This window comes from Contarinia nasturtii, unplaced genomic scaffold (genome assembly GCF_009176525.2).
Source record: "Contarinia nasturtii isolate CC-2019 unplaced genomic scaffold, AAFC_CNas_1.1 Cnas_scaffold_1500, whole genome shotgun sequence".
Classification (NCBI taxonomy): Eukaryota; Metazoa; Arthropoda; class Insecta; order Diptera; family Cecidomyiidae; genus Contarinia; species Contarinia nasturtii.
The window spans coordinates 1,318,779-1,462,957 of NW_022198836.1; the positions used below are offsets into that span (position 1 = coordinate 1,318,779).

General features: G+C 34.3%; 2 protein-coding genes across 4 annotated transcripts; both read right to left on the minus strand.

The window, feature by feature from the left end:
• Positions 1–24,425: 24,425 nt before the first annotated feature.
• On the minus strand, positions 24,426–107,117 carry LOC116346373. 3 transcript variants are annotated; one of them, XM_031776386.1, is made up of 6 exons: positions 106,309–107,117; positions 91,357–91,358; positions 70,875–71,119; positions 45,297–45,400; positions 26,188–27,724; positions 24,426–26,043 (listed from the first exon to the last, which is right to left on the minus strand). In XM_031776386.1, the coding sequence occupies exon 5, from the start codon at positions 27,650–27,652 to the stop codon at positions 26,291–26,293; it is 1,362 nt and encodes a 453-aa protein (XP_031632246.1). In that variant the 5' UTR covers positions 27,653–27,724; positions 45,297–45,400; positions 70,875–71,119; positions 91,357–91,358; positions 106,309–107,117; the 3' UTR covers positions 24,426–26,043; positions 26,188–26,290. The 3 variants fall into 3 exon arrangements, with proteins under 3 accessions (XP_031632246.1, XP_031632247.1, XP_031632248.1); XM_031776388.1 differs by lacking the exon at positions 24,426–26,043 and having other exon boundaries at positions 26,351–26,516; positions 26,636–27,724; XM_031776387.1 differs by lacking the exon at positions 91,357–91,358.
• Positions 107,118–119,931: 12,814 nt separating this feature from the next.
• LOC116346376 lies at positions 119,932–121,058 on the minus strand. Its single transcript, XM_031776390.1, has 2 exons — positions 120,717–121,058; positions 119,932–120,658 (listed from the first exon to the last, which is right to left on the minus strand). Exons 1-2 carry the CDS (start codon positions 121,008–121,010, stop codon positions 119,987–119,989), a joined length of 966 nt encoding a protein of 321 aa, XP_031632250.1. The 5' UTR covers positions 121,011–121,058; the 3' UTR covers positions 119,932–119,986.
• Between the last annotated feature and the right edge of the window lie 23,121 nt (positions 121,059–144,179).

Consider the following 144,179-nt stretch of genomic DNA (forward strand, 5'->3'; position numbering starts at 1 on the left):
TTATTCGCGCTATGGTATGGCCATTTTTATTTGCTACGATTGTCCTGCCATCGACTAGTACAACGACATGCGTTTTTCGTAAATAGCTTTGGTGTACTGAGCGGTGATTATTCGATGTAATTTTCTGACATTTCAGAGGTTTGCGAAATCAAAATGTTAATTTATGTGGTCGTGCTCACAGATACATGTCTCCGCGGCAATGTTTTTTAATCGCTAGCTAAGTCAAAATTATACTTGAACAATCTGGTTAAACCAACGAATTCGACAATTGACTCAAGCTTAAACGATGCGTGTTGATTTTCGAAGACGGTGTAGTTTTTCAATAGGTGATGTGAATTTGATGCTACAAGGCGTTTTAGTGAAGTCTGTGTAAATTGATTTTTAATTACTTCTACGGTGATTTCTGGAGCCAGCTTCACAAACTCTGTGAAGACCGAAGACTGTAAGACGTACTATGCAATTGTACATTTACCTGCTACTGTGTTTAACCTTTTTCGTTTCGATTCGTTTCGATTCGTTTGGCTTAATCTAAACGTGTATTCAGTATATACTCACGGATATTAAATTGTTTTCTTTTCCATTCATTCGAGTCGCGTTTCGAATTCACTTTTGTGTTTATATTCGCTTTCCTACGGCTATTTATCTACGATTGTTTGTAGTTGAGCATATGAGCAAACAACAAGAAGATGAGTCAAAACTTTTAATCTGAACAAGATTAGTGGAAAAAATTTCTTGCTGTGATCTATCGAAAACTTAATGGTATTAGTCACAATGGCGTGTGTAGTAACACCAATGCGATACTAACGAAATTTATTAGATTTTTCCGACATACATTCAGAATATTAAACTGATGCACGCGATTTCATTAAACAAAAACTCTGACTTCACAAAATCTTTGGCTTGAAATTTTGCCAATTAATTTATTTGGATGAATGATCACAGTCCATTTCTTGGCCATTGATCGCAATTATTCTGACAACGTAACAATGTTCATATTTCACTTTTAATCCTGATTAAATACAAAACCGATTGACATAATGAATTTAATGTGACCTCTAGCACACACTAAATTTAATTAGTTTCCATCGAGTTCGGCTGAATCAAACAGCTTTTCGATAAGTATAATCCAATTAGAAGATTTAATATGAGTGCAATACTTTAGGCCCGAAACTGAATGAGTAATACGGCCTCGAAACTTATGCTAATCCAAATTCATGTCCGAATCTAAAGAAACATCGAGTCACCATGTCTGTTAAAGAAGTGTATCAAATTTATTTCGAAATTGTATATAGCTCGCGTATAAATATTACATTTGTCTCAAGATATATCGTGACACATTGTTTTAAATGTGCCGACTAATCGACGTATAAAAATCATTCCGATTTGGTCGCTATACTTGGAGATAGAAAATAGATCGTAGCCGAAAGTCCGACCCATTTGCATTGTAAATGTGAAAATATTGCTTCGCTTTCGGTTGCTTATTTAAAAATAAGGCCTCTATGCAGATTCCGTTGCTATTTCCGAAACAATTACACATTCGTTGTTAATTCCGAATTTCGAAATTATTTCTGTTATTTTCTGTGTATTTTTCACTGTGGATGGTTTTTATTTTAGTTATTCGTTGTTTTTCTCATTTGACATTCTTTGTGCGTTAATCTCTGCGCATTTAGTTCTATTAAATTTATTGCCGAAGCTCAACGGTTATAGTCTATACCGATTATCTGTCAAAATGCTATTTTTTAAAACCTTTTTTCGTGGTAGCATTGCTGAATCCGTCCCAGTCTGACGGAACCGATTTTGCCGGGCACCGAAATTAAAGGCAGAAAAAATACATCTCTGATGAAATGTGTTTGGTGTATGCCTGTGAATTTTAAGAGCCGAACATCATTTTGATTTAGTGTCTCTCTCGCTCCCATTAATGCAATCAGTTTCACGCTATATGTGCCATTCAGTTGAGAATTGAGAGTTGTTTGTTAATTCAGGCCGTATTTCGGCCAGAAGCAAATACATCAATATAACTTAAGCTTCAAATGAAAGCAATTGTTTTTCTCTTTCATATTTTGTGGCCGGGTCAGAGACAGTGCGTGTCATATGAATTCAAAGCCAATGAAATGAAAAATCAAATATTGTGCCATGGACTATAACGCATGAATGATGACAAATCTGCTACGAGCTAGTCATATCACACTTGAGAGAGGGCACCAAAGAGAGAAAGTGGGGGGAGAGGGAGAGGAATAGAGAGAGAGCGAACAGAGTTATGTTCGAAAAAATGTTTAATGAAACACCATCAAGTAAAAATGAATGTGCGGCGCAATGAAGGATCTAGAAAGGGATGGAATGGTTCTCGTGGAACAAATATGCGTCATAAATATAATGAAACGCAATAAATTTTTGGATTAGTTTTATGTGTTCGCATCTTTTTTTCTCTGTTCGGTCCAATTCTGAGAGCAGTCAACGAGTCGAAGTGGGATAATGTTGTGACAAACGTACAGTCGTATTAATTTATTTTTATATCAATAAAAAATATGTGTATAAATTTTAATTTTTCTGTATGTTGTTGTTTTTGTTGTTGCTGTTGTCGGCTTCGTTTCGGTTGGATTTTTTCGTTTGCTATCGTGCTTTCTTTTTTCGACAAAGGGATTAAAGAAATAATTTATGAACGGATGGCAGTGGAAAAAAAAAATAACGAAAAATTAATATGAGAGAATCATACTTAACAACTTTTTCGATTTTCACGTACAGAGCAGCAGATAATGTTTATTAATATCGGCGACCGAATGCGATAACATACGAGCCAATTTTGAGACATTCATCGAACAGCTGAAACGTTTAACAAATAAATCGCATAAAATATTCATTTCTCCAGAAAATCCGCACTCTCTCGAAAATAACTGAATTCATTTTGCTGACACTGGATTTGCAAATACTTACTTCTTGCCATGGATTAGATTATTTTAATTTATTGAGCATGGCAGCGTGAAGATCTTCGGAGCAAGGCTATAAACGATAATGTTTTGCAAATAGCATTGTCAATCGTACTCATTCGTGATGGAGAAAACATGGCGGAAACATTTATTTCAAGAGATATCAAAACTTTCCTGTATTTATTTACTTTGTTGCATTTGCAATGAAAATTATCACAGCTGCTCGAGTAATTGTTATTTATGGAAACTTTCTTTTCATTTTTATTACAATTTAGTAGGGTAGCTAAAAAAATGAGCAAAAAAATACGATTGCGTGAATAATTTTCTGAAGAAATCACTTATATTCTTTGGTCATATTGATTATATCACAAGAGAATGGGGTGTTGTAGAGACGAATAGAACACGTGTAAACTAATGCTTTTACAGAGAAACAATCTAAAGATAATCGTCTACACATACCTTACCTCACATTTAGTTGTGTTAGGCCAAAGCCAATTTAAAACTAATGGCACATGGACTCAGATTTGAATTATGAATTTCTTTTCGTATTCTGATTTGCTGTATTTTCATTCGCCACCTCAATGATGTTCATTGCTATCGTCGTCGACGTATTTAACAATGCAGTTTGCTCCTTTGTTACACACGACAGTGACATGGATTTAATTACACGTTCACACATTATATCATTAACATTACAAATATAACGCGGTAATTAACATTTAAGCGCAAGATAAAATTATTAGACATTTTGCTGTTGCTCCGTGTTTCATTCTTTTTGTATTCTCGTAAAAATCATCGTCTCGTTTTCTCCATCAACATTTTCGTTTTATTTTGCCCTTCAATTCGTTTTCTCCACACATTTTTCGAAGTGTTGGACTTCTTCTAGCAGCCACTGCGAACACTTGGCAAAGTTTTTGACGAGTCATTTGCACTATTAGTGTGCAACCGCGTTACATACATAATTTCTTCATTGGACTTGTCGCAAATCTCGCGCTCTTGTTTTCGTGTAATAGTGATGCTGCTATGCTATTTATGTGCTACGTGAGAATTTGTTTGCTGGTACTCTGATTATTACGAACGTGCATGAGGTTCGTCTTTAATTAATGTCGTTTAAAATCGTGTGACTCGATACAAAAAGGCGGCGAAATAGCTGAAAGAATACATTGGCAATGATTCCGTTGGATGCGATTTTTGGCTGTGACAGTGAACACACACAGAACGAAAGACAGAGATACAACCACACGTTGAAATGCGGCTCAACAGCATTAGCAGACAATATAATTGCACCGTTGATATGACATATTGTTATAATTATTTTCTTTTGGATTTTGTGTTTGCACTCCAACGTGAAATGTTTTTCAGGCCGTTGCCACGTTAACAAGAACAGATGATGATTGCAATAGCTATAGCAAATATATACACACATATAAATACATAAACATTTTTTACGCTGACTTTGTCACAGAAAAGATTCTTCTGATGGTCCAACTTTAAAGTGAAAAAGTGCTGGAAAATGGTTGATGTGAAGTGAAGATGTTGTTCAAGGAATTTTCCAACGTTTGCAACAATAATAAATCAATAAAACTGTAGAAAAAAATGGCTGTCATTGCAGTATTCGTTAAGTAAATTTCGTGCTGTTTTGCTATTTGATGACGTGCGGAACAGCTCGAATATGGTAAAAGTCATTGTTTCAGTATTGATATAGAAAAAACTGATAAGAAAAAACCTGTGGAGATGGAATGATGCGTACCAATTACTACACACAGCACCTTGACATCGCGAACCAACGGAAACTCGCGAGCGCATTATAAATTGTGATTTGCTGATGATGCGATTCATTGTTCTCATTTTTGATGTCGTCTCATGTATTTCCACTCCAAAATGTGTAAGTGAGTGAGTGACTGATCTTTACCTAACCAGCAAACTTCTTGCTTCACAACGGCATGTTCAGTTGAATTGAAAATGTGGATGCGTTCTCATCTTCTTTTTTCCCTTCTCTTTCTTTCTTTTTCTGTGTGTGTGTCACGTCAATCTTCGTCAATTTATTCTTGACTCGCACTTTGCCCATATAAATATGCATGTGAATGTGAATGTAATTACATCGGTGTTCATATATATATATGTGTGTATGTATTTGTATGGACACATGCAATTTCTGCCATCTTTTTTATTCCATCCTTCTCGGCACCGCTCAGATCAACTTTTTTGCCATTTTTTGTATTTTTTTTTTTCGTGGTACTCAATTTTTTATGCGGCCTAAAACTTTAATTGTTTTTCATTTTCTTTTATTTGCAGCGGCAGCAAGCTACAACAACAAAGGCAACTCAACACCGCAAAGTCCTGCAGTCTTGCAAGAATTTGCTTTCGAACCCGTTCTTTTTTGTTATTCAACGCAGGCAACCGTTTTCTGCATTGATGTTGGACTCTTTCAATTTTTTTTGTCTCGCCTTAAATCTGTAAATTTGCATTCAGATGAGCAAAAAACGGGCTACAGCTGTTAGTAGCAGTAGTAGCTGTTCAACTTTACGTTTTGATTGTTTATTATTTTGCATTTCAAATCGAATCGATAAGTCGTAAATTCGTCAAAAATGATGTGGCAAGCTGATTATATGATGATGGCAATGGCTTTTCCCATCCAATTCATGCTGTAAAGGCCTCCGGTCCATTCCATATTCGTCTGATTGTTTTGATTTCAATGCAGAAATACGATGTCATTTCAACTATTTTCATTCTATATTTTTCAGCATTCCATCTCGTTAATGTGCCTGCCTTTTGAAGCGTATTTCATTGGATTAGATTTCATATTGTCTGTCGTATGTCTCGATTTCAATGACAAGCTGACAGCAAACTGATGAACCATCATTTCAGCTTCCAGTTATAAGTCCGCTTGCAGGGAAATTCATATCAACGACGGCACAAAAAAAAATGCTTCTTTAAGACAAAAAAGCACATCTTTCCATTTTTGTCAACAAGCATTCGGAATTATTGATTTTCAAAGAATGTGTACTCTGTTTGAAAAGATACAATGGCGGCATATATGAAGACGTTACATTTAATCAAACCAACTAAAAAAATCTTTGTTGAACTTAGTCAAAACATTTGTATATTCTTTTTCAATTGCTTTGACTGTTTTCTTCCATTCAAAGTATACATCACGAACAATCTTCAAGCATAGTAGATGATGTGTGGTTTTATAATACTTTGAATGTATGTCGATTAACGGACATTGACAAAATGAACTTTTCATATTTAACGTTTTTTTTTCTTCAATGAATTGATTGAAAATATTTTAGGTATTCGATATATTCTACATATCAGGTCAAAAATTCCAATTGGAGAACATGCAGTCTAAGGGTTCTGGCGAATAGGTGTTCTTTTATTTGGTGTATATCTAATCTTATATAGAATTGAAGAGCAAACATTACCCAAAGGAGGTAACAAGGCCTCCCCATTGCGTACATCTGTGGTGGGTGTGATGTGAACGCGAATATATTCTAACCAGTTAATTAGGACTGAGGCCATTTATGCAAGGTCCGATTCTGTAAATTTATTGTCTTTTCGAGTTAATGAGTTGAAACTACTGCAAAATCCAAAATGATGTTTATTGGCAACAGCCATGCAACTAATCACACAAATCGTAACTAATTAATTCGAGTTTCATACAGTTGTTGTTTTATAAATCGACAAAACCACAGAGAATCCCGCATGGATAACTGTTTAGTGAGGATGCCACAATGCTAATTTAATCTTGATCGTAAAACTTTATTACTCTGAATCGTATCTATATTTAAACGAATTTCACAATAATTCCGCTAATCAAATTTCGTTTGGTTGCAACCATGCTGCCGTAGAAGTACGCTAATGAATTCATATCGATAACTTTCAATTCGATTTGATTCATATTTAGAGGTGGTCACAAAATGTATTTATTGCTATGCATCGAACATCGAACGCTAGTTCGATTACATATGTTGAAATCATATCTAATCGCGGCAAAATCGTATCGCGATGATGATTGCAACTTTTGTTCGATAAATTTCTGATGTTCAATTGTATATGTTTTATACCATACGCATCCATATTTAATTTATGAAAATCTGTAAATATCATTCAGTTGAATTCACCGAATATGATTTTACTCTTCTTGCGCATTTCCATTTTAAAATATCTGATTTCGTTGTCATTATTGTTCAATTAATTAATTTATGTAATCGAATTATCGATTGTGAACCGTATGCATTGCACAATTTACAAGCACACGCATCCACAGTGGAATTACATAAATTAAATAAATTAACTTTTTGTCTCCCGAAAAATCATTCATTTACGCTGTATATGTACTATAGTATATAACAAGAGGAGAAGCAAAAATATCCGCATGCAAATAACAAATATTATTATCGAAAACTGACAACGAATATTTTTGTATGTGAATTTGTATTTACTTTGAGCTGAATTCGAATGTGACATCGACGGATCGACCGACCGACAGGCGACATATTTTATACACAATTGCGTTTTCATATTTGCTTTTTTCCGATTTCAAAACATAATTGTCGATAAAGTAAATGATGGTACACATTGAAACGAGTTATAACTCATAATACATAATAATCAAAATTCGAAACGATGTCAAATAAAAACGACTCACTTTATGTGATAGTTAAACTTTGCATGCATAACAATAATTAAACACACTATATAATAGTTTGGGTTTGTGTTTTACATATTTTATCTGATCTCAAAATTTTTAGAATGACATTATTTCAATAACATGTCCACAGAGTGTCATTGCATGCTAATACAATTGATTTCGGCTGTAATGATCATGTACGTTGAGTTCATATTGATCAACATTTCACTAGATTTAATGTAAAATATCGGCTCATGTTTAACAAAGGCTGTCACTTTGCATTTGATTATCACAAATGACAGTGTGCAGTGTGCACTTGCTGGCTGTCTCGTTTTGCGCTAATTGTCGTCATTTTCATACCCAAATACATCAGCTACATTCAAGATACATTGTTCATGGTTTGACATTCAACTATTTCAGATTATTGACGTGGATCCTCCGATTTTACTCATCATTTTATTAATTTTAATTCGATAAAATGTTCGGTTATTTGCATACATTTTCTCCGTTCTATTTCTTACATGACATTTAAGCCCCTTATTAAAATGTTACACGTTCCACAATAGATGCTCTCCAAACAGAGCATATTATGTATAAACAACACCCAATGCATAAATATTTAAGTCGACGATTATTTCGATACTATTTTGATATAAAATATGGACGAGAAATATGCATACAATCACATGAATGTTACACATTTACATTTAAATTTTAAACGTTTGTAACTATTTTCAGCAATTAGATGATCCATTTATAACCAAATAAACGTGAACAAAAGTGTCATGTGCTATGTATAGCATATATACATGTCGAAAGACCAAATATGCTCACTAGCTTGCTCGCTCATTTCCTCACTCCAACCGTAAACGCGAGTTGTCGAACTTTGACAACCGCATCGGATTTACGATTATATAATTTTACATTAAATCACACCACAAATACCGCTTAAATGGCACACAAAACAGAGACCAAAAAACATTTACCGTATCTCAAATACATTAAACCTCGATAAGGTACCATAAAATACCGTGCAAATGTGTCCTGGAAAATTAATTGTTTATCGCTATCAAATTAAGATGGAGAAATGTGAATTTAAAATAGTCTCTGATTTCAGGCACCAGCTCTGTGCTAGCTTAATTTGTAGTATATGAGCTTGTGCATATGTATTTAAATTTACGATTTATAATAACAATGGTAATAGGAGCGGTGCGTTATGTTGCCGGTGAAGCAGCATTGGTTGTGTTTACCACTTTTTATGTCGAACCAAATTCATGTACAAGTACATTGGAAATTTTAGGCTCGCTACTATTAAATAAATTATATATCATGCGGTTTAATAATTAAAGCCGGATTAAGCTTTGGTATTAGTTTGAAATGTAAAATGGGATTTGAGCTAATTTTAACGATTGAATGTAATCAACCAGCACAACAACGACAACAAGGATGAATTTGAGTAACTTCGAAAACAAGCGTGTGTGTGTGTGTGTGTGTGTTCCGCTGTGGAAATCCAGCATAAAATGTTGGATAAAAATTATTTCGGTACAAAAGAAATATCACTGTTGATAAGCCAAAGTGTGGTGTTTATGGTCGGGATGCAACACATTTGATCCTTACAACTTAAACTCAAACTATCTATTTTCAATGAGCACAGAATTACTCCATGGAAAATACATAGTGTCAAATTGAACACCACCAATAGAATGTTCAGTCATTTCGGAATTACTGAATACTGAGATGACTTTTGAACTCGTTAAAATTGAACGTATCTAAAGTGGAAAATTTAGTAAATACTGATCGAATTTCGACACATTTTGAGTTCTATGGAATTGCTTTATTAATTTTACATAAGGGTTACGTTTCATGGAGACTCAAAATTGAATTAACAAATATTGTTTAGAAAGAAAAACGAATGTTCCACTCAAAATAATTTAAACTTTATATAAAATTAAAAAGTAAAATTCTACAATATGCATATAGATTAATTTGAATGATTTTCTATAATTATATTGTACAAATAAAAGAACGCTTTGTTTTCAATAAAAAAAAATGGAAAATTCAATCAATTTATTCGCATTCACGTATAAAAATGATTTTTACATTCATTTTGGAACTTCCTTTATTGGCTATTCGCCATTGACAAATGATTGAATAACAATTGAAATAAACCAATTCCTACATAACTTTGAATTAAAATTGAATTATACAATATACATTTCGAAATTCGAATGCAAATGGATGAATACAAAAAGGGAAAACCATCGCCATTCATTGAAATCAACAAAATTATTTAATAGGTAATAACAATAATGGCGAAATTTATTTACAGCACAATAAATAATTTATGTGATTAAACAATGAATACCGCAAAACATGAGTGCTCAGAAATATTTTAACGTATTTTGCGATTTTTTTAAATGTATAATGTGCTCTGGAGCTGCTATTGTTTACATAATAGGGAAATTCATATTAAAACCCCATATTTCTGAGAGTTTTTGAAGAGAAATTTTGGTAACCTTTATTTCCTTTGTGCCACAATGTGTCCTATCATAAAGCACATCAAATATCATCTCATGGTTACAAGTAAAAATATTGCATTTATATATGTCACTATTTCTTTGTGAATGTGTGTGTATTTTTGCTTGTGAATTCAAATGTTTTATTGTCGTAATGGAAATTCTGTCGTCGCTATTATTCTCGCAAATAGTCGTTAGTTGCAGATGTCTTAACTGAATTCATATATGTGCGTCATCATTGGAAATCGAGAGATGCAAATATTAACAGGTATTATTATATAAAGATGATAATACTGCATGAGCCAGAGTGACAGTCGTCATCGTCGCCGTAGTAATAAGCCCAAATAATACCAAAATGGCACATAATATAATGTTGTAAACTACGTGTACGTCGTACACACAAATAGACAATCATCGTTCGTGTTGACAATACCACCATCTGACAAAAAAAAGTACCCAAAAACGACATTTTCGTCCATTTTATCCATGTATCACTTGTCAGTATGGTACTCAGACTTAACATATCTACTCACTGTGAGCTGAAACATTCACAGAGATTCCTTCTGCCAGCTCAAGCAAAAGTTTTCTAATATCACAACATATTTTTCGCATTGACAGTCACAAAGAAGCACCAATATCAATGATTCGGTGTGACTTTCAATTTACCACTTTAACAGAACTCTAAAGTCAAAGCAAGGAGATGAATCGCTACAAAAAAAAATCACACATAGTCCAAAATGAGTTTGAAATGAGAAGAATTATTATATACACAAGACTTTACACGTTGCCAATTTACCTTCTTCTTCACGATAATACATTTTTCCGTTTTCTGTGAGTGACTCGTCTCACATCGCAACACTGAAACCATCCGTTTCTTGTTCTCATACAAATGTTTTCTGCTCTCTTATTTTCTGCGTGCCTTGATTATTTTGATTATTACTATTATTACGTTGTATAAAAGTGTGTAAACAAAGAAAAATATCATGGATACACACATTCTAATATGGTTCAGCAACACTAGCACATGCTGTGCGAACAATATAACGATGTCAGTGACAAGAATAATAAAATAACGTTTCATTCTCTCCGTTTGCGGCCTGGCTTCTACTCCTACTTTTAGGAAGCGGTGCTATATAGAATATCCGTGCACGTTTAGTCCTCCTTATTGCATTTCATTTTGATTTCTGGCCTTTACAGTTCACGCATACGCAATAATCGCATCGCCTTTTCCTTAACGCCAAGCCTTGAATACCGAAAAAGAAATGTGATTTTCTTCCTGATTTCATTTTATGTGGCTGGTCGTCGCGCAGCCAAACATTGTGTTTTTTTGTTGCCTCGGCTCGTACCCAAAAGTATCAATACGAATTTATCTTAATAAATTGCAAATGAAAAACGACTAGATAATAAGGCGATAGCCGATCGATATGATAAAGGAGCGAAAAAAACACAGTCTGCATCAAATTTCCAATATTGTTGGCATCGGATCTTGTTGAGAGCTATACAAAGGGAGCAAGAAACAGTTTTTTTTTCTTTTTGTATTGGCAAGACTCGAATGTGAGCGACAAAAAAATAATGACATATTTTCGTTTGACGAAGACTGCTTCGAAAGAAAGTAATAAGCTACGGATGTCGCCTTTTTGATGGTAATGCTGCTTAGAATAAATAGAAACGGCATGATCTATATATTATGTTGTTGGAGATATTGCTCGTTTCGAGAAAGTGTGAAAAGACAATTTATGTTTGTGACACTTTCGCACTTGTGATAATGATACCCTACCAATGATTGAATAAATGGAGTAGCTATGGAGGCGTTGAATCATAGTGCGTTTTATTGGTGGACGAAATTGCCCCGATTTTTTTCTCATTTCATTATGTGGATTCATTAGGAATTGGCTTGGGAATTTCTATAGGTAAGTTTGACGAGGGGGTACATATGTCAATATTTTCGATCGATTTAGAAATAGTACGTATTTTGGAGATGTTTCCGACTTAAATGTTACTTTTTTGCAACTTTTAAACTTTTTCGTTAAAGAAAGACACAAAAGATTTTTTCTTTCTGCAAAAATATTGAATCGGAGCGTGATATCATTTCTTTTCAAAAAAATGTATCAAACAAAAAGTGTTTTATCCACAAATTTGACCTTTTGTAATAGGTTCTCTATTGTATGTAAAGCTGTCAATCAGCTTAGAATTAGATTGACTGCGTTGGCGCTTGTCCCAATCTCATACTATTGAGCGTTCAAAATATACCTCGAAACAAAACAATTTTTATTGTTAATTTATTAACTTGTTTTGCATCCGGAATACTTGATGACATACTCGATGAACAATGGATTGAATCGCCAATAAAAAGCAAAATAATGTGAACTCTAACGTACGGAAGTGGCGACCACATGTCTATCGTTGGTTGTACCAAATAGGAAAATAGCTATTCTCATGTATGCGCTGTGAAACCAATTTTGTTGAGTTGAGATTGAATTTTCAGCAGAAAACAAACACGAATCCATCTTAATAAATAATTCAATTGTCTGTCCCGGTTTGTTTCGTTTTGTTTTTAGAGTATTCTATTATGGTATGCAATGAGCAACAAAAATTCAACATTTATAAAAATTCACCAAACGTCCCGCATCAGTCCGGTTTTGGAATGTAGTTATATAAATATATATGTATATTCTGTACGGGCAAAAGTCGTTTGCATATAATTTCATTTGAAAAAAAAGAAAAAAACAGCCAAGTCTCTCGTTTCTATTGTACGTAAATAGTTTCCGTAAATCATAAATAAATCAGACACTCATTATTCATATTTGTTTTGTACGCTCATTGTGGTACGTTTGTGGCACATAAATTCTTTGGTTGCTTTGAAAATTGCGGTCGGTAAACTCCATGAATCCGGATCTAAAAGAGCGAAAGTTGTCGACAGTTGACTAAAAATAGATTCATAACTGCCTTTTCTTTCCCAAGAATTGTTTTGGGGACATAAAGGGATTTAAAATGCATAAATCGTAAGTCTCTATTTTTGTAATAGTTTATTTTCTTTCTCAATTTGTCAAAAAATATAGTTTTTGTTTAACGAATGTTCTAAAATCGGATTTTATCACAAATATATGTGGTATTTTCAGTCGCCATTGTAAAAATCGTCAAATTTAACAGGCTGCACCTCCACAAACTTCAAATCGAGCATGAAAAAAACGAGAGTATTGGTTATTGTTTTTCTACAGACTGTATTATGAATGAACGAAATCGAATAGCCAACCGAAGTGCATATGGCGTACTCATATAATCCTATTCGCATGAAATAATGATGATGATATTGGTGGTAATGGGAGTAGAAATGGTGGTGAAGGCAGCGCCTGAAGTACATGCTGCTTTCTTCTTCATATAGTTGTGGAGTCCCATTTATTTAGTCGCGCCATGACATTCCACTCATTGTTGTTACAAAAAAGTTAATATGTTCGAATGTATACACAGTCTTTCGAGTGGGATAAAAGAAATTCGCATAATGGCTGCACATTGTGTAAATTTTATACATATCCGACGATGACAAAAAAAACGTGCAAAAATATACAAAATATACGACAAAATTTAACATGGAATCATAACACAGAAAGAAATGGAAGCAAGAAATAAACATGACACGATACCATTCGGTAAACACAAAACGTTGCACGAAATTAAGATGGATGTAACGAAGGGGAGGCACCGTTTTACATGTGAATGCGTTTTTTTTATTTATATGATTAAATGCATACGCTGTCGTTGTTTGCAAATTGCAACTCTCACTCTTTCACATCAAATTGTCACACACATGTATGGATGCCCTGCTGTTATTTACATAGCATAGTCACTCGTTACTCGTTATTCGTCACTCGATATTTCTTCGTCAATTTTATTGTTTACCCTTTTTCATCGGTTCAAGCAAGAAATTGTATTCGAACTGCATTTTCATGGATGCGCCAAAATCGGGTTTACTTGAAAAAAAAATCCGAGCTCTTCATTTGGTCTGAAAGGGATAGAGCGACATGCATTACTAGGTTCCAAAAATATAGTCGGGAAAGTGTATTTTTTTTGTTATTGAAATTAATCGCTACAATAAATTTTCATTCAGTTTTTCGTAAATGATTCGTCCGTGCTATATTGCTCTTGTTGTATTGCTCAACAATAATAAATACTTTAGTTATCAAGTGCTTGATTTACATGTTGTCGATGTGCTTTGATGCCATGCCGACAATATCCAACAGAATTTCTACTGTGTGAAACTGTAGACAGAATTTAAATGCTTCGAACGTAATACTGTGTTGTGAAATTGGCTCTTTTTCAACGTTCAGATAACAAGGCACATAAATGATCTCAACACTAATGCAGTATATTGTATAATGTGTATGTGTCTGTGTACTGGAGACGGGAGTAAGATTGTTATAATATCCTGTGCATCGTTAGTGAAAAACGCACACAAATTGAGACACACATCTAAATGAAAATGGGAATAATCAATTTTTCAGTGGGAAGAAAAGTTGGCGGAGAGAAGTACCGTGCGCGCGATTTCATGTTTCCATGCATGTGCAAAATCAGAGGGTTGAAATGATTTCAAATTACCACTCATTGAACGATTCAATGGCAATGGCAAATATGCACGATGCACACGTATTCGAATATGGATGACGTTGTTTCCTGTGCATTTTGTGTTGCACTTCAATGCACATCTTAAACATCTTTCGACGACTTTGTAGCACGCACACATTGGAGTAAATCGTGTGCATACTACACATTGCATACTCTATCCAACGTGCATTTTGTTTGAGAATTGCCACTATCACAGGAAAAGTGTGTTTATATACAGGCGGCTGAATAAAAATCGCTTTTGTCGCCTTTCTTTGCATTCCATGTTAACAAACAACCGGTAGCGGTGGCACTATGCAAGTGCATTGCATGAAGGAATTTGTTGTTACTGTCGATACCATTGAAATACGAAGCAACACGACACCATTATAATACCCTAACCCAAGACATGTATATAGTAACATTTGCATATGCATGTGTTTGGCTTACGCACTTAGTGCAATGACATACCGGAAATTGGGGGCGGTTTTTTTACACGCGATATAAAATGGGTAAAAAAGAAACCAACGCTCTTTCTATAAACAACTAAGACATTAACGCGACAGAGAAAAAGCATATGCTTGTATACACTCTCGCCATTGAATGGCAACTGCTGTATGGCGTATAAATATTTTTGCATATGTTTTTCTTTTTTTTTATGGTTGATTTTCGAAGCAAGAACCGCCTCATCTTGATAAATCCACGTGCTTTTTTTCTTATTTTATAGCCTTCATTTTGTTTGTGCACAATTTTTTTTATTAGTGTCGTTGTCACGTTTGAGTGAGCGTATATGCAAGCCAAGTAGCGTTTGCTTGAAGCAAAAATAACAAGAAGAAAAAATACACCGTTTTCAAACGGAACTATATAGCACAAGTGTTCTGCATCTGCTTAGCTAATTTGGGCGTTCGGATCTACAAATGATAATTTCAACTCCAGCAGCAAGCTCCCTCTTCGATAATTCTTTTATTTTCGAAATAAATAAATACGATAAAAAATTTCATGGGAATTCATTCATATGTGTATATTTATTTGAAACGATTTCATTATTTTGTTGCAATATAGTTTATAGCAAATCGGATTACTATTCATAAATTTGATTTTCATATAAAAAAATGTGGAACAAAAAAGCAAACGTAAAATGCTCAATTCCCAACTGAAATTGACTTTCACACCCATTCACCGTTACATTCTTACAAAATATAATAATGTGAAATGTTTACACATCGATTTTACTTATTTCCGTCGGTTAATATAGAAAGTTGAATGCACTTTGCAAGCGAATAGTAAACAAAACTGTACAACATTCTACACGTCGATCGATGCAAAATGGATTGCCATGAGCTGAAAATGTGCTGCTTCTCGAATACACATTGTGGTATCATATGCAGATTATGAGTTACTTAATGAACTCTGAAACTTCGACTTGCCATTTGCACACCCGTGCCGTCACTTGTTTTTGATCATAAAACTGGAAATTGTGCAGTCATTACACAAATAAACTCATTTACAAAAGTTAAACTGTGTGGCCACTTCGCCAACAGAAATACGGAGGTCTTCGTCTAGCACACCATCTAACTCATGTGTGCGTGTATGTTCATTGAGTCGAAATGAAATCAATGCCAAACTAATGGAAAAGCAAATCTTCACATTTGCTCAATCGACATCATTGACAAGGAAATCAATTTAAAGAGTCTTCCGCCCCTTCTTCTTCTTCTTCTTCTTCTTCTTTCTCTGTGTCTTTCACTCAGTAAGCTGTTTCTATTAAATTCTGAAATTATAAATAGTTTTTAATACAATACCTCGACAGTGCTTTTGCATCTTTATAATTAGTATGGCAAAGTGAAGAAGTCGTAAATTTTCATTAAAAAATATTCCCACAGATAAAGGCATAAAATCTCATTTAGTTTGGCAAACGACAAGTGAACCGTCCATAACTTACCGCAGAAACAGAACAGAAAAGTTTACTTTGAATTAAGATGAGGAGACAGTATGGGCTAGTAAAAAGGGATATGGAGAGATACAGAGAAAAAACAACACAAAAATTGATTAAAAGCAAAGACGCGCATGATATGTTTGCATAAATTGCATTTAACTTGAAAACGCCAGCTGAAAATTGTGCTACACATGGCATAAGTTGAGCATACCAACAATACTTCGTTGGATTTTCATTTGCTGCTGTGTTGGTGGTACGCATCGTCGTGACTTTTAAGTGAAACGTTGTTTACGCGAATTCTTCAGCCCGTTTGTTTCATCGACACTTTACTTTTAATATTTTTCCCGCTGATTTCATAACAAATTACTTTAGTACATTTAATTAAAGACGTTTAAAGTGGCGTGAAATTAAAGCGATGCTCCGGCGACGACGACGACGACGATGACGACCATTGGAAAATAAAATAGCAGATATTTTGTGTGCTCTCTGTTCAAACGATGGACGCTCTCATGTCGCAACATCTCTGCAGCGATAGCAAAACTTCCAAAGGAAAAATTTGTCATAAAATTACGAATAAAAAGAGAGTGTAGTGATACGAACAACAGGAGAATAAAGTAAAAAAAAACTTAGTAAAAACATAAATAAACGCAGACAAAGTGGAAAAATGGCAAACAAGAATTACGAATCACAGTGAAAGCGTTGAGCGTAAGTTAAGTATGAATTATGAAGTCTTAAATGCTTTAGTGCGTTTTTTCTTCCATCGTTCATCGTCTCACAATTTCGTAATGGATGAATAATTAGCGAAATTGTAAATTGTATGACTTGGTGCAGAATCGACAGAATGACATGCTTGCAAACCGATCAAGATAAAGTGAGCCAAACAGAAAAGGATAGAACAAAAAACTATGCGAGAAAAACGAGAAAAACGAGAAAAAACTATAAACTTCACTTGCTATGAACTATACTTTTTTATACGCTTCTCTTTTGCGGCATAGTTTCAACCACTTGAGAAAGTTCTCCCTTTTTTTTCGACCAAATTATAATATGAACTGTTTTTCATCAGTAAGTTGGAAGCAATTCACTCTTACTTTTATCGAATAAATTCATTCTTGATTTCAATAGGCAATGGCTGAAATGTATGAAAATTGAAGTGCTCACACTTAAAATGTGTGCAAGTCTGAGACAATGTTTCAACTCCTGAGAAAATTCAACTTGATGGTTTCTCTGCCACTTGTCGACTTATTTGAACATGATGCCTTGTTGATTGAAATGTGTACGATATACATCGCGGATATTTAATACGTTAATTATTATGAAAAACGAATGACTCAACTACATATTCCGCAGATGGTTCATATCGCACATGTCAGAATGCTTAAACCATTCATGCGAACATGTGTATTCTTTGTTCGTAGTCAAGCCCAACAATTACTTTATAATCTTAATTTCCATTAATTAAACCGTTTTTCTTCTGTTTTCATTTTAACTTTGTATGTTTGATGTTATCAGTATAATAGTACTAACACGCTTTATTGACGAGTGACTGGCAAATGAATTTCATGGGAATTACACATGGCACTTGAATTGAAATTGAATGTTCCATTTTTGAGCAATACTACATCACAAATCTTCAACATTTCAGATAAATCCATTAGATTTTTGCTCATTAAATTCAGATTTTTACACCATTCAATGACAAGCCCGAATGCCAAAGTGGATTTCAAAATATGTTTACTGAGGGCGGAGCTATAAAATTTAATGATGAATTCTATTTGGTATTGGTTTGGGTGAGTGTTGTCTTTCATTCAAAACCGCACGCCACTGTATTAAGTTTCTTAATCGAAGGGATAAAGCTCGAGTTTGTTTCATGCCATTCATGGAAAACATACAAGTTTCGTTCAATAATCAAATGTATGCTACAAATTTGGCTATGATTCAGTGATTTTGAAAGATACCAAATTATAAAGGACATTCTAAGGATATATTGTAACGTGTTGTTAATACAAAGTTATTAAAATCGAAATAATTTTAGGTAAAAATCAATATTAGGACCTCTTAAAAAAATTATTATTCAAATAACCTTTCATTTCACTTATTTAAACAGAACATTGTACATTTTCAAAATGAAATTAAATGGGAAACTGTAAAGAAAGAATTATTTATGTAACAAATTCTGGTCGGGAAAAGTTTAAAAATATGTCTTGTCTAATTTTTATTGCTTCGTAGAGACTGCGTAGTTAAGTAAAACGAACCGAATTTCTTTTCTTACAACGAAGGTGCCGCTTTTATGACTTTGTGTTTTCCACATAAAGTATCTCACTTTTGACATTTCGCCATTTCTTGAGACGAGAAACTGAATGTGTTCATCGGAGTGAATGAAAATATCACACTGTGAGTATGTGTAACCGTTTGAGCTCATTTGCATAAATTGTAAATGGATTCAGTGTTCATGACTTTTCTAACGAGTTCACACGCACATCTCAGAGTCCTGAAATTGTACATTCGCAATCCATGCTGTAATATTCTCTACTAGGAACTCCGAACATCGGTGACATTTTAATGAACAAACAACGTGTCAAAAAAGGAAAAAAAAAATTCATGTGTTTTAAATTGTATCAAATATTTTAATTAAGAACACGAACAAATTGTCGAATGAGTTGAAATGTGCTGTGTTTTCTGAAAGATAAGACCATGTTCCCGAATCGCTTTATCCACATTGCATATTAGCAAAATGAATGTGCAAATATAAATTAAGAAACAAAAGAAGAAAAAAAATATTCAAAGGTAGACATAATGCATATTAAGAACTTTAGTATCATGAGCATCCAGACGACGATAGAGCAAATTGAAGAAAATAAGGAGCCAATGCATCGGCTTGAACTTGTTACTAGTGAGTGGTAGCTTGGTAGCTTGGTAATGTGCTTGTGCATCATTGATCGCACACGCAGACACACATTTATTTATAAAGACTGTTATTCGCTTAGCAACTAATGCTTGAACAGATAAAATTCACAAATTGCAAGTCTCATTTGTTAACGAAAACCGGTTAAATTGTAGAGTATATTTTATATTGGAATATTCAGACGATTTCACCTGAGTTCACTTTTGGCAGTTACACTCTGTATCTTGTGAACAACGCCCACGATATCAAATCCATTTCATTTCCACCAAAAAATCGACAGATTATTCTGTTTAGAAGTCTCATGAGATTTTTTGTATAATTGCCAACGTGAAATTCAGCTATATTATTCAAAGCAAAGAGTTATTACTGTTTTTCGTTTCACTTCATTTGTATGTTGAGAATGCGGTACGGTAAATTCTCTTTATTATCAAATGAAGTAATGTGATGCGAATATGTCTAAAAGGGGTTTATTTACCTTTGCTAAATAAGGAAAGAGTTGGATGAAAGAATTTGTATATCAAAAACCATTTGTAATTTGCGTAATTTGTTTGAAGGCGTAAAATGTAAATAAATTTCAAATTCAATTTGCTACTTGACGCAGCTAGTGTTGATCAAATTAAAAGTAGAAAAATTCGATTTCAAGTATCAAATTCATTTTTGTTTCAAATTTTCATTCTGAAATTTTAAAATCGCTTCACAAACACATTCAATCAACATATTTTCCGATGGAAAAATAAAATTAGTTGCAATAAAATATAAATTATCTGTGAATCTTCTGAACAAATTCAAGTGTGTGTCATAATTAAGATAATTTTGTGCACATAAAAAAGTTTTTTTTTACATAATAATTTTTATGTAATACATAATTTTTTCCAATAAGAACTAACAAGTCCTCAGAATATTTTCATATATAAAGTGGTACGTTTGCGTCCTTTTTGGTTCGTTAATGCTTCATTTTTTCCATCTTATGTAACAAAAAAGTTTTTACATGGTTGGATTTCAGCTGAATAAGATCTTCTTTGAACAAGTCAACAGAATGTTTCAGCATTTTTTCCAATCTTCGATGTTCAGTAATCTTATACAAATTCAGCCTAAACACTACTTGAAGTTCTTTTTTTCATGCTCGCGAAATGCCAATTTAACTTTTCTTGAAATTTTGGTTTGTTTTTTTTTTTTATTTCTTCCTTTCACTTTCTTAATCAACTGCCACTAACTGGTTCCATTTTTATATGATGTTTTAAAATTAAGACGTTGTCTTGTAGCATGAAGATGCCATGAGTATTGAAACATTTTGTAACATTTGTTATATATGTCGAGGGAGCGACATGCATTCAATGCGGGAAAACATACATGGAAATACAAAACGACGAAAAAGTTTTAACTTGAAGAGAAGTAATCATACCATGCTGAATACAAATTGAAATGCTTACGCATCGAAAGCAGAAAGAGCAAAAAAACTTTCTTAATTTAGCGTTCTCTGATGAGCGCACAGTTCACCGTGATGACTCTTGAGACACAATTTCATATTTTTGTCATTCAGTTTGCTTGAACTTGTCGTTTAATGTTTGTTTTTCATTTGTTTTGATATTCTGATTATTATCGTTTACGGCTACGCTCCATACTAATGCGCTGAAGTGGCTTTAGGTTGGAATTTTGCTAAAATTAATATTGCTCATTCACTTGTGAGACTCGAAATGTGTTTTCTCCATTCAACTTATTTCTATGTATTAAATGTGATTAAACGGATTCATCATCTTCATAATCAAGTATTGGGTAGTGCTTAACCCAAGGCGTATTTTCATATTATTTCTAATGCGCTTCGGAACAAGTGTTGGACTCAATAATTTGAGTTAAATTCATTGACCTATACACATCTGCCATAGCACTTTGTTTTTATATAACAGCAGAGTAATGAGATGTTTAACATCGATTTCAACATTTCGTTATTTCTTCAGCGTTTGTTTTTTCAACTGTTTGATTCGATTCGTTTTGTTTGTTTACCTCGTTCAAATTCAGTCCATCCACGTTTTTTAGCAGTTTCAAATCGATAATTATATAATTCAAATGAACGATAATAATTCATAACCAAAGTTAACATGTGTGCCTTCAATTAAAATCGAATTTATCACATTTCGAAAGAGTGTGTGTTTTTGTTTTGGCGTAAGAAAAAAGTAAAAAAAAAAAATGAATGTTATGCTATTCAATCAAAAAGTTCTTCTCGATCAATTTTTCACCTCAAAAGTTTGCCAAAAAAATATGTTTCCAGTTTGGATGAATCAGAGAAGTTCAAGTCAGAAATAGTCTAAAAGTAAATAGGGAAATTGGGCCAATCTTGTTTATTTCAAAAGATTTTTTTTAGTGATTTGGAATGTGGGTCATATTCTGCTGCGTGTGTGTAAAAATATATGAAGCAATCATTTTTATCTAAATAAATGAAAGTTTTTGCTGCATTGCAATCATACTTACTTCGACGGGGCACAAATCATGAAAACTCATTTGGCATTGAGAACGTGAACAATGCCAAAGAAGTATAAAAGTGCTAAGCATCAGACAGTTCTCTTAGTCATCAGGCCTCAGCAAAAACCCAAACACACACACACACATGCATACATACACATTGGGTTGTAAAAAAAAGCGAATTGGGGAAAAGTGTTGAAATCAGTATTTTTCGACAAGTTTTTCAAAAGTTTCATTTTGATTTTCATTTTGCAACTATACATGGATCCTTTTCTCAAATATAAATCCCCGGTTAACCTTATTCGCTCCCAGCTCGTGCAAGAGTTGCCATCAAATAAAATAGCAAAATATGCAGAAAGGAAAGTGCTTCGAAATATTTTTTCTTGCGTTTTTCTTCTTCGTCCATAGTTGCAGACATCTGTAGTGTTTTATTTGTGATATGATTCAAATTGGCGCTTGTCTTATTCAGGCAAGTTTGCAAACTTTCAGTTCAATTGCATTCACTTAGACAGTTGGAAGACAAAACCAAAGCAGTGCAAGTTTTCTTTATGTGCATTCATTCTTTGTAGGATTTTCTTTGTACTTTTCTGTATCCATTTTCATATACATTCATCTATATTTTTCTCATTTTCGCTTTCTAATTGGATATACAGTAGACACGCTAAATTTTCAAAGTGCTCTCTTCCGCTTCTATAAAGAAAAGGCATTTCGGTCCATTTATAGAATATTTTACTTTAAACTAAGAAAAATTCCAAAAGTGTTAAGAAAACAAAAACTTTTCATTTTTCACACTCGCCAAATAAAACAGCGATAATCAGAAGTGCCTGTCACAAGTTGCACAACTGATGATATTAAGTTGACTATAGATTGATATAGAGACCATAGTAGAAACTTACTTCTGATGGATAATTTCCGTAGTCTTCCAACTCCATGAAATGCCAGCATAATTGAAAAATTATTGTTAATGAGACATAGTCCTCTGTTGCAAATTACTTACCTTAAGTAATGCATCCTAACGTGGTCCTGCCTCAGTGTATCTACAATTTTTGAGCTATAATATTGTCGGGGCACTGGTTTAACAACAAACGAAAACAAGAGTGATAATAACAATTTGAAGCGAGTAGAATTGAATTCCGTTCCATTTTCTATATGTATTGAATGGAAGGGAAATTTAAACGGATGTTAAATCATTTTCAGTATTTGTTATCAAATTCCGGTGCCATTTATAAAGTCTCTTGTTGTTATTATCACCAGTGGAAGTGACAATGTTCTCACTATATGTGTTAGACTGAATGACGATGGAAAACACAATGAAAATGCTCAATAATAATTTGCCAATCGATATGGGGGGTGAAGTAAGGTAAGGCGAGGAAGCAACATACATGCTATATGTGCTGTAATGCGTAGCATTGTCCACTTCCCATTTTGGGCTTTTGTATTGCATTTGACACATTGGCACAATGATTATTGTTGTGCATGTGTACATAACAAACATGAATGATTTTCAGCAATTTCGTCATTTAATGCTAGTTGCGATCTGATGACAATACATCACTTTTGATGGCCACGCGATCCAATTCACCGAACAAGAGTCTTCATGTTCAATTCATTTGCCCCTCGATGCTGTCCTTATCAATTTATCATTCACATAGATAACATATTGTTCGTGCTACAGGAAATGGTATCAAATTTTTTTTCCCTCTTTTTATTCAAGAAAAAAAGACATTTTTTTCCATTATAAATGTGTCATGCGTCGATGCATGACGAGCAAACAAAAAAAAAATGTAAAAAAAAACCAATTAAAATTCAGCAGTAAAAATTTCGATACTCACATATTTTTCATGACTGCAATAATAACCTTTCATAAAAATGTAAAAAGAAAAATGCTGTGCCAATTTATTGTTTTATATTTTTTTATTTTTTCGATTTTCAATTTTTCCATTTATATTAAGAATATTAAATTAGATTTGTGGTTTTATCGGTGTAAATGTGTTACGTTCGGTATTTAAGTGTAAATTGACTTTGCCCATGTTAGTAATTGTTACATGTCATTTTGCTCTGCGGTGTGAATTTGATGAACTTTTTTCTCTTGTTGTTGTGGCATTTTTCTTTTGTTTAATTGTAAATTGTGACACTACGATTGATGTGTGTATGTGTATGTGTGTTTGTTTAGGGGATGTTGCTATATGCGCTGGAATTTATTCTCATATTATATCTCTTATTATCGAATAAACCGTTTACCGTATTTTCCGTTGCTATTTCGGTTGCTATTATTTAATTGAAATGCATTTATGTCGGTGTTGTATGTATTTGTACAGTATCAAATGAGTCTGTATCGCTTTGTTCGATTTCGATTGTATGTTTGATTGATTCATTTCTTTTAATTACTTTTATAATTATCCATCTATATAATAATGTTCTATTTAGTCGGGTGAATAATAATTTTTGTATGTTCCATCATTTCTTTTTTTTTTATCTTCAAACGTTCATGTAATTATATTTTATCGTTTGTCGCTCTGACGATATACTTAACAGTTTCAATACATTATACATTGTAATTATATTTGTGTGAGAGTGTTTGTATCATATATTGATGTTTATCGATCGATTTTTGTAATTCGGTCTTGAGTTTTATTTTCCTGTATACATGTGTATTCGGATTTGATTTCATATTACGTTAATGATGATGAACAAAATTGAAATATTGAAAAAAAAAAAATCAATGACGAATAGAAATTGTATTCGGTTAAACTAATCAAACATTTCGAAACGCTGGTTATTGTATTGAATTTGTATAATTGACTCTCCATTGAGTATCAATTTACCATTAAATGTCATGGAAATTTGTTTCGTAAATTCGGCGATTAACAATTAAAATGGACATCATTTTGTCACCAGTCTAGACTTTATTCTCGTGTATCCATCCTTTCATTTTCTCTTTTCTCTTCAAACATAAATTCTAGCTCATTAAATACTTTACTTTACGTTACTGTACAATTTATACGTTTATCATCAATTTTTAATTAGGTATCACAGCCCGAAACATTTTTAATCCATTTTAATTACACAATAAAATGTTTGTTCTCCCATCGTTTTTGAGAAAAGAAAGAGTTTTTTCTTTAAACCGAATTTTGCTAACGGATTATGTTGCTCTTATCGATTATATGCTTATGAGTAAATTATTGTTAAAATTCGGTTAAAACTATAAAATATATTAAATGTGATTTTGTCTGTGATTTGTGACGGCTTTGTTTACAAAAGAACAAAATATTTTTTGCTCTTGCGTTTGTATTCAATCCAAATTAAAAATGGTTATTAAAAGTATGGAAAATGCATTAATTTGATTTGAAATACGTGCAGTTTGTGTGGAATTAAATCTAACGATAATATGATCTAACGGTACATTAAAAATTCGATCAAATTGAAAATTTGTGCGCTGTGCCAGTTTGAAGTGATTTTTTTTACTTTTTTAGTCAAATTTCACATGTTTATTGGCATTTAAGTTTTGTTATTACTACTGCGCATTTTATTAAATGAATGAAAAATAAGAATAAATGAAAACATATTAGATAAACATATATTTACAGCATCAACTTTGTTGATGCCTCCAAAAAATAGAACGTTAACAGTTTTTTTTCATTCTTGTTTTTTTTAAAGAAATTTGAATTTGGCATTTTTTAAACTATACGACGAAAGGCGAGACGGTTAGTTTGAAATTTAAAATTCCTTTAAAACGATAGTGTATTATGTCGAAACGCTGCTTCAAAACAAATGCAATTGGAATTAAATGTTTTTTTTTTCTAAACCTGTATGAGATAAATATTTGTTTCCTGTTTGTTCTGAAACATCACAATAACGAAAGCGGAAATATGTGTTTTGTTTAAACACAGATGCACAATAATTAACATTGAATACACATTTGGCGACTGAATTTTATCGCTAAGCTTACGTTAAGTGTTGCACATTTAAACATAGACTTTTTTTGCTATTTACTTAACAATTACTGTTTAAATGTACAATGTTCAGATGCTTTGTTATTCAAAAAGTTTGAACCGTTTAAATAAAAAGAATTGCAGCACAGTCTGAAACGGAAAATAAAATAAACAGCAATTAAAGCAAAGCCACTAAATCAAAATGTAATGCAGTTAATGGATTAAAATGGAAACATGAAACATGAAATGAGATTTTATTTAATGAATAAAAACGCAATTGAATCTAATAATTACCTTGTTAATAATCCTTTGGTATGTCAGCAGACAATATCTTACTGTGCTATTCGTGGTCAGATTAGGTGAGTTGATTGGCAAGCAACGAGAGTGTTGATTTACCTCAACTTCGCCGATTCCATAGAGCAAATTTCAGGCTCTTCTGAATGGAATCGGGGCTCTTCTCGTGTTTTATTTTGACGGTGCAGCTATTGTACATTGATGCTGCAGCAGCGTTGGAATGAACCGTGTGCTCGATGGCTGTAGATGGTGGATATTTAGCGGTCCGACAGCTGCCATAGATTGTTCCATTAGACGAAACCGTTCCCGTACAATTCGGTGCTGATGACCTGCGTAAAGATCGTGTGATTATCGACTTTTTCTTACGTAAACTTCCGATGTAGCTGCAGCTTGCTCCGCTGCTGCTACCGCTGAATCCGCTATCTTCACCGATAACGATTTCACCTACATTTAAATCATCTTTCAGGTCCAATGATGTCAGCTGCGTTCCCAGTGTATCAACAACACATGACTGCACGGTCGGTGCTCGTTTTATCATCAAAGGTGCTGGTTCTGGTGGTGGACTTGACGACATCAACAGTTCTTCAACGGACAAATTCAATTCTTCCAAAACACGGTAATGATTGTTTAAAATATGTTGAAACTCTTTTTTCGTACAGCCACGATCGTTGTTTAACGATTGTGCCGACGAAACAAGCCGACCATCTTTATCCTCAGAAACATCCTCGTAAATATTTTCATGCGTACCATATCGACTGTGATTTGCATGTCTATTGGCCGGAGATGTCCGTAGACTTCGTTCTTTACATTTCATGAGCAATGCACGCATTGAATTTGGCGGTGGCATTGATGATGGTCCGGCTATTTCTTCGGGCGTTGGTATATTTGAGTGACACATTATGGCGCCCGGTTCATAATACGCATATGCATAGTCCTGATGACTGTTGTGACTGTTATGACTTGTATGGCTCGTGCACGATGAGCTTTCTGATGCTGATGAAGGCGATACAATCGGTTGGAATCTTTCCATTGTCACAGCAATGTTATTTCGTGACCATCTCACTTGTGGGTCGTATGTTTTATGTCGCTTTTGTCGACCGGTGTCTTTGTAATATTTCGCACACGCTGTTTCATCATCCACACAAAATTCAATAGTATCCGGATCGTCAACAAATTGATGATGCGTTGGCATTTTTCGGCCGAGTGATTTGTGTGGTGTCGGCATGTCGCATGGAGGCGTCAAATCGGGGAATGTCGGAGATGACGAATCATAGTAATAACGACAATTTGCTCCTCCACACAGTGCATTTGCCAAGTCATCATGTCTCTGGTGGTGTTGTTGGTGGTGTTGTTGCTGTTGCTGTGTATGGTGATGGTGATTTTGTTTCGATTTAAAGTTTGTGTGTACTTGAACAATGTTGTTGTTGTTCATGGTACGTCGATGAGAGGTTGCCATTCTTTCCATGTTGATAATTTTCGTATACAATTCGGTACTTAATTCGGTTAATAAAGCCAAAAATTAATTGTTTTCGCTTATCTGAAAGCAGATAGAAAATAAAGGAATGACATTAATTAATTATGTGAATATGTGTGTTAAACTCTTGAGACTTGGCTCAAATAATAATTATGAATATAGACAGTACAAAAAACGAATCGAACTTTTTAAGGGTCATCATGAGATAATGGACGATTGATGTCACATGACATTTGTTGTTTCTCTCTCTCTCTCTCTCTCTCTCTCTCTCTCTCTCTCTCTCTCGTTTTTTACGTAAAAATCTACACTATATGTACGTCATAAATCATCAACGAAATGCGTGTGAAGGATGACAAAAGAGAGCAGAAGAGAAACAAGAGTGAAACCTACAATTCATTTTAATTAAATTTTCAGGCTTGTTTCGTATGTCCGACAGATTTTCTGATTCTTCTACAGTATGTAGATGTAGATTGTTGTCGCGTTGTTGTTTTTGTCAACAATTTGAATGTAGAATGCCGTCATATACTTTCTCATATTCATTTTATCGATATGCATGCCGACGGCTCTACAATGTATTTTATCTTGTGTATATGTCATGCAATGAAGAACAAACGGACGGACGGACGAATAAAAGCGAGAAAAATGTCAACACAGCTCGATGATGTGGGTATGAAGTTATGAAGTATGAAGACTATACAATAATATTGACTTTTCACCACTTTTCTTATAGAGCTCGTTGTTGGCTATTTGAAGCAATGCAACGAAGAATGATTGTTACCAGACACTTGAAACTTTCATAAATTAATAATAAAACTAGTGAGTTAATTAATTTGCTTTTGCTTCGACTTGCGGCTCAATTACTGTGCTCGATTTCAATGGACATTATTTTGTTTGTCGTCTTGTTGACGCTTTCAATGCGACCATAAATTCAGATTTAATTGAGAATAAAAAGAGTTTATTACAAAAAACTCATATGATTACGCCGTGATTGGAGAAATACATTGAATAACGGTAATGCATTTATACATACAATCGACGCAACTGTTTGAATGAGTTTTTTTTTTGGTTTTCCAAAAAAATCAAATTGATTATACGACTTTTTCTCTTTCTTGTCAAGCCGAAATCTGCACATTTTTCTAAATGGTTGCTGGTTAACTGTATCAAATGAACGTTTTTTTTCTTGTGATTGTTCCATTAGTTGGATTGCTCATCATTTAGAAACCGTGTGACGAAAATAGCGCGAAATGTGTTGAAGCCAGAAATAAAATATTCATTTTTCTCGTCGCATCAAAAGCAGACGATCATTTGGTTGATGAGTGGGGCAAACAAGCAAAAAGACATCGTCAAATTTTTTTGATAAATGACTGCTTGATGTGAACAGTTGAGTAATAAATTCCAACCGAAACGAAAGCCAAATGGAAACAATGAGCCCAAATTGCATGTGTCGGCACGTTGATACCGCATTTCGGGCGGTTATTCGTTTGAGCTGTTGTTGTATGATGCTGTCGCCGTTGGTGCCGCTACCGACGCTGTTGCTGTTCATGTCGGCTGCATCACTTGTACAACTAATAACAAACCATTTGAAATTCAATTAATAATAATTATTCCATTCAACATAACTGAGAAACGAGAATGTAATTCATATTAGTTGCTGTTGTACACGACAGATTCATTTGGTCGTGCAGTTTCTTCTGTATAAATATTAAGTGGAGCGTGTTCGTTATACGCCCCAAGACGCATTCACATTGTCATAGTTTTGAGGAAACTTGTGATGCGTGTGCGTTGTGCCTTTCATTTGAAATTCAAATGATTACACGAATTTGTGTGACAAAAACGAAATAGATCGCTCTCATTCTAGTCAACTGTGTATTGTGGAAATGTTTGATAAATATAATCGGAATGTGGAATCACCAATGGCACCGGCATCGGCAATGGCAATGGCAATGGCAATGGCATTGGGTAAAAGAAGACGATGAAAAATGACTGGCGTTAACGGTGACAAGGAGATGCCTTTCACAAACTTTTCTTGTTTTCGGATGGCAACAAATTGACCATTTTCGCTCAACGAAAATGAAAAGTCTTTATTTTGAATGAGATCTATACGTTTGCAGTGATTTTGATTAAATGCCAGTCTGACACTAATTTTAAATGAGTTTTCGTTTTGGTTGGAAAATTCAATTGGTTTGAATGGAGAAAAACGGTTATCAAATAAACGACGGTGAGATAAGTAAATGGCCGCAAGCATGTATAAATCTGACTGAATGGCAATGAGGCAATGAATGAGATAAAATGCCATGCAAATCTCAAATGATAAAGCGAGAAAAGCGCATCAAACCGAAACAAATTCATACAAATTTGATGGCATTTCATTTTAATGAATCCATTCGGTTCGGTTTAGTACGAAAGTAACATTTTATCGCTAAATTTAATCTTGATTAAATTCCTTCGAATTCGATTGAGTAATGTGTTACAATCGCTTTCGTGCTGGTAGCTGGTACCCAGTTATATTGACGACATGGTAAAAAGAGAAGAAAAAAAACTCAGCCTAGATCCAATGCCAAGCGAACACATTGCGAAGCAACATAAATCATTTACTACATCTTCAGAAAACAGTAAAATCTTTTTCTTTTTTAGAGGGCACAACAGATATTTCACGATTCAATCCAATTTTCATAAGTTCATAAGGTCGCCGAGAGGAACGTTAAACAACGCATTTCCATACAATGTTTTATCTCCTCGTCTCCATATCAATCAACGTCTCCGATTTTTGCGTAACGCATTTGCAAAATACCAATTTCATTTTATTTGGTTCAGTGAATTGTCTAATCCATCGATGTTGTTTGTTTGAACCTTCACAAAGTTTCACTTTGGATAATTATCTAAAGCTTGTCCCAAGCATTCAAATATATTTTTATTTTATTTTGTACGAAATCACGAAATCAATTTTACTTTTCGTGCCTTTTTCGCATCAGCCAAATGTATTAACAATTCAACCAAAATGAATCAGGTCCTAAGTCATTGTCCACGTATAAGTGCCATGTGCCCGTTTATTGCGTATTGTTTTCTCGTCAATATGTAAACGAATGAGATTCATATGATAGGAAAGACGGTTGCTCAGCATATTTTGTGTAACTATTGTGGCTTTTTGCAAGTTGTTATTCACGAAAAACTGAAATCTAATCTGTTTGGTCATTCTGTTCATCCACTATTGGATTTTTGATATCAACCGAAACCGTAAGAGCCAATGCAATTAGCCATAAATAAGTCGCCAAGGAGATGATACTTGAATACCATTTTCTCGTTTGCAATGCAACACGCTGATCTGGCACAAATTCTCACAATTTTACTGTGAAAAAAATGACATCATTTTGTATTTTCATTTTGTCCACATGTTTTCACTCCCATTTACATCAGTCTCTGTGTCTACGATTTCGAGATGGCAAACGTGTTTGTTCGGACAAATATGTGCTAAAAATGAAAAATAAAACTCATACAATGACACACAGCCAAGAATATCAAATGTACAAATCTCTTCTTAGCACATATAAGTGTGTTGTTATGTTGCCATGCTTTTCTCACTGATTTGTTTTGATCACATACCAAACATGAAATTTCATGCAGACAATGGCCATTCGTTCGTATCATATTTTCATCTAATTTCTGTGGAAACTTGATAATCAACCAAATTCACATACTCGTATTCGTAAAATGCGAGTTAAAATTGTGTATTTTTCATATTTGGCTGCGAATCTATGTAAGCGAATGCTTCCTAGAAGCAAAAAGAATGTGCCGTTGAGTTGTTAATGTTAATTAAATAGAAACGCTTAGATTACCATCGCTTTTGACGCTCAATGTGCCAGCATGACTGCACGATTTATTTTGAAATGTAACGGTTTTCGTTGATCTGACAAAAGTTCTTTGAAATATTCGCGTAATAAGAAACTAATTGCAGCAGAAGATACATTTTTCTATCGCGTTTTTTTTTCTGTTTTGCAGAAATATGTGTGTTTGCATTTCAACGAAATGAAATCATTATATGAAGTCAAGGATATCTGATAACCGATTTCATAGAGTTGAACCGAAATGTCTGACGAAAGAGTTGTCGCATTTCGAGCGAGAAAATGTCATGGACTCGCTGTTTTTTTTTCTTCATTTCATTCTCAGCGTCGGTAAATTAAAAAGGAAATAAAATGACGCAAATAACGCAACCAAATGACTTTATTTATTTTTGTGACCATATTCATTAAAGAATTCGTTTCAAAACGATGTGTGTGGTTTGAGTTTTTTGCAAACATTTCACCATAAAATACTTAATTAACAGATTTTTTTATATAGTGTAAAATTCGTCAAAGAGCCGCATAGCATAGTCATTTTATGGTCTTCGACCGCTCGTCTTGTGTGTTCGAAACTTGTGATTTTCAAATGTGAACCGTTTGGCGCTTGGCGTAAATTAATACAAATTACCAAATGATATCAATCAGCTGTAAGTCAAACGCAGCAAAATGATGGCGTGCCAAGTGACACGATTATTCTTAGAATTTCTTTGATGCACTTACATGTCGCACCATGCGTACAAAAGAAAATATTATCCCAACAAAATGAAGATTAACTTGAGCCGAGTACTAATTTCTCAATTTTTTTATTTACTTGAAATGTCGATGTCAGGCCAGATGATTGAAGTCATCTGGTTTTGATATTTACGCTTTTTCTTCATACAACATCTAGATTTTGTCCAAATTTTATCGCATTTCTTTTCATACACTCAACATTGTGTGCTAAGCAAAAATGAAAGCATTAAATCGTTCAAATTGACCGAAAAACTCGGAACCATACTATTATCAAGCACATTAAGACCGGTGTAATGAACGGGATGATATAGAAATGCATAAAGTGAGAGCTGCTCCTACGACCAAAAAAATTGATGAACAAATGGATTTTTTGAGATGCTGATCTTTTTTTATTCGATGAAGAGCTAAAGAAAACGAAGAAAAAAAAAAGTGAAAGAACAAATAAAGTGAAGAACAAACACATGATAATTAATCATTTTCTGTTGTGTTTATTTTTTTGTGTGCTTTGAATGTGTGTGGTAGACTCGCGCGCACTCGCGACGAATAACGGGAAATATAATACGCGACGCTTATTCGAAATGTTTTTCATCTTTGTTGACTGTTGGTGCCAGGCATTCTTCCCTTCGTGTTAATTTTGAAGTTTTTTTTAGAAAGTGTGCGTAACAACAACAGCAACAACAACTTGTTTCATGTTTGTCATTTTCATACCGCCTCCGCTACATTGTTCGGTGATTTTTTTTCACTCGTGCGCACACGTATTGACTCATTGTTGAGTTTATGGTTGATTTGTCTCATATTTAACAAACAAAACGACATAAATCGATTGCATTTAATTTGAATATAAGAAGCGTACGGCACAATTATTGGGTAAAAGGCGAGCGAAAATATTAATATGTCTCAACTTGGTCTCTTTTCTTGATTGTTCTTTAATTATACAATTTCAATGTAAAAAAAAAAACAAGTTGCTCAACGAGTTGGAATGTGCGAACAAGTAACAAACAAATAAAATTAAAGGCACGCTTGAAACGTGGGCACATTGAAGTTACCCATCATAGAACCGATATAATCCATAATGTGATTTGACATGTGTACATGTGCACGTGTAAAAAACAAACGACCATTTCTCTGTTGTTGATGAATTAAAGGAATTTGGTGCGTGGTTGCCATTTCAATAATTCAAACATATAATATTTTAGCTCGAATAAACCATAGAACACAAAAAAATATCTCTTATTTCAATTAAAATAAGAAGTTCGATGTTTTCATCGATTAAAATTCAATTTGTTTAATTGTTTGCAGCTTGGGTTATTACGAATACAAATAATTGAAGTAGCAATTCACAGTTAATAGTCTGTATTGACTGTAAAAAACTTGAAAGTCAAAAACGGTAATGAACATTTCAAAATGCTTCACTACAACATCGGATGCATTTAAAACTGCGCTAATAAATGATAAAAACAGCATGTCTCTGCTGGTTTGAAGTATGTTTGCTGCAAGCATGCGAATTTCGAAAGAACTTGAGTAAACGATACAGTAAAAATCAACTGACATTTTCGCTAATTGGACGCGAAATATAAACAAAACCTTAACCACATTATTAATAAAAGCACAGTGATGGCAGTCGATTCGAAGTTAAAATCAAAACAGCTCACAAATTATAAACACGAGATAATAGAACAAAGACGAAATACGACGACGGGAGCAAATAAAATTGCATCTCCGTTTGAGAAAAAAAAACATATCAGTTTGGGCATTCAAGTTAATTGAAATGAATCGCAATGGAAACAACTTTAAATGTGTTGCTAGTTAGTTGGTTTTTCTTTTGAATTTGAATTTCAGTCTATGATCAACAAATACAACAAAACAACATGACTCAAGTGGAGAAAAAACAACGAATATTCAATTCAATGCAAGCAAATTGAAATAAATGAGGCACGATGGGCAATTAAACAGTTTTTTTTTTGTTTCAAAAACAGAGAGCGTATCGAGCAAATGCAAAAGTTGTCAGACTATTTTATTTAGCTAGTCCTTTATGCGTAAAGTAAATGTGAAGCTGATTCCTTACACAGTGATACAGGCACACGGGCGCCACTAGGTGGTCTACTTAAATTGGATTTCAAATAATAATTCATTCCCATAATTTGCATATTACAAGGCAAGCAATGTTGTTCAGAATGTTCGATACGATACAAAACACATGCAGCTATAGATTTTCTTTTCGTCGCTTTTAAATAGTCACTTTGCACATGCTGTTATTCATCTTGTGTGACTATTTCATTATTAACCAATTTCGATTTTCATACCCATGCCACATTGGCAAATCGATTCGTTCGTTGTACCGTAAACAAACTCTCCCGCTCGTACGGGCCAATGATTCCAAAAGGAGACGAAGATCAAACGAATTGCAAAAGGAATGGAAAACGTGTGAGAGTAAATTGGCAATTTTGTGATTGTATTTTGGCCATGATACAACACGAAACCTTCCAATCGGACTTTGTGGTTCAAATAGATACATTCAATGGTTGGCTTTGCGAGACAACATAGAAAGCATACACGACTCGCACAGAGCCAATGCAAAGCAATTAAAAGCGTATTTATTGTGTAATCAAATCGATAAGCACTCATTTGCTTCATGTATCTTCACAACGTATATTTCTTTTGCCGCTGTGATTCTCGGCGATTTGCATTTGCATTTATTACAACCAAGTTATACATAATTGTTGTCAGAGTCATCATCGTGTATTGACGCACAAAAAAAACACAAATTATGATGTAACGAAAAAATTAATGGCCATTGCTGTTGTTCGAGGGCAAATGGAAATTTAATTAAATGTGGGGACGCTTTGGCGATATACCGATAATGATGTTTTTGATTCGGTGTACAATTCAAATGACTCTGCTGACATTTAACAACAGAGATTCGTGGAACAATTGTTGATATGGCAATAGCTGCGAGCTGCTTGATTGACGACAACTGTTGAAATCACGTGCACCATCACATCGTATAATTCGCCATTCGTTTAAATCGAAACTTATTTGATTGTTGAATTCAATTCGCTTTGAATTTGCATTATTTCTAGCATCAACACGCCATTTGATTGCAGTAACGACAGAAGCGAAAAAAAATACCACAGTCAAACAAAGAATATGTGACGTCTACACTCCTTAAATGCTGAGACTTGCAAAATCGTCCGAAAGGCAAAATACCTGTGCTCGTTTTGTTCAAAGAAGAAAACAAGGTGACATGGTTCAGCTGCTTGACTTGCTAATTTTTGCAACGCTCCTTTATTTATTGAATGGCGTACGCTGGATGGTATACAACTCTCAGTACATGATTCCCACCAGTATTGAAGGCAAGCAATGCCACGAATTCAGTGATGGAATTTACACGATTTTTGTGCGTTCGTTTTTTCTCAATTCAATCGATTTGAGTTGCGACATTCATTTTCTTAACTTATCCCTAGATGTACCAGATAGAAATGTCGTCGTTTTTTTTTTCTCAATTCAAGTCGATTTCATTGGGGAAAAAATTTAGCCGTAAATTTGGTTCAAAATAATTTTTTTCTTGATAAAAGAAAAAAAAGAGAACGGAACGGACCACAGAGAATTCTTTGCATGCACAAACAGTTTCATTTATCTTTATCTCAAATTTTTACATCTTTTTTTTTATTTCTATCTTTCTCTCTCCATATTCAAATGAACATTTAAATTATTGTTTCCGGTTTTTGTTCCCTTTCATACCATTGTACTTCTTAGCGTTCAAATATTTTGGTATTCTTTTTTATCCAAACACGCATTCACGCATTTCTTTGTTTTGTCGATTCGCAGATGATACGTTTGAGTCGTTTTCTTTGTACTTTTCTTTTTATTTGTGTGTGTGTCTCGTTTCTCCATATTTCTTCCGAGACCGAAAGATAAAAAAGTTGTCTTTGATCTGTGAAACGCACATTCTTATCTGGCACTTGGCTATTGGCTATAATGTTGAGGCACAAACATAATCACATACACCCAACAACACAAATAAATCGTTGCCAACAATATAATGGGGGACATTGTTGTGGAAAGGAAATGCTTAATTTTCAAACGGTAAATGACTTCTGCATCGATAACCGTACAAATATACAACGTACACACACACACACACATATCCATCTTTATCGGTTCTCAATCAAAGTCAAAGAATCAGTTCAATTTTATGTGCTTCAAATTAGTATATATAAATGTTCCCCTAAAATTGAGCCAGCTCTTTAATGATTCAGTGAATATATCAAAAGAAAAAGCGTAACAAAACGTTACCGATTTGCAAGGAAGTATGCGTGAGTCGTTAGGTTCGTAAGTCGGGTCGCATTTATTCGGGTGCGTTGATTTCCAATTCGCCATAGCAAAATGACACAAATTAATTTGACGGCAATCGATGCACTCGTTTCGACACTATGCACGGATATGCGTCTTATATCCGATATGAATGTAAGGTTGACCGATTGCTTATATCGTACGATGAGCAGTGGCCTTTGCCTTGCATGAACTCGCTCATGAGAACCATTTCAAAATAAGAGACATTGACAACGACGAAGATTTTTTTTTATATTTTGTTTTTGAAGTTATTACTCGCCATAGCCTTAGCATTAGATTAATCCGTGTATTCATTTCTGACTTTTGCTTTATACATCTTGTCATCGACTTAACGCATTCAATTCGTGAACATAGCAAAGTCTAAGCCACTTGACAGCACACTGATTTCATGCCCTTGCCTGTGTTCAGTGCATTGCTTGAACGTAATCTATCCATTCAATTTGGTCTTGATTTCAATAGTGTCCAGCTTGGGTTACATATCACGTGAACGCAAATAAGAATAAGAATGTGAAGCGAAATAATAAAAATTGTCACATAATATTTGGTTAGTCTTGCGTAAATGCATTGTGTGTGTGCATATTCATTAAAAATTATCGGACGGTTTGTGTGTGTGTGTTGCTGTTGTGGTTGCAATGTCGCAGCCTTTATCAAATAAAAAAAGGAAAAAAACAGCCATAATGCTGTAATCATAATATAATTCTCCTCACATCGAGTGTTGTTTAAAATGAAGACCTATTAGTTCCAATATATTGAGTTTTACTTATTTGTGTCGTGTTTTATTTCGTTCTTTTGAGATGTTTCCCCCTTAGTTGGCGGCTCTTTGAAATTTTACCGACAGCCGAACCATGGCTTCGACGATTCTTTTCTTTCTCCGACAATAAGCAATGTCTTTGCTTCGTTCGCACAATAAAATGAATTAAGATAACGAACCACGAAACACGAAAAAGAAGAAGAATAAGAAGGAGGAAAAAAACGGTCTAGCTGAAGTTGAAAGGTGAGAAGAGCGCATTTATCGAATCGAGTGGAGTCGAAGCAAAAGACAAATGAAATTATAACAATAGATCTTGACGAATATGAAACCAGTGGGAATTCTTGATTTATGATTTCAAGATAAACTCAAGATTGAAAGTTTGTCAAAAGATTTTAGATTGTCTCACCAAAATGGCACTAAGCGATTCCGTCACTAATACTATAGGCACGTTTGATTCGTTATGTGCCTATCTATAAACATTACAAAGTGTAGATTGTGGTGTTGGGCCCATGAAACTTTTTTGTTTTGTTTGTCATTTACTCTCCCCCATCGGCAATATTTTACCCATCAAAAATATCGAATTTCGATTTGGCGTCTGGTGATGAATGCGTAAACGTGATTCGTTTGCAATCGACCGCGTTCGATGGTAAAAAAAATTCATTATTATTGGCTATTATGCGCAAAAAAATCAATATTCAATTTCACAATAGCACAATGAATTTTGGAATGATATACATTTATTTCACGGTTCGTATGGTCGGGGCTTTTTTTTTTGAAAATACAAAATAATCAAATTCGACACGCGTATTCAAAATTAAGATCAAATTAATGAGCGCCGAACACACATAAAGTATATAATAAATTATAAACGATTGAACATTTTTGAGATTTTTCCTTTGCGCCACTTCGGCATTCTACGGTTTAATTTGTTGATGCTGTTATAATTGCTATAAAATATTGGAGTGTTGGCAGAAATTAAGCAAAACAAAGCATCTTTTAAATTTACAATGGTATACACAATATTTTTAGAATAATTTTAGAGAGCAGTGAGAAGATAGATTTCGACCGTACCATTCACATAGAGAAAATGAGTAGGGGCAATTCGGAGCGGTCTATTTTTCTTCATTTTCTGTGTAGTTATATCGAACATAAACATCCGGATGTGGACGATGACGCTTTTGAACAAATTAAAAAAATCTAACCACAAAAAACACGATTTTCACACAAATAACTCAAGAATAGAAAAGTTTTTTTTTCTTTTTTTTTGATTGCACAAGTGTATCGTGTCACAACCAAACAGCGCTCAATTTAGCCGAAACCATTTATTTTAATTGTTTATTTTGTCTGTTTTTTTTAGTTTTTTCCCCCATTTGGTGAGTGCGTTTGTGAATGCGATGAGTGTGTGCATTTGGCACCCAAGCATAAACACATGCTCATCCAACGCAACAAACAATGACTAGTCTTTGATTGTAATCAGTAGCCGTAAATAGATAATACCAAGAAGTCACTAATTAATAAAATTGAAAATAAAAAAAGAGAGATGAAAAACAAAGCGAGAACGCTTCGACGAAGTGAAACATAGTGTGCGTGTCTGCTGCTTGCGCGTTTACTATTTACTTCAACATTAAACCGTGTGAGCATTGATTTGAAAACGATGGTTCATTGTTGATAATAAAAGTGCGCAGATTTTTGTTTTTTTAATCCGTTGATTTGCTTAATTTTCTCTGGCAGCGGCAGTTACTTTCCATCATCACTATTTTAGCTCGTTCACGTGGAATAAATGGTTGTCAAGCATTAATTCTACTTTATCATACACAAAATCTTTGAATTACGGCCGCGGTTCTTTTCATTTTTTCTTCTTCCAGTGGTGTGCATGTGTTCGTGTTCAGTGTTTTTACCGACGGTTCAATTTAGTCGGTGGCAAAATGATTTCATAATTGCTTTAGTTACGGTCAGAATATCAAAGTTCGTTATTCTCTTTTTGCTCGGTTAAATTTCCATGGATGACCGCGACAATGAAGTTGCCACTGAGTATTTCTTGAGAGCGCCTCGCACATTTATAATCCAGAAAAATTCTGTGCAAACTCCGTACATTGAACAAAATGAAAAATTGCAAACGCATATAGGTGCTTTGCTCGCCAATTTTAACGACTGAATGATTCGATTGCTGATGCTTGAAATAACTATCGATATTCAATGTGAAACGTTGGCCAATCTCTTATTTTTATCGTTGAACGCAAAGCGAACGAACAATTTACAGTTATGTGTAACTGAATGTGTACGCTGTACGTGCGTTTGTGTGTGTGTATGCGCGCACATAGAGAAAGGATACCTAATTCAGTTCAAGCGTATGAAACGCACATTACCTAGAATAAAACAGTTGATTAAACATTTATCCGTAGCAAATCAATGGTGAATGAATTCTCAAATGATTCGAAATGCAAGTAGCCACTAATGCTAATGAATTTAAATTTTCACACTCATTCACATCGTTTACGTTTCGGTCATGGAACTTTCATTAAGTGAACATCATACCATCGAAAACAAAATAAAAACAAAGTCTGCACGTGAATGGATGATGTTGTAATTGATTTGACGCATACAATATAATGTCGTGAGTAAAGCATCCCTTTGTGTTGAAAATCCGATCCACATCCATGCGAATCCGTAACGATAACATTTTTGTGCACATTCGAATGAATTTAAATGGATTCATTTGTAGTGGAAGAAGAGTCAAAACTTGTGTTTCATTTGACATGAAGGTCGTTTACAGTCATCGTCCCGATATGAAGCCGAAAGCTATGATTGAAATTACAGTTTCTTTTTTTATGCCACATTTAGTGTACTAATATCTCATATTCGTTGACAGTTTTATGCCTACACTGCGATTGTTAATTCATTTGATGTTCGGTTGGATTTCTTTGCATTGCGCCCAAGGCATTCATTTGTATTTATCAAAAAAACAGATACAAGCTTCGAAACGATGCGACCGAAAAAGCAGAGAACGAACAAAAGTGAACTGTGTAAGACGGTGTGTTACATCCACTTGCGAAATGATAAATCGAATGAAAAACACATCGAATCGAGCAGTCTTGATATCACGGGCGCCTTCTGTACAATGTACACGAATCGAATATAATCTTTGAGGCGAAATACAAGTATATGTTCGTGCATTCATTTTTAGCGTTATTAATGTCAAAATGATCTAGTGAAATTAATAATTGTTTCTCTTCTTCATTTTATTTGTATCGCCATGGTAGTGTTGCTGAGCGCACGCGTGTATCATGTATAAAAAATGCTAAACATGAAATCATTTTTCGTTTTTTTTTGCTTTCGTTGTGGCGGCGGTGTGATGTTAAATGTATTTCATATGATGCTCGTGATTTATGATCATTTGATGTTTGTCTCACTGCTTTTTATAATACACTTATGCGTGCTGCTCCACCATTGCTTCGTCACAAATACTTGCGCTTGCTGTTTCTTCAAAATGTTTCTTGTGGCGACAAATAGTGGATGCATAAGAATAGACATTAGTATAAAGTCAAACGTCGGCAAGCAATTACAATATTAAAAGAGTCTAACCAAGGAATTTTATGCTAAGCAAATGTTTGGTCTGAAAATACGGTCGACGATGATGTGCGAAACAAAAGCCGGTTTTAGTCTCAACATGCCATGTAATATTCATAAAGACACCAAAGCAGAATTTGCTATAACGCAAACAAGACAAAATCTTTTTTTAAAACAAAAAGTGCCATTTTATTGCCAATAATAATTCTTACTTCGTACTTGCTTAACTGTGAGCAACGAAGCAGTATATCTCATCGCACAGCGACTTCGTTGTACGCGCGTAAAAATGATCCATTTTGACATTTGGGATATATGTATATATATATTTTTACGTATACTTTTGCAGTTCCAAGGTACTTTTTGCGTAGCACAGATTGGTGACAGTTGGCGAGGTTTTCACAGCTGAAAGCGACACATCGTCTTCAAAATTATAGCTAAAAGCGCGTTTATTTTTGCTGTTTGACTGGATACTGAAAACACATGCATTGCAATGAATGCAACCAACGGCAAACATACAAATAAACTCTTCAAAAAAATATGACACAACTTTTCTGGTATTTTTGGATGGTTTCGTTCATGTTTCACAGTCACAACATGATCAACGTTTATCGTGTTCAATTGTACACTCTACGCCATTCGTTTCTCACCATTTCTGCTTATTTTTTCGCATTGTATGCGTTTTGTTTTTTTTCTCGCTTTGTTGCTTACAAATAATCGTTTTGCAAGTGGTATTCGCGAATGAACTAATACAACATGTTCAGTTGAGTCCGACTTGGCTTCAGCTATAATACTCCAGAAAATGTGTTTCTATCTCTCTCTCTCTCTCGTTATTTTTTTCGCGTGCTTCCCGATTATATTTATGATAACTGAAACGGCGCGACACATTTTGCCACAGCTTGAGAACAAACCGCAAGATGACAAGAGAATAAATGTACAAAAAATAAAAACAATACGATGAAGCAAAGGAAGATGTTCTAGATAAACTATTCGCCGACTCATGTTTTTGGCGTTTGGTTTGTTTTTGAAATATCATATTCTTGAATTGTGCAACAATATGCATCCATGCCTGTGTGCTACTGCTGTGCACCATTCATAGGGTGTCAATGTGTTTCATTTATTCATAGTGTTTTAATAAAATGTTACTTTGTTCTTAAGCCGAGCGAACGAATAAATCTAATGGTCTGTACAATATGGAGATAATGTCACATTGTGTAGAAATGCATAGAGTTCACCGCTTGATTCTCACTGTAAACTCGCAAAACAATTATTCATTTTCCGTCGCCCGTTGCAACAAAAACCAATTTAATCAGAAATATAAGAATTGTAAAGAGAAAAGTTAGACAATGCATTATGAATATATTAGCAAAAATATTCTGAAAAATTGTACAAATGCTTGGGCTCAAGTACACATAATGGTTCTGGCAGCGGAAACGAATGTATATACCTAAAAAGCAAAAAAAAAAGAAGACTGAGCGAAAAGAGAGAAAACTTCGGTGTAAAATGACATTTTCGCTTTTACATGAACTCGCGTGTAGAATCTCAACATCATCTCATGTTTGCGTCATATGCGAAAAATCATACACCCGTAATGCAATTATGTGGTTCTATTATTATTATTATTAGTATGCTTGGCGACAGCGGCAACGACAATAGTAAAAAAAACTGAGCACAGTTGCATATGTTTTCGTGGAGAAATCCAATTTCATTTGCCATAACGTGTATTCCCCGTAAGTCGTTGAGGCTGTATGTTTATTTTTTGCTGTTTTGAAAACAAATGTAAACCTCTTAAAAATTGCGATATGTTACAGCGCGCACTTTGGTCTGCATATATGTGTAGAGTATTTCTGTATTGGTATATGTGTATGTCAAGAGTACAAACGTTCGTTTGTTTAAGAAAGAAAAATGATTCAAAGTGCAATGAAACAAACAAAAAAAAAACGACAGAAAAAGCAACAACTATCGGTGGATTTGAATGTGTTGTGGATGGAATTCATTAAAGTCAGCAGCAACAAATGAAGTAAAAATCAAGATTTATGTACTTTTATAATTAAATTCATTCGACTCGCGCGACTATTTTTCGTTATTTTCAAATGAAATGCAACTATTTCCCCTCGATTCACTTGATCATTGTGTTTGGTGGCTGCCTTGGCATTTGCATTTGCATTTTGATTGTTTCATCTTTTGCACCATTCTCCTTCACACAATATCCGTTCGTATGGTTAGTTTTTTGTTTCGCTCAATCAGCACATTTAGCGCTAAAAACAAATCTAACGGTAATTTCTCTCCCATTCACATTTCAGAATTATTATCAGTTGGTTTGTGGCGATAAATTGTCAGGTAGCGAGTGCATTTCTTCAAAAATGATCGTTTAATGGTTGTATCACGATTGCAGATTGCATGTCAAATATTTACTCGTCGCTAACGGTAAATTAATATTAATCATTGGTTGACCCCGTTTAGGTGTTTGGGAATATGTTTGAATGACATGAAGTGCTGAAGCGATTCAATGCTGCACACGATCAGCACGTACAAAGATTAGTATATATGAAATATATCATTGGGATTGGGTTTGCATTCGTAATTAGCGAAAAAAAGAAAACATTTCCCCCCAGAAGCATAGATGGCGAAGAGCAAAATCAAATGGTTCGAAGAAAAAGCAAACAAATTACTTCGGGACGAGATGGCAGTGAAAAATATATGTTGATTCTTTTTTTTTGTTTTTGAAAGATCACAATTTCAATACAATGCACACGGCGTTTTACGTCTTCCATTCGTGCTGGCTTGTGCATTCAATGGCATGCAAGCGTTATACTCGAACTCAGGCTTATATTAATTAGTCGTCGGTCAAGCGGAATAATGTAACCGTTTTCTTTTCGAATGTAATTGTCATCTGGGCATGTTTAGATCGCGCATGGATTTTAACTTGCCTTTTAAATACAACTGCTTTAACAAACGGTGTGTGTATTTATCTGTGGCCGTTTTCTAATTTATTATCTTTTTCCCAGTTTCGTTACCGTACATTACTTTAGCACATTTCGTTCTCTGTTCTATTGTTTGTAATTTGTGCTAACGGGGTTCTCACTAAGTTTTTCGCATTTGACTTTTCAAAATGTTCGCTTCGCATCACAAAATTTGAGTTTCTGCGAATTAAAAACAATTTAACCTTCCTCTGGATTAACAATATTCATGTGCACCTCGGTCTTTTCTTCAGAACATCCTCGCCATTGTTGGAGTCATGATTATGTAAATCATTTGTTTTGGTACAATTTTCGTTATCGATGTACACATATTTGGAAAAACAATGTTTTGTGTGCTATTCACTCCCTTCGTTTGCGATGCGCATTCATTGTTGCACATTTGAATATACGTTGTCCGCAATGAAGAGTGAAATTCAGAGAAGGCAAGGCGCATTTGACTGTTATTTTTATTATTATTCAAAGCATTACTTATGCAGTGAAAACAGTTTCAAATCTTGTTCCTTTTCATATGGTAAATATGGTTAATTTGTTCGTATTTACATCATTGCTCTTTGAATTGCTGTATGCTTTAAATCGTCTTCGTCACTGTCAATAGTTACGCGCTTTTTTGGGCTCGGTCAATTCTCTTTCAATCCGACTTAATGTTCTTTTTCAGTCGCGCAGAGTATGTCTTTGGAAAAGCGTTCATGTTTAATGATTCATATTATTCCGTTTGCAACAAATAACATAACATGTCTGATGAATTTCAAAGTAATCACACCGAAGGTGGAACAGTCCAAAATAATGAATAGACGAAACATGTAGCATTTGATATTTGGATTCGAGTGAAATGAGAGAACAATAGAGACGAAACATGAAAACAACTTGAAAATGACAAGAGAAAAACATGTAAATCATTTTGATGCTTATGATTTTGGCGTGTGTGTTTCTTTGTTGTTGTTGTCTTGTTCGTGTTTGCTTTGTTCAAATCTTAGTTTGTAATGCAGAAGACGACTGGAGCATTGTTATTAAAAATACAAGAGGGACTCGATTTTACTAAGCCTATGAAAATTAAATAATGCAGACAAACAAAATCAATTCAATTGTAAATTTTATATATTTATAATAGGTTTTCTTTTCCCTCTTCTAGAGCATCTTTAAAGAAGATAAACCGTGCCCATTCTAATAAATTTGACTATTCTCATGTTGTTAAGTTGTAGGTGATTGTGTATTTTAAATGTTTTTCAATTTATTCGAAAATTTATGAGTAAAAAATCGTGATTAATGACCAAACATTTAACAAACTGGCCATGACACTCGGACCATATTTAATCAGACAAATTTTGATTTGTTTACATTAAAAATCAATTGACTATGTATTATCGAAAATAGTAAAATATTTCTTAAAAGATATTCTATTAGAAAGTTATCAAACTTACTTTATCCAGTAGCTGGTTATGTGGTCAAAGGTGATGAATATTGCAAGAGTTGTTATGGCTTATATTTAGTGATTTCAAAATGCCGGAAATCCATAAGACCAAAACTGAAAATAAAGAAGAACATTTATAATGATATTTTTGTGGTTTTTATGTAGGGTCAAATTTAATCTAGCGACAGTGTCAATCGAGATAGTCGTTATGTCGACACAACACTGTGTTTATTTTGAAATATAAAAACTAAAATTACTTCGTTGATTTCCCTAGTTGAAATGGAAATAAATATTTAAATCAGTTAACAAGCCCATCGTGGCTCAATTACTTGGATTGCAAGACAAATGGTCACAAAGTATGTAAAATGAATGTGGAAGCAAAACACATTAATAGATATGTATTCCAAAGTGGAACACAGTATTTCGATTCTTTTTGACGAAACGACAATTTTCTTTCTCTTCTTTTCATTTTTTGTAATGCAATCGTAGAAAGAGTCACGTGTCAAATCGATGCAGCGGCGAAAACTTTAATAGAATTGAGTGTATGAGAGATGACAAATGTACTGAATTTGATTAAGAAGCTCGGCTTGTGGTCGCATTTCACGCTTTCTTCATTGGCATTCACATTATGCCATATATATGTGTGTTTGCTTTTGAAACCAGATTTCTTTTTATACGACAAACAAATGCAAGCGCATTGTCGACCGTATGTACAATGTATGTGCATTTATTTGAATAAATGTTTTCAATAGGTTCTTTTCGATTGCCCACCTCGGCCGACAACCGAAAAAAAGAATCAAATGAGAAAAGTAAATCAGAGTTTTGGAAACCACATATTGTGCTACCAACATGAAACATTACATTTTACTGTAAGAAAAACCGAATAACGATTCATTGTCGCTTGAAGAGATCGAGAGAGAAAGAGAGAAAATCTTTTCAATATCGGTTTCTTTAGCGGCTGTCTTTTTGTCGACTAAATTTTTTTTTGTTCTGTCTTCCTCAATAACACGTGTTCCATGCAATCGCCAATGTTTGGCATTTGACTTTTGGTCACTTTATATGCAAACCGGGTAATGCAAATGGCGGCGATCTCTTTGTGTTGATGATATAAGCCGATGTCTTCACTTTGATATTCAAAGTTTATTGATGTGTCGTGCCGAATTGTGTCTGGCTTCCGATGCAGATAGAATAACGTCACAAAAAAATCCAATAACGCAACATGTTCTATGCAAATACCCCAAAGAGAACTTTTGATACAGATTTGCACTCTAGCGCAAGATACGAAAATCAAAATTTGCTATGCACAAGATGAAAAACTTGAATCATTACACATGCAAAAAGTGTGTTTGCGTCAATTGTTTTTCATCATTGTAATATTGGGGTATATACCAAAAGGGGGCCATATGCTACACAACATTCGATGTGAAATTTATGGCTGACTCTGTTCGGAATGCAACAAACAAAAGAAGAAAAAAAAGTATTCTCGGAGCGCATAACATTGGCAGATGTATGGTAAGCGCGTCGCATATGCCATATTCTGTAGCTGACAAAGTTTCAAAGTGAAGCGGCTAGAATAACATTGATGCGATTACATTCCATGTGGTGGAGCATTTGACTTTTTTTGCACAACTCTGCAATTGAATTCAAGAGCGGAAAAAATATTTGCACATGTTTGGAAATTCAAAAACTTATTTTTGTTGCAATATAACATTCACATTACGAATGATTCAAAGAAATATATTATTATTATTATTTTGAGGGAGGCCAACATAAATTCAAAATGGTATTTTGATTGTTTGATTTTCCACCTCAATACATTGATCGATCGAAACTAATTACATACGTTTTGAATAAAACCACACAGTCTGATCTAGTTCCTACCGACATAAAATCACTCAGGAAGAAATACAAATAGAGTTGAAATCGATAAATAATTGAGAAATATATTCGACTAAAAGCCATATGTGCTCTACCATACAACCAAAACGCTTGAGCCATACGATTTTCAATCGCATAAAATATAATCCTCTTCCTGCTTGGTTGAAAGAGTTTTTCGCCTCTTCGATTCATACCCTGCAGCAATAAGCAACTATTCAATGTAATGATTTCCACAATTTTGTGTATCGATTGTGCGAGTAATTTTCATTCCAACAGCCGTAATCAATTTACGATTTCAACAAAAAAAACTGAAAACCAGAATGCCTGCTCGGCTCACATAATAAGACGCAATCGTTCGATCGGCAATTATTTATCAACAGAAATAATCACAATAATCATAAAATTTCATTGGGTATTAACGTACACATATATAATAAAATAATAATCGGTAGTAATAGGTGCATTTGACATGGTTAAGACTCGATCATTGTGTTCATATATTTTTAAATAAACATTTTGCTTCGGAAAATTGCTATAACATTGTAATAGTCTAACAATGCTTTTCAACGATTCAAATGGATAAATATATTTTTTCTACTGTATGGATAATTTTTTTTTTTAATATACTTCGTCCTGTGAACTGAAAGTCGGGAATTATGAGTGAAAAAAATCGAAGTATGTTTTGTGTCTGGAATACAGCCTATTGATTTTTAATACTTTTTTAGCTGCTTAACGTTAACTGAAGCAATTGCGAAGAAAATTCAATAATAAAGTTTCATCGAAAACAAAAAAAAACAACAAGCATATTTTAAAAATTCGAATAATTCTTTCATTTTATTCGTTCGTCTGGTAAATATTTTTCAATATTTTCCTGTTGTTTTTAATATCAGTTGTTTTTGCTTCGGGATGGTTTCATTGAATCGTGCAGTTCTCTCTTCTGATGTTTGTATAAACATTGGCTCTGTGCATTCAACTGCACGTTCGAAAATGAGGCAAACTTCACAATATGCGAGAGCATAAAATGAAGTGAACAAAAATATGGATTGTGCGAGTGTGTTCATGATATGAAAGAGATGGCATAAGACGACACATGAATGAAAAGAACAAACAAAATGACGACAGCTGGATCGAATTTTGTACAATAAAAATAAAACTATATAATAAGACTAATAATAATCATAAGTTTATGTGCCTGTGTTGTGTATACAACCATAGTTGAGGTGAATGTATTCAATTGAAGCAAAAGTATTGCAATTCCGAGATGCAATTCGAACAATAGTCGAGAAAGGCCGTTGAACAATAAAATTTCATGTAATGAAATGATAACAACGTTGAAACGCCACATCAACAACAAACCGGCACCCGCAATCTGGTCCATTTTTTGAGAAAACGTAATTCGAAACAATACGAAATATTTCATATATTTCATAAATGCTTTTCTTTTTGCTCTCTTTTTGCTGTCGGCTTCTTCCATCTTTCTCTTTCTTTGTTCCAAATGCATTCATAGTTCATGCAATGGTATCGCTCGTTTGTCCACATAGACGAATCAAAACGTAGATAGGAATTGGCTAAACCTTTGTAGCCGATTCTTCGCACAATTCTTGTGTGTCGATGCGTTCACGTTTACGTTTGTTTCTTTTATAGTTGTTGTTTCGATATCTCGTTCGCCTACTAAAATATTATTACTTTTTCTATTGTTGTTCGTTTCAATTTTTTGCAGTCTCAATCGATTTGTATTGTAACCTTTTACACTCTTCCATTGTGCAAGAGCTGGTTTGAAATGAAAAATGACTGAAAGAAAGAGGAAATGTTCGAAGCAAAGACCTTTCAAACGGCAGCTATTTGGTCAAAATCATAACAAATCGTATCGTTTGATGTCTAACACATGCATTGAAATACAAGAAGACCAATAAAACTTCGAACACGGCTCACATTTGATGGATGATCGAAAATCGTAAATAAACAATCCATACGAATTGATTAGATGAAATGCAAAAAAAAAAAAAAAAAAACATTTATACAGGGAGTGAGAAGATGTTTTCTTTTAAAAAGAAAAAGAAAATTAACTGCATTTGTTCGGCATCCTTTGTTCATTAGTGAGTGAATGCCATAAACTATTTCAATGCAATACGAATGAAATGCAGGTAAATTACAAAATCATCATTTTGATTTCCTTTGAAATATCAGGATATGGAATTCAAAAAAGTTGTTGTTTTGTTGTGCCTGTTTAGTGAAACAATAAAAATCGATCGTTCCGTTTTTATAGATTACAATGCTGTTATTCCATAATATTGAAAAGACTGCCTTCAATTTAGTTCAATAGTTCTGACCATGGAACATGTGCGATACATAAATTACGATTAAATGCACCATTGATCGAAAAACTACACACATTCTGTTATGTTGTTCGATAAATTTCCTATGTGGCGTTCGTATTTTCGTTTTGTAACACACTGATTTGGTACATTTTTGGAATTTTGAACAGCTCGGAGGTAACTTTGCTAGATTTGGTGAAGACCAAATCTGGAGCATATACATACTTTCTTTCGAGACCAGAGACCAGTTTTAATTTGCAAACTACAATGCCATTTGGTAAGATAAGAACGAATGAGAAGTTGTACTTCTTCGAAAACTAAATCCACATGTGTACTGAACAATTTATCAACCCCGAATTCATTTTGACGACTTTTGTGCCAAAGTTTTCGGTGTCACACAAAAAGTGAAAACATACACACACTCACACCCACATAAAGTTGAACTGGCAAAAAAGAAAAAAGAATGACAAAGATTGAAAATTATGAGAAAACTCAGTTCAAAAAGTAGTAATTTAGTATGTTGGAAGCAGCGATATGAATATATTCGTTCCACATTTCACAATGAGAAAATTGTTGCGGTCAATTAGAATTTAATTCCATCGTCTTCGCACTTGTTTCGTAAAATGGACGACAGTTTAGTCAAAGAAAAGAAAATTTACAAGCTATTAAATTTTCAGTAGACATTAAAGCATTCATGCAACTTCGATTGCCTGTGTTGGATGTGTATGCAAGTGATTTGGAGAGTACATGTCAAGCGTACCGTGCTTTGAACGAAGTTTCTTTGTGTAAACTTTTTCAACTACTTATTGCAGGCGATAAACTTATACTTGGACTTAACGACCAAGATAACGCACTGTCTCACTGTCTCTGAGAACATTCGTATAGCTGATTATGCATCAAACACACTCTTGAACGATTTCAAAGTTTTAGTTTCAATGAAAGTAAACGCACAAGCGAATAAAATACCAGAGTCGAACTCTGGTCGCACCAGAACATGCTTCACGCTATTACCATCCACTCAGCACATCTGTCTCTGTCTCTCTCTATCGTTCTCCCGCACTTGTTCAGAGTTTTTCTTTTTTTCTCAGTGTCTTTGAGCTGTTGTAATTCTATAAGTTCTAATTGGATGATGCAATTAGAATACGGTTAAAGCTAATTCAAATTCAAAAAGTTCCGATAAGAATGTGGCACTTGGTAAATGCGAAACTTCGTTCCGTATGTTTTTTTAGATTTTGTATTTGGCTCTGTTTCGGTTCGGTTTTGGATCGATGCGAAAGTTAAATCGTTCCATGTGAAAATTAAGCTAACGGCCAATTATGCCGAATGAAACTTGGCTACTTTTACCATTCTGTTAAACAAACTCTTAATTTTCGGTTATGCGAACACCGATTTTATGGCTTTGTCAAGCTGTGCACGGAAATTATATAATCTACATGAATTTTCCATCTATATTTTGACGGCAACCCCTCCGTAAAATGGATGAAAAAACCTATTTATCGATCAGTTTTATTTATATTCGGCACGTTTATTTCAGATAAGACGGTTTCGAAAATTCGGTCACATTTGGAAAGATTGTGTCAGTGTGCCGGCGGCTATCAAAAACGGTTCTACCAAATATACATTTAGATTAAATTTGTGCTCATCTCTCGCTTGTTATACAAGCTGCCTGATTTAAACAATATTTACACAATTCAAACAGATCGAATAATCTCAAATAACCTTATTATCGGAAAAGGTCAATTGGTTTCCAGTAGTTTCTCGTGTCGATTCGGAACCAAGATTTTCCAATTCGATCGCTCTTATTATCGCCCGAAGTGTTTGACCAAACTTCGAAGTAAACGCAATCAATTTTAATTCTTGTTTTCCCATTTGTTCTCGAAAACCGTTCTTTTTCTTCTATTTTATCGCATAAAAAAGTTTTCAATTTTTGTTACTTGTTGCACGTTTTCTTCTCGAGCTACGTTTAGTTCAAAATTAATGCATCTTAATTTAAATCTTTGCTTTGTTGAATATCAGAACGAATTTTCGACGAGAATACAATGTATTTTTTTTTTTTGTAATTTTCAAACAATAAATTTTACGCTGTCGCAAACAAACAATGCGAAAAATTCGACGCATTTGTAGAATCGATCGCCGGAGCACATGTTCGACTATTTGTCGATGCTGCGTCAAAGTACCGATTAAAAGAATCATTTATTCTGAGCCGAAAAAAACCCATTTAGCCGTTGTTTGTCCCACACAAATAAGTAAAAAATAATGACGCGAACTCAGATAAAATGTTACAAATTATGTGACAAGATAAAGGATAAACTGCGCATGCAGCCAGTGCTTGTTGAAGCAGAGCACAGCAGAGCAGATTAAACGAACATGGTAAAAACGGCCAAGAAAATAAAATTGACATATAAAAAGTAGCAAAAAAGAACGAGCATTTCGTAGAAACGAAAGCATGTTATTGTATGTAGCGCTACAAAATGAAAACTGTATACAAAACAGTTCGCGCGACACATCAACAAAAACAAAATCACAAAAATGGTGAACGAGAAAAAAAAAACCTAACGAATTTCTCGTATGCAATGCTCGCTACATGGAACATTGTCATGGCTCATGGGTGAACTAAACAAACAACAACTTAATATATTTTTATTTGGACATCGTTTATTGCATTTTGTAAGTTCGTTGTTTGAAATGTTTCGCTCTTTTTTCGCTCCTCTCAGTTCTCATTTCTATTCGGCTCGCTGATTTCGCATCTCCCGTCCAATTGTCGCTGATTTTATGGAATGAGTCGATTTGATGTAGCAAGTTTTTGTTACACATTTTATAATTGAACAAATAAAGTTGAAAAAAGTGAATGCCATAAATTGGCACCGAATCCTAGACACGTTGTGTTCCTCCATTTATCTCATTGTCTCGCCATTTTTGCTCGATTTGATCTGATGCTAATCCACTCGCATTGACTTCGCAAAGTGAAATACATTCTACTGCGTTTTCCGGCTAAATAAACCGAACTCTAAATTTCATAGACGCTATGTCGTTGGTCATAATTCAAATTCTAAGCCATATTTCACACACATATACATGTATATGCATGAAGAAAAAACGAAAACACGTCAGAGTGAAGCATTAAAGCATTGCCTCGTTCAATGATGTTGCGCCAACTGAACGGTCCAACCAACAATGGCATTCATTCATTGACGTTGTGTTGTTTTTATGCCAAACCATTCATTTACAAATTTTCATTTGGTTCATTGTTTGTTATTTGTCGTTGTTTTGAGGCATAGTTTTTTTTATATATATATGTATGTGTGTTTGTGTGAACACAATCAAATTGTGGCTTCATGGAAAAGACCTAGGAAGCGAATGCGATATGAAAAAAAAGAAGTGTATGCAAAATGTTTTAAAAGTTAAATTGCAGCAATTTTTTGTTTCATGTTTCATTTTAAACAAAACTGTTTAAATAGAACGATAAAGCCAAAAATCCGAGTCTGAGACACTTAAACCCACTGTTTAACCGCAACATAAACTAGCTGAGCCACAGACAAAGAAGTTCAACTCCTAAGCATTGTGTTTGGCTAAAGTACAACCATTACAATAATAATGATGCTGATTTAGTTGCAGCAGCCAACAGCATAAACTCCAAACAACGTAGATGAAATAAATTTATGCAATAAAAATCCGGCAAATTGATCCTGGAAAAATACACCAAGTCACAAATCACACACACACACACGCCGACACACCGGCACATGCACATACACTCATACATGCAAAAATAAACATAGATGCATACACATATTTGGTTATTTCATTTCTCAAAAAACATGGATATTCATATATTAAGAGAATTGCGATGTGCGACACATTTGGCAACGTATTCTTGCCGTTTTACGTGCGCTGGCAAGGTTGGCATTTCACAAAAAGAGTGAAAGAGCATCGTTCACATAAGCATTACAAAGGTATTACTTATCTAAACATAATTTATACAGGGTGCAAGTGCACAAAAACATTCACCCGCAATAATCCAGCGGAGAAAATCACAAGTCACCCACAATGGAGAGTACAATTTTGGATTCGACATTTGTGTCGACTGTATGATCGTTTGTTTCAGCAGCCAACCCAAGACAACTCTATTCGAATCGAGGAATCGGTAAATAAACGATGCCAATAACAACAAAAATTACACCAAGCCACAAGAAATAAATTGTCGAATGCGCACCGAGACAATGCAGAGAGGCATGTATAAAGTATAGAAATAGAGAGAGAAAAAAACACCAAAGAAAGTGAATGAAAGCAATGGTAAAATGGTAAATATGCAATGGCATGAACGCAACGAAAAAAAAAAACTTGAATGCTGGAAAAAGAATTGCTATTATTCACACGCTGAAAACGTCTTTATAAAAAAGGCAATTTCAAATCGGAACGTATGCGACACTTGAACGCTATGAGAAATGTACGAATTTTAAAATCGTTCAGCAGTAAGGGAGCGACAGAAGAAAAAAAAAAAAGCAACGGCAACCGAAGTCTATTTGTACGTGAGTGAATGTACGCGCGCCACGCGGATGAAACATAGCAATACACATTCGGGTATCAATGTATGAAAAACGAATTCAAATAAATTACTGCCAATTATCTGATCAAAATGTGTCTGCCTGTAAAACACCCACAAATTGTGGAAGAGAAAAAGCGTTTGGAATCAGTGCTGTGTGAGTCGGCCGTTTCCACTTGCTATCTTTATCTCGCATGCTATATTCTGATTAAGATTGGTACACGAAGATAATTGGCCATTTTGTTTACCATCACCGTTAATACGTTTCGACCATTGTGCGCCATTGTTTTTCATCCCAACTCACTATAGTACAAAATCGGGGGGAGAGAGAGAGAGAAATCATTCATTTGCTTTCGATTGATTTCAGTTTCATATTTCTCATAAAGTGTTTTTGTTGCTTTGGATTCTTTCCATCTCGTTCGTTTTTCAGTTTGGGTCCCTGGCTGCCTTTTGTTTTGCGTTTAATTTATTGCGCATATAATTTGTTGTGTGGTGTTTTGGTTTTTATTGCCGATGAACTGTTTGTGTGATTATTAACGTCACAACATTCGAGTAATAACCATAATTAATGATTATTTATATGAGTTTTATAAGGGCACCTCGGACACATCATTGCATTCTGCGATTGTTCACGAAGGCATCGTCAGGATCGACAACACATGCAACACGATAGAACTCACACAGCCTGATCAAAATAGATAGCATATACAGCATATAAATATTGTATGGCGTCAAAAGGCCATGTTTTCAGAGATATCGATATCGGTATGAACTAATAGGTTTGAATTAAAAAACAATAAAAAGCGATTCGAATCGTCTGTCGCTTGTATCAGAAGAGTTTTTTTTCTTTCTTTCAGTTTCATTCAAATGGGACACAATTTATGGGCAATAATTTCATGGCGTGCTCCAAAGCATCGAATTTCGATGGCTATTATCATTGGGACGATTCAGTCTATTTCCAGTATTTTGTTTATCATCATTAAAGAGCATTTCATTCCCATTTCAATTCATATCGCATCACTATCTATGCGCATGAGACCATTTCTCTAGCATGGTCTTTGGTGGCGCGTCACACTGCCAACGTCGACAACATTGGTTATCGTTTGCGCTTGTTTTGACCATTTTCTCGGTCACGGTTATCTTTATTACAGGTTTTCAAAGTTAAACTGCCACCCGTTTTATAATGTTGTGAGTCGTTTTCAAACTTGCCTTCGATTTCAATGGTTCTGTATTCTCCAAATATATACTTCATTACCTACTGTAAAATGCGTGTGCTATCTATGAACATCGACCGAAATACCTGAGGCCCACAATTTTCAAAAAAAAAAAACAACAACAACAACAACAACAAACCACTTTTGTTTGTATCTTTCGGATCGTTGAGCCCAAGCAAACATAAGGAAATATATAGTAAATATTTTGGTGCGACTCATTCTGTTTACTGTGACTACCTATCATTTCAAGGAATCTCACAAGTCGCTAATGCTGTTGGGAGTAGATGATTTCTCAGCCTTTGCCGTAAGAGTGCACGCAATTTCAAAGGCAATAAAATGTAATTTACAACATTCTATTAGAAGTGAAAGAAAAACACAAAAAAAATCGAACACATATAAATAATAAAACTTATTATTTATCTACAGAAGATTCGAATTTTTCATTTTTGAACCTTTGAAAAAAAAAAAATAAAACAGAATGCGTATTTCTGTTCCTTTAAATCTCTGGTCTTCACAGTGTTGCAAGGGTATGTGGTATATATAGGGGCTGTCAACATTTTATTGTACATTGTTAAACAGTTTTTCGTCTAGATTAAACATTTCTTCCAGTTGCTGGAGTTGGAAGTTTTTATTGTTCCACTTTTGTTTCGGTTCTATTATACAGCAAGTGAGGTAGTTTTCTTTGCTTACTTTTGGAATGCATTTTCAGTCCAGTTAGTTGAATAAGGTATGCGTTATATAAATGAGCATTCCTTTTGTTCCATCATTTCAGCATTATTGCATAAGATACACAACACATAAACACTGAAAGAAATTGGTGAACGAGAGTATACGAAATACAAGATAGAAAGAGACGGATACACATTACACATACACAGGTAGACAGAATCGACTCAATCGGTGAAATCATCTTAAACGGCACAGGTAGAAAATTTGGCACAATGGTAAACTACGTCCCACCATAAAACGAGACGTAAAAGATAATTTGAAAAGAGAGAAAGAGAGAAAACAAAATCAATTACGAACCATGTGTGTTACCAAAATTTATCCAATTTACACGAATCGACTGTAATGATGATGATCGCATCTTGCATGTGTGTGGCTCTTGCCAAAGCGTTGCACACAAATTGGCGTCATACACTTAAGTACAGAACGGAACAGAACCGAAACGGAATATTTTCTGTTTTTGGTCGATTCGCAAAAGCAGCATGTGCAAGACTATCGATTCGGCTTCGCCACCACAGCAACATCGTTTTTAACGTTGAAAAGAAGATTCCAAATTTAGAATCATTGAGACTGTTTCGAGAAACGATAGCATCGGATTTTATATTCATTACGGTCAGCACGGGCTGAAATTGGTGCAAATCAAAAAAAAAAGATGAGTGGTGTTACTTAAGTGCAATGAACGAATGTGCTAGATGAATGCTTGTACGAGCATTTGCAATAGAGCATGCCATATCAACACTCTATCGGTACACCATTGTACTGAAGCGAGCCTAACTGGTGCAATGCAATTAATTGGAATTAGTTCTTTTATTTCGATTGAAGTTCGCATTCGTAACTGAAAATTGCATGAAAGTTTCTGCACAATCGACACATGGCTTCCTTCATTTGGAGATTGTTTGCTCGATGCCATTCGCTTTTTCGATTTTTTCGGTTGGCGCATTTTTTACACTGAAATTCATAAGCTTTCACGTTGTGAAATTGTACAAGGAGCACGGTGCTGCTTCTGCTGCATGCAGTATATTTTTCTTTTGGTAAAAGAGTAAAGTGCAGATGCATCATGCAAACCATTCAAAGTGACTGCATCTGCTGTTTCGCCGCGGTATGGATTTCATTCTACAAAGCATTCTGAAGGGAACGTTTATTGGAGCAGCCCGAACTCACAAGAATAAATACCACAAATTGGATTGCACTACACAGACGATGTGATACTGACATGGATCCCACTCTATGTATATATGTGAAGATACCGAGTGCATTTGAGCCTCGAAACAAACCAGTTTTTCGTGCACGTTTTCGTTCTTCATTCGTTTGATGATTCTTGCCGCTCAACTTTTCTCTCTCTCTCTCTCTTTTCTTCTTCTTTCGCTTACATTATTATTATTAAACAAAAATTTAAACGAATTTCTCTTTGCATCAAATTTTTCTTTTATTTCAGTCAAAGAAAAGAGAAGAATTCTTGAGTTTATTTCTGCATTTTTTGGATGAACGAAAAAACGAAGACTTTCGGAAAATAAAATAAAAATGATAATATTTTGCGACGAACAAAATTCCTATTAGACCTCTTTATCATTGAAGAAAATTCAGTGTGTAAAGTTTTATTTTATTGTGCTTCCACGGCAGCGTTTTTTGAATAAAGATTTCTCTTAGTTCACAAAAATCGTGATTCAGTCAGCGGGTTTTCTTTCTTGTTTCGCTCTTTTCGCTTGCCAATTCTCAGTGGACGTTTTTTTTCTTTCTTCGTTTGTTTTCCATCCAATCTTTTTTGCTATCGTTCGCAAAATAGATAACCGCATTTCAAAAGAAAATAAAAAGAAGTGTTGTATATCCATGAACAAAGTTTTAAAAAACTTTTTTGAAAATCATATGATTTATTACAAATATATGTTTTTTTTTTTCTTTTCAGTCTTGTCTACACAAACAGATTTCTAACAAATGCCCACGTGATTTATTGATAAGTAAATGCAATAAATAAATATCAGAGCAACAATACAACCAACACAATACAATAGAATACCTACACCGACAAATGTGTGCATAGCAATAAATGGTAAAAAAAAGTGGCAAGAAAATACTCATGAGTTTAGTATTAAAAGTCATCGTCGAGTGCATTTGTTGGTCTGGGTCTGGGCACATTTGGCATTGCTTTAGTGAAAGACCTCGTTGAGCGCATAGGTTAGCATAAATTTCAACATATCGAACACATTTTGCACTTTCACATAAATTAATTTCTGCCATCGAGAGTATTTGGTTACATACTGTGAACGAAGATAGAAAAAAAGAAGAAAAAACACAGAGAAAGAGAGAAAGTTGAGAAACATCGATTGAGCACAGCAAGAGGAATATATATATCCGATGTGACGCGTCATTTGTTTATTTTTAAATGGCGTTGAAAAAAATGTGACTTCCGCATTTGAAGGAATTAAATTCCAAAACATATGTGTCGATTCTCAAATGTTCTACTGAACCAATGTCCTCCTCCAGTCGAATAACAAACAAGAATATACCACACACATGCTGAAACGAGCATCGGTTTCTTTCATAGAAAAAACAAACTCTGAGCGGAAAGATAAACGTATATATGCACCAATGCAAGAGCAACGAAGAAGAAAAAACCATTTGAGCTTCAACATGATGCTCAATTCAGTGAACGAATGTAAATAAATTTGAACCGGTTTTGTCGTTTGTTGTCATTTTGACTAATTTGCGTTGCGCTCATATCCAATTCGATATGCATGAGGAGCGAACACCAGTGGCTTTTCTTTTTCGGTTGCTTTGACGACCACACAGCTTACAGGTTATGCGAAACAGAAAAAAAATGACGTCCCGATTCACTGCAGCTGAATGAAAAATGCTTATCATAAGAAAATGTTTGCATTTTTTTTTGTTTGGATGGGAATCAACTTTGTTTAAAAATCAAGTGAGTTCAAATTGCAACATTGGATTGTGGGAATTGGCTGTAAATCATAATAAATTCGTCACACAGCGTTATGATTTACGCTCGTTTGTTTTCATTTGTCATAATCTGTGAATGAACTGTCTAGCGCTATTGTTTCAATATTTCTTAGCATTTGAAACATATCTCATAGGAACCGCGTTGAATGTGTTGCTATTATATTCATTCAGTCAGATTTGTCGCTGTTGCTACAACTGAATTATTATTAAAGTCACGGTATAAATGCCTGTATGTATTTGATTTTGTGTATCATTGTTTGTACCATTTTTCCGCCACATTTTGTCTATTTCTCTGTGGTTCAAGTACTAAAATGGTTTATCACTCCATAAAACTAAACATTTGTATAGAAAATGTGTCATTTATTGCTATTAGAGATGTTCACAAAATATCTACACATCATTTTGAATTGAAACAAAATATTCTATAAATTACGCATTTTGTTGTTGTTGCAAAATATTGTCATTATACAGATTGTTTTGTAGAACATAGAAAAGATTAGAAACCACAAAAAATGGTTGTCAGTGATAACTTTTCCACCAAAGAATACAACTCTTATCTATTGAGATGATATATTCGCAAAACAAAACGATCTATTTATTTTACAGCTATTACGTCATATGGTCGTGCCAGAGACAGTTTGTCTTGGTTTTGAGATAAACAGCATCAAATGTGCATCTAAAAAGAAAAAAGAACGTAATCAAGCATTACTCCTGAGCATTTACGCACATTGAGCTGAGCGTTCAAATGGCATTTAGCGAAAATGAGAAAAGTTTATGTTTTTGTATTGCGTTTTATCGGTATTGTTCTTTCACCGCGCGAACTTTCTCTCAAGTACTTTTCGGGAATACATATACCAACGGAAAAGCCTGCTTGAATACATGAATGTATGTTCGCCACGTTCAATGGATCGATTGTGCGACAATGAACGATTGCACAGTGATAATGTAGTTGTTGGTTTAGCTTTCTCGTGAAATGCGATTGTCTACGCAAAATCGATGACAAAGATAGAGACGGGGTTAAGAGAAATGGCTTATGTTTTCCAAAGGATAAACCTGCGTTGCGATTGAACGATGTGTTCAACTTTTTTTTTCACCACAATACATGACATGAAGCAATACTTGAATTTCATTTCGGTTACTTTGACAGTTCACTTTTTTATCCGCGCGCACCGCATTTCTTGAGCGACAAAAAAAATCGAAATACATGCGGTGTTGATGGCACGACAACGACAATGACAACGACATCGAAAACGACGACAATGACAATAGCATCGTTCAATTTCGCATCATCTTCCTGTTTCGAACATTTTCGTAGGCGATAAGGAGGAAAAGTTATTTCTTTGAGCGATTTTTCCTCGTCGTTCAATTCGCTTTCGGTCTTTTTTATTAAATTGCACATGGTGTGTAATGGGTCTGCTCTTGCGCTCACATTGAGCGTTGCTAATGCCAGTGGTATGCATACGACAAGTCTCTCTACTTTGCTGTTGACAATTTTCGCTGATGATTTATATTTCATGTTGTTCTTTTGTACTTTCAAAAGGAATTTCGATTAAAGGGAAACTGCCATCGAACGATAGAGTGTTAAGAGGAGGGTTCTGATTTTTTTTCCTCTTCGTTTTTCTACCACACTTTATTACATGTCTTTTTCATAAATCGCGGAAATATTCGTTTCAGCTACTGTAAGAAACTTTATTGAAATGTATCGCTTAAGATGGTTTACCCGAGATAATAAATGTAACGAACTGCGAATTTCGTGAGCTAATCATGGAAAAGACAAAACACACAACGAAATGAAAAGGTGCGAGAAAAATACTTTAGAAAACTAATAATTAATTGAGTTAATTAAAATGTTTTTCGTGCGTTTGCAACACATATCTCTCGCCATGTATTTTGTATTGCAAACGACGTGAAGACTGAAGAGTATTTCCATTGTTTGCAATGCGTTCTGCGCAATGGAGGGAATGCTTTCATTATCTTTTTGATCTCAAGTGTGAAATCCTCCGTTGTAACTCTTTGTCTGTTTTCAACTCGAATTCCAGCTGGAGCGGAAAAAACTCACATTTTTACTCAGCACAAGCGTTCACATACCAGAATTTACAAGTATTTCATTTTAGCAAATAATCATTTTGTTACCTTCGACTCCGAGTTTTTTTTGTTGTTGTATATTTAAAATGACGCGATCTTTCTATATTTGAAAAAGAGTTTTTAAACACGAGCTAGCAGCGAGAAATGAATTTTTGGTGTGTACATTGAAACGGATGAGGTGGATACCGAGCAGCGCAATGGCATGAAGAAGGTTATTTTTTTAATAAAACTTATAGATTTCGGAATCAGTTCACGTGCATTTATTGCAATATTTCGTCGAAAGAGTAAAATAGTAAGTGTAAGAAAAGCACATCCATCGTTGTTCCATTCTATATGGAAAAGTACGTTGGAAAAAGTTCCGTGAAATCGAATATCACTTGTCATATTGCACACGTGTGCGTCACTCCCCGATCCGGCCATATGTGGCAATGCAACAGATAGCGTGACGATGAACTTTCCTCAATCGCTTACTTATTTTTCCCGACTCATTCTCAATGTGTCTCAGTCGTTTAAGAGTTATGGCTGTTCCATGTGTTTGAAAAGTGTACGTGTGTTTTTATTTAGATTATCACTTTCCAAAACCGAGTAAATTACCATTAGCTCTGCGTACTATATACTTCTATATTCACTTGGCACGTATTGTTTTTGTTACTTTGAGTTGAATGTACGTGTGGTGTTTGTTCTTTAGCTTAAGTTTGTTGTTTTTTGTTTGGACAAAATTCTTGTTGTTGGTTTGCCAGCGTTATTGGCATTGTCGTTGCGTTTATTAATTTTTCATTCATTTAACAACACACATGCACACATTATTGTTTACGATTCTCATATTATTTTTGTACGGTTTGGGGAATAAAAATCAATTTTTGTGGCAACGAGCAACACATATTAAAAATATATTTACGCTTATCAATGTTTTTATCAGCTCGATGAATTTTTAAACACAACCTGCTCAACGACAAAAATTTTCCGTTATATTGATATTTTTTTGGTACCTTAACCGGGGTGCTCATGTATTACCAAATGAAAATTTCATGCTTAATTTTTTTTCTTGTTTACTGAACGAATATGGCCAAGCTATACATAAACGATATAATGTAAGCTATGCGGCGATTCCATGAAGAAAGAACTATCATTAGAACATTTCGTGTTTAGTGCATCCGCTTTTTAACTCGATATAATAATAAAATGTAATAAGCTCTCTGAGCACATATATTTCTGACGAATTGTGCTGAAATACACCGGAGATATAACATTGCAAAGAGCTTTTTGTAGTTACACGTTATAAAATCAAAGTTATCATCATCGTTGCATCGTGTCCAGAGAACGTTTACTCCTTTCCGACTATGTGAAATGCTGAGCACGTTTTTATAATGTCTAAGCACATTCAGCTGTCATTGTTTCATGGAAAATGAGTTCGTTCGTTTGTTCATTCATTCTGTTTGCATGTTCATGTGCGATGCGAAAATCGCATGAAATGCATATTAAAAGAAGGTTTGCAGTCGAAAATCCGCGTGTTTAGATTTTAATGCAACACGTCGTCATCAATAACCCGAATCGTGGCAATTAAAAATAACAAAATTCTACACAAAAAAAAACTAGTACAGAACTCAAAGTGCAGCAGTTTTACGTGTGATATATATATAGAAAATTGAAGAAGGAGTGAAAATGTAATTAAACTTTGTCAGAGTCCGGCAATAACAGGGTCCCGCTAAATTTTAAACACATTCACGTTTTAGATTAGAGTACCCATGCACCATGCCAATTCTCAATGCATTTCTCGTCGCTAACACAACATAGTGAGATGAAGTATTCACCACAACCACTTTAATTTACTTAATGAATAAATTCTGAGCGCGTCACTTCAATTTTTTATTCGTTATTGTAACTGTGCTAGCTTTGGTATATATCTAGTCGTTTGTGCAACAGAATCTACATAGGTGATTTTTCTTTGGGTGATGGATGATATATTATTATTTTATATTTCACCGACTCCATTAAATAAATAAATAAAACATTGAATTGATATCGTACACACCGGCAATGGCACCATCGGTAAGTGTGTTCAAAGCCAATAGAAATTGTTTTCTTTATGCAAAAATAGACGCCAAAGTAAGCGAACATGACAGCATAAGAAAGCAAAAAAAAGTGTGCCCAACGAAAGAGAAAAATGAACGGCACACACATACAAAAACATATATACACAAACACACGCGAGGATAAATTGAATGAAAAAGAGTAGAGAAACTAAAATGCATGTGATCTATAATCGTTTACGGTTGATATTGTTGGCTGTCGACGGTTGACGGCATGTTATTTTCACATTTGCTTGCATGCAAACCCATCAAACTCAAGAGCGCAAACGACCATTCGCCATAAAACTATGCATTTTTTTTATTTTTCTCTACTGCCATTACACCGAATGCGACTAAAATTGAAAATAACGTTGGGCATTCGTTGGCAAAAGCGAGCTAAGGCAGTGTGCTATGCATACCGTTGAGTTGCGATTTTAAAATCATCAGCAGACATAGTGACAGATAACAGCATGCACTATTCTAGCTTACTAGAAATGAAGGAGAAAAAAAATACTGTATTTATGCATCAAGATGTGTAATTAATTATAATATGTTTCGTTTTGCCTTTTTTCATTCTTTTATCCCGTTTAGCTTATGTTTTTATTGAATGTTTTGTTTTTGTGTTTTTTTTTTTTCGCTTTTTTCCGTTTTGGATTGACACCGGGAAATTCATTTCATACTAGAAATGCTGTTTGGTTTGTATCTAGTTTCGAGGAATGGAAACATCTCATGACACAAAATGCACACTTGAATTGAATAAATTCCTTCTGAATGGCAAACAAATCGACACGATTTGATTGCTTTGGTAATAAATGTGTCAGTTTTTTTTCTCTTGCGTGCTTTGGCCAGTTTTATTCATTCATTTTTTTTCCTTTCATTTTTTGCCGTAATGCAAATGGCCGCAAATTAAAAATCGGGGATTAAGCAGTGAGCTGAAAATGAATTGCAGTCGAGATTGTATCGAGAAAAAAACAACAAAATCAACCGTTGCACTGCCTCTTTTTTGAATTACACACACACACCGTAAACATAATTTATTTATTTCATCGGATAGTTCAAAACGTTAAACACTTGGAACACGAATTTTAAACTACGATACACGCTTATTCAACGTTGTTGGTAGAGATGAAATTAAATTATTCAACATAATCGGCGATTATGTAGGCGCGCACACAAAATGTACTAAAACTCAGGAGATTTATTGCATCGCTTCTTCTATTTCATTCCTTTTGTATAGAATAACACAAAATTCAGTTCGCTTTTACTAATTTGTGTAGATATTGTTTGCACAGAAATTTCAGAAATGAGCGAAAAACTGATGATGATGAAATAGAAGTATTTGTTCTTTGATGAACGTAAATGATTTAATACACGCTTAATCGCTCGAATAACATTCATTTGCATTCCGGACGCAAGCAAAAAAAACTACCAACGGCAAAATAACCGTATTTTTCGGCTTATGAGAAAATAGGTTCATTAATTTTCTTCAAGCGAAATGTCACATGTAACAAATGTGTTTTTTTAACGTTGTGCGACATCAATTCGAAACATGCATCAATCAATAATTTTCATGTGGACGTTTTTGGAAGAGAATATTAAATCAAAATAAATTAGTATTCGGTTGAATTTTTGACGCCGCGAGGCGAAATAGGAAAGTCGTTCATGCTGAAATGCCATTTGAATTCAATAATAAAGCAATCAAATGTGCATTTATCCCAAATTTAGTAGACAATCAAGTATTAATTAATTCATTTAAATGCTCAATGTATTTCTATGGCATTCGTTTCACATTAACCGAATTTAAATAAAGAACACTAAAAACTTGACTAATTTATAATTTGCGTTTCATTAAATCATCAAACTTATTTTATTTCATGTTATAAAGTCATCAATGATTTTATTATTATGGTGGAATAGGAAATGTTAACTTTAGTAAAAGAGTTTGTCGTAAATAATTTACCTCCTTTTTTTAAGACATAGTCAATAAGATGAGAACCGAATAGACAAATAGACATTAAATTGAATCAATTTAACTTGAAAATGCGCTAATGCATATACATACGTTCCCCTCTCACGATGTTGAACATTTTCGTTGCTTTTCGCAAGAATAACAACGGCAATGATGCAGAGGAAAATATAAAAGTACATAGACGAAAACGCAGACATGATAGAATGATATAGTGGCAGCATGCATCGACCAATTTAGATTCAATTTTGGTTTAATTTAATTTATTTGATATTTTTATTGCGTTGTATTTGAGATGACCCGGATTTTTTGGGTCTTTATGTCACTGACAATTCAAAAGACGATATTACCATTTCAGATTGGGTTTGTCGATTTCGATTGCATTAGATGTGTAAGGCGAAGGCTTAAAGTACCTAATTCCATAATAAATAAAATTAAAACAAGCCTTTTTGAATGAAAAAGGGCAAACTCAATAACATCCAACGTCTTTTCTCCATTCAGCGAGACAACGGATGCCACAGAAAAGGAAGAAACGAACGCCAAATCGACACATAAATGAACCGACGAATCAAATCAAACGATTTACTTACAAACGAAATTTACTTTTTAAGATTGCATTTCGTGTGTTCGCATTGTGGATTGGTACATCGTATTATATCGTACATTCTCAAGTCGCTTTGGTTTTGGAAAAAAAGGAAAGATTTTTTTCATGTATCACGAAATGTGAATGGTGTGTGCGCGTTAAGTAAAGCCTAAGCATTTCCTACTGAATATTTATGCGTGCATAAATTTGTAGGTGATTCGTCTTTAGCCCGAACACTATAGCCTATATGTTTTGTTCATGCCAATGTTAACACATACAAACACGTATGTGTGCATCATTGAATTTGCGACGGCAAATACAGCAGTGTGTTTTTGCTATCCATCGCTTTGAGCTTCGAAATTTGAGACGATGTTTCAGTTTTAGCTTTTAAGAGCCGCCATTTTTCACAGCACTTTGCACGGTCTCATATGCATATTTACCATTTCATTAGCATTTTTCGTGTAATCTCTTATTGTTGGCGTACTTCTGAATCTCAATTTAATTCCGAACATAATTCAAACGACTGTCTATTGGCTGTCAGGCAAAATAAAAAAAGGGAATATTCGTTGCATATCAGTGTTCACGTGCTTTGTGGCGAAATCATTACAGTCGCTGTCTCATTTCAATTTTAAAACTGGCACATCGGAATGAACATATATTTTTGGCGTACATCAAGCGGAAAATTTCCATATTTTACGTGTTATGTGTGCGAATTAAATGGAATGACTTTAATGCAACGTTGGCAATCATGGGTTTCATGCCAACCTTGTCTCTTTTCACTTTTGCATTTATGAATTCACAAATTATATCAGTGGCAACGAAAAACATAAGCGGCAAAAGGTGCTGATACTACCAAATTTCCCATTCATTCATTTCGATGGGTATTTGAAATGGGAATGAGAAGTGGTATTGCGATGAAAAACCATTTATTCATAGTGAGAAAAGTTCAATGTAACGAAGGAAAATTACATGTTGTCAGTGACACCATAAATTATATAAATAGCGCAAAGATATTGCAATGATGTTTGGATTAGGTATTTAATGTAATCATATAGGGTTTTTTTTCGGAACCATCACAATCATCGGTATCGATTTTGAAAAATATGTTTGCTCAGTGAAATGATTTATTCGGTTGCAGAATCAAATGAAAATTTCTAAACCATGAAGTCTTTTCAAGTCACGAAGTGAACATGTAAAATCCTCGAAACATGCTTCCATATACAGATACATCACCGCATACATACATTTCAGTTTCGATAAATTCAACAGACACCAATCTATATTATTATTTACATATTTCGAGTGAATTCATTTCCTTTTCATTTTCTAATGCATTATTCATGTGCATATTTCGTTCGCTATCGCGCCATTCATTATACAAATCAACTGATGCGATGTCGTTCGTCAATTGGCTTGTAGCGTAATTCATGTATAGGTGAGACACCATAAAAAACATTTATTTATGCGTATTGCGTAAAATGCATGAACCCAATGATTATTCTTTTGGTTCCATTACATATTTGAATATGAGTTCACATACGCGATGCGTGTCTATCCTGTCTCCGAGGCAAAGGCACACGACCGGTGAGAGGGTTTTTCATTTGTTCCTTATTCATATTTTTCCCGCTTTCCGTTTTTGAACCGGAGAATCGACGAATTCAAAGCGGAAAATAATTGCTGAAGTGGCGACAAATATGCAATAAACTCATAAAAAACACGTTCAATTCACAAAGTTCAAATTATGATAATTGGTGTGTACTGGTATATCGTCACGGACACGCATGATGTCGTCATAAAAGACACCAAAAAAAAGTGAAAGCAATTTTTAGAATATAAAAAATGGAAGTGAATTCATGTGAGCAGCAACAAGGAACTAAACGAAAAAATGCCATTCAAATAACACGATCCTATAAATAAATTTCATCCGTGAATGGCTTTAGTGTTTGTGCCATTTTGCAGGCGAAAGATTTTCCATCTTCTTTTTTTTTTTTTTCGCAATGTATTTATAAATTTGTCTGTGCGTCCCATGAACCATATGTGAAACACGGTATTGAAACCCAAAGGCTGATGATGAGCGTCGCATACGGTACGACGTACCAGATAGAACAAAGCAGTTTTATTCAAGAGAGGAAAAAGTGATTTTCAAAATTTTTCCTCATCATGCATTTTCCATTCATCAGACGTCTGTCGTAGAGCAACACCGAAAAAGTAACATGCTATAAAATGTTAGTGTGCCATAAAATTCATTGAATAATCGTCGCCGTCATCGTTGCCAAAAAAACTGATCTTCTTTGGGATTTATTTATAGCGTTCACAAATTTATTAGCATGTGTAAGTGAGACCAACATTTTCAACTGTATGATGAGGTTCTCCTATATGCGTTTTTATTTCTTTCGTCTCACGAAGCCATTGTGAAGTGCACGATGAAAAACATGTATTTTGCATGCTTTGAAAATGTTGCATGAACCGTCAATGCTTCGATTTATTTGCAGCGTGCTCAATGCTCAGTACTTACTGCTCAGTGCTCACCGTTTGTGCGAGTGAGAGTATATTGTATAAGTTGGCTAGGAGTTTAGGAGGCGTGTATTATTATTCTTAAATTGTGTGTATTTTATATGCACATTTTGCTCAATCCATGAACTGAGGTAACGAGAAAGCGTACTCTAAACTCCATGCTTATTTTCTCTCTCTCTCTCTCTCTCTCTCTCTCTCTCTCTCTCTCTCTTTATATATATCCTTCCGTTTTCTTCATCGTTCATTTCACTGGCATTCTTGCGAATACATGCACAAACAATAAAGTCAGAGTTAAAGTCCTTTTTGGCTGTGTGATCCTCGATTTAATGTACGGCAGCTTAAGTCGTGAAAATTTACTTTCGACTCGAATATGTTTGCATACAATTTCAAACCGCCAGGGCGCAAAAAATGAAACCAAATGAAATGAAATCCGACGCATATATAGAGCGAGAAAAGTAGGGAACGAATGAATATTATTGCCAGTTATTGCTTTATGCTTTTGTCATTGCTATTTGCTTGGTTATGCCTTTGTGTACATACGATATGTATATAGTATGTGTAGCGTGGGGTTTAGAAGTGAGTCGTTGCTTCGCTTAAGGATTTTGTACACTTTTTACACAAGCCAAGTAAATATTGTCGTTCAACGTTGTGAAATGAATTCTGGTGCGACAATCCAATGTTATTACACCAACCAAAAAAAGGAAGAAACGAGAGAGACAAGTCAGCACACAAGATAGACAGATAGAAAGATAGAAAGAAATAGAGCATATGTATCAGAATGAATGGTCGCTATTTCGAATGTTCATCGAGTTACATGCACAGCTCAAATTGAGTGAAGTTTATGGCTTTTGTTTAGCTCATTCCAGACCCACATTATTTTACACATTCCCGATGTACAAGCATGGAATGTACTTTTGGGATAAGTTGATCCTAGTGCAGCTGCCATAGGCTTAGGTAGCTCTTCAGTGTGTCTCCTTTATCGTAATTCAATACACAGCGTTTCGTGTACAACAGACGGAACACCACAAATCGACGAATTTAACAAATGAAAACTGCGTACATGTATGTGTACAAAAGTCAAACCCCTTTTTTCGCTCGCATTCCGTTCAAACGTTGTATGTGTATGTGCACGCGTACATATGCGTGTATTATGGGTCTGCGTTCATACCTATTACACAATCGAACACTTGACAATTATACAAACATATTTAATGTGGTTACCGCAAAACGATGAAAAATACATTTTGAAATGCAAGAGACTAACAAAAACACCAAGTGAGTATTAAATTGTCGAAACGGAGCGCAAAAAATGTATGAATCCAACCCAAAAGAGGGACTAATTGAGATTTGAATTCTCTTTTTTTTGTTCGTTTGATATTTTCATAGACATTTTACATGTGTTCTTTGTTCATTTATACAGTCTCATTCAATTATTTGTATATTGGTTACGCTACATTTTCGCCTATTGTTTTACAAAATCATTTTGTTCGTGAATCAAATGGCTTTCTGGTACTTTTCTGGTTTCATTTGGTTTCTCTTCAGGCAAAATGTTGGCAATTCTCTGTGCTTTTTGCTTTATATTTGTAGATTCAAGCATGCTGTATGCATACAGAACTGTAGAATTTAAGGTTTTTTTTTAACAATTGTTTCTTCGTAAATGCCAAAACGAATGGTTTTCACTTTCGTCATCAATTTGCAATTTCACTTTTTGAGTTGCATTTCTCCATTTTTGGCTAGACGCCGTTGGCTCAGCTGTACGAAAATATTGTGACTGAAGAAATAAAACATGGAATATATCACGGACAATGACTGTACAAAACGACAATAAAACGCCGACTTCATCATGCACATAAAAAAGTATATATACAGTTCTTTAGTCACACCGAATGAGTGCATATGTAAAAAATTACTTTTCGCACTTTTTACCATACACTCGATGTCGAAATCGCCAAATATGACGGTTGTTGCACCCTTGCGCACAATTTGTGCTGCTTCTTTCAAACAAAGTGTACACAATAAATAGAAAGCAAATGGTGTATGGTGCTAACATTATGAATTTTTCGACATCAATTTTCGGTTTGGTTATGAGGACTGAGCAACGCGATCCGGTTCGTTTCAGTACCATTTGGCGTTATTTGCATATGAATTGAATTTGATGTATTAAGCGTGTGTTATTGTCGACTTCACCGAAGTTTGAACCATATTACGATGGTTGACGAAAAAGCGTTTGGTACCATATAGCACTTATGTTACGTTCACCCCTTTCTTGTTGTAATGTTCGTTTACATTCAACTCGACGCTTGTACTTTGTCTTTGGGCTGCTATTATATCACTTTGCCTATATTTTTATTTGCATTTTACTTTATTTACAAATTTCATTTAGCCGCACAATTGACGAATCCACATCACAAACTATGATACAATAGCGTTTGCGTTAACGTTAGTTGTCGCAGCTATTTAGACGGTGGTATAATTAAATTTTCGTCGGAACATTGGAAACCTCCTAAATAAATACAATGTTTTGTGAGCGAGTTTACAAAACGGTTTAGTGTTCCCCGAAGAACAAGCCAATTAAATTTAATGTCATGTCGTTTTGATTCTGAAATTTGCTACATCTAATTTACAGTGGTGCGCAAAACTATTTGAATATATGTATAACTATGCATATTATGAGTTTTAGCATGTGTATAATTCGTTTATATTGTGAATGAATTTCATTTATATATACAGTACGAGTACATACCGGCAGTAGACGTTGAACAGCTGGCTGTGGTGGGTAGTTCTTGTTTGTTCGATTGTTTGTATCTCTTAAGTTGATTGAAAACTATGTGCTTCCACGTTCGCGTTGCAAGTTAAATGAAATCGATGGCAAACAGCATATTTTCCAACGATGATAAATTGATTATTCTGATGGATTGCTATCTTTCGATATCGTTCCATTCATAATTGCAATGATGCGGGCATTCGATGCGAAATTCTCATCCAAATCTGAAATGAAACGAGAAAATTTATCGATTCGATTAAATACATGGGAAAGAATAGACTGGTACTTAAAGTAAAAGTAGCATTTAACATCCCCGAATGCAATATAACCAACTGCAATGTTTTATAATTGGATTAAAGTTATTTGTATATATGTCAAAATCCATGACATTATCCCAAACATAATTTTTTATACTCTCTTAACGGCTGATGAATTTTTGGTCGTCGTCGTCGCTGTACAAATTGATAAAATATCTGAATTGCGTGCATCCCTCGCAAACGAAAGGCATCACTATAACGATATGGGAAATGATAATTGCCACTGTATCCCATGCACAAAATTCGTTGTGAATGTATGGCTCGTTGCTATCGCAATAAATCCGGTATTTTCTCTATTTTATTGAGGCGAATGCATGGATTTACTTAAATTTCGGGGCTTTGTTACGCATCCTTCCGAACTGGAGGGGTTCATCGTTTTTGAAGTGCATTACTTTTATGATGTCATGAAAAAAAAGAGAAGCTTATTTTTACAATGACTTTTTTGCCTGAATATTTTATTCTACTTTCTGTTTGTTTCGTTCACCCACTTTAATTATCAAATTAAAAGTGGCATTCGACTAAGATGTCAAAGACTCTATAGCAATTAACTAAAGTGAATGCTGAACACGTTTATCGAATTATTTAAACTAGATCTAATAGCGAAAAAAAACAAAATCTTTGTGCCAGAGATAGACTTCAATCTAATTTTGGCAATTTAACTGTCCAAATGGTATTTGCACGGTAGGAGTGAACCCCACCTCTTAAAACGTCGCCAGTTAATAATTTGGCACCAAAAGAAACTATTCAGATGAACTTTAGCTATGCGTTCGTAATGTAGAACGTGTGACTTGGAGTCTTTACTACCTAATGAAACCACTTTCGAAAACACATCACGAAACATGTGATGAGTTTTAATTTTTGTTGCAATGCCAATGTGTTCCTCGTTTTGGCTATCATGCTTATGCGATTGAACGGTGTTTTTCGATGTTTTAATTTTGCTTCCTTTCGCCATGATTATATTACGATATTATTGTTATTGTTATTTTTCTTTATCTCGATTGCTGAATGAAAACGATAGCCCTGGAGCGATCGCTACAGAACATTAAAAGTCCCATAGAAAGATGTTTGATGCTGCCGAGTAATTTCGACACGTTTTTCTCATCGGTTTATATTGCGTGTGGATGTGTATCTGGGCGATAAATGTAATGTGGTTTGTTTTGAGCATTCGATAGGAGAGTTGATAGATAACAATTAAACCATTTTATGTTGGAAATTGTATAAGAAATATGCATACGCATTCACACATACACATCACCAATTCACCATTTCACCATTTCACACAATTTGAAAGAGCATTAAATGTGAATTTACATCACCGCATCTCGATTTGCGTCCTCATTCTATATGTAGTATGTATCGTTTGCGTGGACGAAGCCAAAGAATTCATTTCGTATTCGAAATTATAGTTGAGTCTCGATGGCAACGCGATATCAATCGAGAGAACGAGCAAATGGTCCCTTCTTCATTTAATAATATGCGCACACACATGCATACAATGGGAAACGCAGGCAGCGACAACAACAGTAACAATAGCACCACCAGCGGCAGCAATGATGACGGCACACATCCAAACAATAAATTTGTTTGTTATCTTTAAATAGGATCAATTTGTTTTCTCGAATAGATACATATTTTATATGGAAAATAGCGGGTAATGCGAGCGCCCGGCCACATATTTCGCATTATGTGAGTAGATAAAGTACGTAGATTTTCAGTGTAATTATTCTTTTTTTCGCTGCATTTTCTTCGTTTGGCACATTCTTTGGCAAAATGTTCTTTGTTTTTCGGTTGAAAATAGAAACACCAAAGGCGAATAAGTGAAACTGTCGCGTTGATTTATTCGAAAACGACATGGTTGTCGTTACTGCATTGCACAACGCATGCTTTGCTTCGAATAGCACAATAATAATAGATATTGCGGAATTGGTTCGATCTGATGTAGCTCTAGCGTACGCAATACGTGTTGCCGTTTTGGTAACCGAACGCTCTTTCCGAGGTTATTTGATTCGGTGTGCGTGTTTGTTTCATTTTGTTTGATGTGTTTGCGCATATGTGAAAGTTAAACTGTAAGATGAGTCTGCGTTGATAATTGAGGGTATACACATGTGTGAACAAAATTCAACGCGTATTATTTTCACTTTTTTTTCTCTCATTCTTCCAATGCAATGATATTAATCAGAGAGTAATAAGACCCCGAAATCGACGCAATTTTACATAGCAAATGCTGCAATGCGATAATGGGCTCAACAGAGAAAATTATTATCAAGAAATTGTATCCATAGTTTGATTCTGTGTTCCCTATATATTCTTCCGCCTTTTGTTCGCTTTGATGCACAATGCATTGAGGGTAGATAGACCACTTCTGCCGTCAACTTCCCATATCGCATTGAATTCGATCCAGTGACAAACACCGTGCCATTATAGGAAAAAATATTTTCGGGATTATGGGACTGAACATTATGCGTTAATGAACAATAAAATTGGCAGATTTCATATTAATGAGAAATATTGCCACCAACTGAGACCCAAAGTCCATTTGGCCAAATGAATTGCTAGTTTAATGAATGTCGTTGAGTTGTTTGTCCCTTGTTTGTTTTCCAAAGTAACTTACTTTCAGTAAAAGACACTTTCCGATTGACTCAATTCATTCCAAAGTGTACTTCCTGCGAAAATAAACCGGGGAAATACTCGAAGAATGTTAAATATTGACTCACATCCATTGAATTTTATTCGATTTTAAGCGACCGTAGTAAATTCAAGAAACCATTGTAATTTACCTTGAAATTCTCTCACACACACGACATTCGAATTCGATTGAATCGATGCGATTGAAATGTCTTGTGTTCCACTGTGAATTGAGTTTTTGTTTGCAATAAATCATGAACAAACTTAAATATCTCGAGAACGAAGCGGAGAAAAGCGCAAACAAAGTTGTCATTTTTATTATTAGCTAAGATCATGAATCATCATGATGCCATTGTATGTATTGAATATAAACGGATTTTCAATGAAAGAAAAATGCCCTTTATTTAAAATCACCTACGATTTTTCAAAAAGTAGATAAATTCAAGTTGAATAGACCGTAGCCAAATGGATTTTCGTCACAAGAAAAACAAACACACATGGACACCAAGTGCAGAACGACAGATATAGACACATAAATTCACACTTAATGCAACAGAGACAGGCGACCAGCTAAACAAGTATAAACAAAATCAGTTATCCTCCTGCGCAAGCATTTCTATGGAAAAGGTTATGTTTCATGGTTAATGCTGTCTTGTGCTCATCGTACAAACAATGGACATATTCCACCAACCGACCGAAGAAATTGCTTAAATTGATGCATCGCACACAGCGAAAATGACAACAAAACATAAGTATAAAACGAAACCGGATGAAAATACAATGAATGCGTTAGAATAAAAGAAGCACACACAGACCAAAATCTTCGAACAACAATGAAACATTCTATATTGGCTTTGGAAGCATAAAATCGAAATGAAAGAAAAGAAGAAACATTCGAACAATTGAAAACTAAAAAAATAAACAAACTAGCTATGCAACGGCAATATAAAACTAAACCCCCGAAAAAATGAGATTTGTTTGAATCGCATAGCCCTCTCAGGCTTAAAGGATTTGCTATTGTTTCTTTTATTTTCGCCATTTAGATTTTGTTTTCCTACTTGCCTCATTTTCTGTTAAACGAATTTTTGTCAACTTGATCGTTTTTGCTTTATGTTTCGTGATGATGTTTTTTTCATTCAGTTTCAAGGAATAAGTTGTCACTTTGAGTCACTGGATATTTGTTTCGCTCTTTTTTTGTTACTTTTCTCTATATCTCTGTCGTATTCGTTCCCTTGCTCTCAGCACAGGGATGTTTACAATGGGAGAGCGATTGAAGTGAAAAAGAATTTAAAAAAAGCAGAAAATGTGGAGACACAGAAAAAAATGTTATAGTTCCAGTGCACGGTTCACTCATTGCCATGCTATTGTTGCACGGTTTGTGTTAGTCTCAATACGAGCGACCCGTTTGTTTTGCACAATGCTACATGTTTGATTTTTTGTATATGTTTTTTTTTTTCGTTTATTTTATCTTTGTTGTTTCTTGTTTGTGTCATGCAATGTCCTCTGTGACTACTAAACACCAGCCATTTTCTCGAACAACGGTCGCTGTTGGTATGCCCCATCATATTTTAATGAAAACTAACAGAAAGTCCGAGAGAAGATTATGGCAAATAGAATAAGTGAGAAATCGTAACACAAAAATGAAAACGAAACACCAACAAAAAAGAAAATGAAGAAAAAAAAAAAAAACAAAACAAAGATAAACAACAAAAACAAAAGGCAATGTGCATGCAGAGACAATTAGAATAAAGCGTAAAAATCTACAATATTCAAACTGAGACAAACAAATTCAGTTGGGCAAACATTTGCAAACAAATGCCATTGTATGCATGTCGCTAAAAGGCAACAATGAATTTGCGCTCACGCATGGACAAATCACCCAGGAAAAATGGCATGAGACATATATAGAAAGTTGAAAAAAAAAAGAAAAGAAACAAGAACTGTATAATTTTGCTGCAAGAGATGCAAAGAACTGAGCGGGCGCTAAACGCAACATACACACACCGATTCGACTCCTGAGACCTTTTAGCTGAGAAAAGGAGAAGGAGAGAGAAAGATTGCATTTGGTGTGTTCATTATCAGTTGAATAGGAAATCCATAAATGGAACTCACAAGTTGCTAATCTACTTGCAGATGGAGTTCTTGTTTCTGAATTCAAAAGATTTTCTCCAAGTTTTTACAACACAATTGTTGGCATCGACAATTTTACTTGACATTTTTATTTTATACGATATGAATATAATCCGCATTTGATTTTATGAGTACCGTACTGGTATTTTTGTGTGTAACTTTTCATATTTCGAGTGTATTCGACAATTTAAACTGCACGCATCACGGCGCAAAAGAGGACCTCAGAATGACTCTATTTATATTTTCAAATAAAATTTATGAGGATTAAGAATACTTATGTTCATTTTGTTGAGAAATGTTTTGCGATTGTAACAGCTCACAGCGAGGATGCGACGAATTAAATGCTCATCGATGGGAATATTTTGTGGTCTCACTATAGTGCAGCGGTTTATCTTTTCGAATTGAATTCCTTTTCTCAAGGTTTTTTTTTCTCATTGTGCTCATTGCTCAGAAAAAGAGAAAAAAAAATGAAGACTTTTGTCGTCGGGTTGATGACAACATCGAAAACTCCGATGAAAGTCTGACATTTTTATCATTAATATATAAAGTGACCATTTCATCCGATTGTGAGTTTTTGGTCGATATAATAACGTTTTAATCTCGAACACTTTGTCGTTTGGCTCATGAATAAAAGTCAATCTGACAGGAAAAATGAAAACAATTTATTTTTATCGTTCGTTTCCTCTGTTCCATTCCGGAATTTCGTCCAGACTGACTTGATTACGATAGAAATGTAACCATATAATTATTATCGTATTATATTTTTGTATGTATCCATTGTCTGTCATAAACGAGTTTGTCTGTTGCCACTGTGGTACACCTTTTTAATATTAAAAAATCTGGGAAAGGTGCACACTTTTGGTTTTTCCTGAATGGAATGTCTTTTATCTGTTTATACAAATGCTAAGAATTTGACGCGAATGGAAATGGAATTGGTTTAAAAAAAGGATTATCGTCAATTATATTTAGTTATCTCGTTGTTGATTTCATCCGTTCTTTCGTTTCGGCCACCTGATTTGACTAAATTAATGTGGTGCAGTTGTTTGTTTATGGCAGAATGCGACGCAGCAGTGATGATGATGATGAATAATTTTGGTTGATTTATTTTCATTCAGTTTAGCATAAAATCAGTCTTGCATTCACTTTGGTCTACGTTTCTTCACCTTCGTATTCAAATGATGAGGTAAATGCATTTTAAAGGCGAAAATGATGAACATTTAACTCGTTTCTATTCAAATTATAGCTCTTATCGCTCTTTAATTCCGATGCATCCATCTGCTTCTGCTTGAAACTGTTTTCAATTCCCCCGATATTTTTGCTCAGGCCCATTCATTCAAATTCATTTTCATGCATCAACATTTCATGTATGCTGAACATTAAAATCGATCACCAATAATACTGAGAACTAAGAAAAAAGTGATTTGCCCGATGCAATACATCATTTAGGGACGCTGCTGGAGCAACAAACGTCCGACATTGCTTTTTTTTGGTTTTTCTATTTAAACATACATTTAACAACAAATCCCAACAGGCTGAATCCATTCATCTCGCTCAACCTTTCCTTAATTCAATTTGATCATGAGTTTATGTTGGCTTTGTCGTTGGCCAACAAACATCGAAACAAAACACTTTTAAAGTGAAGATGACTTTCAAAAAAGTACACGACTTTTTTTATCTTCTTTTTAAGTGTTTCTCCAGAAACGTACATTCATTCATTTGTTGACGTTTCACGCTTAAAATATTCTTTCAGGTTGGGAGCTATACATATCTCTCTTTATCTTATTTTCATTCGACTTAGACATTTATGCTGATGGCTCATGAAGTATCGATAGTATTTCTAACAAGCGTCGCAAAATATCTTCGATATAAAACACAAACACGATTTTTTTCAGACATCTGAAGCAGATTTCGATACTGTATCGAAAAAACGCCAGAATAAAATGCGTGCCGCAAAACTGACACCAATATATACGTATAAAATTGAAAGCCATTTTTTCGAATAAATCACACTAAAATGATTTGTACGTGCTCCATGCATGGGTAAGAGAATTTAAAAGTTGTACTCAATTCAAATTTGAGCAGCGATTTTTTTTTTATTCTTTTACAATTCGAATGAATACGAATCATTTTTCTGTGTCTTTATGTATTTCTGTATATATGTATTTGGTATGCACTTTTTCTCAGCTGTTGGACGATGATTGCAATTCATTTGAATGAATACGATTTTGTTCAGTTCAAAGCATGTCCAACTGTGATGAACAAATAAAAAGGTTTGAAAAGTACATTGGACTGCGGTGATATTGATTTTGAGTTTCTTCCACTTTCTCGTTCTATCCGTTTTTGGAATGTTGTTCGTGTGAATTCCATTTCGTTCCGAAAAACTTTTCGATATTGTGTAAGGCAATATAAATAAATTCTCGAAATAGTTTGCCATTGTTCGATATTCGATTCGGTTCGATTCGTTTGCTATGCTGAAGAATCCATACCAAATTGTTAAATTGGCTGTAAGGTGATTTTCATTGGAGAGAAATCAATTCAGTTTTATTCACACAAAAAAATATACACCACCCAGAATAACAGTCCAAATTCCAAGTCGATTGGCTTTATTTCATTGAAAAGTTTCAGTTGACCTCTTGAACATCAAGTGTCAATAATTCGAGATAATTATTTTCTTCAGTATTCCAATTATTAATCTAACGATATATTCCTTTTATTATTTCAATTGCGTCAATTAACAACAAATAATAGTTATTACACTTTCTGGCATACTATGGTCAAAGATATAATGACAGGATTGAAATCGAGGGACTTTTTCTAAAAAAAGAAACATAAAAATTGTCACAAAAATAGTCCATATTATATTCAAACTTCTTGTTTCACTTACTTCACGGTCTACACACCATTAAGTAGTTCTCACTTTGAGTTGATTGTATTTTTTTCGGTTAGAAATTAATGAAAATTTGTCAGTAGGTTGTATTAGGTCTTCATTTCGTATGCCATCTTCATTAAATGAAATTGAAAAGTTCCTCATTCATTTAATATTGATTGAAGTTGTACAGCTCAGCCGTTCAAAAGTGATGGGTGTGTATTTTGATTGCGATAAGTGGTCAATTGTTAGGTATAAAGATATCACATAAAAGTGATTCTTGGATTTGTTCACTCTATTTTACTAGAAACTTTTTTAACCGAGCCTATGTCAGATATAAAGTGAACGGTTGAATTTGCGCGTGCGTTGGATTATCGTGATTTCAAGACCTCATGACAGGTGATTAGCTAGCCATGTGATGATTACATACCACTTACATTAAATTCAATTTACTTGAATCATTAATCGATTCGGACGGAGTTCTTAAGACCAGTTTCGCGGTTTCCAGCATTTTTGTGAATCATTCAACCATCGAAATGCGTTTTAGTGTTGCTTTCAACATGAAAAAAAACACAACGTGGTGAATGTGTTTATAGTGTTCGCGCTGTTAATGGATTTTAATTGTTCGACGAAGCCATTCTAATATATTTTTATATTCCAATAAAACTAATATGCGGTCATTGTTATTTGAACAGTAAGAAGTCTGAGAAAGCGTGTAGATGAAGAAACCGATCTGGTATTCGATCGACACGCATACAAATGTTAACTATAAAGAATTCAGTTTATTGCAGTGTTCGGTATTAATGCGTATGTGTACGTATGCGTAATGTTTGAGCTGAATAAAAAAAGGTCAAATTCAATCCTAGTTGTAAAATTCGTCGTTCTCATTAAAAGTGAATACTTTGTATAAAATTATGACTATGTTATTCGAAAGACTTATTAATGTTGTATATAATTCTTTATTGAGCTAGTAATTGTTGTTGGCTCGGGAAGAGGTTCAAAATAAAATTGAAAAAAAAAACATGCTACCGACAAGAGTCTCTGTCGGAATTTGTCACTATTAAAAATGTCGTCGGTAAAATAATACGTTGAATTCGGGACCACAATAAATAGTTTTGGAGAACTAGATGACTATGGCATAGAATGTCGTATGTGTGCGGCATTTGATGGCATTAAACCATCATTAAGTGCAATAAAATTGATTTTTGTATTTTTTCTTGATTCAATGAAAATTTCGATGGTTCAATTTATCATTATTGTTTTGCTTTTTCGAGCATAAGCGTAAAAGAATAGAAAAACAATCGACATAAATGAATGGAACCAATAAACAAACGTTGAAATATGATCGAAAATGCTTGTACTTTGGTATTTCTAAGAAGATTATGAGTCCAAAAAGAGTGTGAGCTGTATCGATTTAATCTGAATATATAGTGATATTTTAACGACGATTCGTCATAGACTATCGATCGATTCTCGGAAAAATGGGAAGTATTTAATCCAAGTGTCACATCGTAAGATTTGGAGAAGAAAAAAATATACATATATGATATTAAATTTAGAAATGTGGTTATACGATTGCGGCTTGCATAGTTGATACCACAATATGTTACTGTGTACGCCATAAAAACGAATAATAATAATAAATTCTTTGAAAGCGCATAAAAAAACCAACAACGACCACTACCTAAAATACTACAATTTAATGTCCGCGACGTACTCATAAAAATGATGAAAATGGAAATGGAACGTGAACTTCAAAAAAAAAAACATTCTTAAATACTCACATAGTTTTGAAATTCCATCCGAATAAAGTAATGTGCGCAATGAAAAAGTGGGTATTGTTTCAATGCAAAATGAAATATTAAAGTGAAGCGCTAACTAGTTGCAAAGATTACCCGAATGGCTGTCATTTATTCCATTCGTAAATGATAATGATGATGATGTGAGAAATTGTCGTGGCAAAGAATTATTATTCTTCATTGCTATCGTTTTTTCTCGTTGAACTTCAGTTTTTCGTTTAAATTCATCGTTTTTATGCATAGCTTGTGATGCCATTTCAAAAACAATGCGTTCTCTCTGACAAATTCAAAATGGAAATGGACGATTAACAAAAGATTGTTATCCGCATTATTATTTTTACAGTCTAATTATAAAATCAAGAATAAGAACAAAAAAAAAGAGACTACAACGAATCACTTCGCCATTGAATGATGATGAACGACAAATCATCATAATAATGTTGTTGGTTAATGAGTTTTTTCGGTGTGAGGATTCTTGTGTCTTCACTTGCCATTTAACCATTTCATAGTTGGAGTCGAACTTTTATATTATTATCATCGCACTCTCTCAAACAATTTCTGCGGAAAGAATCGTAAAACGAATCACACACTAAAAATTTAATTTGATTGTTACAATACTGAATGGCGGCGGCAATGCAACAACGATACCACCGGCAGCAGCAGTAGTACCGACGAGCTCACGATAATATCAGGATCAATTGAAATAAACAAACCATTCACTTTGAATCATTTTGCATGGGAAATGTCTGAAATTTAACTCGTACGCCTCAATTGAGTGAGTGTGGTGCATTAAATGCTAGTGTCGCGCACTGAGTCGTTTGTAAATTAGAATTTATGTGAACATTGACCGGTTTGGCTGTGTGAATGCATGTGCATCGGGCGTCATGTTTTGCATTTTACATTGTCAAGTGCGCAAATAATCAAGTAACCATTGAAGTGAAACCGCTTTAAAATGTTGTGCCGCAAAATAAGACATGTTAATGGCCAAAGTTATTTTCAGTAAAATGTCAAGTGCATACCGCTCCTCCATTCTCATTCTCATTGATTTCAATGTAGGCAGCGGAAAATTATTAACAATATTAAATATTATTGCCCATTATTGTGTTTCGATCGAAAGAATGCAAGTGCGGTCACAGCACAAAAATCTCGAAACAATATGCTGCAAAAAACCATTTGTTTATAACTCAACCGATGAGATTTAACTTGTAGCACAGATAAAATCAATTCAATGGGACATTATATTATAAACAAATTTAAATAAAACCGAAGCAAGTACTAAACAGAATAAATGAAGGAAAAAAAAGTCTTGGGCCATAAATTTCAATTCAGATCATCGTTTGTTGGTTTTTTTTTTTTTCAATGTGCTTCGTTCGTTACTAAGTGGTTGTGGGTAATTTGACAAATATCACATCCATTGCCCATCGTACAGAATACTAGTTTATTTGTTGCTGTTGTTGTTGTTGTTGGTGCCATTGCCAATGCACGCTCATGAGATGATATGCATATAATCATTTTATGTAATTGTCTTAAATTGCTCATTGTTAAGAGAGAATACTAACGATCACTTGTCAGAGGCTTTCTGACTCAGAGCGTCATGCGGACGATGAAATGTAAAAAAAGTATCAATTGTTCGACTTCTTTGTATTTCATATTATATATTGTAACAAGAGCACGCAAACAACTGATACTGGACACCGCTAAATGTACTTTTAACAACTCGCAACGCTTCACACACACACATTCACTTACAGAAGCAAAGGCAAAACAAAATATTTAGATGCCACATACTCCCGTCTAACGACTCAAGCCAGTCAGAACGATGCAATAATCCAGAAATGAAAATAAAACCAGCGAAAGCACATTGTAGATAATGATGATGACGAGGATTATGACGGTGCTGTTGACTATGTGATCGAAGCAGAAATTTTTTTATGGTTTTTTGTTCAGCTTCCTCGCATCTTTTTGTGTTGTGTTTATTATTGCCTTTGTTTTATTTGTTCTCTTTTCTTCATAATTCAACAGGGAAAAAAGAACAGTTGAACAGAACAGCAAGAAAGACGGGCAAAATTGTCGACAAGAGACCTCTCACCCGAATCGTATTGTAATAAGTAACAATACCGGGCAAAACCAGTATTTCCAAAACGGAAATAATAAATTTTCACTAACGAAATAATTTAATTTCTATTTGATTTGAATGGATCGTACCGAAACTGAACGTTTCGAAGGGATTTTAAATAGACTATAAAATATAGACGAAAAAAAATGGCAAACCATGTTCTCGACGAGCGTTAAGAGATTACATAATTCTTCAACGCGTATTCTTATTTGGTGGTCGGTTCTGGACTGTTTTTATTGTTTTCATTTCGAAATTCTTTAGGTGATTATGTTTTTCCATTCGATGATTTTGCCATTTTTTGTGTCGCTTACTTCAAAAATCTGACTGCAAAAAGTGAAAACGAGCCGCAAAGATGAACAATATCAAAATAATTCCCATTTGAGTTGTTTTGAAAAATGATTGAAAATATTTTGTAAAGCGTTCGCTTGGTCTTTGCCATCGTTGATTGTTGTATCAGAATTAAGCGAAGCGAAAACTGTACCAATATATACTATGTATTTTTATACAACATATATACATCAAAATCGGAGCTTGAGTGGCTTATACCCATGGGACAATCGTATCACGGAAATAGAAACGCTTTTATTCGAATTTACCAATTTGAAAGCAAACGATGGCAATTCGTTCAGCGGCATTTATAAAAAAGCATTTTTTTTTCTTCTTTTTTCATTCACATGTAGGAAAAGAAAATGTAGAAAATTAAAATCTTTTCACTCGAGAAAAAAATAATAATATGAAAAATCGATTCGCATCAACTGTCAAACAACATCAACGATGAAACCGTCAACAAATCACCGCATATGACGATGGTGTCCTGTTTGCAATTTTGCATTGGTGGACAAGCATGGCCACCAATAATAAATCTTCCGATAAAATCGGATAAAAATCCATCAATATTTTTATACAATTTCAATAAAACTTTCCAATTTTAATTGGCTGGGACTCCGAAGTTTCATCATCAGAATCATCGTTATTATTATTGTTATTGTTGTTGATATTGAATGCGATACGCTCCACTTTTTTTACCGTCTTTGAAATCCCACTTGATGGGCGAACAAGTGAAGGAGATTTAGTTTTAAGAAAACGTATACATGACACGACATACGGATCCCCATTTATGGAAACGCTATGACCGTGCTCGTTGAAATCATTTTAAAATGTCCAGCACGTTGTTTTTTTTCAACGCCGTCGTTTTTCTTTGCAGTTTTTGATGTTCACTTTGTGGTTTTGATTCACATCAATGCATCGCATACCGATGCACATCGGCTCGATGGTTAAACGAAAAGCAGCACCAACAAAAAAAACACCAGTTTAACGGAACACAGAATCAATATTCGATGGATAGCAAAGTGAAACAAAGCATCAATGATTTGTTTTTATTGTTCTTCGGACGAATTATGAAATGGTAGCAACGAGTTTGTTGAAGAAAAAAAAAACGGTACACTTTTTGCTGAATAGTGCCTGCTCTTAGTTATCGTATGTGTTTGATTCAACACGAATGTCATTAAATTCAAATTGATGGAATCAAAGATGCGCGAACATTCTCTGTGTGCACAACTCTCGGCGGATGAGAGACAACGAATCGAAAAAAAAATAAAAAAAGCATTTAAAAGGCAACAAGCATTAAACCGATTCTGCAAACGTAGTACGGGCTTTTGAAATCATTTATTATAATTGTTGTCGGGAGAGAAGAAGAAGGATAGATCGCGTAACCCGATGAAATTGACGGACCAAGCAAGAATTCGAATAATTCGAATGGTGCGGTCAACATTAAAAACTTATACACACAATGAAGCCGAAATCACGAACAAAAAAAAATCAAAAGAACTGTAAAAAAATTATGTGAATTTTTTTTTCTTCATTGCATTTCATTTTGAAATGTAGCTTTGGCTTTTTTTCATAACTCGATTTCAATTCGATGACTATCCATGTATTCATCGAGAACTGAAAGCCTGTTGCACACTCGAATCAAGAGTCTGGCTCTGTAATTGATGTTGTTGCATTGCATCTTGCCATCACTGGCATTCAATAAGTACGTATATATTCGTTGATGATGCATTCCCTTCCAATGCGCTGTGTTCTTGTTTCATTTCATCACCAAAACTGATGGTTCATTTCGATCTTTGCTGCCATCTTCGCCGCTGCAAGTCATATTTTGTGTGACATGAATGAGATATTTTCTGTCTGATTAAATTTAAGTTATACTGTTCGGTTCGGTTTGTTATACACTGCTCAGTTGAGTGTGTGATGCAATTTCAGTGTTGATGGTGGATGGTTTTTTCTTGTTGTTGCTATTGTTACTGCATGGTTCTCAGTTTCAATGCAACGTTTTTGCTGTCTTCTTTAGTTTTGTATTGCATTTGTGAGCTGTGTGTTTGGAAAATGCGCAAATGCAAGCGACGCAAAACGTACGTGTGATGCCAATGTAAACACAGGATAGTTATAAATTATACAGACAAAATCATAAGCGAAACATTTCGCCATGTTGTATTCCTATCGAACTTCTTTGTCGACGAACATCAAGACAGAGAAAGAGAAATGATCTTTCTCATTATTATTCTTTGTCTAATTTGATTGAATTATTATGATACATAACGTTCAGATTCGCATAAAAACAGCGAATATGATAAATTACGTTCGGATTCATCATCCAGTCTCCACTTCTTGTACCGCGTAGATTTGCGTTAAATATGAAAAAGTAGCAGAACCGGCTGTGATTTCTGAGCGCAAAGGAAACGCAAAAAACTTTACTCGCCCATAATTTTGCTCTTTCCGTTTGTACGTGGAGCAAAAACTTCACTACATCACTACAAAATAGCACAAAACTCAAATTCTCTATGTTTCAATAGTTTCAATGCTCAGTAAGTGGAGAAAATTCTGTCAAGCAAAAAGTGAACATTCCATACAAACAACTATTTGCGGTCGAAGGAACCATCGTGTTCGTCTTTTTTCTATTCGAATTCTTTTTTTGGGTGGAAAATGTGAATTTAAATTTTAGTTTGTTTCGACTTTTTCCTGTGGAAAATGCTTTTTGTGGTAAAGTGGTCGATCATTAAGCTAAACTACCTAATGATGAACTTAGGATGCATATATTAAAAGTACATAAAGTCGAGGAAGTTCAATTTTTGTTGAGTCACAACCTGGGTTTTGTGTGCGTCAAAACAAGAAAAAAAAACGTGCCTTAAAAACATTGCCATCTAACCAAAAACCGAATTAGAAAAGTTTTCCACACATCGACGAACCCTGACGAATTCGAGTGAATCGGTCATGCTTTACAACTCATTTTAAACACTATTACTGGCAGCGCCACCACTTTTGGCAAAACGCAATGTCCACAATATCCAAGCAAAGGATACAGAGAAAGATATGGTGGTGGCGGTGACGTTGGGTCCAAATTTGTCGATTGTTTCGAATATACCCGAACAAAGCCGGGAATGGAATCAATTCGACGTGATGGAATGCTTGAATATACGTTGAACGGGAATTCAAAAAGTTGTACACTCTCGAACGAGACACACCTTGTGACTGTTGCCGAATCTGTTGAATGTGTGTATATTGTGGATGTGAACTTTTACTTTCGAACAGTCTTAAAGTGCAGACGCAATTACATTTGCTCACGGTGTATATGTGGTTTGAGATTTCAAGGCAATTATATTTTCTCGAGTCGTTGCCTTTGACTATCGAAATTTAATTAAATTTTAAATATCTTTCGATTTAAATGTGTTGCCTTTTGTTTGTTCGTTCATTCGTTCGTTAGCAACGTTTGCATGGCAAAAGTATTTCAAACAACCAAATGAAATCAACTACCGGCCACGCGTTCATCACATCATTTGGCCGTAAACAAATGTGAAACACAACAAATTTTGATAGGAAACATGTTTTCACCGCAAAACTTTTCATTCTATAGTTAAATGGTCGACGAAAAGCGTAATGTGAATATGAGTTTATTGAAAAACTGAACTATCACAACGCAACCACTGCTATCAACAACACATTGAATGTGTATACGGTATAGTGAAAAGAATGCGATGATAAATTGAATGTTTTCATTTCAATGAAAATATGCTTTAGCATGTGTTCGATGCTTGTACGTATCGCACTCACCAGCACCACCACATTATGCTACTTAACAATGGCAGCGATGAGACCAGAAACATCAACATCATGATTTGGTATGCGTTTGCAATTTATTTCGTTATTCGCGTAATCCATCATGTAGCAGGCATTTTAATTTTGATTATAAAACTTATTCCATTTTAAAATTTCCATTTTTCCCAACGCTAGCACACCCGTTGACAGACAGACAGTGAACACGATATATGTACTGGTATATTGCACGCAGACAATTGCAAAAGGCCAACCAAATAGGGCGAAGCTGATTTGAATCTACGAGTCATTGTGCACTGCTTATAAAATGTTAAATATCAAAACGGAAGTGTCGGCTCGGCGTGGAAAAATATGAAAATGAAAAATGTAGCTGGATTCCTTTTCTTTGTACTATGTTCCTCTTCTTTACTCTCTTCAACACATTTGCTCTCTGTTCTCTATGGTATATAGGCTTTCAAAGTTGTAAAAGTTTCTTTCCGTGTTTTTTCCGTTTTTCTGTGAATTTCAAAGACAAGCAACAACAAAACGATGGTGAACGTGAACACATACATTATTTAAAAACTATACACGCACGTTCCTTATTGCCTTGCGATGCCTTTTACATGTGAATATCGAATGAATGCACATCGTATCGGAGCAAACACATTCATATGTATGAATTAATACCAAATGCGATGCCATAATATTAAACACACACAAACACACATTCAGACTTTATTTCGAAAAGTTTTCTTATTTCTTTCGCTTTGCACGCACGCAACATCAAATAGCAGAAAAATTAAATGCAAGAAGGAAAAATGAAGGACCTTTCATTTTTCCATACTGATTATTTATGGCGGCAGCTCGGTAACAGCACGTAAAGTTATTTGCGTTGATGGTAACAATCTCACTTAGATATAAACTTCACCAGTTGCTCACACATACAAGTGCCATGTATTAATATATTTTTTATGAGTTTTCACAATAAAATTCTAATTTATTACGCATTTTTTTTGCAATCATGTGTTAAAAAGTGAAAATTCATGCCAAAGACTAAATGATACGAGTTTATAACAAATCATATGTTAAATTGGAGCGCTCAAAATTACTGACACCAACAATATTTTCATTGATGCTAACATAATTTCTCTTTATTTTTCAGCGATCAACTTCATTTAATATAAATACTTTTACGGCGAACAATAAATTAATTCTCGTTGAAATACAAATAAATATTTGAACAACTTCAAAATCATTTTGTGTATGTTTCAAAACCGTTTTTTAGTTTTCTTTGGAGCTGGAGTTATGTTGAATGCACAATATGAAGCAATGTTTCAATTTAGAATATAGAGAAACGAATTGAAGTACTAAAAATGAATAAATTCTTTCGGAGCCATCTAGTTTAGTGATGCTTGTGCGATCGAAAGATTTGAGTGTTGTAATTATGGTATAAGCCAGTTTTTTTAGCGATAGCACAGTAATTCAGTTCAGTATATGTATATGTGTTGTTGTTTTTTGCACGTTATTTGTGAATAAGTATTTAATATTTTATTGATGTGTTTGACTGAAGCTGAAAAGTAAGAGTACAAGTAGGTAGTAGACTAATGTGGAGTATGAATGTACCGATATTCGTTTAGCTGATGCCATAATGATGCCTTCGTTTCATTGCTGTAACATTTTATTACTATTATTTGTGCTGTTTCAGCCAAGTCGCGCCGCGCCACTCATGTATAGCAAATCCCGGAGAGAGAAAGGAAAAATTCTATTCGTTTGCATCGACATCATCATTCAGCAGTGAAGTAGACGACGACGACGACGATGTTGTCGTCTTAGTTTTGACACTGTCGTCATATATTTTCATCTCATTCGCTCTTTCTTCGAGAATGTTTGAATTGAGATATGAATAGAAAATTGCTACCATAAACATATTTGGCTTGGCCTCTTCCTTTACGCTCGAACGCAATTTGCTGTGAACAGCACAACCGAAAACATTATAAATCATTTTGGAACTTTTTCTACGTTTTTTTCCCAATTCAATGTTTCAGTTCTTGCCTTTTTTTCTTGTTTCTCCGTCTTCTACTCAATTTCATTCCAGACTTCTTTTTCTGCCAGCTCGTAAACTTGTGATGTAAACGTTTTCTATTTATTTTTTCCATCGCTTTCTGTCGATGTGATTGCCGCATTGAGAAAGCGAGGGAGAGAGTGAGTGAAAGAGGGAACGAACGAATGTGCATTGACTTGGTGGCTTGGAATATTTCGCGCGAGCAAAATTAATGGCGAGAACAATTTGGTTCGGCATGTTTCTATTCAATCTTCGAGGCGCTGTGAATGTGGGGTCGCATGCTTGCGCATTTTACTGTCGTTTTTGGATCGGTGTGTTGGCGGCGACGCGTAATTTTTATTTGACTCGGAAAACTTTCTTATTCTTTGTTTATTAAGATTATTACTGTGTGCCTATTTCCTTATTGCATTTAAATTCTAATTTTCATGCGATGGATCAGCGGCTGTGTGGTGGTGTCTTTTTTCCGGTCTACATTCAAACAACCAAAATAGCGAAAGAGCACAGCAAAGTTTCCATCGGCAAGAGTCAACATGAGATTTATATTGAAATACAAAACGAACGCGCCTAAATGTTCAATTATAATTAATTTAGCTTTAAATTTTTTAGCGGACGCTGCAATTTTCCTATTGGCTCGACTCAGTTTATTGGCGTTGAGTTGGTTTTGTTTGTTGTTCGTAATGAAGGAAATCAAATTTCATAATTTTTTCCGATTTAATAAAATTGTTAATTTGTCAAACAAGGGACGATCCCTCAGAAAATTATACACGCACAAATTGGCTTTCACTAAATAATGAGTGTACCAAAAATTTGAAAAATGGCAAGTTATTGGCAAAAACAAAAAAAAAACATGCCAACATCAAATTTCATTTATCAGTGGTAGCTGGAAGAAGTTCAAATTAGATAGAAAGATGGGTCGTGTGCCTTTCATATGCAAAGAGAAGGCAATTATCTGAAAAAATGCAATTTCGTGAACGGACTAAAAAAGTATTTATTAAATTGAAATATTTTAATTTGTTCATGTTGCAAAAAAAGCATATGCTGTATATCTAATACAGGGTCTATAACAATGAGATTAATGAAAAAAAAAAACGACTGACTGAGTATTCAGTTGAAAGCAAATTGAGATAAATTTCCAGCACATGGTATGCAAAACATTAAGTCCATTCAAAATTAAACTATTAAAACAGATGAGCAAAAAATTACGAACAAAAGTTCGCATTTCATCGTTCTCTCATGTAGATTCTCGCAAAGTTCTCCGAGCAAAATTCACTTGAGTGGAAAAAAAACTAAATGTGAAAATGAAAACGGGAACATTTTCCGTGCAACCAAAAACGTCTAGCAATGATGAATACGAATTTCATATGTGTAGAAACTAACAACTCGTAGTTTTAATCTGTTCATTTCAAATGATATTCCTCTTTTATCGGTAGTTATGCGACCCATATTTTAGTTTCGTTCTGTGCGAACGCACTGAAAGATAGATTTCATTTTCCGTTGCTTTGCCTAAGCGATTCATAAAACTAATTGATGTATAATAACATACAACACATATATAGCAATGCCAAAGTTATTTTGCGTCTCTTTTGTTAAAAAAATATGAATCTTTTGTTTCGTCATCATTTCCCATCCAATTATTTGCATGACTGAACAACTAATTTTGAAACTTCATCGAATGCATTGCAATGTTTCGGTCTCGGCTTAAACTTCAAAAGCAATGTAAATAAAATGAAATGCGCATCGGAAAGTATTTTAAGCCGATTCTATTTATTCTTATCTATTGTAAACATTTTGACCGAAGTTTAAATGACCATGAGGCTTTCTATGTTTCCACTCATTCGTACAATATTCATGAACTCATTAAGAATAACTGATTTGTAATAGGATTGGATTCTTTCCTTTTAATAGCATTTTTAAATTCATTGTCTTGTAAAATCAAATCCAAAAATAATTCCAAATGGTAATGTAGTAACATTTAGTGAATTCTATTCAAAAATTTATGAAGTAACAAAAAAAAATTAAATTTGTATGGTTTACAAAATGGTTGGAATAATTTATCAGCCTAAATTCAATTTGTAGCATTAATGGAAAAAGACACAAGGTAAATATTTCATTTGCATCTACAATCGTTTTTTTTTTTTTGTATTAATTTGCCGCTTTATTTAAATAAACTTGGGTTGAAAGCATATTTCCCCGAAATTGGTTGACATTTTATGGTACTACATACATTTTGTTCCGGTTGAATTCACTTTCATTTAAAGTTCAAGTAATAAATAATCGAAAATTTATGCTGCAGATTTTCTTGGGTTTTTTTGAGTCTGGATCTGCAGCAAAACGACACGAGCTCCGCCCGTAACGAGGAAGAGTTGAGTTTGTTTTCAATAGCGGCACATCGATTGCAATCGAAACGCTTGCTTGAGAGTCAATACCATGAAACAGTTGCTGCAAACATTCAATACTTACAGCTGAAACGAGAAGAAAAATAAAAGAAAAAAGAATTCCATTTATTAGAAGAGAATGTAATAGAACAGTCTGGATAAAAAAAATAGTATATTTGGGTATCTCTCGGTATGTTTTCTAGCGTATTTTTCATTGTTTTTCACTTTACTTTTTTGATGCATCGGTAGAAACGAAAGAAATAGCATGTGTAAAAGAGTCAAACGTGCAGTTGGCATAAAGGTCAATTTGTCTCATATTGTGCGTCAATAACACGACACAGAATGCACACCATAGAAATGGTTGGCGTGACAGAACAGCACAATGCACCAGAAGCACATTCATTCGAATATATTAATATGTAGTGCTACTTCGGCAGTTGCTAACATTTTTGTAGAATGTGACGTGCGGCAAACATTAAAGGTACCTTTTACCGTACGCTACACAAACTACTATTTCATTATTGCTTTTACATCGCTTCTGCTGTGCTGTGCTGTGTTGTGCTCTGCTATGCTCTTCATAAAAACAGCCGTTCACCCAAATAATTGTTCTTCAGTCCAATAACAAATAAGCACGTTTCCAGTTGTTAAATAATGGTTTTGTTTTCAACATTGCCGCTCTCTCTGTATTTCGATTCATTCGCTTTCATCGTTTCATACATTACAGCCGAACACTGGTTTTTATTTTTTTTATTTTAATTTGTTTAAATCAACAAAATTAGATGAAAAAGAAGATGACAAAAATATGATATTTTTCACTCAATTGATTCGGCACAGCAGTGATCTCTCTCATTTCACCTGCCGCCAGCCAGGTCAGATGACAGTGAAAAATTTAAATAGAGTCGAAAAATAGGTTCGGAAAAAATGCGGCTATGGCATCGTTAAATTTCTATCAATTTCATTGTTAGACTAGGTTTACTTTTTCTATTGTATGCTTCTAATATATAATCAGATTCGGCATCATCATTGAACATCTTTTCCCATTTGGGTTGCATTCGATAGACCATATAAAATGAAATTGCGCCGTCGGATGAATGGTATGATTACGATGAATATTGCGAAGCTCATCGATAAAATCAGTTTTCAAATACAAGGACAGAAAACTCTATTTATTTATCACAAAAGAAAATAAGCGGCACCTATTTGTCACAACACAGGCATCCACACATATTGATTATCATATATGTTCGATTTATATTCGTTTTTTGAATAGAAGCATAGAAATAGATTTCCTTCGATACCAGCGATTGCATTTGAAACATAGGTCCACTTGAATTTCAGAAATATGCTCTTCTATTATTTGTTGCTTATAAAGAGTCCCCCCATTTGTCATCCTCGTCAATAGATTGCCATACATTTTTTTCGAGGAATTTACATTCTGTGCACACTAAAATTTTGCATAAGTTTAAAGTAGAAAAAAGTGAGCACGATGGAAATCCCTTGTGCACGATGGAAATCATTCACTTTTTTTCGTTTTCTCGTTTGCTTTATCAATAAATGACATCGAATAGAACTCTTAAACTATATAACTGTTTTAATTAAAATCAATTTGAGAGCACGGTACAGATATGGTTGGTTATTTGCAAGAAAAAAAAAAGGACTGAGAAAATCTAATGAATGAGTTCCGAAAAAAGTCTGGAGCCGTCGCATTTTTTTCTCTTTTTTCTATAGGGTTTCGTTTGCGTTTGAATAGCTTTATCTTTTTCTGGATGAAGCCAACCGCAAAAATAGGAATTGAAATGTAATCGAGGTCGTAGTCATCATCGTCGTCGTTGTTGACAACAATACAAATCGAAGCAGTACAAATGGAAAAAGTCTCACCCGAAATACTCGAAATGACTAACCAAAATTGTAAATAGGTTCCGAAAAGGATGCAAAATTGATGAGATTTTCTCCCCATTTTCGAACGACCCCCGAATGAAACGATTTAATTTGGTGGTTGAAAAGAATTTGCTAACATTGATATACGAATGCTCGGCGGAAGACTTTGTCGTCTCTTATGCTCTTATTGAAAGAAACATCGACATGGCTGAAAGATGACAAATCGATAAAGCAATAAAGCAAAAAGCGATCAAAATATAAAGAAACCGATTCTTTTTTATCTGACTTGACTTGCCATCGAAACGAATCGAATTCGTTTTAATTATTGAATTCAAGACAAGATCACAGCCGAAACTCATTCTTGTTTTTTTGCATTTACTTTAAGTTTTTTCTTTTAATATGGTGCCTGATATATGTGCACAGTCGAAAATAGTCATTCAGAAGAATGTCACGAGAGAGGCAATGGATTGAAACAGTCTTCAAAGTGATTTAAGTCATCAGGCAGTGGCAGTGATTGCTCTACGAAAGTTGAACATTTTCAATGTAAATTCAGTATTCAATGTGTACACACGAAGATACAACTTTCGCTCTTAATAATTTGATTTGGTGCATTGCATTGCGATGCAAATAAAAGCGGAGATTGTTATGCTGGATATTGATTTTAAATGCACGGAACTTTTCCAGAGTTGAAACATAACTTCGAATTGGATAGAGAAGAGCTCATGTTTGAAGCATTATTATTTCAAATATGTATTCAATTCAGTTGTACTATATAGTCGTCAACAGACAGCAATTTGTGCTGTGCTTTGCGAAGGCAAATGTCCAATGACAATGGTAAAATTCCGTTGATGAGAAAGAGTAAATGGCCGCAGCAAGAATATGCAAGATAATTTAAAATGAGAATTATGTTACATATTTTATCAAGTCAAACTGAAGGAATGTTCATGTCAATCTGAGAAAGTTGGTTTTATGTCGTGCCATTCGAATGACAAAGCCTTTTACAAAATCCACACATGAACTCAATTCAACGAATTGTAATAGACGGGACCACGTCGTCGTTTCTTGCTTTAAGCTTACGTCTATATGTGTGTGTTTGAGAGCGCATTTACGGAATTGATATTTCCAAGCATTTGGAAAATCTGCAGAACATTTGATATAAACGAGTTAAATGGTCTATTCGTTGTATGTGCCATTAAGATTACAAATGTACTTGAGTTTGGGCGAGTTTTCGAATATATCCACATGTGAAAAATCAAAAGCAAACCAAGCCGGATAAAAACTTCCGTAATGCACGGACTCTTATCCACCCTGTCTCCGTTCATCAAAGGACACAGCAAAATGTAACAGAGTATATTTTTGTATATTAACATAGGAAATAAAAAAAAGCATGCACATAAAGCAAGCTAAACGAAAAATGAGAAATGAAAAGGTTTTCTTTTTCGAGGTAGTTAGATTCGATGTTCCGAGGAGAGTGGAAGAATTTTATAAGACATAATATTGCACATAGCAACCATAACAACGACCGAACCACACATAGCATTCTCTTTATCGAATGTCTCGATACAAAAACTCATACGATTGCGAATGCGAATACGATATACAGAAACCAAACACAAGAACTAGATGTTTTCTAACAAAACACAAACAACAGCGTACATTTTATATTTACAGGAAATATTTGAAATGGGGAAAAAGCGTTTACATAAAAGCTATAACGAAAACGAAGAATAAATAAAAAGAAGAAGAAGAAGAAGAAGTCTTGTGTAAAGATTTTGTACATTATGTATCCCTGAACACATTGTCTGCTGCAAAAGCGAGAGGGAAATCGCAACCGTCAAGTGCGACAAAGAAATCGATAATGAAACATCGAGTCATCGAGCATGTATCCAAGTTTATTTCGTGGAGCTATAATTCAATAGTGCTTATGAAACCACCGCCGTTCCGTTCATCAAACATTGAACCTGAATGACGAAAGCATCGAGTCAGTACACTCCATTCATCAATTGTGTGAAAATGTTAGATAAAATTCTTGCACAGTATGAGCATAGACGATTTATCCGATGGGACAAACTTTGCGAAATTTTTCATTTCAATTTTCATTGGTGTTTGTGAAGCGGAACTGAGCAATAAAATAACACGCACATGACAAACATTCAATTCGACGTGCGTTACGAATTGTGTGTATGTCCGAGCGGGTGGGCGAGCCGAGCCAGTCCCAAACAAAACAAAATGTAACAACAAATAATAAAAGTAATATTGTTAGGCCAGGAAACTTTCTGTGTATATTTTGTCTACAAGTCTACATTTAATCGAAACTCATCCAATCGCCCCTGAAACTTAAAATACACATCATTTTCGCCGAATAAATGTTCCGTTCAATATTACGTTTGGTTGCTTTTTTCGTTGCTACTTGACTACAGGGCTGCCGGTGAATTTGTGCTACGATTCGATGATAAAATACTGTATCGTCGTTTGCTTTACATAAGCACATTACGTCTGCTGATTTTACTTCATTATTTTCTTTTGCAGTTTGTTATTTTTTTTCTCTGTGGTTGTTCTCTCGTTTCGCTGTCATGCTTACTATCGATTGATCAGGGAAAAAAAGTGCACGCTTTCCTAAGTTTGATTTTTTCCCTATATTCTTGGCCATTCTCGGTGTTGTTGTCATGATATCTCCGCATACAGTACGGTCATGCTTTGACGATTTGAATTAGATACATCATGTTTTGTCTACCATCTCTAATGATGTTTGCGATATATATCAGCTCTTGGATTACTCGTTCTCCCCCATCAACGATGGGAGCTGCGTTTCATGAAGATATCGATTCAAAGGAGAAGATATTGCGTGCTAGCGAAAATGAATCAAACAATCGCTCCGCTTGAACAAAATGACGGACCAAATGATAATTCTAACACGCCAACCATTCCAACCAAACTCACGCTGAACACATCTATTGTTCAAATAGTAGTTTTGGTGAGGAAAAAAATGAGAGAGATAGAGAGAGACCCAGAACTTATAGCAATCTGCTAAGCGGTAATGGCAGCATTTTTCTATGAAAACACATAAAATTAAATGGACAAAATCTTGGATGAAAAAGTACGAGAGACTCTGCTTCTCTGATCGGAAAACATAAATGAGAGAGGGTGAGAGAGAGAGACGGTGAAATGGCATGAGCACGAAACACACAAGATGTAATCGTTAATGTGTTGTTGTTCCGACGATACTATGGCCGGAAAACATAAATAATCTGTTTTCCCTTCAAAAGTGTAGACGAGTTTCTCAGCATCTTGATGTGCTTAAATGCAAAATTTGATACGAAATCCATTTTTCGGCACAGAAAATTCATTGATTTATGTTAAGCGTATTGAAAATGAAGTGAAACGAAGAAAAATTAAGTGATTTCAGCATTATTTCGTTGCACTATCGTAAGCGGTAGTTGTTGTCAACGCCATCATGTCGTTCAAGCATCGTTTTTACGATGTGTTTGGTGATTTTTATGGTACATACTGTGTACATATGATTCATACAAAATTATAGCACTTAAGTGGAGGCCTCTTTTTCTCACACGAATCGAAACGAAAAATAATGTGAACTGAACGAATATTCGAAATCACCATCAACTGTAATCAAGGGAAAAACTTTTTAAATTTATTCATATTGCCGTAAATTGATTTAAGACCGTTTGGAATTCGGTTTGTTCTTCATTTGCTTTTTATTTCAAATTTAAAGATGTATTCGACCGCACATTGTCGACGACGAGTGACATTGAAAGACGTCGTTTCGAGCTGCCAAAGGATTTACGCGACATCAAATTAATGGAAAAAACGAAACTTTTATTCAAACAAATCCAAATAGGGATTGAATCTCTTCCAAAATACATAAGAAATTACAAAGAATAAAAATCTGGTTTCCAACTATTCCAACTTCATTTTTTCTCAGACACACACACAGAGAGCAAAACTTACTTGAAGTTGAAGAAGAAAAAAATGTTGAAAACTATGTGAGAGAGTAACATACAGAGTTGAATGAATTGACTGCAGAGCTAAAGTTTCAGTCTGGTGTGAATATAAACAAAGTGTTCGACTGAATCAAAGGTTGAATGAATATGGAAGAGCATTTAATTGTAGAATTGGCGCCTCTAAATAACCATTTGGCTTATCTAAACATGCATTTTGTGTGAGCATCACAGAGTCAATGAAATTCAACCTTTTAAAAATTGAAAATGCCGTCGTTTGGTTAGAACTGACAGTCGTTTCTCATCGTTGTTCCCACACAGAACACGGTTTTAATAGAGTTTGACATCGGTAACCAAAATCGATTTAATTTTCCTCTGTTTACATTTCAGAGGTTCTCTCTTTTCTTTCCTTTTCTGCTCCTTCTTGCACAAGCATCAGGCTGCGTGTGTGTTCGGTCGATTTGATTTAAATATATATTCAGTTCAAGTGCATACAGAGTTCCTTATCGTATCATTACACTGATATGGACGGAGAAAAAACGAAATCGAAGTCGCCTGTATGCAACGTGAATGGAATGCGTGCATGCACTGACAAAAGTGGAAGCAATTTCGTATAAAATTGAAAACGATACAGAAACCATACAAAATGGAAGAATGCTGAAATCAAATCAACCACAAGAAACGACCCAAATGACGAAGAGAGCGAGAGAGAAATACAACGTTAAACAATCCTGTTAGTGCTGGAGGAAAATGTTAGAAATGGATTTAAACGTCCGAACAAATCAGAAAAACAATAATTTTTCTTTATCGTTGTCGTTACAACCTTGCACTGGACTCATTATCAATCCGCTTCATTCTCCGTTTCTCTTTGTCTGATCGCTGTGTTTCATTAATCTTCCTCATTGCCTAATCGTTTTTAAACCTTTTTTTAAAAAAAAACCAGCCTAAGATCTGAAACCTTGAATTGTTGATTTCCTTTTTGGTGTGCAATGTTTTCTTATCTGTTGCAATCGAAAAACTGCGCAAAAACATAAGAAATTCTGCCGCATTTACAAGCCGAACAGGCCGAACAAAAATTAAAACACCATAAAAATAACATAAAAAATCATCGGAAAAGGCACACAAAACACTTAACATTTTCACTTATTCAATTAGTGAGTGTATTTCAATGCGTCCACATACGCACACGAGTCAGACAACATAAAAAAGTAAAATTGGATGGCAAAAATCTTCGGATATACAAAAAAAAAAACATTGCGAATGCAAACGAAGGCTATCAAAAAATAGATGAGAAAAAAAGGAGAACAGATTGGCAGACAAAACGAATGAACAACATGACTCCAACGTAAAACAATGACGAAGACGAAGACGAAACAGAAAACGAATGGAAGGAGCCTCTTGAGTTTCAGCTATTTGGTGCGATGTTATTTTTGCCCAACAAAATGAAACGCAACGAAAACATCTTTGCAACCAAATAAGAGAACAAAAAAATAAAAACAAACCAAATGGCTACAACATTAGCATTCACGGCTAAATTGAATGCATTCCGGTTGTTGAATGTAAACGAAACAGGCAAAAGACTTCGGGGATCATATTCTATATTCTACAGTTGCCTGCCTCTTCTCTGGTATTTCACTTAGATTTGCTTAAAAATATTTTTCTTTTATGATGCGATAGCTCGTGTTAATAGAATAATGGGTACACAAAATGGATTCGTGCACAGATTTATGTATAAATAATGTGAAGCAAAACGGACGATCGAAATGAGTGAAACGCAATATGCAAGAACAAAAGAGATTGAAAAGTGTTTTGTTTTGTTAGGTTTTTCTATTTACTCTTTCTCATTTGCCGGCAAACGCATACCGGAAAAAATGAAACGAAGATAATCAAAAGAGAGCTCTTGCATCCAGACACAAATAAAAAATTCTGGTTATATTTTAAGAATGCCAAATATTTCAAATATTCATAGTGCCGACTCGTTCAGTCGCTCGCAAATTAATTCAAAAATGATGTACACGCAAATCATTCCACATTCCTCGTTTCGTTTTCTTTAACCCTTTAATAAAATATTACAAATATGATTTTACGGATTCGGTATTCTTGAGTGGCACTGGCCATTTCCATCTTTTCAACTAAAGATTCAACCATACGTTTCAAATTCTCTTGAGTTATTTCAACGTTGAAATATATCAGAAAACGTATATTGAGTGTATTGGCATAGTGACGCCGGTCTCATGGTATTTGCTCTTTCCGTGTTTCGCTTTTGGGACGAATTTTTTTTCAACGTTGTCAACACTTGGCACACAATATTTTGCCTTAAGCAATTTGCTTCAGCTTAAGTGCGTATTTTGTGGTAGTTTTTGTTAAAGAAGACTTGTGCACGGACACATGCACTTGATGAACGTTGAATCAAACTACGAAATATGTGTCTCCAAGATGAGGCACATATAGTTAGTAAAAGACGACAACCACTTAAAAACACAGCACATCGAATTACCATGTGGAAATTGCGTGGTAACCGTTCTCTATAGAGAGAGAAAATACAAAAGAGACAAAAGCAAAACGTCGGAATTAATTTGACGATTCTTGCTCTGAAGTGTTTACGATATGAGTATTTTAAGCCCTGATAAAACTAAAGTGCTGTTTGCATTTAAGTCGCATGTGTGTGTGTGTTGCGCACACGGTTCGGGTTTTAATCCAATACAAGATTTTGTCTATAAATTTTGTGATTTTATAACATTTTGACAACTTAAAAATCCAACGTTTTATATTGAAAGTTGAGCTGTTTGTTGCGTATGGCCAAGTATTTCAACAAGAAAAAGATCCGAATTGATAAAGTTGTTCGACCGATTTGCAACTACATATTTATTTCCATATTATAATTTTTGCCCGTGTGTCTTTTTACTTAGGCACCTTTTATTCTTCCTCCATTTTTGGAGGGTTCTTCGCATTGGACATGGAATTAATGCGAAGTAAGCAGTCAACGAGTTGGAAATATGGTAGTATAGACATATGCAAGCGGTTAAGTATATTGAGACCCACGCAACTCTTATACAATTTTTATTGCGTGTACTCCTGTTATCGTTGTCGTTATGGCAGCTGAAATTTGATACTTTTTGCTCTTTCTTTCTTTCTTTCTGTCCGGTTTTACTTCAACAACATATATTACACATTGTTAGTGATTCAATTTTTTTTTCTTTGATTTTTTGTTATCTTCTGCTTCTTAATGCTTCTCAAACAGTTGTTTGAATGGTTAAAAACTCGCCATATCGTATTAAGTCTGTGGTTTGTTCTATGTATTAAAATACGCAAGAGTCAATACACACAGTGAACATGAGCCATCCTGATTGCAAGCATCGAAAAAGTACGTCAATTTCATCAAATTTTTATTTGATTTTTTCTTGGTTAATTTGATCAGCGTTATCGTCGGCAGTTTATTATTGAATTTTGTGGTTTTCGTCTCCAATCGCTGAAAAGCAATGTTTATTTGCTTTGAAATATTGATATTGTGTTTATGCTCCGATGTCAAAATCGCATTTCCATCGATTCAATCAGTAATGTGCATTTGCACTGCACATCGCTATCAGCTTGAGGGTTATTGTAATATTTGTTGAATATGATTTTATTTACCGTTGTCATTACGCAGTTGCTACTTTGCTCTTTCTATCGTATACATTATACAGTGTACTGTACATAGTGTAGAGTTTATAGTGTACACAATGCAAATTGCTTTCCATTTTTTTGTTGTTGTTGTCAGTTTGAATGTTACGTTTTCCACAGATCGAAATCGGATTTGCCAACACTATCATTACTAGCGATAGACGGTGACATTCGAGCTATTCATGCCACAAAACCAGATCCATGCGCAGGCATACACATATGCATACGGTTTAATAATAGATTTCATGTGCTTGTGATAATAGTATCGATGCATTTCTAAGTGCCTAAACAAATATTATTCGATGAATGTCAAATGCTCATCTGCTTTACTTTTCCCAGAAATCGAACGATGATGATGCTGATTTTTCAATGTAGATGCTGCTACTTCTACAATTGCACAATTTTATGTGTCAATATGGTATCTGTTATGTTTTGAATTTTGGATGTGCAGCACAAAAACAAGTAAATGTGACAGCATTTTAAGCAGTAATCGAATGCAAGACGACTACGAATATTGACAGCAACATCGATATTCAAACGAAGTACGAGAGGATAGAAAAAAATTGAAGTTCATACCGTAAAAAATTGAACAAATGAAGCATAAGCTTCGTGCCAGTGATGTGTACAACAACAACCGAAACCACTCTAATCGTCAACCAGAAAGAGACGAACAAATTAATCGGATTACGTTGATGTGCGCGTGTGTTTGTGTTCATCGATGTATGTGTGTGTGTATGCACAAGAGTTTTTGGTGTATTTGGATATGGTTTAGTGATACAGAGAAATGGATTTTTCACCATATTTTGTATTTGATTCGAGTTTTTATCTCCCGTTCATGTTTCGAGTGTGACATTCGACTCTGATTTCACCGTTGACTCGTGTTATTCCCATCCGCGGTGATTTTTTACACCTCTGCATGTATTAGAGTTTTTTTTTGTTGTGAATCATAGGAGAAGCAATGTTTTTGAATGAATGTACGAAAATAGTGTAAATAGATTGGGAACAGCATCAGATACCCTCTCAGTGATAGCTTTATCTCGGGCTGTTTTTGTATGCAATGTTCGTACAGGAGTTATGCGGATTTTAATTCGGAATAACATCACCGGAAAATTTGTATATATACATGACAAATAAAACATAAAAAGAACAGACCTGCATGATGGCAATAGCAGTGGTGACACTAGCAATACCAGTGCCACGAAAATGACAAAATGCTCTTCCGTCAGCCGAACCAAAAACTAAACATTCCATGCGGTGTATGTAAAGGTTGATGATGCCAATTTACACACCCACAAAAATTGTTACAAAAAACACTCATATATATAAACGTCGAGCAGTCAACGAAATGACTCGGCAATGGTATAGCACACGGCGTAACGTCAATCTGACAACACGTGATAAGAACTTTTTCCAAACAAATTTTTTTGGTTTAACTTTTTTTTTTCTGAATCTCTGTGTTTGGATCGTTGTTTCATACGTTTTATTGCCAACGTTATTTGTAAAAAAGCAGCCTGTGTGAAAGAGATGATTGTGACGAAGGTAGATAAATCTACCAAATATGCCGGATTGTTTGCATCGCATTTGCTAGCGCGAGAGCACACAAATTTCCGCATAGACGCCGTTAGTTTGTTCACGAAATAGGAATGGAGTGGAGTAGCAAAAAAAAAATTGTAAACACAAGAGCGTAGACAAAAAATGCTGTTGTCATTGAAATGGGAGAATAAATCTCATTAGTTTGGTGTTTCTTTTGCTTTCTCCACTCCTTGGACTCTTTGTGGCATTGAGTTTTTATACATTTTTGCCAATATTTTCGCATAGAGCAAAATTGCTTATATTCGTGAAACACTTACGTCGAGGGAACCAGAGCCATGTTGGTTACATCACATCGGTAAAAGTATTTTATGAAGAAAAAAAATTCCCTTTCGTCTGTCTTTTTCCCTTTCGATTGTGTGTTTACGAATGATTACGATATTAATTAAACTACATAAATTTCCGAAACTAATCAAAAGCTCATTTATCATATTTTTTTCTTTTCTCTTGTGGCGTTTACCATCCGCCATTCATGGTATTTATGTGTCTCACATTTCTTCACTCGTGAAAATCGTAATGTATTAATTTCGATTTTTTCTCAAGTATCATACATTTCGGCTGTTTTTGATATAGATTTACTACACTTTTTGCTCGGCTCGCAAAAGGAGCTGGAAAAAAATTGTAATGATAAATCGTGTAACACAAAGCTCTGATGGTGTTGCTGAAGTGATAAGAAAATTGCATTTTTATGTTTTACTATGTTATTCACATGGGTTGTAGGCTGAAATTTGCGGTGAAGTGAAAGGCGTACATTTTTGTTTTTCGTTTTAATCGGAGACAAATTGATTGTGGTTTGACCTTTGCACATGACCCGTTGATTACAATAAAGTGACAATTAACACCTGAACGTAAATCATTGGAAGCGTTGCGGTACCGAAAATCGAATCCAAAAAATCATTACTTGACGGACTATCTTTGATCAAAAGAAGAAAATCAAATTCATTAACCAAACATGCGGAACATGTAGTACATAAATTCCAATCAATTTTTACGATCGTTTCGATTACAAGTTAATTTTGTGGATAGATGATGCCAAACCATTGATTTCTTCGTCAATGGTCAAGCGTCTTTGAAACATTTGATTATCTCGTCACTTTCTGCTACGAAATTTCATTACCGAATGAAAAGAAAAAGGTGAAAGGTACCTAGACGTAGACACAATGACGAAATTATTTATCGATAAAAATGAATAGCTTCTGCCTGTGTTTTAATATGCCGACACACAGTGAAACATTTACCAATCTATCGGAATTGGCTGAATACACATATTTGTATTAGATGTACTTCAATTGTTTATTCCTTGTTTTACCGTAATTGATCTTTGAGTCAGAACTTCAAAAATGGAATGAAATCATCATCAATATCAGTGATTCAATTTTTTTGTTTCTTGTTTGAAGCATGAACATCGATTGATTTTAACTGTTTTGGCCTTTTCATCACGTTTCGAACATTTTAAATCAACATGAAATCATTTTTAATGAAAACACTTTTGCATTTTGTTATTGTTTTCTTAGATTGTCAATGGTTTTGAGGAATGAGACCATCACTAAATCAATCAAGAACAATAATAATGATGTTTGTTAACAAAATTCGTGGTGAGCTGAATTCAATTTGAAGATGTACGAAATATGAATGGGGTAGAATAAAAACTACTTCTCGAAAAATTGGTATTTGAAAACGAAACCAAAAAAAAATTTCAATTAAAAGTGAACCAAAATCTTTTTGTCAAATTGAAGTGAATCAAAAAAATTTTGTTCGATAAAAGTGAACCAAAAAAAAAAATTTATTTGATTTTTTCAGTGTAAAATACACTAAAATGAACTTTTTTTTTTGGTTCACTTTTATCGAACAATTTTTTTTTTGATTCACTTCAATTTGACAAAAATATTTTGGTTCACTTTTATTGAAATTTTTTTTAGGTTTCGTGTTTAGTATTTTTTTTCGAGAAGTAGTTTTTATTCTACCTCATTCATATTAACAATGAACGCGAAAAGAAACTCTTGTTACGTTCTAATTGGTAAATTCACTAGATGATTTTTCGTTTCATTTTTTTTCGCTTGGCATTTAGTTCGATCGAAATAGCGAAATAGACACGACCACAAGTTTGGAGTGACTTGGAATGAACAAAGAAAAAAAGAACAAATCATGACACAAAGCAATTTAAAAGTTGATCAATTTTTCGTGTATATATACATAAATTCTGTGTACTAGCACGCAACGCTTGTTGCTTGTAAGTCAAAGTGCGATCATTTTCGCCGACATCTACCAAATCAAGTCAATCAATAGACTGACATGATTTTCCATTTATGATTAAAAGAACTTTTCTTTTTCATTGAAAATACAATTCACACACAGTGATGGCATTAATACACCATTATATATTTAATTCGAGCGTCGTTCTTTTTTTTTTGGAAGTCTCGTTTTTCATGCAAGCAATTACAATTGATTTTCAAAATCGACGACGGCTATTGAAAACCAACGAAAACTTCAATAGCAAGCATTACAATGGAATTGAAACAATAACTGTTGGTTGCTTGCTCGAACACAATTAATAAAATTTTAATCTTAGTTCACAAATCAAATTTAAATCAATTTAAATGAATTGCTCTACTTAAACTTGAATCGGATTATCATGTAAAAGAAAAAGTAGGTAACAAAATAATCATTTTATTTCAGCGCCACCACAAAGTACACGCAAGTGGTGAAAGCATTCTTTTTCGATAAATTTATTGAAAAAGAAAAAAATATGTGAAACTGAAACTATTCAGTTAACGATTGTGTTAAAATGTGACGTGTTTCGATATTTTTGGCACGATTACGGTTCATTTTTCTCATCCACAGATCTGTGGAATAATTTACTAGAAAACGTTTTTGTTCCTGACCATTCATGGTATTACATTTTATCGATTCATTTTGATCGATTTCCTTCATTCCATTCCAATTGAACGAACTGAACACTGTGATGAAATTTCGAAATCCAAACGATTTGAAAAACTATTCATTTCTATTATTATACATATCATTTTGTTACTATCTTTTGTCTTTTGTTTAAATAAAAAAAAACTTTAATGTTTGACAAAAGATAAAAGAAAAAGATTTGAAACAAATGGTATTTGATTTCAAGTTGCAAATAATATCGATAATGATCGATATTTTTGTTCGTAAATACACAAAAACGTACATGCATTGAGCACCATTAGTTTGGCTGCGCAAAGTAAATAACAACAAAATACGACCACGTCAATGTGGAAAAGGGACCGATCAAAGAATTTGACGAAAATTCAACAGCCAATAATCAAATAGTTTGATCTCGATTTGCTCTAACTCTTGACGAAATATCTTTTATAAAACAGTTTCGCTCTTTGTTGCTGAAACTTTTTCAATTTTTTTTTGTGTTTTATTGCGAATAGCACAAAACGAAATACACATACTGCTTGATTCTTTGTGTATATCTGCATCAAAGATGAGAAGGAATAGTTTGCGATTCAGCAAACGATTCATCTCAATCAATAGTTTGTTTCCATCACTGAAATTGAATTGTATGTGCAACAACATGCAGTCGAATTCAATCCATCTTCTCACTACTTTCGACATAAAATGAAAAGAATTTCGTTTTTTTTTCGATTTATTCAAAGTTGGAATTTTATCCACACACATTTACAAAAGAGAACATTTCTTTGTAAAAAACAAATAAAAACAAACATGCAAAACACGAAACAGTAACAACAATAATAATAACTGAAAACAACACAAAAAACTCAAGTCAAATGTGATGAGTTATATGTTGAAAATACGGAACATAAACAATTCACAAGGAGCACTACATAAAATAATATATTCACACAGAATACATGACATCAACGATAATGTCAATGGTTCAGAAATGATACACTTGGGAATCAATTCTAGTCTGCAGTTTATTGTCTCAATTCAAAAGACCGTTTGCTACTTACTTTGGCTTGAGAAGAATGACCGAATTATGGTGATGCGAGAGTGTGATATAGTATCGATGAAAACTAAAAAAAAATACCGACATACGTCTAAGATAAAAAGTACAAATGAATTTCACAATTCTCACTACAAAAAAACTGCACTCGATATGTTCAATTGCAAAATAATAATAAATGGCACATTGTCCACATATATTTATATATATAAATATTTTTATCTCCGTAAATATGTGCGTGTAGTATAAATTTTTGTTGCTGAACAGTTGTGTTGATAAACAAATCGTATTTAAATGAAACACTTCAACAAATAACTATTTAAACCGCAAAGTTGCTTTTGTCACTGAATTCAATATTTTCGCAGTGCGTGCGTTTATTTATTAATTTTAATCAATTTTCCACTCGGGTTACTGAACTTTTTGATTAATTTCCGTTTTAATTAAAAACCAAAATAACATAAACACTGATCTGGCGTCGGATGATGAACGAGCAACAGAGAATTATTGAGTGTCTATTTCGGAAATTCTCTGCAAACCATTTCCCCAAACAAACAAAATAAACCAAATATTTTTGTTTGATGGCAAATTATTTCAATTAATTCAACACGGTAGAAAAAACAACAAAATCGATAATGAAAATAAAAATTGAGTTGATTCGAATTGATTTGCGAGCGAATTTAAAAAAAAACCAAATAAAAAACTCCGGCTAACGTTTATGGGAATTTCGAAAGGCGATATAGAAAAACGTACGAATGAACGAACGAATGAATCTCATGTACGGTAAAAACTTCGATTTGAACAACTATTCGCGTTGAATGTATGTTCCGAACTAAACGCAACCGACAACACGAACAAGAGCCACGACCATCGATAAATCAACGAATACTCCGTCCGAATGGAATGGAAGACACAGAGAATACGGCTTCGCGATACGTTACCATACATGTTCATGTGTGAGTTTTTGTTGCGGCCGAAGCATTGCGTTACGCAAACGAACGTTGATGGTTTCGAAGATGTCTGTTACTCAAGAATGCACATAAAACGGTTAAAGCGCGATGGTTCGACATGAATATGCGAGTTGCATTCATGCTTCGGTTGTTCGGTATAGCTGATACAAGCGACAGTACGATGACGCATAGAAACCAAAACACAACATGAGCAAAACGCAATGCATATGTTCCGGCACTGCGGCGCGTTGTGAGCAGTTTAAGCTTACAGCGACTTCGTAAGCAGTACTAGATTATTTCTCCTTTGAATGAATACGATTCATTTTCTCCTTTGGTGTGATTTTCTTCGTTTTTTGTGCAAAGAGAGTGCTACGAAACTCTCATTCTTTTCTTGTGTTTTCTTTGTAAAGTCTTTCACATGCAAATTAAATTCAAAAATGCTCTTATTTTGCTTTGATGTGGTAACGGCCACAGTTTCAAGTGGATCGTATATTTTTATCAGCTATTCAGTACAAGAATTCACGTGGCTTGGATTTATGTTTGTAATATTATTCAGAAAATACTATAGAAGATTTTATACACGTACTTCCGTATGTGCAAAGATTTTAAGAGGTGATTTTTGGGTCAAATGTATACATTTTCCCACAATCTTACCATTGCACAGAGCAATAGCGCACGCATTTAAGACGCTAGTGATATAACTCAGAATGAAAGTGTTATTTACGTGCTTGCAACTGACTGAGCGTTATCTATAACGGCAGCTATTTGTTCTATTTTACCTATTCTCGCGCGGGTCGTGTGATTCGAATTCGACTTGTTTTACATATTCGACACAGCAGTAGTGTGGTACATACCGTATGGCTTAGAGTTAGAAATCCATCTTTAGTATGATTTATGCACAGGCTGTTGTTTTCCACTATTTTCACTGTTCGCGTATCGATGGTTGTTTGCATTGAGCAGCGAATAAATTGCTGTGGTGTTGAATTTTCGATGAAGAAGTCATGTTTTATGCACGCATCGATTCGTCGAATGGAAATCAATCAAAACTGGCATACATTATTCGAAATATAAGGACTTTGCACCCAATATCGGTTCACTGAAGCACAACCAAACACTCGGTTTATGGTTTATAGCAACGATATTCTAGTAATCGACGAAATTTGCCCCGTTGACCTTGACTAAATCTGAATACTGAACACATTCAACGCATTGTAGTTCTGTTTTCTGCAACCAAATCAATCGTCGAATTTTTCACGGTTTTCAATTTACTACTACGATTTTTGGAATGAAAAGCGGGTAGCAAACGATTCAATACTCTGTGTATGAAACGGAATAAAATACGTCGAACTATTGATTCAGCGATCATTGCCAAACATTTTCAAAAGTATAATCAAAACAAACAAGATGTCAAAGATTGAAGTGTTCGCTATGTGATTGATTGATTATAGTTTGTTCGTGAAACAGCTCAATTTCAATTCATCTGTGTTTTCAAATGAATTGGAATGGTATGTGTCAGCATGAAAATTCCGTACGGAAAACAAAATGAATGAGTGAATGAATGCTCAAATAAATTAGCGTCGAACATGTCGACACCAAGTGAAAATGAAAGCGAAAACTTATCATCATTCAGCCGCACAAGGGACAAAACATTCATAAATGTGTGCCAAAATGTTTCGGTGCAAAGAAGCGAAAGCGACCAATCGATGAAAGTGGCAATAAAATGTGTGAACGCTTGAACTGTTTAACAAAATTCGTGGCTGGATATTGTTTCTTTCTGGAAATGAGAACGAATGAATGGGTGTATATGTTTGTATGTCTGTATGTATGTGTGGATCGAACGATACCCATAAAGTGGAATAAAGGACAGTCGACCAAAACAAATCGGAAGTGTTTATTGCAACGTTTTTTATGATTCCTTCGATTTTTTTGTCTGACTGAATTTCGGACATTTTATTTTTATTTTTTTTCTTCTTCTTTATTTTCGTCAATATTAACATTTTAAGGGCACTTTGTCTTCTCTTTTGGCACTAATAGATACCAAATGGTTTTGGATAGTAATTTGAAAGGTTGGCACGGATAAATGCTGAGAAATTGTCGCTGACAAATAAAGCAAATTCCTGAGGTCACTTATAGTTAGATAGAAAAAAATAAACTGAGGCTCGCGTCGTAAAAAATTATTATATTCTACGTATTTTTTTATTGCTCTCGGCATGAGTCTTTGTTCTCTTAGATTCGTGTCAGCATTCTTCTATCTTTTTTCATATATATATATGTATAATAGGTGCTAGAAATGCGGATATGCGAAAAATGTGAACCAAATCAAATTAATGCTAACTATTAAGAGAAACCAAGGAATAAATTCAAAGTTAGAATCGACACTCAGCAAAATGGATCTGTTAAAAGCAGCAATAAAAATAGATAAAAAATGTACCTTAAAATATGATTAAACTGAATAAATAATGATAAAAAAAATATGGTGTCTAAATTAAAGTGTTTCCACTTCGGACGTGAAGAGAACAAAACAATTTAAAAGTCGTAAAAATATTTGAATCTATTTGAAATTCATAATGCGATTTATTTTATTGTTACTGTAGATTAATCGATACGATAACGAGAGCATTGTGCTGTGCATGAGCCCATATGTACCTATGATTCGGTTAAGCAAACAGTCAAAACGGGGAACAAAAAGGCGATACCATAAATTTTCCCACATTTTGAATTGAATTTATGTGAATTGACTACTGCCACAGAAAATGCACCACCATGTGACCCCACGTTCGAATAGCATTCATCATCGGTAACTCTTTAAAAGTGTCTCTCGCAATAGTTGCTAACAGTATTTTAAGTAGAATTTTATGTTCGTCGAAATAGTAAGTTTTATTTTGAAATGTATGTTTGTCGGTTGAATATTTTTGGTGAACATCTTCATCTTTTTTTAAAACAATACCCAAATGCATAGGTGAACAGAAAGGTGGCCATAATAATTTGGGTACTAACACGGTTCTCGTGAAAAAACTCATAAAATGTTGTCTTCTTTGCGCACCGTTAAAATAGATGAATCGAAAGAAGGCTTGATTCGATCGTAAAATATCCGCATTTACGTTGAATAGATCATTAATGTTCAACAAAAAGAAAAGAATATCGTAAAAGTCAACGTTTACGATATAGTCCACACTACAGACATGCGAACTTGAATTCAACTCAGTGTTGAAACGATTGTTTATTTTCGGTGTAAATCATCTCTCTTTAGTACACGATTAGAAGTTAACACCAATATTTATGTCGTAAAAATAAAATCATCTTCAATTAATAGTAACAGCAATTGTTTGGCCAAAAAAATATTGTCGGAAGCTGATTTTTTGTTTAATTATTAACTGACCAGTTATCAAATGGTGAGTTCTGCGTTTGTATACGTTCTATTTTTTTTTTTTTTTTCATCAGATGGAATTAATGCCTGAATTTGTCTTTGTATTGCCATTCACAAAAATCACATAATCTTCTCATTTCAATGTTGTGCTATAGCAACGTATTTTGATAAGGTTTTTTTTGTAATTTTGCATTCGAAATGCCGGTTCCTATCGATTCTCGAAAAGATTAACATATGAATAGAATGTCAGTGACCGATTTTTTTCTTTTCAAATTTGAAATTGATTTGTCGAATATTTTTTGGATTAATTCTGAAATCTGAGATAAATAAAATAAAATCCAATTCCGTCCGAGGAATTTGAGCCATTCATTTTCGTCAATGTGTTCAAATAATGACAGATTTCAAACCAAGTACTTATCACATCATCAATAATTTTCGTGCGCTTTCAAAGAACGATGCAAAAGGTGGTGTTGGGATGATGATGAAGATGACTTAGCGATGATGTTTTTTCAAGTTATCTTCTAAATCTTGACGGGTAAATGATGTATGCTAGTGTTTCTTTCGAATTTGTGTTGAATATCAATTGAAATTATCGGAGGCAAAATAACACATACTGTGCCGTTTGATTGAATATATCTTAAAAGTAAACAATATTAACGTCTAGTGACAGAGAATTTTCGAGCCCATATATTCTGGAATGTGCGTGCCGAAATGAATTTTAACGTCGTTGTTCTTTTTATCGCTAAGTAATTTTTTTTCCTCTCATTTCTAAGACCTTCCAATTGGAAGATGAGTGTGACAAATCTTAAAATTCAATGAATTCACAAATCAGATAAAATATTTCTGACTTCGTAATATCACAAACAAATTAATAAACCATAAAATGAGTGGAGAGTGTGACTAAGATAACACAAATCCCAATGTACATATAAAAACTTTTAAGCTATCAAAATTGAAAATGAAATCAGATGTTTATGTTTCGTATTGCTGCTTTGATTTGAATTTGGTATAAGTCAAAATTACTTTGTTGCTCCGAGCAATCGTTTGAAAATCAGACTAAGCCGCATCTATGCAGTGCATACGCTGGTACAATATCGGTGAATCGACTAAAACAAGTTAAAGCTAAAAAGAGATCGATAAAAACCAAATTAAAGTTGGTCGATTAATATGCTGTATTAAATTAAGAATACGAGCGCGCGCTTCTTCAAATGCTAATTTTTTTTTCTAATATTTTATGTTAATTGATTTTAAGTATCTAATCCGTGCTTTTTATTAGTTGTGAGAACGGCGTTGACATTCACAGCTGAATTCAGATTGCTCATGTTTTAATTGTGTTTTTGTGTGTTGGCTGTTTGTTTTATCAAATCGATATGAAAGTGGGCATTGATGTAAGGTTTAGCATTTTTCTCTATATTTGGACTTGTGTACAACAACAAGAGTGAAAAAAGAGAGCTGCACATCGCGTGTGGTATTTTATCGGTTCAACGCACAAGGCGACACAAAATTGAAAGAAAGAATTTTCGATCGATGTTGCCGCTTGTTCACACCGCTCTCATCGCATTCTTCATTGTTCAATGTCTTAAGTCAACCGTATAAATTTTGTCGACTTTAGGGATTTCTTGTTAGGACTTCTTGTCCAAGGCAAATCATCGTTATTATTCTTTTTCGTCAAATTTTGATGATTGTAATTATAGGTTTGTATGAATTTGCTATTGTTCAACCTTGTTTTATGTTTTAATGGCCTGTCTTTGGAAATTAATAAACAACTTTCAGACACATTTTTTCTTGTTTTCGGGGTTTCGAATGTGTCGACATTTACAACAACATATATATGCACATTGTGCATGTAATATGTATGCGGCTAAGATCGCATGAGCTGCTGCTGTTACTGATAGATGATATACAACCATAGATTGGACGAACGTGGTTATTTTTTATTCATAATTAATAGCCAGCGCGCACCAAACCTTTGTTTGCGTCGTCTCCGTCATCGACGTTGTGTTAAATACGTGTGTTCTATGTTATCTTGTTAGCCGTTCTGATTGACCGTGTTAGATCATCGCCAGAAGCATGTGTTTCTTCGTCTTTCCATGAACACGAATCTCTTTCTTCTTTAAACCATTTCATCGAACCGTATTTAAGAGATATGCATATAGCAACTTGTTTGGGTCTGATATCACCTGAAGAATAAAGGAAAATACACGTTATAGGTGTACGATGATGCTAACAAATGATACGCATATGCGTGTCACAAATGTATTTTTTTGGAAAATTGAACTGAGAAAAAATCCAAATAAACACTTGCTCAATGCCCACATGTGAAAAAAAAGAATATAATTTATATTTGTATTTTGAAATTGTTAGCACAGCAACAATGTAAGAGTTCTATATAGCATTTCATGACATGATCATCCATGCGCGTATAACGCGACACTAACAAAAAGACAGCACAAAAGAGAGAAAGAGCATCTTCAGTACAAGAATTCAATCGAAACGAATTCTTGTGTATACATACTAATCAAATTTACAAGTTTTAAATGCCGAGCGTTAGAATATTCATTATTATTTATTATAGTTATAACGATTCGCTGGAGATTTGGTTTTCTGATTCTTTAAGTTTTTTTTATTGAAAAAGATGGTTTCCACATTGGATACCAAGTGTTAAAATGTCGATTAATCGGTATGGACTATCTCAAACTCTTTCTCTGCTTGATCAGATCGCGCTAGCTTATCGTCGCAGTATCTTAATGAAAAAGTGAGAAATTGAAATAAAATGCAGACCGATTTACGAGTATCGATATTCGCCGCATGATAACATGTAACAAAATTGACGACAGATGACCACAAATATTTGTTAACACATTCGTTATGAGTAACACTTTATCAAATTCGTCGTTATTCCAAAACATTTTCAATGCAAATTGCGAACGCAGCAGTCGTAATAAACGACATACGTTTTGATGGTATTTTTTTGCATTTTTCTCCATTCTGTTCACATTTGTTCATTGATAAAATGATGCGATGCTTTGATGGATAAAATATATTATATATTTATATCTCACTCCGAGCAAATATGCAAATTCACTTACTGTGAATACAAAGACAAATTACATTCTATTTGTCAAAACAAATCGTTGAAATATGACCGCGTACAAAAAGAAACTGGCACGAATGAATCCAGATTGAAGAGAAATACAAACGTCTTACATTCTTAAGATGAACTTTTCCGCACTTTGTGGATCACACAACATGCATTTATTACATATGTAAACTTGAATTCATGAGAAAACCGAATCTGATATTAGTTTTGCGATACAAATAATTTTTGACACACTTTCTAATGCCTGTATGATATCGTAATGATGTGAAACTTTGCACATGATATTTTTTCGCACAAAAATAACATTCTGAAAGTTTGAAAAAAAAATTAATAAAAAAAAATCGAAAATTTTGTTTGGGAGGTACCGCTAAATTGTATTTAAATTTCTTTAAACAGCTTGTTCTTTAAAATAATCTGTGCGATGTAGCACTTTATTACGATATCATATACAAAAATTGCTCCCGTACAAAAATTCACATTTTTAGTAATTTTTGTATGAAAAATGTATTAAAAATTATTTGTATCGCAAAACTAACGCAAGATTCGGATTCCTCGTACCAAAAAATCTCCAATAACTACGAGTATTAATCAGATCGCAACGGGCTGGAAAAATCGCCCCGAAGCCCGACCGAATTTCCTTCATCCTTGCCTATTAATGGACTGAAAAAGTCATTTTTTGTAAATTTTTTCAAAATAATCCAAATTTTTCGATATATCGGGATTCGATATATGCTTGAAAATGCTCCCAATCACTTCTAATTCTATTATTGTGACCGATTTCAATGCTTTACCTTATTTTACTAGGTGTGTGCGGAAAAGTAAAAATCGAGTAATTTTTTAGTTTTTGAAAATCGACGACAGCGAGACAATTGGTATCGATCAGTCTTAATGGAATTTGTTTCCATCGCGGTATGTAATAAGAATTCCATGTTCCTAGATTCCGATCCATTGAATACCAAATAGATTTCATTGATGACATAAGTTCACTAATGATCCAGGAAGAAAATTTCTCATATGGATGGATTTTTAGTGCCTTAGAGCGATAATAAAACCCAATCAGCAAACCGTTTTATTTCATCATTGCACGTAACTATATCAAAACATGACCAATTCGAAAGAAACACACGTGCGCCTTTGCACTGAAAGCAGAGTAAAAACTTTCTACCTTATTCGACGGTGTTTGAGCCGGTGTGCGGCGGTATCCAAACACAGTCGTATAACGAATTTTTATTTTCATTTCATTTGCATATTTTTCTTATAACTCTTTTCGCCAATTCACAAAACAGACACTGAATTTTACGATTTTGACCAATTCAATGGTTTCTATTTAAATTCATTTTGATTCCATTTATGTTCGAAGTTATGTATCGTGATCGCAGCAGTCGTTTTGTTTGCATATCTTGTTGTTCATCTCTACCTACCTGTTTTGGTTGCGGCTTTGTGGTATTTGTGTGCCTGTGCATGTTGTTGATCTGTGATAATTAATTATGCAAAAACCGCAAATTATTTTATTGCCATCTAATAAACTAAGCTCTTGCCCATCGATAAACTTCAGCAGTTCTTTTTTTCAATTCTCTTCACTATTCTGTTTTGTCATTTCAACTGAAAAATGCTGAAGCGCGCCAACGAGAGCATTCAAAATAAAAAGAAACAAAACATCAAAATTAAATATTTAATTTCTTGTTCTTTTATTATTTTCTTTGTCTGTCTGACGTTCGCTGTGGAAGCGTATCGCTAAGCTTCGAACAGGTCACATTATTTATTCGGCAAAAAATGAATTGGTTGCGGTTTCGTTCTTTGGTATGACAAAATTGAGAATTTATTGGCTGTATCTTGTGTGATGACTCGTACATGATCACAAACGAATTAATACTAAAGCGAAATAGATGCGGCAAGAGTTCACTCGCATTTTATTCTATTTCTTTTCTTTTTACTACAATATTGACTTCTCTGACATAAAATTGACCTTTCGAAATGCCATTTTGTTACTTTGAAAATTTATTCAAATCGCATTAAGAATCATACATGCTTGTAATCCGAACGTGTTTAATGTGGTGAAAGAATTTCTTTGGATTTTGTAATATGTATTTACGTGTGCGCGTAAAATTGTCAGATTCGAATCTTGTAATGAACGGTTTCTTTTGTTTGTGCGCATTTATTTTCTTAAGTTAAGTTAGACGAAGCAACGAAGCAGTTACATTTCCAGATACCAATAAATTGGTAATAACAACAATAAAACAACGACAATGACGACGCCGAATTCCGGTTAAATCTGTGAGACACGAACTCTTTTTGCGCATTGCAATTTTGAGTGTCTTATATTGCCGAATGTGGTTTCGTTCAAGGTTCAAGCGAACATTTGTTCAAAGTATATATATTTTGCATTTCTATCCGATCAAAAATGAAATTATTGTATGGAATCCTCTAAATGATGGAAGAAAAATGAAGAAAACACGGCAATGTCGATCGACTGATTTTTATAATGTGACTTTGCCTTTTCTGGAGCTTTGACTCGATTGGCACGAGAAAAAAAAGTGGCAGAGAGAAATCGTCAGAAATGTTGAAATATGTCTGAAACATAAGACGAACTAAAAAATTTCATTTAACGGCTAACAGGTGAGAAAAAAGCAATCGCGGCATTCACGTGAAATGAACATTATACGCAGAACATACTACGAAAAAAAAATTCATATCACGAATCGACATCTTTTTCTCGTCCCGCTAAATATCAGAGTCTTCAGTCACTTCTCGCTCAATACACTATTTGAACAAATGTATATATGTTGGATTCGCGCTCATTCTGCATGAATAGTGTTCTTGTATTCAATTCGCATGCTTTGCCACATTCAGTGTTCACACCATCGTAACTTATAGTTTGTACATTTTTCGTTTTGCACAGCACTTAATTTTTCTGCCGCAATTTCTGTGCCCTGAACGAAAGCTATATTTCAGGCATCATGATATGCATTTAAAAGAAAATTATTAAAACAAAAAAAAGCATCAGATGAAACGTGAATTGTGTGCGATCAAAGTCCGTGCGTCTAAAAATTGTATAGCAGTTGACTTGTTGAACGTACAACACTCATTCCGAGCTTATCAAACTCATTTAGAAATGCACGACACACTCCCGAGGAAGAAAAATTGCTTAGCTTCAGATTATTTATCTCGAAACATTTGAGAATCTTAATGTAACGAGATGGTTTTTCGAATGATTTTATTTCGCTTTAAGTGATTGACAAAGCGAATATTTGCGTTAATTGCGACAAAACGATGATGCGGTTCATATATAATAAAACAAACGGTGGTCAAATACAATCACCAATCAACTAAAATTAACAATTTATATGCAATTAAAACCCAAGCTGCGACTTTATACATCCACATTCACGCTTATCTTCACTCAGTCGCGCACACACTCCGCGTAACCTGTATGAACACAAACGCACGGGGTAAGTGTTTATTAAAATTTATTCGAGCGACTAGTTAACGAAGTTTGCTGAAAAAATTCAATAAAATGGCTGTAAAAAATTTATAGCTATCGCTGTAGTATTTTTCTTACCTTTTCATGGTTAGTTCCTTTCTCGAAATGTTTAAATAATGAACAATTTCATCTTCGATTCCATCAATAAAAATGCAAATGAGCAGGCGAAAAAAAAGTTGTAATAAAAACGATGATAATAAAAAGCAGAACAAACATACATACACACATACGATGCGGTGGGTGGAACGATTAGCTTAATGAATTACAATGCGATTTATGAATAGTTTATCGTATTATTCAGTGATTGAGCCTAATCATCGTTTCGACGGAATTCATAAAATGTGTTTAACAGCCATTAGCGATATTTGCACTTCCGCCGCCAAATGATTTTAAATAACCTGATACACGAAAAATGACAATCAAAATACCTCATTCACGATTCATTCACATTAATATGCATTTGTTTTTTGTATTGTGTTGGCAGTGAAAAAAAAATCTTACTGTTGATTCATAATTTATGGTGATTAATATTATAAATACTAAACGTTCAGAAAAAAACGGCTCAAATAAATCCGCTTATACATATTTGGAATTGATTTTCGGTAATATCAATAATAATTTTTTGTTGAGGCGTTATTCACACAATTAATTTATGTGAGCCAGACCTAAATAGATACTAATTTAATGCTGGGTCAATAAAACGTATACCAAATTGCATATGTTTAGTGAATGAAACAAGCCAGAAATCAAACTTATTACTATACATAATAGTTGCGTGGCAAATGTTATGCATTGTCATTTTCATCGGAGAAATGATCAGTGATAAATCACACGAATGTCAAGAATTGCGAAATTTATTATATCAGTGAATTATTATTCCGTATGAATAATATATTAATTCAAAAAATGTTTGCAAATTTTACTACACAAATCATCGATCCACTTGAACATTTTAACAGCAGTTTATCACTCGATGTAAGTTTTTATCGATATGTTGGGCGGTGAACAGTGCAACCAAGACCATCTTGGCAATTAGTAACACGATTAAACGAAATGATTTATATAGGAGTACAGTAGAAACCATAATTGCAGTTTGATTAACGTCGATAGTATAGAATGCTATGATTATAAGTTTATCGCTGTAGTGTAACTTCTCAAGAATCATTGTGTATTCAAAAAACAACCATCTGGTTACAATGGCATGATTTGAAGATTTTCCGGAATTGAGAGAAAACTAAAAATGTATTCATTTCATCAATGGAAAAGGTTAACCGAGACACTATAATTGATTAATTTATTTAGAATAATATATCATTTAAATTACCAAAACGTGACAAAATGACTATAGATTACCTACACTGGTGAGGAGGTAACGACAAAAAAAAACGGCGATCAATCGACCAGCGAAAAAATATCGTTTCGAGATGTATGTGTAAATGGTTTGGCTAAATGAATTCAATAAATATTCAGTTGTTGAAAACGAAGCGGTTAAGAGCATAGAGCCAGAGGCATGGCTTCGATCACGAGCCCACTCCGTCACTGAATAATTTCGTTTTATTGCTTTGGTGAATTCAACGTTCGTCCCATCGATCGCATAAAAATGTCTTTGCCTTGTCAAAGAGAAGATGAACAGCACTCAGCAGTACGATGCATTTCGTCGTCTCTGTCACCAAACGCAGCACATCACATATATACAGTAACAAACAGAAATTAATGACCGATATGTAATAGTAATCAATTTCAGTGGAAATGCACACCGTTCATCCACAAGCCCACAACGCATGTTGTTGCTTTCTTTGCTTTTCCCTTGCATAAAGAGAACCTTTCGTGTTGTCTTGTATTTAAAATGCTCGTTTTTTTTTTATCGTTTCGTTGAACAATGTTGCCGACAGTTATTTTTCGTTATTATTTAATTTTCGTTTTTCAATGTTTCAAAGATTGGCTGTGTTCTTGAATTGCCTGCCATCACGACGTCCTTTCATCGTGTGTATTTCTGTTCGTTTCTGTTTTTTGTCCCCAATCTTTGCATTCTTTTTGTCATTTGTGTTTTTTTAGTATTCGTTTTTTATTCGATTTGTCAACAACATCGCTGAAACGTTGGAGAAAAGACAAAAAAGAATGTGAAGAAAGGTGCACAACAAAATTGTCCAATGATGAATACACAGAATAAAAAAAGGGTTTCGAATTTCTCTTGATTCTCCGTGTGTTTTTTAACTACGTTGTTGAATGACATTTTTCTTGTTCTTGATTTGCTCGTTTTCCTGGTCTTTACTATATTTATATATATATATATGAATGCCACCGTTTTTTTCTACACAATTGTGGTTTTGTGTTGAGGTAGTCAGCGTCAACTATATTTTTTTTCGTTCAAAAATAGTGTAATATTGGGATGAATTTCGACGTGCCCGAAAATAATTGGAGATTTGCCTTTTTTGAAATTGACCAACCTGATTTGGTCAAGATACGATTGGGCACGTTCGATATATGTAATAAGCACGAAAAATATTACGTTTTGCACGGACGGCGGTCTCTTTGAGCCGAAAATGTTTTCAGCAAACTGAATACAGTGATGGACACTCACCATAAGCTATAGCGATATTTTTCGCCTGCGCATCTTCTCCGAGAAATGAACAATACATGTAGAATTTTTATCTTTCAACTAGTTTTAGAGAAAAATCGTAAACTTCTTTCGCAATATATTTTTCTATGAAGTTTAGTAAAAAAAAAAATGCATGTTATACTTTGATTTACTTTATTCCAAAAAATATATATTAACTTGCGCCAATTTCATCATTTGAAAATTTGAGTTGATTTACCGTCTCTGCAATCACGAAATTTGAATTGAACATTACCGCCATCTTCAAATGTGAATGTGACTTTTGCATCGTCGACAAAGAGTGGTTGACCATTTGCATTAAACATGAACCAACCATCTTGGTATCGATTTCCTTCAATGCCAGCAACATTTCCATTTGCAGTTATTCTTCCATTGGTATTTAGTACACCTAGTATTGAAAAATATTTGTTGTTGGTTTCCGAGTTCGGGCGGTGGTAGCATTGCATCTCATCACCCTTCAACGGGTTGATTTTTGTCAACGAAACTTTGCATTGCTCGATCCCTGATGACTTGCCAGCAGTTGCTTTTCTCCAGGTTTTTCCAATCATGTCAATACCACAAGTGTCACTGTTCAAGTTACACGTGCTGACTACAACGGCTGGAACGACACCATTACCGCAATCAATATTAAGAACTTGCCCACATAAACCTTGTCTCCAAATAAGAGAACCCAATTGGGTTTGTTGCCCTAGTGCCAATGCATCTTTAACACGATAGTCACCTTGGGGCACTTGACATCCTCCGCTATCTGATGTTTCAGACCAATATGTGGCCTTAATTTGATTTGATGTAAAATTGGCACCATGGTCGCCACCGCTGCAGCTACCAGTGTCATCATTACTTCCCTACGAATCAATTCGATGTATGTATATTCAATCTAAATCAAATATACAAAATACCTACCGGTGCATCTTTTTCTTTTTTAAATTCACCACAAACGCTGGAATTTCGTGTTTTAAAAGGTTTTGCATTATTATTCTTCAGCCAACACATTCCTCCCTTCGCATTTTTCCATGCAAATCGTGTACAATTTGGTCTTTTAAAACATAAAACTCCACAGTCTTCCACTTTTCGCATTTTTTTATGCCCAATATCACCACCAGTATAGTCACAATTGAAAGCCCATTTCATTTCATGCCATTTTATTGCCTGAGCTTGACAGAATGCCACTGAGAAGAAAACCAGTGTAATAATCATACTTAATTTACGAACTGATCGATTGAACAATTGCAAATGAAATGAAATGAATAATTCTGTTTTCGCAAATAGACGTTTTGATAACCCTGATGTTACCATCTGTTACTAGAAATATTAATTTATTAATTAAAATTGGTTCTACACTTTTTCCCACTTGGATTGGTCTTTGAACCGTGCACAATGAGGTCGTTACTGAATTCCATTTTTTTCGATAAGATGTTTTATGCAAAATTAGTGGAATCTAGTTATTACTACTAGTAATTGGTGAATATATGAGTTTCGGTAAAATTTTCATCAAATTTTATATTTTATCTACGTAAATGACTTTTTGTGTATCTATAACTTTTAATTTAAAAAGCAGTCATGGGTGAGTGATGCACTTTTCGATTTCATATTTTGTTCTTTTTTCATCTCCTTATATCTGTAATATCTAGTTGACGTTCATTTATGTAACTTCTTAAGTTTGAAAATGTGAATCTACCGTATTTTTTGTAAAAAAATATTCTCAAAATTTCATTTATCGTCGTGTAGAATCGAATATTCAGAATATTCCAATCATAAAATCATATCCATAAAAAAATGATCGGTGGCTTCATTCACGTGGCCACCACTGTGCATAAGCATATACGACATATGAGTTCATTTAATCCGAAATCGAATATCAGAAATATTGTATTAGTTTAGTTTTTTCTACGTTAAAATTCGGTTTCCATTGTGTTATTATTTTTATCGTTTTTTTTCGCTTCGATTCTTTATGGAATATGAATAGTCATTTGTAGATCGAAAAATTTAAAACGAAGCATTTATAAACAAAATGCGACAAAAGAAACAAGAACAACAAAACCATATAACATACACTAACAACAAAAATCTTTTTCGTATTCTTCCACAAGCATATCCAAAAATACAGACTATTATTCAACTAGTAGTACGAAATAACATTCAACGTAAAAGAAAATTATTCGCGTCTTTCATTTTGATAAAAAAAGAAGCATTCAGGGAAAGAAAGACTGAGAAAAGCAACAAAATAGACGAAACAATATAGAGAAGTCAGTTCATGTACGAAATCATGTCTTTTTGTGTTGTGGTACGAATCGACTCGTCGATTCAACTCAACCCAACTACACTCCATTCCACTCAACTTAAAGTTCTGAACAGTACTGGCTATAAAAAATTAAATTGCACACACAATATGGCCATACAGAATCACCGGCAACAAAATCGCCCAGCTCAAATATTAAAAGAGACACAACAATAACGCGCAATTGCTCATAAACTAAAATGAAAGCGGATGAACAACACTGAAAGCGGACGAACAGACAAAAATGTGCAATACCATTTGCCCAAACCACCAACCGTTTTACTGTAATAAAAGCAAGCAAAATAAAAACCGACAAAGAACTTAAAATCATAGAATAAGAATAATAATAACGTTAAACGAGTATCGGGTAATAATAGTGCTGGTCGCTTGATGTGACTCAACTTGTGCCCAACAGTTCACTCGGTGGCGCAATACAATTCAATTCGAATAGACACTATACTACATCGAATGAAACGCTCCGGTTTAAAATTACAGAACACGTTTTCTCAAGTATAATTCAGATATTTCTTGTATAAAAATTACTTTATTTCGCTTAAAATGGACACATTTTGCCTGCTAGTGCTCACCAACAAACTCTGATTCATTCGTTTGAATTGTTTGTAACGTAGCACATTTTTAAGGATTTTTACGTGCATGGAATTTGGATTTCGCATAACACTATCGTTGTTCGTACGTTTTGCGTATGCTTCATTTTTCCAGCATTTTAATCGAGAAATTCTTTGTGGTTGGTCTTTCTGTCTCATATGAACGTGTACAATGTACATTTCACGAATTTACGAATAACCTTTCGAAATTCCACGAAAAATATACATTACATTTACATATATGTATTGTATACCATTTCATTTTGTTATTCTTCTTTAGACATTTTAAATATGATGCCGTCATTTGTTTGGACAATTAGTCTAAATGCGTATTTTTGTGGTTGACTTGGTATCGCGGTTAAAATTACGTTGTTTGCGTATTAAAAATGGCTGCACCCATATATGTATATATTTAGATACCGGGCATTTGATGTCAACATCATATTTCACTTGAAATGCAATGAAAATTAATTTCTACACGTGAAACGGGTTAATCACTCATTACATTACATGTTACAAACAATGTCGAAATGGAAAATAATTCTCAGAAACCAGAATCCAATTGAATTTATGAGAACTTTTCGATGATACCATAAACCATTTGATTTTTTTTTATTTACGAAAATGCCGTCATCATTAGAAATCCATTCATATCTAATCAAAAATAATATTTGAAATGAGAAAAAAAATGATGTATATTTTTAATTCAACCTAATTGCATGAATCTGTTCAATTTTGATTGATGACATAAATAAGAGATTCGCTTTCACTTGCAGCCGGTGCATAGCATTTCTTCAAATCTCCCGCAATTTATGTTTATGGAACATTTATTTGTATTTTCAAGTAATGAGTCTATTTTATCGGCAAACATTAAGGGCCGCTAATGATTTGGGGCCTGTAATTCTCTACAAAGTAAAACATTTTGCTGATGTGAATGTGTGATTACATTTTCATTTCAAAACATTTTCAGAATCGTCCACATGCCATGCTGCAGTTCAATTAAATTCATCTCGAATTCATTGGTCGTCTAATGACATGAAATAATAAAAATTAATTGCACGCACTCGTACTTCAACCTTATTCACTCACAACCACACCGACAATATTTTCAAACGTTTATGTACAGAGAGATCGAGAGACAGAGAGAGCATTGACAAATGCGTATAAATTGTTTCTGGTTTCATTTCCAATTTGTACGAGATAACGATTTGCTGAAGAATGTGTATTGCATCATTTATGCGTACAAAACCGTATTTTGTTTTACATTTGCAATGGCAGTAAATCAGTAATGATTTCGTTGAATTTTGTTACGGTCACCAATTTCAATATGTTGTTTTGTGTGCGTTTTATATAGATACTTTGAATCTCTTGATTTATGTCCTGCATTTTCACGCACACAAAACACAGAAACACGTGGTTCACAACTTTGAACCGAGATTTTCCGCATGCCTTCTTTGCTACGCGTTGAAATGCGTCTTCAAGCATGCTTTCTTTCCATTAAACTGCATCCAGATTCGGATTGTGCGTGTGCACAATGAATTTGGGGGCGGAAACTCATTATCATTACCATTAGCAAATCGTGAATGAAAAAGAAGAAATCTACGGCCCGTTTTGAATTGAAATCGTAAGCAAACAAGCGATGAGCTACCGAGTCACTGAGATAAAGAGAGAAAAAAGAGAAATTTTTGATTTCCTGCAGATGTCTAATGATCATTACCGGAATAAATTTCAAAAGGAAACGAGAAAATCGTTTCACAAAGGGGGAGAAAATCGTTTGCCATTGCTACCGTCTACGGCTACTATTTCTGAAATTGCCGGCGACAACAACATCACAATTCAAATGCATACCCAACTTATTGCTTTACTTTTTTTTTTCTGCGGCATTTTAAACTGATTTTTATCAGAAAATTCTCTCAACTATCCAATTGATGGGATTTTCCTCTTGATATTGTTGTTTGTGAATAATTTGTTTCGCTAATAAATTATGTGCGTCCATTTTATCACCAATGTCATGAATTGCAAAGTAACGAATTCATTTCACAGGGAAAAAATCGAGACATCAATTGATGTTTTTTATTTCTTTTGCCGGTCTTTTTTTTAATATGTGCATTCTTACAATAAACTTAATTTCCGTCAACGATTCAACTGTCTGCTCCTATTTATAGATAAACTTGGTATTCAACTTCTATATTCTATAGAATTAGGGGAAAAAATCATATTCAAATAGCAATAAATTTTAAATAAAATACCCGAACAAAAATGAAAATTTATTCAAAGGCAAATTCACATTGACTTTACTGGTGTGTTCAATCTCTTGATGAAATGGAGCAATGTGAAAAAAAAAGTGATAACCGAAGAGTTTTTCCATTTACATGAAGCTTGTCGAACGGATGGGATGACCTTATGAATTTTCCTTCATTTTTTACACGACACACATTTTCCATTTTTTTGTACGCGTGCATTCGAAACCTTCATCAGTTGAAGATACCCTGGGTGCGAATCTAGAAACTTGACTCATAAATTATTCTGTTTTTACAAATGACTACGGAAATGGAGAAGATTGAGAGATGCAACAAAAACGGGAAAATGTAAACAAAAATTTCGGGCCAAATAAAACGAATGATTCACCTGAGTAAAAACTAAAGCGTTTCGTTCAATCAATCTAGGCAATGCCAAGCGAAACAAAACGAAACGAAATGGAACGAATAGACAAGAAAATCGCCCGTTTCAAGGACTATGAAAAATCGCATTTGCGATTGAATTAAGAATTGCTTTTGGTATTTCTTTCATTGTTTGGCGTGTCTTTTGTGTGAGCTGCATTTTCCGATGAGCCTTTTTATTTTCCGACGCCAATGTCATTAATCATTTGATGGTTGAGTTTTCGATAGATGTGATTTATTGCCGTCGTTCTTTTCATGTACACTTTTCAAATTCTTAGATTTAAGTGTCTGTTTGATGCATACTTTATAGGAAAGTGATAGAATCGTGTTCATGTCTCTCCCGTTCGTTTCAAAATGGAATTTTTTTGCTCATTCTCTCTCTCTTCGGCATCGCATTATCTCACTCAAAATGATTCAATGGCACAATACATAAATATACATGACGACACTTGTGATTTGGTGCGTGTTTGTGGGAATTTTCCCCTTGTGCATGTTTAACATTTAATTTTCACCCTGTTCTATGGTTTTGAAATGCAGACTCACAACGCCAATTACCATCAACCATCGTGCTAGCATTGATTGCTTTTTTTGCTTGGATTTTCACAATTTTAATTGTGTCACGTCCATTTTTCAGAGAAAACGAGCGAAAATTGTGACATGATGACCATTCAACCAGTCAAGTAATAGCAAATAAGCTGCGTCAATGTCCTTCAATTTTGCTTTTGGAATTTGATACTTCTTGAAAACGCATGATTTAATCAGGAAAATATTGTATGACAGCGCCCACCCGAAGAGGAAATCAATGCAGAAAATGTGTTTTTTGCACTCTCTACTATCTTTGAAACGAACGAAGGATGGAACGAACGAACATGAAACGAGTTTGTTATCATAATAATGGGATTGTATGCGACAAGAATAACCAACAAGCGAATGCTGTGCTCATGCTGGTCGTCAGCTAAGACGAAAAATGGATCAACGTCATTAAATTGTACAAACAATATCAAGCGATTTTACAACGCTCGTTTACATGCAATATTCAAGACGAACGGAGCGAACGACTTTATGTCTCTGTGAACCAGGATACGTAACCAGTGTGTTCCTCTGCATGCAATCCATTGCATTCGCTCATTTCATGTGGTCGATTTTATGCGATGGTGGCGGTTTGTTCTTTCTCGACACTACAACACATTCGACTGTCGTCCCTTTCGTATATATATTCTTTATTATAAAACGCATTTTCCGTCTTCCTTGATTTTTCATTTTGTGATGTTATCGCTGATGCTGAACGTCGTTGTTCCTCGCAATATTTTTTATGCGATAGGAATTCTCAAGACACTTGTTACAACTATTGCAGACCGAATTGGTGACGGGGGTGTGGAAGAGCGAGACAAAAGGGGGAAAATGCCATAACAAATGCGTATGAAAGTTTAATATAGAAAATAAAGCGATGTTTTGATGAGATTGAAATACATAAGTTGCCCGATGAAAATCATATCGCTGGTAAAATAAAATGGAAACGATAATAATAATGAACGTCCAATTGGCGCAGCGTTGACTGCCTGCTTAAAATTTCTACAGCCATTTTCAATGCATGAAGAAAAAAAAGTAAACAAGCAAATAAATGTAGTTGTGTTTGTGTCGTAGTTTTCTGTTTTTTTTTTCTCATTTCCGCTTGAACAGCCTGAAACATAGTGCTAACCACACAAACCAATATCTCCCACAAGAATTTCATTTTCTCAACAACCGATTTCTTGGCATTGCTTTTTCCCAATTTTATCATTCATTGTGTGTGTGTGCATGTGCATTTTCCTTGTTTGTCGCCGACGACAATTTGATTTTTCGATTCATATCGCTTGCAAAATATGAACGACGGCCGAGCAATATGGGAACATAGACACCAGACAAAATGGAAATGGGAAGGAATTACACTTGATTATAAATTATGTTTTGCGATAAACGATTTCAGTGGTTGATTTCACTAGATGAAATTGGCAATGTGTGAACGTTCATCATGTCGATAATGTTGCAAAATCGTGCAAGATGCAATGGCTCATTCCATTTTATGGTGTTTATAGTCTATGCTACGTCGCATGTTGCGTATATATATAAATGTGAAAATCTAAATCATAATCTGTCGAACGAATTTTTTTTCCACCGCACACTGCATGTACCTGAAACATGAACTAAGCGTCTTTCAGTGTAGATGATAAAATGAGGCGACGCGTTAACAGCAGTAAAAAGACAAACAACACCAAAGGAAAAACTAATGGATGAAAAATTGAACTGATCGAATGCGTCACAAAAAAAATGGATGTAAAGAAAAATTGTTGTGTTTCTTGTTCATTGAACGAATAAACGGGTTCGTTGCACCGTACACTCAAGACCATTCATAAAATACAGCTGCAGCGAAATTCGATTTATATTTTTTGTATTACATTAATATTATTGCCATTTGATCGAAGCGTTGAGAGAGCCATCACCATCCCCTTCAACCGAATATACGTAATAATAAAAATAAATTTCGTTTTTTTTTTCCTCAACATCGTCGTCTTTTGGAGCTCGGAACAAATGCAGCTGATTGTCGATCGTCGGTTGAGCAATAACAACAAAAAACGAAATGGGATATGTTGGCAAAAGAAGAAAAAAAAACACCAAACCCAATTCAGTGCAATGGAAAATTTACGTGGGCAAACTTTGAAAGAAATCGAGCAAAGAGTATAAAGTATCATCCGGCTGCAGAGTGATGAACAACCAGGAAAAACCATCGAAAATGAAAATTGTCTATGTACAAGCGATAAAAATTGAGAGGGCAAATGTTAAAATTCACATAAATTATTGTTACAATAGCCATTTATATGCATTATTCACATGTTTTGTCTTTACCCGCCACTCACTCTACAATGTACTCTCTGTCTTTCTCTTTCTCTTCATATCCAGAGTGTTCACCGTTGAACGATTTGTTTATGCTGCGATCATTTTAGATTCACAATTCTTTTTCAGTGTAACTTTCTCCGTTGTGTGTTTTTTGTCCTATGTATTTTTGTCTTGTTCCCGTTTTCGTTTCGTCGCCAATAGTATAAAAGGACTTAGCAACAAACTGAGTGCTACATTATCATCAACTATAAACTGCTGAAATATTTAGAGCATAGCGGGATGCTTAAATTAAATGGTCCGTATTTTGAAAAATATTGCGTGGATGCAATCATCGGATGTGAGTGTGCCAAATGCGCACACGGCATCATCAAACCATCAAGCATCGAGCATCAACAACAAAAACCCCAAAGTTCCGAACTTGTTGTAATCTTTGGTGTCAGCGAACGAAAAATTGAGTCTCACTGCAAAAGAGATAAGCGTAAATTGAGCGAAAAAATAGGGTCCAGCACGATGGATCAGCAACAAAATACGCAAGTAATATGAATGCGATTGGTAAGTAGATTACATTGAATATAATTATTCAATTGTTGTTTTCCTCGGTATTTCACAATCCCATTCACTAGGAACAAAAAATCGCATGAAATTAAACTAAAAGTAGGATTAAATGCCAATGTATTTGAGTCTTGGTGCTAGATAGTAATATAGCGGTAGCGCAAACAGCATTGTAGTAACTTTCCTTTCCTTTCTTTATGAACATGAGCGACGAACACTTGATAAAAGCCGAGACAATGAGCCATACCATGATTTATGGCCCTTCGTGCAATGAACAATACGACGCATTCAATAGTTGTGATCGTCACGTTAAGTTATAGATAAATCTAATACGATTATCGCACATTTCTTTGGTATGAAAGTTTTTACAATTATGGAAATCACTTTATCAACGTTCGATACTGGACACATGTGTGGTCATCATATGATGGACTCAAATTAATGCGATATCGCTCTGCATGCAGACTTCATCTTGGACTTAAAGTGTATAATTTCTGCAATATGTCGAAAACGAACATGAGAAGAAGAAAAAAAAAAGAATCGTCAACCGTATCAAGCATGATTCCATTGAATCTTGCCGTTCTTTCTCCACTTTCTTCGCACCCGCATCATCAGCATGTGCGATAAAGAGAAACATTGTATATACATATTAAATTTCTGTTGATGTGAGTGTGTGAATGTATATGCCAATACTTGGTAATGTTATTAGCTGTAACGCGTAGCGCCAGTAGTTGTTGTTTCCATGCTGTTATCGCACCACTTGTGGCCATAAATAAAAATTCTCCCAATGACAATAATTCGATACGCGCCAACGATATGCGATGTGGTAGTGTTTCCTGCCATTCATGAATGCATTCGCATGTAGCAAGAACTATACGCAAAAACATTGAATCAATATATGAATGGAAAAACAACTACGTTAACACATAAAGTATGATAAATTGAATATTCGAACCCTCTATTTGTTCACAATAATCCATCTTTTCTAATTCGTTTTTTTTCTTTTGCTTTTGTCGGCCACTTGCAACACATTGGTGTCGTGCACTTTTTTTCCGTATTACATCGTTCTTATCACTTGCATTTCACCACGATGCAGTAATTTTCCTTTCATTCGACATCACCAAACAAAAACTTTTTGTACAACATTCGATGCATTGTTGGAAAGAAAATGGTTTTTCTTTAGGAAAATTATTATTTATTTGAAAGGAAAACACTTCATCCAAATTAATCATTGGCTATTTTGTTGCGTTTCATTTCGTTTCGTTCGTTGCAATGAATAAATATGAAATTTCGTGTAATCCTATTTGCTATGCTGAACAAAATAATAGAAAAGTATTGGAAATCATAATTCAAAGTGGAAACAACAACGATTTGATTGCAAATCAAAAGTTTCGATAAAACTCCCCCGAAATAATACGAACTCATAAATTCAAATTCAATCCCATTCACACACAGCGTTGATGCTGACCATAAATAAGAGTCACTTCTAATGGAGAAAGAACGAGCAAAAAAATGAAATGTAAGGATTTATGAAGTGGTGAAATAAAAAAAAAAGTTATATACCGCATGATATATTCTTCAAGATATATTCTATCCAATTAAATAAATACTTGAGTCAAATAGAACGTCTAGCGGTAGTAGCGTGTACAAAAATGATTGTCGGTTAAAATTCTTTGTAAGTTGTCTGTTTGTTTTGGTTCACTTCATAGAGCCGTTTATTATTTGCGCTTCCACATTGTTATTCTTAATGAGAAAAATAATAATAAGAATGGAACAATGACATCGAATAAATGTGGAGCTCTCCTGACGTATGCATTTACTGCACTTATTACCTCTATTAAAGCCACACAAACACATACACACTCAGATACGTCTTGTTCGGATCAACCAAAGAGTCTGAACTATTTTGATCAAAATAATAGGAAATACAATATCGATGCTGTAGACTAACTCGCTAACAAGCTCATTTTCGATTGGTTTGTGGTGTTTGCTTTTATTCTTTTCTCTTTCTCTCTTTCCCACTCTCACTTGGCGAATAAACTCTTAATAATGCGTCATCCTTTCGCCTGTGCCGCACAGACATTGAATCGATGGTTGCTGTCATCATTGTTTTTATTAATCGATGGCATTCGATTCACGAAGTAGTCAGTAAAAGTAAATATTATCTTTTCCCTATTTTTTTTTCTCTTCGTTCGATGGTTGTTATTTTTCATTTCAGTCGATTCAATTTTTTGTGTCGTCTTACTTGTGTTTCGTGTTTGTCATTCGATTTTGGTTTTTTGGTTCGGTGTGCAATGTTGGTTTTATGTATGTTTTTTTCTTCTTTTTTTGGTTTGATATTGTCTGTCGCTTCTATGATTCAAGTGTCACGGATCTATGAAAGACAGTAAGTATCATCAAACCGTTCTTTTCTTTGTTCCTTTTGATTTTTTATTTCGACTACCAACAAAATCCACAAACCTTGCCAGAGCGAATCTACGAAGAAAACCTTGAATCCTATTTTCAAATGAAAACAAATAAGAACATAAATATTTTAACAACAACCGAAAAAGAAACGAACGCATTGCATTCTAACAAGTGAAAAAAAAAACTGAACAAGAAATTTAAATGTACACATTTCAAGTCTTTTTCTACTTGACGTTTTTTTGTGATCTTTTATTTTGTTGGTAGTTTGCTTTGTTCTGCGTTTTCGTTTCATTCTTTTCGTAAATTTTCTATATTTGCCAACAAAGTCGAGTTCTTTGTCCACATAACTACTGTTTGCACTGTGTTGACTGGACAGCAGTAATATCCATTGCAGTTCCAATTTAAATCGCTTGTAGATACATTTAAACCTTTCCTGGTCCCTTTCGAATATATTCGATGGCTGATTCTATGAATATCCAATGATTTTCATTATTGAACTGTAATACTATCGAGAATTCTCTGTTTACAAACGAGAAAAATGTCAACGAGAATGAAAACATTCACAGCAATTCATATGATTGCGTGAGTTCGTTGAGTTTTTTAGTTCGCATCAGAATGAATTAAAAAGTTTGTATGAAAAATGTGTATATTCTTGATTTCGATAGAAAGATTCATGTTCACAACTACGACAACACCAGGCATTCAAAGTCTGAAGCACCATTTTTTTCTTGTTATGACTACGGTATATATCCAATGTTATTTTGAGGTGTGTGTGTGTGTTTTTTGTTTTTCTTTCATTGAAATTGAGATCGAAAAAAAAAATGAGAAACCGAAAAAAGTCCGCACCGATCTTGCTATGTGTCAATAATAGACAAATAGAATAGAAAAACATACACAAATACTTGAGATGTTAGAAACAACGTAAACGTTTCATTTTCAACGCTCGTCTGGAATGCCGTTGCTTGGCATGTTGTTACTGTTTAAATATGCGTGTGTTTCTCTTTTTATGAGCCTTTTTTCTTGTGTCATTTAAGGCTGTCTCTCTTGATGACAACATTTCAAGACATTGAAAACGACGTTTTCTTAATTGTTTGGCATTTTTCGTTGACGATCTGTTTTTTTTCTCTCTTCGTTTTCAAAGGTCAAAATCGAACATACACGGAAAATTCTAATTAATGCAATCACATATGAACGTGTGTAATTGCGTTTATTTTTAATTCCCATGCATTTATTTTTTGGTTTTGTTTTGATTTTAATGCCGTTCGTGCACAACGGAATGTGCGTGACACTCTACAGATGAAGCGATTAACATATTAATGATCCGTAGAATGCCGTTAAATGTTAATCCACGTTGATCATTTATTGTTGAAGATATGTTGTTCAACATGCTGCATCTCAAACTTGATTTTTTGTTGAATTTGTCAATCAATCAATTGGTATATTAATCACTTAAGTCACTCCCTTTTGTATTTTTTGATATGATGTGCACAGCCACCTGAGTCCAAACGGTCCCAATGGACATATTCGGAGAAATACGTGCGAATTGCCCTTTTATAAGATGAACAAAGTTCTGTCAGTAGAATTGTGATTTACAAAATGAGTCCAATCACTATAAAAATAACGACTATTCAAACATCTACGGAGATGCAATGATTCATGCACCAGTTCATTCAACGTCCCTCCAATGATTGTTTGTGTGCTACACTTTTTATTACTTTTTGTTGTTTTCGAGTGTGTTCATTGAGCATTTGAAAAAGAGAAAAGAAAAATGTGAAAATGCAATAAATTTTGATATAATTCATAAAATATACATTCCACAAACACAAACCGACAACAAAGACACTGACTTGAGATAATCGTTTAACAATATTGCACATCTTTTGCAGTCATTTTTCGTTCTTGCCAACATTTTTTGTTATTTGGTATCTGTACCCCAATGTTCTTCCGTACTGAATATATCGTAGATTGATAGTTGGCGGTTTTTTTCTGCTTCATTCAGCTGGTTGAAGGGAGCAAAAATAACATAAAAATAAATTACATTTGATAATTTTTATACGAATATTTACGACCAAAAATCCAATAATAAAGCCAAAGAGCAATGATACCAGCATTGGCTGCACATAAAAAATTGCTGCCTGCGAATAATAATTTCCAGCGGATGAATGGAGAAGACTCCTCGCATAATGAAAACAATAATTCATTTATATTTGTTTCTTTTGGGATATTGGTGCGCGCGTGTGTGTATTTAAGTACATATGTAAGTCAAAGTTATGAGCATTTTCCGTTTTATCTCCTTAAGAGTGCGGTTTGGGCGATTTCAAAGATTTCCGCTATTTTTGGTTGTTTTACGATCAGTTAATACTCTGAAATAAAACGATAGTGCTAAGTTAGCATTGCTAAACATTTAATGTCACTTGCGTTCATATCCTCCTCCATAACATCCCGTGCACATGTTACGTGCATCATCTTGAAAATTCATAAACGAAACAAGTATGCGAGAGAAAAAAAGAGAGACGAGAAAATGTATCTTTCGACAAATCGTTAGTTTTCGGTGTCGGATGTTATGTGCTTCTACCAACAATTTTACAAGTGATAAATGTTCGAATGAGCTAGAAAATTGTGCATATTTGTGGATGAAGTTGAACAATATGCAAAATGTTCTCAGTTACGCACGACTTATGCACAGAATGCCATACTCGAACAGACAAAATTTATCAAATAATCTGACTTTAATGAAGCATCTCATCGCTCATACTATTGCTAGACAAAAATCATGTATGCCACGGTTTATTCTTCTTCCCTTACTGTCGATCTCTCTAAGCGAAAGTTTATACGAGAAGACATACCAGAATAAACACAAATCTAAATTTATTATTATGTTAATAAGCCCATTTTCCATTCTACACGTCACGACGGCATCATTGAGAATATTCAAGATGCAGCAGCAGCAACATGGCACAAAATTGAAATAAATGTGATTGCATTCGCATTTTGAACGGCATTAAAATCAAATTTAATGACCTGCTCTTGTAAATCATTTTCAGTGTTTGTGCAATATTTTAGGTTGTCTCGTCTTCATTTGATAAAAAAAAAATCATAGCAGTCTAGCATTATATAAAAAAATCTACAGCGCTTAAGACTTTTTTCCATTCACAAAAGAATAAAGAGCCAAAGGTTGTTATGATACAATAAATTCCATTCAATGCATAAACAACTGTTTTGAAAATTGCTTTAATCGCGAGCTCATTATAGCTATTTCGCACCCTTGTTCAAAAATTTGCATTAAATGAATATTTATTCGATTATTCTACGCGCACAACAAATGGGCGAGATTCGGGTGGGTCGTTGAAATTTAAATTATTTTGCAGTATAATGACTGAATCGATGCATAAATATCAATGTGTTTAGAGGTCAAATGCTCGCGCGTTTACTTGAAGGTCATTAATCTTGATGAATTTAGTTTCCAATTAAGCTGTGAATTGCACTCATTCCAGTTCCAGAAATAAATTTTACAAAAATTGAAAATGCATCCGTTTTTCCAAGCCATTAACTACCTTAAAATTGTTGATGTCTTTAATTTGTATGCAAAATATGCGCATTGCGCATTGACACATGTGACTATGTTCTACAAAGACTCAAAAGTTGTTACAAAAAATATCGATGACGACTTTCTAGATTTTGACTGTGTGTGTTCCGTATACGTTCGCGCGAACCGCACACACACCAACTGTCGCTGCGTACAACTCAAAATACAATAAAAATAATAATAAGAAGAAATGTAAACCGTAATGAACGATGTATAAATTTGTGTCGTTGTTAATTAGTGACGTTGTGTTTCTGTTTTCTGGAAGCACTTCTTGTCTTTTTACTGTCGCACTGGTTAGTCGTCGCTGTTTCTTAATTTGGATTTTTTTACCTCTTCTTTTTGGGATGTGTTGTTTGGTTGGATAGATGGATGATCTTGTTGTTGCTCGTGGTGCTTTAAGACGATATCGTATTTGTCGCAGTTTTTTTTCCTCCGTCTGTGATTGCCTCTTGTACACTGATTCTCTGGTGACATTTAATGTGTCATGTTGTTCATTATCATTATCAACGTGTTTTCTGGCTTTTATGTCTTCTCGTCTGGTTCTGTTAGCAGCATCCGTTTTCTATATTTTTCTGATGTCGTGTGTTGTCTCTGTCGACCCGGCCATTCACTCACTCACGTATTAAATGATGCGTTTGTGTTTTTTTTCTATACAAAGAAATCGTTGATATATTGCATAATTCACATAAGCGATGTCAAAGCAAAACCATTGCTTAGATTTATTTTGGATTTTTCTGCTGCTTCTTCACTGCAAACAAGAGGAAATTTATTGAATGTGGATACCTAATTGGAGAAGTATTTTATGTGTAAGTGTGAGCTCCATTTTTATTGGTTATGATTTGCAGACGATCAAATACGATCTTTTTCTGGACAAATAATGAAATCAGTTGATTTTCATTCAGCGTTAATGTATTCTGCTCTCATTTCAGTAACGAATTCCCGTATTTTGCCAAAATAATATCAGAATATCACAATTTTCAGAGAGGCAGACGATTTTTGTATCTGTTTAAATAAGCACATAAAAAAGCCTGAAAGCAATCGAGACGAGGAAAAATAACAGCACGTTTTTTTCCGTCCTCCATTGCACTTGTCCGTAGTGATTTATTTTGATTTTTATGTTCATTGCTTTCTCTTTCGGCATTTCTTATGTTGTTAAGTATCTTGTTTTTTTTTTGGCTATTCAATGGGGCCAAACGCACTACACGCTGAACACAACAAGCGCACACCGTGCGATGGAATTCAAACAATTTTCATCTTAATTAGTTTGAAAACAATTACATCACAGAGGTAATTATGTGACATTGAATACGAAACGAGCGCGATGAACACAAACTGCACACTAATTAGCCAATTTTTTAATGTTGCTTTCCGGCTCCAATTAATTTCAGATCTTGATTTTTGTACATTTCTTCCGTGCTTTCTTGTCAAAATCTGAGACATGATGAGTTCGATATTGATATTAATCGATTTCGTACATTCGAAGAAACAATTTTCAAACTCTTTTTCATTTGAGACAAAGCAGTATTTGAGTGAATTTTGATGTTTTTCTCACAGTTCGGATCTTCACATTTCATGGTTTAATGTTGACCGGTTTTAATTTTTATTAGGATCACGTACCAATTTGCTAAAATTAATTCACATCTAAGGATGCGATCAAGAAACTGTGCAATGAGAAATGAACAAAAACGAAAAAGTTGCTTCAAGTGTGACACTTGACAGAAGTGACAAGTATCGTTCATATCAATAAAACAATAATTAATAGCAAAATGCCAGATATCGCTGTTTGTTAAACAAAGTCGAAAATGTGTGATGTGACAAGTTTCACGTCCTTTCGTATATCTTGCCAATCAACTTGTTTTTCTGCGCGAGTCGGCGAATTTTATTGGGTGACATATTATCGGTGCTATGCGGTCTTTGCACAACGGAATCTGTAGCGCGTTCAACATTCTCATCAATTTTATTATGTACAGCTTGTATTATCCGTCTGCTATACAAAGTCATGCAATTTAAAAAACGCGAATTTATTCCATTTAATCGTCATTTTTTTCATCGCAAATTCAGGTTTCGTGGCAACTTTGACTTCTGTCACTGAGCCTACTTTGTAGTAGCGATAACGAGGTAAGAATGTGAAATGATTTTAAAAAATACAGACAATTTCTGCGGTATGCTCATTGCTTATTCACATGGATAAGTGTATGGCTTTGGTATGCGCAAGTGACTTGAAGCACTTTGCGTTGAGCGTTTCGCATTATCTTTTTGATGTCGTCACTAAGATGCCGATCAAGATTTTGATTCAAGCTGTTCATATCATTTGTAATGATTTTCTACGAATATCCAAAGGATATATTCCAAATTAATAGCTTATGATGTTTTTTTTCTCGATTGAAACTAAAAAAATATTATCAAATACTCGTAGCCGTTCCAATTTCAAACAAATAAGACACTTTGTAAATGAGAAATGTTTAATGAATTTTTTTTATGATTTTGCAGCGTTTATACAATTCAAAGGCAGCTGACCATTTAAAAAGAACAAGAAACATTTAACATTTCTAAGCTCCATGAAATCCGAAGCTCATTCTTTGTTGTGTTCTTATAAGTTTTCCTTTTTCATGTTTTCCGCTGATTTCCGAATGTGGATAAGAAAAATACGAAAATAGAACAATTCAAATAGAAAAACAGAGTGAATTTGTTGCCGCGTCTCAAGTTGAAAACTCATAGAATGTTTGATGAAAACCGACAAAGTAAACAATGAGACACTGTTAGTGAAAGGAAGTGTACAGACAAAAAGCGGCAGAAAAACCACGGACAACGCGGAAGAATGAACTAGTGGACAATGACTTCGTGCAAAAGGCGAACAATAAACGTAAAAAGTCAGGGCGACATGAAAAATCGACGTGAGATTTTAGCTCTACGGAAATGCAATTGCAAGAATAGAATAGAAAAAATGCCCTCGTTCGAAATGTGTTTTAACAAGCGAAATTGTCTTTTCAATTTACAAAACTCACGAAAATGCAACGACGTTGCTGAAACAGCTCCTTCGCCGCTTTTTTCTCTCTTTCTCTCTTCAAACTCAAGTGAAAATCAAGACTCTTTATTGGGGGCCATGACTGAAACTGGTGGCGACAGAACACATTTCAAATGGAATATACAATTACGGCCACGAACAATATCAATTTAATTTGAACTAGTGCACTAGACCGAGCAAAAAATGGAGACATTTGCGCAAAGACGCTTTTCAGTTTAGTATTTAGTCACCGCGCTTGTTTCGTGTTTTGGTTGAAGTGGAAAAGTTCACTGAATGCTGGTAAAAAAAAAACAAATGAAACGAAAAAAGAAAAAAGTATTCCTTCGCATTTATTCTTTTGAAGTTCATCCAACACGAAAAAGGAAATGGATGTACGCGCCCAACAAAAATAACGTGAAATAAAAGAAGAAAAAAAAAACAAAGTAACAAACAGCTTTCTTATTAAAAGCCAACACCAAAGAAAAATTGTATTTATTTATCGCAATGCTATTCTTCCTTTTTATTTCAATGTTTCTGTTAAGGTGCTTCTTTTATTTTATTTGATATCGAAAAATTGGCTTGTTTGAGGATTTTTTTTTCTTCTTTTCATTATTAGTACCTGGAAATGGAACGGAAAGTAGAATGGGGAAGCACTTTACACACCGTATAAACCAATGTTGATGGAATGTCAGAAATAGAAACTTATAAAAAAACGGATATACAAATGCATAATAAGTTTTGACAAAAAAAAAAAAAAAGAATGTGCTGTTAGAAATAAGGTAAGCAACTTAATTCAAAATTCAAAGGAATGTCGTAAATAGCATTTTGTAGGCGTTTTACTGAACCTAATTTTTTTTTGTTTATGAATTTTTCATTCCTTCAATGAATTGTTTTCTCGCATTTAAATTACAAAATTAATTTCCGACTAAAACCAAAAGGTAACAAAAATGTAATTGAATTTGAAATGTATGTTGTGTGTACATCATGAGCCATTCAAAAAATTGATTCGCAAGACTTAAAAGACTTAAGTCGTTTTGTCTTTGCATCAACAAAAATAACACGAATTTGAATGTAAATTGAAAACCCAAATATGTTTGCGTTTCCAACATTATGGGGTGATTCAAAAAAGTGGAAAAGCACTAGGCCGGATCGATTTTTGAAATCCGGAAAATTCAAAATGGGACCTTCCAGGAAAATCCCTACGGCGGTCAAAATTTCTAAATGATGATTTTCTTAGTAAATATTGACTTAAATCGATCAAAAAACGGGTTTAAATTGGCTGTTACAACAACTTAAGAAAAATCGAAAAAAATGTGATTTTAGTAATAACAATTTCGGTTTATTTTTTACATTTCTATACTTAATTTTACGCACTTATTCCTATTAAACTGCTATTCGACAATCTAATATTTCACTAAGATTTTCTACTAACCATTTTCTAATTTTATAATTCCCTTTATAAACCATCAAATAGCCAAATTAACACTGTAGTAGGACAATACAACATGTCGTATGCATTTGATTTCAGTTATTTGTTTATTATGTTTAAAATTGTTTATGTATGAAACCATACATGGGCACGGAAAAAATTTAAGGGGGGGGTCCATCGGCCACGCAAAAAACCCTCGCAAATCAAGACATTTTTTGTTGCGAAAAACCTCAGCAATTTTCAAAAATTGTCGATTCCCCACAAACTTGAAAAGCAAAAAAAAAAAAGGTCTTCACCTTTTCGCCGAAAATCCCTAGCAAATCAGAAGATTTTTAGATCGCAAACACTAGGAAACTTAAAGATTTCTCTTCATCTCAAAACTTGAAAAGCAAAAAAAAAGAAAAAAGGTCTTCACTTTTTTCGCAAAAAACCGTAGCAAATTGAAAGAATTTTGGAGGGTCGTGTCGGTGGGGGGGGGGGTAGCTCGGACGATTTAAGGGGGGTTATCCGGGCTTACACCCCCCTGTGCCCATGTATGATCGAAACACTTTTCATTCGCAACACAATTCAATAACGAACAACGGCCACAAATATTTTATCATACAAAGTTATCAGGTATCATACAAATGCGTTGCATTACTTCGTATTACTTTCCCGCACACACCTAGTGTCTAAGGTAAAGTATTGGAATCGGTCGAAAAATTAACACCCATCAAAATAAATAACTTTCTACTCTATTCTACTGTCTGTATGATATCGTAATGAGCTGAAACTTTGCACAGATTATTTTTATCACACAAAAATACCATTTCGAGAGTTTGAAGACATTTCAATGCATATTAAGGGTACCTCCCTAACAAAATTTTGGATTTTTCGCTCAAAAACGAAATTTTGTATGGGAAATATCCCTAGGCATATGCATTGAAATTTCTTCAAACGTTCAAAATGTTAACCTTTTGTGAAAAAAATAACCTCTGCAAATTTTCACATGAATACGATATCATAACATATAGGCATGGCTGCGATAAAAAAATTCCCATTTTTAGTAGTTTTTGTATGAAAAGTGCTTCGAAAATTATTTTGATCGAGTTTCTTTGAGTAAAAGATTTCTTTGAGAAGATTTCTTTGAGTAAAAGATTTGTGATAAATGCATGTCACAGTGCGGAAAAGTTCATCTTACGGATGTAAGACCTTTTTTTTACATTTTGCGTGGAAAATTAATAATAATTTGTAGTGATGTACTTAAAATCCATATACATTTGAATGGGTAAGAATAATCATGAGCTCCAAACATTATTTAAAAAAATACTGATACAAGACGATGAATTAAAATAAATGAGATACTAACTCGCGTTTAAAATAAATCTGATACTTGAAAGATATTGAAAATAAAAGTGGTATGTATCACATTTATTTTCAATTCGTTCAAGTATCAAATTTATTTTCAATTCTGGCTAGTATCTCATTTATTTTAACTCATTTGTGCATTATACCGAGTCTCCGAGAGTTTCATATAAGCCTTCCCATGTAGATGGTAAAAAATCGTGAAAAATGAAAAAAATAATCAAATTTTTTTTCTTCGATTTACAAATACTATTCAATTTTCTGTACCATCTGATGAAATCAGAATGAAAAAAATCGCATTCCCTATCACCCAAATCACGATTGGCATTCGGTCACTATTCAATAGCTGTTACATAGGAAGTTTATATGAAACTCTCGGAGACTCGGTATAGAGCACGCCAAAAGTGAAAAAAATCCAGATCGTGATTTGGGTGATAAGGAATGCGATTTTTTTCATTCTGATTTCACCAGGTGATATAGAAAATTGAGTAGTATTTGAGAATTGAAGAAAAAAAAATAATTATTTTTTTTCATTTTTCACGATTTTTTACCATTTACATGGGCGGCTTGTATGAAAAACACGGAAGACCGCTGAAATGGCAAATGTAAAATACGTACGGACGTACAACAGTGTCATTTCACCACCACGCACTTCAATTGGAATTGATTCGAGGCCTTTTGAAAGATCAGAAACAAAATGCGAAATTATTACCAAATGATTTTCATCGAATAATTCCATTTGAATATTTGGCAGTTCGATATTTGCATTCAGCTTAAAACAGTCGGTGTGTAATTTTGAATTGGTTCGCACCAAATACTTGTGAATACTTTCAATTTATTTATTTATTTATTTTTTTCAAATTTTGACGTCACTTTTCTCCGAACGAAAAAAAAATATTTCAACGTTTACTACCCTGCAAAAGGTTGAGACCGCCAATTTTTTTTTCAATTAAAACCAACGAATATTTTTATTTTTAGATGTAGATATAATATTCAAAAAATCATTAATATCTGAGAATAGGAAGTAGTATACATTATGAAAGCACTAAAATCGACAATTGTATAAAAGTAAGTGGTCTTAAAACTTTGCAAGGTAGTGTATCTCATTGTCTAAATGCTGAATTTTCGGTTTTATTTACTTGATAAATACTTTTTTCACATTTTGAATCGGTTTTAGACATTTTTAATCCATTTTAACAGTAGTAATTATCCATTTCAATATCACAGAGAATATTAGCCTTATTGACACAGCAATCGTTGTTTTTGCATGTGTGCACGCAAATGTCATATTTGACGTACACTGGCTATACAAATGTGAAAACTGCAACTTCACACAATTGAAATTTTCAATTCATTTCTCAATTTGAATGTAAATGGTAATTGAAAATTCAATTCAATGAATGGAAAAAAATAAATTAAAAACTTCAATACGAAATTTTAACAATTTGATTCAATAATTTTATTTAATATTTCATACTATTTTTTAATAGAATTTGAAAGACATTAATCAATAATCATATGCATACAAATAACCAGACACAATCGGAAAAAAATGAAGATTTGGAAGATTTCGAAAAAATATATATATTATATATTATCTGGCCAGACCCAAATACATTTTTTATGAAAAGTGACGCAATAGTGACGTGTGACAGTATTGTTAGTATAAACAACTTCCATCACTTTGAAACTGCAATCGCACCAACCGATTTTGTTTTGTTTTCAATACGATTTCTTGAGAATTATATGAGAGTGTTTGAAGCGAGGTTTGGGCGATCAATTGGTCTTATTGTCATTTCAATTTCAACAATTTTGTGTGTTCGCTGTTGGCTGTGGAATGGATATATTCACAGTTGGTTTTGTGTTCATTTTTGTTTTAATTTCGAAATAACAGAGTGTTGATAAAATTTACTGTGGATATTCCAAACGAAATGCAGACGGCCAACCTATTTCCTCCAGCGCACAAGAAGAGGTGATGTCAGAGATCAAAGATTATTCCATACCACCACCACAACAACAGCAATTTCAAATGCCTCACCATAGCTCATACGGCTCACAATCACCACAACAACAACGATATCAAGCACACCGTGTGTGACAGTATTCGGCTCCAACTATTATGCACAACAACAGCATTATCAGGTGGCCTCAGTTCACTATGGCTCACATCACAACAACAATCTCATTGATTCAATTGATAACTTGTCATTACTTAAATAGGAGAATGAGATGTACAAAACATTATACGTGTTTGTTTTCAAGCTATGCGATGTACAAGATGCTAAAGCAACTCCTGCCAGACAACCAGACAGCCATACAGTCATATATTATCAGCATAGGTGATGACGAGGGATACTCCCCTCTAAAATATTTTTAGTAACCCTCAACAATTTTGGAAATGAGGACCTTTTTTTTGCTCTTCACTCTTTTTGGCCAAGAAAATTCTTTCGATTTGCTAGGGGCTTTCGCCAAAAAAGTGAAGAGAAAAAAAACGATTTTATAGTCATTTTTCGGATTTGCAAGGTAATTTGAAGTTAGAAATTCTTCCGATTTGCTAGGGATTTTCGTCAAGAAAGTGAAGAGCAAAAAAAAGATTTTATCCTCATTTCATACAATTTGACATCTTCGGGACCCCCATGGATTTTTCCAGGGACCTCCTACGGAATTTTGCTATCTATTACTTTTCCGCATACACCTGATGTATAAGGTAAAGTATTGGAATCAGTCGAAAAATTAACACCCACCAAAAATGTGTTTTCTGGGTGTTTTTGGGGCCAGGGAACACGAATCTAGCGTTTTTCCGATGTCCGAATGTATGTGCGTACCCTGTACGCTGAACGCAAAAATTTGTTAACACGATAACTGACTCCACAGCAGTAGTGTGCGAGGAAAATTTTTCAGGGGGGGGGGGTAATTTCCCAAAAAAAAAAAATTCTCTAGAAAATCAGACAAATTTTCGTTTTTTTTTTTTTTGGAAGTCACTTTTTGAGACGAAAATCCCTAGCAAATCGGAAAAAAGTCTCTCGTAGCCAAAAACCCTAGCAAATTGAAAGAATTTTCCACAATTTTCTACATTGATGAGCTAAAAAAAAGGTCTTCACTTTTTGACTCAAAAACCCTAGCAAATTCGAATAAATTTCACGAAAAAAAATTCTCATCCAAATCACAGGGGGGGGGGGGTAAACCCCCCCTCCGCACACTACTGCTCCACAGTATGATTGGGGCTTCCGAGGAATAGAAACCATTAGATTTTGAGCGACTTTGGTTGATAGAGTGACGTGTCATGTCTGGTGTGATGCCCATGGCCATCCATGGGAAAAATTCAATTTTTCCCCCAAAAGTGATATTTAATGGCGCACCACATTAATTTCTGTGGAAATTATTTCTAGGAGGATCTAAATAAATCCTATAATTTTGGAAATATTTTCTACGAAATAATTTCTAATTTATTTCATGAATCAATTTCTAGAATATATTTCGCAATAAAAAAAAAACCAGAAATTGATTCATGAAATAGTTTCTACAAATATGAAATTTATACCAAGCGGGGTTGACGTATATGAGATTGGGAACTTTTTTATGCGAACGCAGCTGATCAGCGCCATCTCACATTAGTTCGAATTAGATC

What these genes read in the sequence shown, in the direction of transcription:
- LOC116346376 (XM_031776390.1), bottom strand. Translation starts at nt 121,010, where the DNA reads ATGATTATTACACTGGTTTTCTTCTCAGTGGCATTCTGTCAAGCTCAG. An exon ending in AAAAAGAAAAAGATGCACCG is followed by an intron (nt 120,659 to 120,716) that starts GTAGGTATTTTG and finishes ATTGATTCGTAG; the next exon opens with GGAAGTAATGATGACACTGG.
- LOC116346373 (XM_031776387.1), bottom strand. Translation starts at nt 27,652, where the DNA reads ATGGAAAGAATGGCAACCTCTCATCGACGTACCATGAACAACAACAAC.